This window comes from Callorhinchus milii, unplaced genomic scaffold (assembly GCF_018977255.1).
Source record: "Callorhinchus milii isolate IMCB2004 unplaced genomic scaffold, IMCB_Cmil_1.0 Scaffold3, whole genome shotgun sequence".
Lineage (NCBI taxonomy): Eukaryota > Metazoa > Chordata > Chondrichthyes > Chimaeriformes > Callorhinchidae > Callorhinchus > Callorhinchus milii.
Window position 1 is genome coordinate 10,806,802 of NW_024704744.1, and position 144,179 is coordinate 10,950,980.

General features: G+C 41.4%; 1 protein-coding gene and 1 non-coding gene across 2 annotated transcripts; both read right to left on the reverse strand.

Annotated features, from left to right (window-relative positions):
• Positions 1-14,201: 14,201 nt before the first annotated feature.
• Positions 14,202-96,555, reverse strand: dlgap2a (discs, large (Drosophila) homolog-associated protein 2a). Its single transcript, XM_007894018.2, is given in 10 exon segments — positions 14,202-14,420; positions 21,929-22,081; positions 23,638-23,729; positions 25,389-25,804; positions 27,731-27,822; positions 30,365-30,717; positions 57,167-57,386; positions 63,830-63,974; positions 69,503-69,726; positions 95,536-96,555. Coding segments are annotated over 10 exon segments (2,919 nt in total). The 5' UTR covers positions 96,541-96,555.
• trnaa-ugc lies at positions 60,452-60,518 on the reverse strand. Its single transcript has one exon. It is a non-coding gene; the product is annotated as a tRNA-Ala (tRNA).
• Positions 96,556-144,179: the final 47,624 nt, after the last annotated feature.

The window sequence follows — 144,179 nt, forward strand, 5'->3', positions numbered from 1 at the left end:
TCAGGACAAGGCAAAATCGCTTATTATGCTCTACATTATCTAGTCTCTTTAGAAACTTTAATCCTCCCTTAATCATATCGCCCCTCAATCTCCTTTTCTCTCGTGTCAACATGTCCAGTTTACCTAATCGCTCCTCCTAGTGAATTCCCTCCATCCATACTGAATCATTTAGGTTGCTGCAATATCCTTTTTGTATTGAGGTCACCAGAACGGCACACAATATTCCAAGTGCAGTCGAATCAATGATTTATAAAGTGGCAGGATTACCCCACTCAACAAAACACAAAATACTGCAGAACCAAAAACAGAGAGAGCTGGGAAAACTCAGCAGGTCAGGCAGCATCTATGGAGAAAGGAAAGTGAATCAACGTTTCGGGTCCACAAACCTTCGTCAGAACTGGGGCACATTGGGAGGGAGAGGTTTTTAAGGACACGTTGAGAGGGAGGCAGGACAAGGAAGACAAAGAAGACAAAAAAGAGAATGTTAGTTGATCGGTTAAAGAGGTGAAAGTGACATAAAACAAAAGGGGGGGGTTGGTTGAAACAAAACTATTTTGTGCGCTATTAATATCTCTTCTCCCCAGTTTTGTTTCAATCCACCCCCCCCCTTTTGTTTTACAATGCACCATCTGGCTTGCCTTACTCACTACCACCAAGCTCTGTTGCGAAAGCTTACATGTAGGTTCTTTTCATTTTCAGCCTCTCTGGAAAATATTGCGCGACAAAGAAGAGAAGTTGAGGGAAATTGCAAAATGTTGATCCAAATTGCAAAAGAGAGGGCATAACCATAATCAGTTTTTGAAGTGGCAAAAGTATATTGAGCCATTTGAGGAACATTATTAATAATTTGATACTTCCCATCATAACAATCCATGAAGGAAAGTAGCATTTCAAGAAAAGGGGTTTTCTCTGGCATCCGGATCTCATGATCTGAATAAGGATCGCCGATATTCAAGATCAATAATGGAGAATGGTAATCATTATTCTGGGCATCAGCTGGGTGTTAACTGTTATTAAATTCATCCTGCTGCCATGAAATATGTTTGGGGAATTTTAGGATACAGTCCTGAGCAACTAAAACCTCCGATCCGAGAATAATATCCTTGGTCGAATTGAGAGGACTTCAAACTGTGCCTGAAATGACAGGGTATCTATCCTGACAGTCAGATGAACTGTCCCTAACAGGGTATATAGTGTTGATAGCAAGTGAGTGGGTCAATCTTATATTTATTTTACATAAATTCCTTGAAGTTTAACTATTTATAATTTAAGATTTTGCACACTGAGATAATCAAGCTTACGGAAACAGTTGCTCCTTCAATAGCCAGATTTATTAAAGAAACCTTTTTGTATCACAATTGCATGATGTAAAGGTAAAATGACCAATCTGCAAAACAGTTTGCTCTTACTAATTTTCCCTTTAGAGGTTGTTTCAACTTTCCACTAAGTTGGGACCCAACACTTGTACAATATATTTCTTTGATCTTGACCATGAATTCCTTCTCCCATAGCTTTTGGGCCACTTGGCTGCAAACCTGGTCGTGTCTCCACACACAGATTGTGTGGACTCGGAAGCATGATTGGGGAGATGTGAGCTAGGAGCAACGCATTGGATCGGTTTCTATCCGACCCTGCACTCTGTGGCTTATAGTGGCGAGCAGGTTACCTCTAACCAGTGCACAGTCAATATTATGATCACTTGGTCAGGGCTCCTGAGCCTCCAAATACCCAGTTTTGGTACTCAGAGACAAGGATATTATAGCAAAGCCCATTCCTGTCAATCAACCTTTTGTGCAACTGTCAGGCCCAGTTCGTGCACAATGAAAGGTCTCGCCTGTGAAACTCTGAGTGCCTGATCCCTCCAGGAGACACTCACGGAAGGGGTCTTTGTCGCGCATATTATTGGGGAAATAGTTTGGATAAGCTTAATGAGGCTTTGAATTATAAGGACAGAAATGGAGGTTCTAAGGGAAGGGAATCCTAGTCCCCCAACCTGAGGAGCAGCATGGCGTAGCATGTGGATATGAGGACGACTTCAGGATCGTCATTCAGTCCAATTTTTCATTATTAGGCCAGCTGGGTTAGGATGTTCCGGGTCAACTGTTCTTCCCGGTCACTCAGCAAAGATTCACAATATTTGATCCTGGAACTGTTGTTGTTGCGATGTCACAAACGTATGAGCAGTTGCTCCATTTTCGCCAGCTTTTTTTTGGTTACGTACGAGTCACAGAACGAAAGGACAAAAGTTGCAAGTCCGCAGCCAAAGGCCCACTTCTGACGCCATATGTAGGAGGGCGGGGGACACGCCCAGAAAATAAACTTGCACCAATAGTTTTTAAAACACAAAAAAAACTGGTTTTATTTTGATAAAGAAGCCATTGCTTTGGACAGCTGTCTTCTAGAGAGCTCTCCCTCGAGCAACCATATGTTGGCGGTCACTCATTAACTGTTGTTGGTGTCCAATTAGCAATTAGGACTGGACCGTCACTGGGCCCTGACTGGAGTCCAGCCCTTGTTAACTACATTGATTCAGACACCTTTTTAAAACAAGTAAAAATCAACCTGCTCCTTTACACATAAGTGGAGCCTATATCCATAGAAAGCAGGGACAGTGTTTATCCCCGTCACAGTTCAATATCTATTGGTGGGGGATTGGTAATTTAGCATGTGAGATGATAATGCAACACGTCACCAATGGTCACCAATTTTTCCTCCATGTTAATGGTCAGTTCACTCCGGAAGTGTAAGCATTTTAGCCACTTGGGGGCACTGCTGTATGTAAAGGCAAAACCTCAAATGAGCCAGATGTCATAATCTTGCATTAGATACAATTCCTTTGCGAAACCTGAGCCACTAAAGGAATAGTGCTTATTCCAAATGTTTCTTTTCTTTCTTTGAGACAATTGTAAATTCCCTCTGCATTTTGTGATCTAGAGCAGTCTTTAAACAGGAGGAAATCGCTTGTGTACATTTAAATGGTCACCTTCATAACAAACACAGAGAGAGTTGCTCTTGTTAAAAAGAGCGCCCATCATAGGTAGTCAGACAGTAAAATCCAACATTCCGCACTTACTTGGCTGTGTCTCTTCATCAGATCAGCCACAATGTAGGAAAGGGAGTAGGCCATTCAGCCCCTCAAGCCTGTTCTTGCCATTCTATCAGATCATGGCTGATCTGTACCTCAAGTCCAAATATAAATTCAAATGTACATGTATCTAAATTATCACGTTACCCATTACTCTTAATACCTTGACCCAACAAATATCTATCTATCTCCGTCTTGCAAATGCGATTGGATCCAGCATCCACAGTCTTTTGGGGGAGAGAGTTACAGATTTCTACTACCCTTTGGGTGAAAAACTGCCTCCTAATTTCACTCGTAAATGACCTAGCTCTAATTTTAAGATTATGCCTCTTGTTCTGGATTCCCCCACCAGAGGAAATAGTTTCTCTGTACCTATCCTATCAAATCCCTTTATTATTTTAAAAAAACGCTATTGGATCACCCTTCAATGTTTTAGACTCAAGGGAATAGAGACCAAGACTTTGCAAACTGTCCTCATAATTTAACCCTTTTAGCCCTGGTATCATTCTGGTGAATCTGTGTTGCACCCCCTCCAGAGACAAAATATATTTCCTGAGGTGCGGTGCCCAAAACTGAATGCAGTACTCCAGATGGGGTCTGACCAAGGCTCTATATAGTTAAAGCATCATTTCTTCTCCTTTATATTCCAGCTCCCTTTAGATAATGGCCAACATCCCATTTGCCTTTTTGATAACTGTTTGTACCTGTGAGCTCGTTTTTAGTGAATTGTGTATGTGGACACCCAAATCTCTTTGCTCTCCCACAGTTCTTAATTTCTCACCATTCAGAAAATATTCTGTTTTGCTATGTTTGAATCCATAGTGGATGGCCTCACACTTCACATTGAATTCCATCTGCCACAGTTTTCCATGATTTGACATTGCATCTTATCATGTTGTCAAGACGTCTCAAAGTGCTTCACATAATATACTGTAAAGTGCATTGACTGTATATTCCGTGGGCAAAGCGCGGCAGCCAATTGCACACAGCAGTGTCTAACAAACAATCATGGATTGATTGACCAATTTGTCTCGTTTTTTGAGGGATTATTACCTCTGGAAATGCGATCCGCCAATCGACTAACAACTGGGCTCCTACTTACTGGTAAGTAAACAGAGGGGTGCGGAGTAACCGCTACTCAACTATGGGAGATAGGGTGGGGAAAGGCAGCGGAGGCGTGAAGGTAAGGCGGGGATTTTAACAGCAGAGGAAGAGGCTACTTTTACTGTCATCTGAAAATTTGGATATAAAACTTAGGCACCTCACAAGATTACATACGAACATAAGAATTAGGAGCAGGAGTAGGCCTTTCGGCCCCTCGAGCCTGCCCTGCCATTCGATAAGATCATGGCTGATCTTCAGACCTAACTCTAATTACCTGCCCTATCCCCATATCCCCTAATCCCTCTGTTTTTTAAAAATCTATCAGTCTCAGCCTTGAAGATGTTCAAGGACTGAGCATCTACAGCCTTCTGGGGTAGTGAATTCCATAAATTCACTGCCCTCTGAGTGAAGAAATGTTTCCTCAACTCTGTTCTAAAAGGCTGACCCTTAATTTTAAGACTGTGACCTCTGGTTATAGATTCTCCTACCAGGGGAAACAGACCCTCAGTGTCTACTTTATCAGCCCTTTAAGAATCTTATATGTTTCAATAAGATCTCCCCTAATTCTTCTGTACTCCAGAGAATATAGCCCTAGTTTATTCAGCCTTTCCTCATAGGTCAGGCCTCGCATCCTAGGAACTAACCTAGTGAATCTACGCTGCACCCCCTCTAGGGCAAGTATGTCCTTTTTTAAATAAGGAGACCAAAACTGCACACAATACTCTAGGTGCGGTCTCACCAAGGCCCTATACAGTTGCAGCAAGACTTCCCTACTCTTGTATTCTAAACCTTTTGCAATGAAAGCTAACATGCCGTTCGCCTTCTCAGTTGCTTGCTGCACCTGCAAACTAACTTTTTGAGACTGGTGTACAAGGACACCCAAATCCCTCTGCACACTAACTATCTAATCTCTCCCCTTCTAGAAAATAATCTGTTTTCTATTTTTTCTACCTAGGTGAATAACTTCACACTTCCCCACATTAAATTCCATCTGCCACCTACTCATCCACTCCCCGAGCCTATCTATATCCCGTTGCAATCTTTTTGCATCATCTTCAGAGCTTACTCTCCCACCTAGTTTAGTATCATTCGCGAATTTAGATACGTTACATTCAATGTCCTCACCTTCAAAGCCCTCCATGGCCTTGCTCCTCCCTATCCTGTAGCTCAGTGGTTGGAGTACTCGCCTCACTCGCCTAACCCTAACCCTAATTGGGTTCAATTCTCGATAGGACAAAATGTTGGCCAAGTTTCCATATCCACACGCCTCTGCTTACCTAACAGTAAGTAGGAACTCAATTGTTAGTCGATTGGCGGATCGCTTTTTCGGGGGTAATAATTCCTTCGAAATAAATAAAAATAATTTGGTCATTCAATCCATGACTGTTTGTGGGACACTGCTGTTGCAATTGGCTGCCTTTTCTGATTCATAATAACAACAACAACAACTTGGATCTATATAGCGCCCTCCACCCCGGACGGCGTCTCAGAGCGCTTCACAGTAACGGATCCCAGGGCCGAGCCAAGGGGAGGGGGAGGAAGGTGACCAAAGGTGCGATCGAAAAGAAAGGTCTTCAGCCGAGACCTGAAAATAGGAAAAGAGGGGACGAGGCAAAGGTTGTGAGGAAGGGCGTTCCAGAGCCTCAGGGCATAGTGGCTACTATGATTCCATAGTATCCCTTAGCTTGATGTTATCAGCAATTTTAGTCTTAAAATTTTAGTCAATTTTAATCTGAGTCTGTGAAATTAAAGTCAATTACATTTACAGAAGGGGTTTGAAGAAAGACCCTGAGGTACTCCACTTAATATTTCCAGCTGTTTTGACCGAGTTCCCCAAATATCTACCTTCTGTTTCATTCACTTTAACCAGTTGCTAATTTACATTTGTGCCTTTCGACCAAAACATACAGTCAATTCACTTGACACTATCTTCTGTAAAGCGCTTTGAGACATCTCGAAGACGTGATAAGGCGCTTTATCAAATGCAAGGATTATTATTATTATTTCTGTGACCTCTTAACCCCCTACCAACCTGTCCGCTCCCTCCACTCAGCGGGCTCCAGCTTACTTCATATCCCTGCCTTGCCCGCCCCCAACATGGGTGGGCAGGCCTTCAACCTCTCTGCCCCCACCCTCTGGAAGTCCATCCCACAATCCCACCACCTGTCCCCTCCCTTGCTTCCTTCAAGACCCGTCTCAAGACCCTCTTCTTCAACCGTGCCTTCAGCCACCCTTCTACGCCTACCCACCTTACCCTCCACCCCTCCTGATCCCAACCATCAGCTTGGTTGCAGATCCCTGACTGTCCAGCGCCTTGTGACGTCCTCCTCACTTGAAAGGCGGTATACAAATGTAATTTGTTGTTGTGAGAATGCAAGTTGTATCTCCATATAAGGAGTGAACTTTTGGATTCCTCTACTAATGTTCATTCCTGAATGTATTTAATTTAAATAAATTAAAAATTCAGCATTTCAGTCTGGCTTTCTGCTAAACCACTTTGATGAACACTGCCAATATCAATCACTGAAGCATTAATTTCTCCCTCTGGCTAGATCATAGCATGCAAAGCTCATTAACAACATAAAAGGATGAATTAACAATAGGAACATGTTGAAGGATCACTGCAAATTTTACTCCAATATAAAGCATTTTTAGCAAGTTGCTCCCTATATATAGAATGAACGATATATACAACTGATAATTGTTGGCAGCATAAAACGTTTACAGTACTTATAAATACTTTAATGCTGTGGTTTAGTGAATTATTGCTTGGTAGATTAGTATACTGTTGTATTATTGTGTATTTTGCCTGTAATGGAAAATATTGAACATTTGTAGTATTATATCTTTAAGTGAAATTGTGTTAATGATTGTAACTTTTGTAACCTTGTTGGGAATGAATAGTGTCTGCCTTATCTAATGTCTTTGATCTGCCTGATACTTGTAAATGGATTGTATTGATAATGTTGTGACATTTTCCTTTCCTTACTTGGTTACTACAGGCATGGAGTCCTGTTGCTCAGTGGTTAGAGCACTCGCTTTGCAAGCGAGAGACCTGAGTTCAATTCCAGGCAGAGGGCGAAACCTTGGGCAAGTTTCCTTACTCCACACAGAGCCTAATAATAATCCCTCCAAAACCAAAAAGAATAATAAATTGGTCATTTTCAATCTACGACTGTTTGTGGGACATTGCTGTGCGCAATTGGCTGCCGCGTTCGCCCACAAATATACAGTCGATTCACTTTGCGGTATATTCTGTGAAGCGCTTTGGGACGTCCTCCCGACGTGAAAGGCGCTGTATCAAATGCAAGGATTATTATTATTATTATTATTAAAGACAAAGAGAAAGCTTTCAGCTACTACACCCCGAAACTCTGGAGCATTCTTCCCTTAACCCTCTGTCTTGCCTCTGCCTTCCCCATCTTCAGGTCACCCCTGAAGCTCTTCCTCTTTGGCAGTGCCTACGGTCACCTCTCCCTCCCCTGGCTCAGCATCATACTCCACCACTGTTAAACACTCTAGAACGCTACCCTGCATGAGGGGGCTATATAAATGCAAGTTGTTGTTGTAGAAGAAACTCCTGTAACTATTAATTCTCTTCTGTGGATTGTAACTTTCTATATCATGCTCATTGCTATATAAAGCTTTCTAAAATGGAGCATCCTGTCTCTGTGTGCTTGATTATCTTGGTGTCTGAATATTTCAAATATAGTGATGATTTAAGTCAACATATATCGCCTGTGACTGTAACTGTGATTCGGGGGGGGGGGTGGCGGTGTGTGATGGGGAGGAGAGGAAATCACTGAAGTCAAACTTGGTTCAATAGCACCCTTCACTCAGGGTATCATCTCGGAGCCCTTAACAGTGGCGAAGTTGAAGCGAAGTCGTGGGAGGTTCAACAGAATCCCGGTTGGGAGGACGTCTGAAGTGCTTCACATGATATGCCTACCATCCTGTCCGCTCCCTCCATTCATTGGGCTCCAGCCTGCTCCATGTCTCCCGCCCGACCTACCCTACCATTGGTGGCCGGGCTTTCAGCCTCTCTGACCCACACTCTGGAACTCCATCTCACTGTCCCTTCGCCTCGCTTCCTCCCTTGCCTCCTCCCAGGCCAATCTCAAGACCCTTCTCTTCGACCGTGCCTTTGGTCTCCCTCCCACCTCTCTGCCTTCCCTCACCCCTACACCACCCTCCCTCATGCTTGGGCCCCGATACCTGACCGTTCAGCGCTTTGGGACGTCCTCCCGACGTGAAAGGTGCTCTATATATGTAATTTTGTTGTTGTTGTAAAATACAGTGACTGTGTATTTTGTAAAGAAACGTGGTAGCCAATTCATGCACTGGAATGCTTCACAAAGAGCCATGAAGTGAACAACCAATTTAATTGAAGGATTATTGGCCAGGATACCAGGAGAAACTCTTTTCTCTTTTCAAGTCATGCCATGGGATTTTTAACATCCACCTGGACAGGCAGACTGGTCCTCACTTGAATGTCTCATCCAAAGGACAGCACCTCCAACAGTGCAGTGCTCCCCCTGCATTGCATTGGAGAGTCAGCCTAGAATATAGCCTAGAATGGCTCGCACCCACAACCTGACTATGAGGTGGGAGTGATACCAACGGTGGGTCACTCTGCCCCCACTGCCACTCTGTCCCCACGCTCAGGAACTCCATCCCGCAGTCCCTCCGCATCGCCCACTCCCTTGCCACCTTCAAGACCCATCTCAAGACCCTCCTCTTCGACCGTGCTTTTGATCACCCTGCTTCCCCCTCCTACTCTCCCCAATCCCAACCCCAGCTCGGGTCCGAAACACTGACTGTCTAGCACCTTGGGACGTCCTCCCGACGTGAAAGGCGCTTTACAAATGTAATTTTGTTGTTGTTGAGTCAGGCTAACACCTTGGATTTCAGTGGGTCCTGTGTGTCGACTCAAAAAGATAAATGGATGAATTAAATGCCTTTTTTTTTAAGAAAGATAACAAATGAGAGTAGTTGCCTTCTCTGGGGCCTGACATCAACAACTCCCAAGAGCGTTACAGTAATTTCCATAATAATAATAGTGAATAATGCTTTTTGTAGGTAATCAGACGCAAACTGAGGTGAATGTTTTGGCTGAGGCACCAAAGGAGAAAAAAATTCTCTTTTCAAAGAGTCATAAGATTGTCACATATTCCTGGTCAATGATGTTTGAACCAGAGGATCAATTGTTCCTCTGCTCATGATCTGATGGAAAGGAAAATCACAATAATTTGTGTTTTGGGTGTTTTTTTTCCCTTCCCCTCTGGCTTTCTCTGAAACCACTTTGATCAGCGAAGTCAATATGAATCACTGAACCGCTTGTTTTTCCTTCTGGCTGGATCGCAGCAGCAAACCTCATTAACAAAATGAAAGGCTTGTGCATATGTATGAATATATATTTAAATACAACCATTAAACACAAAGAAACCTCCAGTAGCAATGTATAAAATGTGTCTTGCTGGCTGAATGTGTGCACGCTTCATTAAAAAGTACCCCCTCCATCCCACCATCAGTTGTTTAGCCTTCGGTCAGTATTTCTACCACACAGGAACAGGTATCGGCCATTCAGCCCCTCGAGCTTGTTTCACCATTCATTTTACAAAAGAGACTTGACTTAACTTGGTCGTACTTTCATTTGAATGGTATTTCAATTATTACCAAAGTGGTCGATCGTCAATAATGCGCTTCAATGTTGCATCAGAGTGAATATCAAGCAATGTGAAAATTCCAGATTTGTAAAAAAAAATCTAACAATAATGAACACACATAGCAATCATTTTGAAACAACTCATAAGTTTATCAAACATTCAGCTCTGATTTCACTGGAAGGAAATATTATGCCACGACTGGACATTTAAACTGTGTTTTTCTCTTTTTTTTAAAGTTTCCTTTACAGAGTAAGTAATGTCTCGAGATATCGTTTCTTCCATAAATGAGAAATAAACATACATAAAGGAGGGCAGTGATCCTTCTGTACAATCAGAAGCATATTCAGTCCACTTCAGGGTTCAGTTCTGTCACTGGCCAACAGGCTACTCAGTGGACAAAAACATCAGTCGTTCCCCCACCCCTCCCTCCCCTTTCCCCCCCTCCCCATCCAAAAAAAGTTTTTAATCAAAGTAGTATTTACAACTGATGATAGGCGTCAGTAATGCACAACGTGTGTGAAAGAGGCATCTCTCTCCAAAGAGAGAGTAATGGAACAACATACTAAAAGCACATCTCATGATCGTCTGCTAGAAAATGAGAGTGTTTTGTCATGAACTGAAGAATAGTGCAAATCAAATGAGGCCAAACATTTTCACGCACCCCCCGCCCCCCCCCCACTCCCCAAAACAAATAAAAATAAATCCAAACTGAATTACTAACCAACTGGTAAGGAAGGCATTAGCAAGTACCAAGAAATCACTTTCAGCAACAGAATAGCTTACTGTACATTCAATATTAATACCTAGATCTCGCATGCTAATAATTAGTGCTTATCAAAAGAAACATGAAAGGCAAAAAAGAGAATTGTGTGTTAAAGTTACGGCTTTTTTTCTTTAAGAGCTGTTCTATGCAAAGAAATTACATTTGGCACTCCACTCTGCTTTTTCACTGATGCGATCCTTTGTTATAATTTGCAGTATTTTCAACTAAATTGTGTGTGTGCCAGGATACATAGGAAATCTCTATTCCTTAGCTTCCTTGTGAGACAATGCAGGCCTACCATTTTGGCACAATTTGCACATTTACGGGGAGATATGTGTCCTTTCTGTTAGACATAACTGAAAACTGATATTTGCTCATCTGAGAGACGTGGTTTATTAGTTAGAAACTCCACCTTCCCCCCCACTCCCGACCCCAAAGAAAACACGTTTATCAGTCAATATTGTGTCCTGTTGATAAGCCCGTTTGGTTTAAATGATGGCATGGGTTGTCCATTAAATGGGAGCAAAGCTGCTGTATTAAATGCACAGTTAAAGCTTTGTAGTATCTAACATGGACTAGTTTGTATTACTTTACTGCTGTCAAATATGAACCTTGTCTGTAATGAAAAGTGTAGATGTATAAAAGAGCATTGCTATGTATTTTACCTAAGAGAGCACTGTAATCTTACTTTTTAAAAAATGCCTTTTGTTCACTTGACCTGATATCTTTACCACCGATGATACATATGGTATATTGCACTTAGACATGTAGGAATTCACCCACAATTTTGTTTCTTAAAATCAACAGGAACAAAGCCAATACTTTTATGCAGGATTCTATATGGATTAATATTTACGGGTGTTCATAATAAAAGCATCAAGGCTACTATCAAGATAGTTTTGTAAATTGATATGTTTTGCTCTATATTTTATCTATTGACTAAATCAGTTTGTACAAAAAGTCAAAATCCTTGAAGATGAATGCTTTAATCGGCGTGTGTGAAATTTATTTCTTAATATGTACTGAATAGCAGAAAGAACACAGTGACATCTGTTTGGAAAAGTCAGTAATAAATCAGTAATTGCTGATGAATCTCGTTTATAATTATAGAATGATGTCTGCATGTTGTGTAAGGAAGCAGGGATAATGAGAGTTCAGCACTAACCAGCTGAAAACTAGTTTAGTGCACTTTCAACAATAACATACAGGCAAGCCAAATAATATGCCCAAAAGCAGGCCAGCTCCCACCATCCCACTCTTGTGGATACATCAAAAATAACCTCTAGGTTTTCTTTAGAAAAAAATACTGCTTTAACTTTTTTTAAAGTCTTAACGAACCTAGTGAGAGAGAACAGTTCTGGATATTAGCTTTAGAGAACAATGAGTATATATATATTTTTTTAAACATTTCTCAGACTACCTCTTTATATATTTTTGACTATCTCTTTATATAGTTTAACTAAAATAAATTAAATTTCACATTGTAAAGCTCTCATCATAATCCAAGGCCTTATTTATGATAAATAACGTATCCTAGGTTAACGTATCTCTTTGTTTTTTGCAAATTTTAGGGGCTGTACATTCATCCGCGTTTGTTTCCAAATTTAGTTTAAGGCTGTTTGGTACAATAATGAATCAAACATGAGGTGGGAGTGTGTTTTGTGGTTTTGTGGGCTTTTCTACTGTAGAGGGTGCTATTTTTCTGAGTTGCATTTTGAAAAGGGTTTTTTTGTTTTGAACTACGAGTTCAATGCTTCCACAAACATCACTGAATTAACGGTCTTTCTTTTCTTTTCACAATAACCAAGGAATTATTATTATTATTATTATTTTTCGAGAAGAATGAAAGCAAAAATACCTTGAGGTTAAAACAACCCCTGCACATGGTCATCGAAATGTCAGTGAACTGAAATCTTAGCAATCACATTCAAGCATCCTCTCTGCTGGTTGCATTATTGTGATGGACACTTTCCAAGAACAGGTAGACTGACCACACACAAAAGTTTTAAAGGCTACCCTCGCGTAAATAAATAAACCAACAAATAAAATAAACAAACCAATAAAAACAGAATTACCGTAGCATGTATAATTTATAAATGTTTGTAGCTAGCATAATCCATTACATTTTTCCCTTAAGTGAAGAAAATGAAAACAGCATGCCAGTTCAAAAGATTAACGCTAGTCACTGCATATATATATATATTTATATAGATATATATTAAAAGTTTTTTTTTTTAAAAAGCATAATAAATTCGAAATGAAGGGAATATTTGAAGTGGTTACTACCAGAAGGTTATTTCTGAATTTCCTTGTGTTGAAATATCTAACTACCAAGAATCTGGCTATTGTAAGGCAAGCATTCACGGGGAAGTCACATTCCATCTCTCCTTCAGGTCTCCTTCATTGGCGTTGGCACGATTTGAAATTGCACATTTTTAAGTGAGGCTGGTCACTATTGCACGTTTTTTCCATCACTTGGAAAGGTGAGCACTTTTGTTTTCTCTCCCTTGACTCAAACAGTACATATCGATTTGCTGCGAGATTCCTTTCAAGGCTCTTCCAACTAACTCCTGACTAAAGAAGGTAGAGAGAAGAAAATTATTTGTACCCATTGCAATTTTTTTTCTCTCTCTTTCAAGCCTTCCGTCGATTTGGCAAATACTTTGGAAACTGAAGGGCATCAGGGCCGGGTCATACCAGCGTGAAACTGGAAGTTATTTGTGTTCCAATAAGTTCGTAGATCACAAAACGTAAAAGTCATTTGAGCGAGAGAGAGAGGGAGTTATTAAGCCATGTCACCCACACCTCCACCAAACTGTTCTGGACCTCTGTCCCTGAAAGCATCTGAGTGGAAAACAGCTCAGCTAGTCACTTTAGCCCAGCTTCTATTTTCTTGCTTCCCTACTAGGAGTTGGGTGTCGGTGGTTCACTTCATGGGGTTTACTTTAAAAAAAAATGAGAAATGGTGTTGGCACATAATTCATTCGTCCTGGATTTTAATATTGTCTTCAAACCACAACACTGTCCTGTTCTGTGTGGTCCTCTCTCTCTGCTAGACTCTGATGAGCCTGGATTTTTCTCTCTCTCTCTCTCTCTCTCTCTCTCCTCAGAGCTGTCTGTCAAACTCACCGGGCAAGTGAGCAACTGATAGAAAACAGCACAGTTGAATTAGCTTTGAAAAATTGTGAGCTTCCTTCTCTGGAGGTCTTGCGCTCCTTAATAGGCTCCTGTGCGCTTAATGAATCAGTGGAATATTCAGCATACCTGCTTCATCACAGTCGCTGGGTTAAGACTGATGCCTCTTAACAGAGAAATGGTAATTCCTGCAACGAGCTCCAAAAACTCAGAGAATCAGAATCATTCCACTGGGGTAATGGCACAATGAACACAACAGCAAGAGCGAACACAGCGGAGGCTGAGACAAGAATTACCATGGAAACACCCACCCCCCCCCTCCCACCCACCCACACCCTCCCATCACTAATTCCACCAGGCTTCATGGTGTGAAATGTACATGACAAATATTAAGAGCCAATGGTAAAACAGAAAGAAAGAGAGATTTTGCTGGCGACTTTTTCTGTCTTTAAAGCCTGGTCTGTGCCTCTGGGATGTAAATCTCGATGCTGTCTGCGCGCTCCGTGGCCGAGTTTTGCCGGAAGGAGGCCGCTCGCTTGGCAGCCATCAGCCGCTTTCGGGCCTCCTGCCGCTGCCTGTCAGGAAGCTCCAGAGACTTCTCCCGCATGATAGGGATTTTCCCTTTGGGTGGCTTCTTTGGTACTGGAGGTGGAACCTTCTTTTCCTCCTAAGTAAACACGAAATAATTACATTAATACTGACTAGACAGAACTAAAATAACAGCCTTTTTTTTAATCAATCAGTGCATCAGTTCCAACTAACACTTTTCAGACAAGGAACCATTGTTTCTTGATATTGTCACCAAAAGAGTTATGGTGGGAACATAGGAACAGGAGTAGGCCATTCAGCCCCTCGAGCCTGCTCTGCCATTCTATAAGGTCATGACTGATCTCTGTGGTCCCAAGGCATCTATATTAGTAACAGCCAAGGAGAGGGTTGGGAGTTGGGAGGGGGTGGTTCTGTGAAGCACTGCCTTTCGAACGGATTATAACCTGAACCTTAACCTCAGGTTTCAGGTGCAAATGTAGGGCTGCCAATGAACAGATTCACCTGATGTCAGGAGCCTTTGCCATTTGTATATAAGATTTAATGATGGTTAGAACTGAGCACAATAGATCGGAGATCTGAAATTCTACCCAGTCTTAGTCTGCAAAAACATGTTGTCCTAATTTAAGATGGTGTAGAATTGTGTCGGGGGATGGGTGGGAGGGATAGTCAGCCAGGGTTCACTATCTAGTGACAAACACTTCCTCTCTTCTGTTTTTTCCCACACGTCCCGCTTGAATATTGAGTGTTGGAGCACATTAGTTGAAAATAGGCTTTGGATTGATTCCAATCCCCTAATGGTTGATCTGGAGCTTGCTGGTATTCCCTGTCTAGCTGCTCCCGTGAAGAACAGTGACTTGGTCAAGCTCAATAAAGGACTGACTGGTACCTATGGAATCAACCTATAAGAACATAAGAATTTGTTCGGGGAAAGAAGACCACAGTCCATCTAGTTCGCCCTCCAGCATCCTGGCAGTCGCTTGACATGTCGTGTCCCAAACTATACATTGTATGCAGGGATATTATTTTCCAGCTGAAATCTATCTAATTTGTTCTTGAAACAAATGACATTTTCTACTTCCACTGTCTCCCTAGGGAGCATGTTCCATAAGTTTACTACTCTCTCACTGAAGTAGGCGGGAGGGGGAAGAGAAAGAGTTGGAATGAGGGTAAAACTGGTTGAATTTTTTTGTCCAAATATTAGGAATGGGTGGTGGTGGGGGGGTGGGGGTGAAGAAAGGGACTTGGTATACAATGCTTAGCACTGATGCATGAACAAATAATGCAGGGAAAATGTGTCCTTAATAGTTGATACAAGTCCCCGTCCCCATTGCTCTCTCGCTGTGTCTCTTCCCACCCCATTCTCTCCTCCCTATTATTCAGGAGAATAGTTTCACCTAGCGGCTAAGGAAGATTCTATATCGGTGCTTTCTTTTAATTTAGCGAACATTTTCTTTACGTGTGGATCACGAGTCATACTTCTCTACCTCCCCCANCCCCCCACCATTATTATTATCACTATTATTACTTCCATCCCAGACTCTATGCATTTAGCACTGGTTTAAGCCCTGATCTGTGTGGTTCGGTGAACATAACTTATTAGGTTTACCAGGAATGTTCAGTTGATGGCTATAATATAGGCTTATTCCAAGAAATATGTCGAGCTGTAAAGGTTTAATAATTTGAACTGTCACAAGAAAGCAGTGAAATCCAGAATTACAATCCTCAAAACTACCACCTGCCATGATACGTTGTAACATTTGGTATGTCAGTGATTTTTACACTTGAATTTGTACATTTTGGATATGTACGCAGTAAAAATCAATTTAAAATGATCTAAGAGTGTCTAAAGTACCCTTAGCGAGACAGCAAATTTATATTGCAACTAAAATAAGAATATTATGTAAAAGGGCCTCATATTGTACATTATTGGTCTGTAGCAGAGAGGTATGTGCGGGTGCAATGGTAATCTTTCAGTCGAATTTCAACAGCTTGAGGCAGGTGATAACAGCACATCTGTCTGCATCTGCACTCAAAGCTGCTTGTGTGAGTGGAACCCGGCCTATTTAACATCTATCAGTATTCACAAAGATTAAAATGCAGTGGCACGCATGCATTTACAAAAGAAAAAATAATATATGTTCAAGGTGGTCAGAGGGAGCACTGAACTTCCAACCCATAGGGTCACAAGTTTGAATCCCAGCCTTGAAGCGACATTCAAACTCACTCACCCATAATGAGAGATTTTGCCCAGCTCTCTGCCAGGCCGCTACGTGGAGCAGCGAAGCACTCCATCTTGGGGGAGGGGCTGAGGAAAAACTGTCGGGACCCGTCCCGTCATGAAGAACTGCACCTCCAGTCGGCCATTCGCAGAGCAGCGCTGATGGTGGCCATGGAGACGTTGATGGCCCCCACTGTCCAACCCGTCCTGGCTAAAGGAAGCAGTGTAGTATTGGGACAGCAGCAGTTAGTGATTATAAAGGGGACAACATTCATTCAACAGGTACAATTCTCTAGACTTGAAATTCAATAGCTTGACACAGTGACACATTGACACAGTTGACACTGAACAGCTCTATCCATTTACACAAAACATCCAGGATGAGATGTTAACTTGACGGGCCTTCTCTTTGGTGATGTTAAAACTGAGAGCTGAAAAAAATATTTGTCCAAAAGATAATTTGGAAAAAAACAGACTTGGTTGTTTTGGGGACAAATCGGCTGCTGTGTTGGCCTAAAAATACAATCACTACACTTCACAATAAAATCCTGGGAAGCTCTTTGAGACATCTCGATGATGTGGTCAAATGCAAGCCTGATATGTATGATTTACACTCATTAGAAACTCCCAGTGTGCAAGATGTCATATAATTGTTTTTTATGGGGGAGGGATGTTGGAATTTAATAAGCAAACACCGCCCCACCCCCCACCCCAATGTACCACCATTCCTTGCATCTCCCCACGGTATCTGAAAATTCAACGTTTAGATATTTTCAAAGTTAAATGCAGCCAAGCAGGCTCTGGTGAAAGCCCTTACTGCGAGTGAGCTTCTCTAGATGTGCAGAGTGGTATCACCCATATCATCTCCTTCAGCTTGTCAGCAGCTATGAGCTATCCAGAGGCCACTCGAGCCTGGCCAGAGAGGGTTTAACAGCTGCAATGCACCAGGGCCAGCAACGTGTGTGGCTGAAAGAAAAGTCTGGCAGAAATTGTGATCTGACTCCACATGTACAGCCTCATGGAATTGTAGCTGACAGGATGGGAACTTCATCCTTAAGACTGACTGGCCCAACCTATGTTTACCAGATAAGCATTCCATCAATAGCTCTGGGACAAAACCTTGTGTGAGGGGCGCTGTATAAATGCAAGTTGTTGTTGTCATTACTGAAAGGAATGCTGGACTTAAAATTGTCATGTAACCCAAGGTATTCTGAAAGGAGATATCCACCGATATAGAGACGTGTGAACAGACAGTTTGTGGAATCTATCGCCTGTATGTTTTCTTTCACCCACACAGACCCACATCTTCAAAATGCCACAGATGTGGGAAACAAATGGCTAAAGGCTGCAACAACTGGCAAGTTCTGAATGGCTGCACAGTTCTTGGCTTCATGTCGTGCATCACAGAACTGGGAGAGCAATGGTCAATTCCACAATAGTAGCAGATTGTGAAATCTAACAGCAATTATATGTGTGCGTGTGTATGAGAGTCAGCGATGGAGAGGAACCCTGTGAAAAGCACAGATATTGCAAAGAAGGGGAAACAGAAGAGAGGATTGAAAGAGGAGTGCAGACACAGAAAATAATTCAGGGTGGGGGGGGAATGCAAACAAAGAAACCAGGAACAGAAAAAACGGAGGGTATGACTGACAAAGGAACAATAAACCATACATGTTAACACTGTCTGCAGTGGTTTTAGAAGGCAGCAACACATTGACAGCTGCAGATCACAAGAGAGGTGCAGTTAGAGAAGGCCCTTTGGCCAATTTGATCTCCTTCTTACAAAATAGCAATCTTAACTCCTTCATGTATGCCACATCAAACAGCTTGTTAAATATCCTGGCTGCTTCTAACCTTTCTGGTAACCCATCATAGCTGTTAGTTACTCTTTGTGTAAAGAAAGATTTTCTGATGTCTGCCGTCCTGAAGTTGCTCTCACAACTCTGGCATATCTGAAAGCATTGTTTCTGGGTTTACTTTCAATTTTTTGGTTTTGGCAATTTGCGCAATGCTGCAGTGATCAACTTCCAGAGAGCAGTTTCTGTAAGTTAGAATCATTGAATTATATAGCGCAGAAGGAGGCCATTTGGCCCATCGTGCCCGTGCCAGCTCTTTGAAAGAGCTGCCCAAATTAATCCCACTTTCCTGTGCTCTCCCCATAGCCTTTAAAATGTGTCCTCCCCAAATATCTATCCACTTCTCTCTTGAAGGTTGTTATCAAACTGTTTCCTCCACCCTTTCAGGCAATGCATTCCAGATCCGACCAACTCAATGTGTGAAAGCAATTCTCATCATCTCCCCTCTGGTTCTTTTGACAACTATCTTAAATCATTGTCCTCTGGTTACCAACCCACCCACCAGTGGAAAGAGTTTCTCCCTGTTCACTTTTTCAAATCCCCTCATAATTTTGAACACTTTATAAATCTCCCCTTAACCTTCTCCACTCCAAGGAGAATAGTCCTAGGTTGACGATAATTTTAATGGGATTGCCAAGAAATAATGCAAAATTAAAACTGTGTACATACCTTTTATAAGATCCCATGAGACAGTTCTTTTGAAGGCTGAATTGTCTGAGCTGGTCTATTTGTTCCTCACTCACCATTGCTCCAACATTGAGAATCAACCTTACTCTTCTCCATTATCTCTAGAACCTACAAAGCTCCTTTCTCACAATGATTAGCACTATATTTGGTGCTTCCTGACTGAACACTGTACAGAGTGAGCATGATTTGGATTTCATCTCAACTAATTTGGGATTGTAATCCAACATCCTGTTTGTTTTGCTTATTGTTGCCTCACACTGCATTGACACTGTGAGCAAATGAGTCAACTACCACCACTGGACCTCTTTCAACTTTCTCCTTGGCAAGTTCTATCTGATTTATGTAGAACATCTGCCTATTATGTTCACTTCGTATTATTGCCTTGCATTTATCTGCCTTGAACTTTTGCCAGTTCAAGTCTTGCAAATTCACAGCCACTTTTGTCTGTGAATTCAAGTCAATTACATTTACAGAAGGGGTTTGAGCAAGGAACCCTGAGATACTCCACTCAATATTTCCAGTTGTTTTGACTGAGTTCCCCAAATGTCTACCTTCTACTTCCTTCCCTTTAACCAGTTGCTAATTCATATTCATGCCTTTCGCCCACAAAATACACAATCAATTCACTTTGTAGTATATTCTGTGAAGCGCTTTGAGATGTCTCGAAGAATTGATTATGCGCTATATCAAATGAAGGATTATTATTATTATTACTTACCCTTTACATCCATTGGCATCAGTTTGTAAAGGATTCCCTCATGCGACACTTTGTCTAAAGCCTTTTGGAATTCTAAGGACCTACAACAATAGTTTGTGGTGGAAAATTCTGAATTTGTGTAGAGAATTTTTTTCTAACTTCCCCCTTAATTTTTTAGATGATTATCTTAACATTTTGTGCTCGTGGTTTAACATCATCAACAACTTGCATTCATATAGCACCCTTCACATGGGTGTCTTGGCACGTTTAATAATAGCGGAGCTTGATGCCGAGCTGGGGAGAAAGGGGAGGTGACCTTAGACGTGGTTAAAGAGGAAGGTCTTCAGGTACCATTTAAAGATGGGCAAGGAAGGGATAAAGTGGAGGGACTGAGGCAGGAAGTTCCAGAGGTCCAGAGCATAGTGTTGGAAACTGCAGCCACTAATGGTAGAGCGAGAGATGTGCAGAAGTCTGGAGATGGCTGAGCAAAGGGGCTGGATAGTGGAGTGGTCATAAAGACAGGGAGGTGCTAGGACATGAAGTAATTTGTAGGTGAGTGTGAAAACCTTGAAATCAATCCTTTCTGCCACAGGGAGCCAGTGGAGCCTGGCAAGGACTGGGATGATAGGGGTGTGGAGTTTGGATATCAGGATTTATTTTATGGATTGTGCAGGGAAAATCTGATATCTGCTTGTTACAGAAATATGCTAGTGTTCCAACACCACCCTGTGTGAAGGGTGCTACATAAATCAAGTTGTTTTTGGTTGCTGCTTTCTTTGTTGTACAAAGTTATAATCTTGGAACAAATATGCCTGGGGAACATCATTTATCAAACTGAAAACCATTTCAATGTTATGTTTTGTTGGTGTATTCAGGCACTTGTATAGAAGAGAATGTAATTTGTAGAGAGAAGTTTGATTACAATGAAAAAATACAATTACTTCTATCTCTCAGTTCACACTCATTCACTCGTTGCTTTATAGGAACATAGGGACAGGAAGAGATCATTCAGCCCATTGAGCTGAATGACCTCTTCCACCACTTTGCAAGATCATGGCGACCTAATTCCACTTCTCCTCTCTCTCTCCATATCCCTTGATACCCATGTCTATCAAATATTTATCTATTTGCCTTTTAAATTTTTCAGTTGACTCTGCCTCCACTGTCCTCTCATAGAATCATAGAATCATAGAGTTGTACAGCACAAAAAGAGGCCAATCGGCCCATCGAGTCTGTGCCGGCTCTTTGAATAGAACAATTAATGTCAATCCCACTCCCAGCCCTTTCCCCATAACCCTGCAAACCCGTGCTCCTCAAATACCCATCCACCGCGTTTTTAAAAGTAGTTATCGAATCGGCCTCAACCACCCTTTCAGGCAATGCGTTCCAGATTCGAAAAACTCGCTGCGTGAAAAAATGTCTTCTCACCTCCCCTCTGCTTCTTTTAGATACTATTTTGAATCTGTGACCTCGAGTCACCGACACACCCACCAGTGGAAACAGTTTTTCCCTTTCTAACCTATCAAATCCCCTCATGATTTTGAACATCTCTATTAGGTCTCCTCGTAACCTTCTCAGCTCCAATGAGAATAATCCCGGCCTCTCCAGCCTTTCCTCATAATCAAGGTCACTCATTCCTGGTACCATCCTCGTAAATCTCCTCTGCACCCTTTCCAATGCCTTAACATCCTTCCTATAGTGTGGTGCCGAGAACTGGGCGCAGTATTCTAACTGAGGCCTAACCAGTGTTTTATATAGGTTAATCATAACCTCCTGACTCTTGTACTCTATGCCCCTATTTATAAAGCCAAGAATCCCATTTGCCCTTTTTCCAGCCTTATCTACCTGTCCTGCCACCTTCAAGGATTCATTCACCTGCACCCCCAGGTCTCTCCCTAGGTCTCTCTCTGGGGGAGTGAATTTCACACTCCCACCAACATCTGCTTCCCCCCCCCACCTTATTTCACTTCTAAAAGGTTTAGCCCCCAGTTTAAGACTATGGCCTCTTTTTGCAACACTTACTGTGTTGGCCTGAATCCTGAAACATATTTTAGTAAGAATACTGCACCTCAAATGTGACCTACTCCAATGTCGCTTGGTATTTCTGCAAAAAGTGACCATGGACTTATTTTGGCTACATTTTAGCTCATGAAGTGATGGGACTTTACCTGCTTTTCAAGCGGATCAATAGGTTTCCAGTCATTTGCCTTCAGCTGGTGCAGCTCGTCAAACTTCATGCTGACGTCCTCGATGGAAAGTTGAAGGAGATCCCAAAAGCCTGCTAGGTCCTGGGAGGTTGGCCTTGGCATCGCACTGGGATCCTACCAACGTACCAAAGCATCTCATTTAACGGTTCACAGCAGAAACATTTCCATGTCAATCTCTCAAATTGCTAAATAACCTTTCTTACGATAGGTAATTATTTAAGAGGATGAACTCTTTGTACCATTGCAAATGCGAATGGTATGTCCAATTCCACAAATCACATGTACATGAACAGTGATATTTGGTACAAGAGAATTGAGCCTTTGGACCCTGGAAAGATGTTCAGTGTTTGATCATTTGTAAAACTCAGCCTTTGTTCACTGTTATGTTACCCCTCCCGTTGCATATTTGCTTAGATGGTCTTTTTATCTATGACATTTCAAGAATTTTTTGACTGAAATATTGAATGATTGGCATTCATACACTGCAGAACTGAAGCAAAATGCCATCACTTTGATCTTCCTCTTGCTAACGTATGCAGACAGCACAGTCCATATGTATGTCACAAGGGATACTGTTAATGAGATGGAACTACACTATAGGAAAATAATGGTGAACGTTTTGTTGTTGTGTTATAATTTCAAAGAATTTTTATGATACGAGCCGCAGATAATTGGCCCTCTGTGTCACACACACAAACCTTTGCTGGGTGGTTAAAAATGAAACAGAACTCCCATTGACTTCACAGTGGTGCAATGCGGGGAAAATTTGACCGTAGGAATTTCCCAAAATATAAACTTCATCATTTCTTAAATACATAGGACAAGATCCTTCTGGCATTTGACTGCAACATCCCCAATCATTGCAGTTTACAGTATCTCCTGTGAAGACCTATAAGACATCCTCCCAATGTGAAAGGCGCTGTATCAAATGTAAGCATATTTTCTATAAAGAATGGGGGACGTGAAGGAAATATGATGTGATGGTTATCATTGGGATAGAGAATCACATCAACCAAAAATCTGTTCAAGAGATATTGACTGCCATGAAGAACACCATCAATAATGAAAGATAGTGGTGGCTGAAAACTTCTCCTTTAACCTTTGTGCCAAAGTTAGTATGAGGAGAGAGAGAGTTTGTCCCCTTGGCAGTCTATATAGCCAGGCAGTCTAAATATTGACTGTTTGTGACCAGAGAATTATTGCAGCATAAGTCCCTTAAGTTATTTGTTGGAAAATAATTGGATTTTTTTTATTGCATTTTTGAACTGCGTATTTAATAAGCAGCTGCTGTGTAATGTTTAGTTCTGCTGTGTAATTGCTATCACCTAAAGGGAAAGTGAAATCACAAGAAACTCAAAGACGAAAGAAATTCTTCCAGAATACTATTAACTGTATGATCCTTTATCCATTATGATCCATTTCAGACATTTCTTAAATAACTGTCCTGACCTCAACCATCCTTCCTGGTAACCCAGTTGTTAACTACCCTCTGTGTAATACACAGAAACACACTGAACCGCCTTTCCACCAAAGTGCAGACCAGACTCATGGTAAAGTGAGATAGAAGTGATACTAAAAAACAGTTTCAGGCACACCAGTTCACTTACAAAACCCACAATGGTCCAGAGAAATGCAAGCGCCATAGCTAAAGGAAACAAGAAGGCACCTACCAGATTCTGTTGACAGAGCCAGTAAAACTGTTGGAATTTCTGGGACATGAGAAGCTGGGCACTTCCAACAGCGCTCCGAATTTTCCCTAAAGCTAAGTGGGAATGAAAAGCAATTTGTCACTTCACTGAAATGTTTTTACTGTTCAGGTAAACATTTTTTTAGGCAAGGTGAGATGGTGATCAGAGGGACTTCACCACTGCATCATCATAAAACTCCTTTTTATCTGGTTATCTAGTTCCCTTTTCAAAAATAATCAACTTAATTCCATGGTTTTCTTCAAAAATTGATGTATGTAGATTGATGATCTGATCACGCAATATATTAAACTTACCTCTATGACCACACTTGTAGTGATCTTCCCCTCCTCCACACCTACCCACTCAGCTCCCACCCTCCAGCTTTAAGACGTCCTCCCGATGTGAAAGGTGCTATATAAATGGATATTGTATTGTACATTGACCAAAGCAATAATATAACAACAACTTGCATTTATATAGTACCTCTCAGGCAGAATCGTGTCTCAGAGCGCTTAATATTAATACCCGTACAATATAAAATACAATTTACATTTATATTGAAAATGAGTGATAAATGTTTGATTTGGTTTCCCATTGTAGATATTCCACTCCAGATTGCTGCTGGTTCATCACAAGGAGCAAAATGTACCCAGATGTAACAATTACACACCCCATAATTTCAATCTTTCATCCTGGGGATCTAACTGGCAAATATATCAATGTAAAGAAATGGTTTTAAACGTTTGTTGGTTCATTGAACTTAACAACATGTATCTGTGTTGCAGCCCTGTTAAAACAAAGACTTTTTTTCTGAACAGCTGCACTTTATCCCCGATGAGCTGTTGAACAAAATTCTTACCCTTTTATGGATGATTATTATTCGGTTCACGGCTAAATCAAAGCCCTGACAAAGTCGAAGGGCAACAATTTAGCAGTGGCTGTGATGGGTGAATTACTACAATAACAATTAAAATTCTGCTCTCAATTTTTTTGTGCATAATTTCACATGTCAAGCAAATAGCAGGGAAAAGGTAGGGGGGTTTTATGGAAAGAGGCTACAAGTGTATATGCATGTACTGCGACGGCCATTAATTCCTTTCCACTGCAGCAGCTCTTTCTAAAGAATTCTGCCAGCAATATGTCTTTTACAGCTGGATGGATTTTGTAATTACACAGTGATCAGATTATATTAGCCATGAAAGCCATGTGGAACATGGAGGCGAAACTCTTTTGCATTTGTTTTAAAAAATCCGTTATTCTCATGCTTATTTTGGGTGAATTTGTGTGTTTGCCTACTTCGCTCATCAACTGAGTCAGGAAGGTTGTCGGTGCAAGCCCCATGTCGGGACTTGGAACCTATTGGTCTATGCTAACACTCCAGTACAGTGCGAATTGTGCTGCATTGTTGGAGATGCCATCCTTTGGATGAGATGTTATAACAGTCTTCCTGTGTAGATGAGTATCAAAGATCCAACGGTACTATTCAAAAAGAGTAGGGAGTTTCTCCTGGTGCCCTGCCCAACAATCCCCATAAAGTTAAGTTGGTCACTCACTCCACGGATGTTTGTAAGACATTCTTGTGCGCAAATTGGCTGTTGCGTTTGCACACAAAATGCACACAGTCACACCACTTTACAGCATGTCGTGTGAAGTGTGTTGAGACATCTTGATGACACAATAAGAGCCTACATCAAATGCACGGATTATCATTGTTAAAATCTTGGCGCTCTTACTTTCTTCAGACAGATCGTTCTCCTCCGCTTCCCTCTCCATCTGCTTGCACCATCCTTCCATCCTCTTTGTCTCCGCGTGCAGCAGCTTCATGAACCACTGCCCGTCCCTTCGACAGGGAGACATATGTCCCGCTTCCACAGGCTGATGGGTCGATTCTAACCACGGATCAGGGGGTGGTAGGTTAGATGTGTCGATGGGTGTTCTATAGTCCTCTCTGTAGCTCAGCAAACCCTGTGTGCGCACAGTTCGAAGTGCAGTGTATTGGGTAGGGGTGCTGGGCTCAGAATGCCGCTGGAATGAGTTACCAAACTGAAGACCCTTGTCCTCGGTGGCCACAGGACTGGGGAAACCTTCCAGTTCAAGGTCAGCCTGAACACTCGCTGTCACGCTGTTCGAACGTTTAAATCGCCCTCGCCTGGAAACAGAAAGAACTGATAAAGCTACGAGATAAATGGGCAGAGGAAATGAACTTTCTTCTGTGAGGTCCTGAGAGAGAGTTTCAGTCGATGCGCTTTTCATTCTGAAAATCCTGCTTTCAGCTGCTTTCCTAACCTTGCTAATGACCAGGTTGGTGTTTTGCACCTAGTTTCGAACACAAAATATGCGGTCAATTTTCTTTATTTTGAATTCTGTGAAGCACTTTGAGGCATCTCAACGATGTGATGAGGCGCTATATCAAATATAAGTATTACTATTATTAATAAAAGCAAAATGAGGTTAGAATTCTCCAGTTGATTCACGTGGAGTCCTGTAGCTCAGTGGTTAGAGCACTTGCTTTGCAAGCAAGAGACCTGAGTTCAATTCCAGTCAGGGAGAAACCTTGGGCAAGTTTCCTTACTCCACACACCTAATAATAATCCCTCCAAAATCAAAAGCAATAATAAAAAAAATTGGTCATTTTCAATCCACGACTGTTTGTGGGACATTGCTGTGCACAATTGGCTGCCGCGTTCGCCCACAAATATACAGTCAATTCACTTTACAGTGTGTTCTGTGAAGTGCTTTGGGACGTCCTCCCGACGTGAAAAGTGCTATATCAAATGCAAGGATTATTATTATTATTATGGTTATTGTTAAAGCTTCTCTTGAAGCCTGCACCAGCAAATGGAGTACAACATTATACAATCCTTTGAATGAAACTGTGTCCTTTACGTCCTTGCTTTTCTTTAATCTTATCTTAAAAGCCCATCTTCAGATACGCATATGTATGTAATATATACAGACACACACACACTTGGGTTTTGTGAAAGATTAAAAATGCTGCAGTTTGAAAGCTGAAAGCCGTAGATTCAAAGGGTTGGGTTTAGTAGTTTTGAATGCCTCCAGACCTCTGGGTTTCCTGCTTTTATATTATTTCCTATACAATGAGTAAAGGGATGGATTCGCTCTCCATTTTTTTAAATCGAGAGACAATTGCTTTGATGTTATCAGTTGAAACTGTTCCATTGTTCAAGGAAATGATAAGCTGTGTGATTTAAAGGTTAGGTTTCCACCCATCCTTTCCTGGTTTTATTCCATTCCACAGAATGTTAACTGTGGCTTTGAATGTTATCTGAGCAGAAGTTTGTATTCCTCAACAACGCAGTCAGATCCTCAAATGATACCGCTTAGTATTTTCGTGTTTAGATTCCTTTTTTATATTAAAGAATTTAACAAGTATTAAACAAACAAAAGGGAAACTTTTTTAAAGTAATATTTGACTATTCATAATGACCCTTAAATCCCCCAGATAAAATTGGTCATTTTGTGACTGGGAAATTGGTTGCTGAATTCACTTACAAAATACAGTTACTCCACTTCACACTAATCCTGTAAAGTGCTTTGAAACATCCTCCTGATGTGAAAGATGCTGTATTTGCAAACGCAAAAGGTTATTATTTTTTATTTCTGCCTTTATGCTTGGAGTCCTTGTTTTACTTTTTATTCAAAAATGCAAGAAATTTTTTTTGAAAATGTGCAAAGGGAAATATTACAAATTAAGAGTTGGCGACCCTATAATTTCTATTTTCTTCCAGCACGCTTTATCTAAGCAATGGCTCAGAGGACCCACAGCACTTGCTTTGACTATCAGCTTGTATAATTGAGTTTGGCACACAGGCATAAACGAGTCCAAGTAGAAGTACTGACTGTAACGTTCTTAATTCCAAATCCGTGTGTGATTGCCATGGGCTTGTTAGAACTGCAATGAAGTGTGAGTGGGAATTAACTGGCTCTCATTTGCCTTTCCTTTTCCAAATCTAAACAGCTGGTAGTGTTGCCAGATGTTTGCTCTGCCGTTTGTTTAACTGAGGCCTGTTTGTTTGTTTGTTCTGTGAGGGCATTCATTTCTCGCTTGAATTACCGTTTCTCATCTTCGACCTGAACTCCAACTGAGTGATACTCCCGGAGGCCTTTGCTGTCTGTATCTGAGTCTGTTGTCTCCACGGCATCCACCTGATCACAAATGCACACACACACACACACATAGTCAGTCAGAAAATATTTACCGAGCAGCCTTTATACATACATAACATTGGGTTTTATTGCACTACTTCAATTGTTGTCATTGGTCGATTGCTTTCCGCGGGGGGGGCGGGCGTAATAAGATAAATAAAATAATAAAAATAATTTGGCAACTCAATTCACGCCTGTTTGTGGGACACAGCTATGCGCAATTAGCTGCCACATTTCACCTGCAAAATACACAGTCAATTTGCCATATATTCTGTGAAGCACTTTGAGGCCTCTCAATGATATCAAATGCAAGTATTATTATCGTAACTTGGATATCAGATTTTCTCACTTCAATATCACACCGTCACCATCTGTCATGTGCTGTGGTGTCACATCACACCCTGTTACCATTCCAGAGTCTATCTAGGGGAGGTGGATTTCCGAGCATGATGTGCACAGGATGCTAATCCCTGTACCAACCAGTCATGGGGGAATTGTGCCTGGAACTGACTTGGTAGGATGTTTTCACAACATTCATTTTTTTTCATTAAAAGGTTGAGTTGCTGGCAAATCAACCAGAAAAATAAAGAAAATATGGCATGTTTTTCAGCATTTTAGAATCCATAAATCATTTACTTATACCTGTCATAATGTCAACTGGGAGAACTAATTTCAATTAATTTGAGGCAACTATCATAGACAGCGTACAGCTCAGAAACTGGCTATTCGACCCATCAAATCTGCCCTGATGTTTCTCTCCGCATTAGACTATGTAATCCTGCTCTCCTGCTTGCTTGCTACAATATTCCTCATCTTCAAGAATTTAATAGTAGTAATTCTTACATTTGGTATGGCGCCTTTCACTTCAAGAGGACGTCCCAAAGCGCTTTATACTATAAAATGCAGTGACTTTACGTGAATGCATGCGGCAGCCAATTTGTGCAAGGCAAAGTCCCACAAATGGCCACAAAGTGAATGACCAATATTATTTGGGGGATTGTTGACCAGGACACCGGGAGAGATTCCCTTCTCTAAAATCTATCCAATTCCTTTTCAAGGCAGTTTTATAGATTCTGTCTCAACTTGGTTTGCGGATGAGAATTCCACAACCTCGCCATCCTCTGCCTTAAAAGATTTTTTCCCCCCAAACCTTCCCTTGAATTATTTTTGGGATCATCTTAAATTTGTGCCCTCTAGTTATTGATTTGCTGATCGGTGGAAATAATCTATCGCTGTTTCTTCTGTCTGTAAACCTTCATAATCTTCAAATTCTCAATTAGGTCACTCTTAAATCTTCGCAGCTCTCGTGAGACCAGTGTTAACTTAATTCTCTTCTCTCAAGCCCTTTTTTTTGATATTGTCCTAGTAAAACTATACAGGCATCCTTTCTGTTGCTTTTATATTCTTCCTGTAAAGGGGTGCCCAAAACTGTAGACAAAACTCTACCCAATTTGCTTAACCCAGTTTGTTACCATGCTTTGCTTTTGCACTTTGTGCTTCTGGATATAAGGTCTGTCTTTTTCTTGGACTGTTTCTGAATAAACGGCTAGATCAAGGGGATGGGGAAATGGGAAGGGAAGCTGGTTTATAATAAACTTTTAGACGTGTCAAATGCGTGCTTCAGAGAATGGAATCTCCCAGTGGCCTCGTGAAGAGGATTGCTCAGCTAACGTTTCACACTTCTACAGTGTTTGCTACTTTACAGGCTGCTCTTTCAAATAGCTTTAAAGTTCTTAAATGATGAAAGTGAAGGTGCCTTCCATGTTTTATTTATCGCTGATGTGTCTGTGTCTGTGTATATATATATAGATTTTTAAAAAATGTTCTTTTGTTTTCCTTCTAACCAAGAGATTGGTTCCTCATCTGTAGATTAGACTTCTCTCCTGTACCTATTTGTACTGGATCCCAGAATCGCACATCCCCTCTCTCCACACCTTTAATGCTCATTTTAAGATCCATCTTACCAACTGCGCTTTCGGTCACTCCCTACTCTCCTAAGCTGTGCCCACCTATAGCTTGGGCTCCCAGTCATTTTGGTGAAACACTTTGAGATGCCCTACTGACTTGAAAGGCTCAATCTAAATATTGGTTGTTGGCATTTATTTTCACTCCCTGCAGCCCGGAGACATTAGGCCATTTGCAACACCCTAAGTTGCTGTCCTGTCCGAGCCAGCCTGAGGTCTGGTCTAGAATGGTTTCATGTTATATCAGGTGCTGCCTCTACTCACTAAGCTTTCTAGAGGTGTGAAAAGGTTTAATATTTAGAGAACTCAAATTACAATTAATTACATATCTGAATTTCAAAATTCACTGATTAAATTTTAGATTCTAGGTACTGATTGAGTGATTCTACTGTAAGACTTTCTTTTACTCCAGCAAATACATTTTTATTTAATGTAGTGCCATTTACCACAAAATTTTGTGAGCCATATTACACCATAGCACCGCTGAATGACAGCTAAGCCGTGTGACTCATTCAGTGCTATTTACAGTAGCTGTACATGCAGTTAGTCACAGACGGGAGATGTTAATGACGGGTTACCTGGATCCCTATGGAGGATCGTCGCTTCTTCAGATACTGCTCTGCCTTCGTGACATCGAGGGCTAAGATGCCCTTGTCTCTGGTCAGCACCATGCTGTTTTTGCTCTCGCTGGCAGCGTGGTGCTGTGCAGCTGCTGACTCCAATGCGATATTCACTGCCTTGGTGCTATCCAGGCTGTCCGTGGAGTTGTAAATAATTCTGCCTTCTTGTGGCCAGGGGGAGCGCGACCGGCCCTCGTGATATGCATCCTGAGTGGATTCCGTGCTGCTCTGGGCTGTCACTGAAATCACTGGCTTGGAGGTGGTGCGTGGGGGGACAGGAGGTGGGGTCTTCTTATAATTAGTGCAAGTTGCTGCAAGAGAGAAGGAGGAGGAAGAGAGCGAGGCTGTGAAGTTTGCCACACTACTACAACAACAATAAATTACATTTGTATTGCGGCTTTCACGCCAGGAGGTCGTCCCAAAGCGAGATCTTCACCAAACTCAGTGAAGAGAGTGAGGTTATTATCCAGGTCAGCAAACGCCACCCAGTCATGACCGACAAGCTAATGTTAAAATTAATTCATGTTAAAATGTTAGGATTGTGTGAATTTTGGAAAAGGCTTACATTCTTGCCTCAGTTTGGAAACTGCAAGAATTAAAGATAAATTGGCTTCCAAATCACAAGTAAGATTTCTTTTCATTAAGATTTTTTGATCTTAAATTTTAAGTTTTACTAAAAGCAATAATGATCCTTACAATTGGTATTGTGCCTTTCATCTGGAAAGCCATCTCAAAGTAGAGTGCAGTGACTGTATATTCTGTATGCAAACGTGGCAGTCAATTTGCGCATAACAATGGCTCACAATCAGCCATGAAATGTGTGACCGATATTGTGTCTGGGAGATTGTTGGCCAGGACACCAGAAGAAACTCTCTTCTCCCTTTGAATTGTGCCACAGCTTCTTTAACGTTCACCAGAACAGGCAGGCAAATCTTTGGGTTTACTCTTCATCTGAAAGACGGCATCTCCGACAATGCAATGTTAGCACTGCATTCGAGTGTTTGCGAGACTGTAGGGTCAAAGTCCCAAGGCTGGGCTTGAGAAACATTAAAGATCCTATGGCATGATTCGAAAGAGAAGGGAGTTTCTTCTGGTGCTCTGGCCAACAATCCTCCAGGTACAAAATTGATCAAACTGGCTGTTTGTGATACATTCCTGTGAGGCAAATTGACTGCCAACAAATATTATTAATATTATTATTAACAAATACTCAGTCACTACGCTTAGCAAAGAACATTCTGAAGCACGTTGAGTGATAAGGCACTATATCAAATGCAAAGATTATTTTTGTTATAGATCGTTTTAAATAATTTTCCATAATAAAAGAATAAATAAAATCCATCCTGTGGAACAATAACAATGGCACTTTGGACTAATTGATAGGAAGAACACAAGCTTTTAATTATCCTGAAAACCAGAACCAAATTGATTTATCATCCCGTTATCACAGTCATGATAACCTCGCAGCTGCCATAGCAGCCAGGACCCATCGAGTGTTTTGGAATTAGTCTGGCAGTTTCCGCTTAAATAAATGTATTTCTCACAATTACACAACACAATCATTTTGACCTGAGTTTCACACCAGCAAACCAGTATGTTACTGACTTCCAATTTTTTTTAAAAAACGTTAACATTATGATCCCATATGTGCTTGGTTGTGATTTTTGCGGAGTAAAAAAATCAATAAAGTGGAGCATCCAGGTACTTATGCAACTAAAGTTGTGCAAGTTTCCTTACTCCACACGCCTCTGTTTACCTAGCAGTAAGTAGGAGCCCAGTTGTTAGTCGATTGACAGATTGCTTTTCCAGGGTTAATAATTCCTTCAAAAAAAAATTAATAAATTGGTCACTTCAATCCTCGAGTGTTTGTGGAACACTGCTGTGCGCAATTGGCTGCCGTGTTTCGCCCACAAAATATACAATCAATTCACTGTACAGCATATTCTGAGCAGCACTTTGAGGCGTCTCGAAGACGTGATAAGACGCTATATCAAATGCAAGGATTATTATATAATTATTAATATAACGCAAAGTGCGATTGTAACACAGTGCTCTATTACACCACCTTTGGGAGAACTCACTTACATAACAACCTTCACATCAGCTAAATGTCTCAAAGTATTTCACAGATATGGTAGCAAATGCCAAACAGAGAAAATTAAATATGTTAATAATCATCCCTATATTTAATGTAGTGCCTTATAACGTGGTTGAGGCTTCTCAGAGTACTTCACAGAATATACTGTAAAGTGAATTAATTGTATATTTTGTGGGCAAACACGACAGCAATTGCACACAGCAATGTCGCACAAACAATCATGGATCGAATGGCCAAATTATTACTTTTTTTAAGAGTTTTTATTTCCGGAAAGCAATTCGCCAATTGACTAACAACCTAGTTCCTTCTTACTGCTAGGTAAATAGAGACATGTGGAGAAAGCAAACTTGTCTAAGGCTTTGCCCTGCTCCGGAATTGAACCCGGATTCTCTTGTTTGCGAGGCGAGTGCTTCAACCAATAATCTACAGGAATCCATTTTGACCAAAAGCACGGTCAAAGATGTATTTTTAAGAGGGTGTTGAATGCAAAACGAGAGACAGGCACATATGGGAAACAGTTCTAGAGGGCAGTGGCACAATGGTTGAAGGCTCGATCACCAGTGGTTAAAGGGAGTGTAGAGTTCACTTACTACAAATTGGATGAGCCGGAGAATAAGGGTGGAAGAGACTGCATAGTGTATGTGGAATAATAAAATGATTTAAAGGACATGGCAAGAATCCTATTCAAACCACTGCATTTCCAGGAGCCAAGAGAGTATTAGTCCATCTTCAAGATGACTGAATAGTAAAAATCATGTTACAGAGAATATCTCTTACATGGCTTATCTATTTGTCAGGGAAATGTAAATAATGGGTTGTATAAATTGCTAACCGAGTATAAATAGCTTACAGTGAATATAAATGTCAGGGAAAACGTAAGTAAAAGGTGACTTAGTGCAGAGGCTAAAAAAAAAGCCTTGATGATGAATCTTTTCAAGACTATTTGCCCAACTTTAATAACATTCTGCCATTTCGAACATAATTGAGTTTTTAAAGCTCATAAAGTGCTTGAAGCTAAAGAACAAAAGAGCTAAGTCATCTGCACATCTGTATTTAGAAACAACTTACTGCAATGTACTTATTGCCAACTGCTTTGAAATTCATGAAGTCTTGTGTTGAAAAGCTCTGAGCATTTCATGGGCAAACAAATTGATGTGGGTTAAGAGTTAATCTCTGATGTGTTTAACTTTAATCCTTGTTCACCTATTAATAAATATTGCAATTTTAAAATGTAAAGGGGAATATTAATTATAGTTTTAAAATTGCATCTGTGCACTTGTAAACAGGGACACATCTTGTAGCATATCCCAAATGGAGAAGAACAGGGGCTGCCCATATCAGTGATTTTGCTACCAGTAGTATTCTGCTACCAGAATAGAATAACCTCTAAAGTGATCTCAAGAGAGATAGGCCCCAGGGAGGATGAACTTCATGTGCACAGTAAGGCTCCCACTGTTTTCAGCTGCACTGAAGTACTGCCACCAAACGTCTCCAATGACTGAACTGCTCAGCTGAAACACAAACTTATTTCCAAAGAACAATAACAAAATCAAACTGCAATAAGCAAAGCTGAAGAAACATACTCCACAAGATTGATGAAACTACTCGAGTTCCAGGAATATAAAGTGATGCAGAGCTTTAAAGCCTCTGAGTGTATTGCTGAGGGGTTCTGGTGTGTTTGGTCTTGACCTCTTGCAACCTACCATCACTAAAGCTCAAAGTCCAATTCAGTGACTTTTGTCTCCATGTATTTTACTCTGTGAGCCTCACCTCCTTGGAAAAATAGGCTGACAGCAGCACACAGCATTGTCTCACAAACGGCCATAAAGTGAATGACCAATTTTGGTCAGTACCCTGGGAGAAACTTGCATTTTGTTTTTGATAGTGCCATGGTTTCTTCAACATCTATCTGAACAGGGAGATGGGGTCTCTGAGGTCGGATTCAGTGTGACTCCAATACATCATGGATCCGACAAGAAGCTCAACTGTAACCTGGTACTCTTCCAGTGCATTAGAACCATTCTCCACATTCACATTCACTTTGTGGCTTCTTCAGTGAAAAATGAATGAGAACAAGTTTGTTCACTTTTAGCTGTTTACGGGAGGGGGAATGTTAAACAAGTTGAGACAAATAATATAATAATCTTTATAATAATCCTTACACTTGGTAAAGCGTCTTTCACATCTGGAGGACATCTCAAAGCGCTTCACAGGGTTTACTGTAAAGTACAGTAATTGTGCAATTTGTTGGCCAAATAGGAGTCGTGTGTTATAAACCACCATGTTGATTGACTCTGGACTGTATCATAACTAAAACACCGCTCTGTCTCATTCATATGCTTCCCTTTTCTTATCCTTTGCCACTTGTAACAGGCCGATTTGTGTTCCCTCCGTCTTGCCCCCTCCTTCCCCTCATTTAGATTACGACTAAAGAGCTTCCTCTTCGACCTCGCTAAGAATCACCTCCTCCCTCCCCCGACTCGACGTCAGGCTCCCGCCAATGATATTAAAGACATGGAAGTCCTGTAGCTCAGTGGTTAGAGCATTCGCTTTGCAAGCGAGAGACCTGAGTTCAATTCCTGGCAGGGCGAAACCTTGGGCAAGTTTCCTTACTCCACACGCCTAACAATAATCCCTCCGAAACAAAAAACAACAATAAATTGGTCATTTTCAATCTACGACTGTTTGTGGGACACTGCTGTGCGCAATTGGTTGCCACGTTCGCCCACAAATATACAGTCAATTCACTTTATAGTGTGTTCTGTGAAGCGCTTTGGGACGTCCCCCTGACGTGAAAAGCGCTATATCAAATGCAAGGATTATTATTATTATAATTTGATAGCCCATCTATCTACCACTTTTGTTATCTCTTTGGCCTTTGCCAAATCCAACCGTGTATCCCTTAGTAATTTTCCACGCCTCCTGTCATTTCTATTTCCCAGGATGATCTTGTCTCTTCCTATTCTATCACATATCAATCCATATTCACACTTCCTGCTCAACTATCAACATCTGCAGGTCCTGCTCGAATGATTCTTGAGTTAGCTGTCTCTGTCTCACAGATCGGAATTGTTTCCACTATTACATTCTTCCTCCCTATGCAATGATCCTCGAAGCGTTGCATATTGCTTTCCAGTCTCTCCCTCTGCGGGTAAGGGCTGTGTCGTAAAAGTTGACTGCTTCGGCACTCGCAGTACTCAGCAATGTCAAACAATGAATCTGTCCAGATTATCAAACAGTCCAGCTGCAATGGTATATATTTCAAATACTCTCTTAACCTTGCCTCGTACACATCCTGTTATACTCAAATTGTCCATCTGTGTGTTATCTAACATGTGCCAATCCCAGTCACGTAACCCTCTGTAACTTGCTTTGCCCTTTCTGTGAGCATGACAGTGGGTGACTCTGCCTTCTCCTCCTTTTTCTAGTCATTTTCTTGTGAATTTTCTTTGTCCTTCTGGCTGCTTTTAATGTTTCAGACACCACATTAAGTATAACGAAGAGTCAGACTACTGTAGTGTATGTGTNAAAAAAGATATCTTAATTGTGACTCCACACTAATAATCCTTGCATTTGTTATTGTGCCTTATCATGTCGGAAAGACGTCTCAAAGTGCTTCACAGGATTTTTTGTGAAGTGAAGTGACTGTGTATTTATAGGTGAAACCCATAACCAATACTGCTCAGTGCTGTCTCATTCCTATTTACTTAAGCTCCTCTTGGAGGATCACTCTCCCCCTTTTCTTCTAGTATTGGATCCTGATAGTTTGAATTCCATTCACTTCTTCTATTTGTCCAGTAGGGAGATCAGTGTTCCAGATGCTGCAAAACGTAGCATCTTACAACATGTTCCAATGCTCTGTGAACCACCCTGGTAGTTGCAATAGGGCAGTAAGGTCTAACTTGTTCTTTGATCAATTGCCTCCTTTCTTGGGATGATCCTGTAGGAGCTGATTTTGATGCTTCTCACCCAAAAGCCAAAGCCCTAACGGGTAGAGTAGCTTTACCTGAATAAGCAGCGAGAAAACTTTGCCAGGTAAAACTCTCAATTTCAAGCTTTCAAGCAAAATAAATTCCTCCCTCTCCCTCTCCACTGCCCTGGAGTCATCTGAACTCCTAACCTCTGGCCCTCCCTGACCAACCTCCCCTCTTCACTTTATTTTCTCCACAACTCCCTCTCCTCCATTCTGGACTCCCTTGCCCCCCTCACCTCCCAAACTGCCTCATACTCCCGCAAATCCCCCTGGTACACCAGCCATCTCCATTCCCTCAAGGCACAAGTGCGAGCTGCCGAACACGTCTGGACCAAATCCAAACTAACGGTCCATCGGCAGATCTGGATTTACCACACCAAGATCTACCGCTGCGCTCTTTCCTCCGCCAAATCCTCCTTCTACTCCAAGGTTATCTTGGAGGTAAAGGACAACCCCGGCTTCTCTCTTCCACCACAAACCGTCTCCTCTGTCTATCTTGCCGTGCCTCACCCATCCTCTCCTCAAACTCCAACTGTGTGGAGCTGCTGGATTTCCTCGAAACCAAAATCGAAGGGATACGTTCAGCCACCTCTGCCACAGCCACCCCCACATCTCCTCTCCCTCATGACCCACCCATCCCCCCTATACTGCTTCGACCCTATCTCTCCCTCCTCCCTCTCCGCGATTGTTCGCAAACTCAAACCCACCACCTGCTCCTCGATCCCATCCCCACCTCTCTCCTCATCTCCCAGCTCTACCTTCTGGCCCCTCTCCTGTCTGATGTCATCACCCTCTCCTTGTCAACCAGCTCTGTTCCAACCCCTCTAAAAACAGCTGTCATCACCCCCATCCTGAAAAAACATTCCCTGGACCCATTCCTTCTCTCCAGCTACTGTCCCATCTCTAACCTCCCATTCTTCTCCAAGGTCCTGGAACGAATCATCGCGTCCCAGCTCCGCTCCTTTCTTTCTTGACGTTCCCTCTTTGAACCCCTCCAATCCGGTTTCTGCGCTGCCCACAGCACAGAAACAGCCCTGGTCAAAGTCACTAATAACATTCTGAACATCTGTGATCAGGACTCCCTCTGCCTCCTTGTCCTCCTCGACCTCTCTGCCACCTTCGACACTGTCGACCACTCCATCCTCATACACCACCTCTCCTCTTCACTTAATCTTCGTGGACCTGCCCTTGCCTGGTTCAATTCCTATCTCTCTCACCGTCTCCACTTTGTTGCCTCTAAAGGTTTCTCATCCAGTCCCCGCACTGTCACATCTGGCATCCCCCAGGGCTCTGTCATTGGCCCCTTCCTCTTTAATATCTACATGTTCCCCCTTGGTGACATCATCCACAGACATGGGGTCAACTTCCATATGTATGCGGATGACACCCAACTCTATCTTTCTGCCTCCAACCCTCAACTCCGACTGCCTGTCGGACATCAAGTCTTGGATGAGGGCAAACTTCCTACAGTTGAATGTGAACAAGACTGAGGCCCTCCTGATTGGCTCACGCCAGCGCCTCAGCACCTCAGACTCTGGCAGCATCAACCTCCATGGTTGCACACTTCAACTCACCAAGCCAGTCAGGAACCTCGGTGTCTTGTTCGACCCTCAACTGTCTTTTCTTCCCCACATCCAAGCCATGACCCGCTCTGCCTTCCCTCACCTCTGTAACATTGCCCGACTTCGCCACTACCTCACCCCTCAGACCACTGAAACTCTTGTTCATGCCTTCATCACCTCCAGGCTCGACTGTGCAAATGCCCTACTTGTCGGCCTTCCCAACTCCTCCCTCCACGGCTGCAGATAATCCAAAACTCTGCAGCCCGTGTCCTCTCCCACACCAAACTTTGTGACCCCCATCTCCCCCATTCTCGCCCAACTCCATTGGTTCCCTATTCTTCAGAAGATCCAGTTCAAAATCCTGGTCCTCACCTACAAAGCCCTCACTGGTCTCGCCCCACCCTATCTCTGTGACCTCCTAACCCCCTACCAACCCAACCGTTCCCTCCGCTCAGCCGGCTCCGGCCTGCTCCACGTCCCCCGCCCCACCATTGGCAGGAGAGCCTTCAGCCACTTTACCCCCAACCTCTGGAACTCCATCCCCCAATCACTCCGCCTTGCCCCCTCCTTAGCCTCCTTCAAGTCCTGCCTCAAAACCCTCCTCTTGGATCATGCCATTGGTCACCCCTCTTCCCCTCCCCTTCCTTCCCCCACCCCCCCACCCGACCCCAGCTCGGGTCTGAAATGCTGTAAACTGTCCAGCGCCTTGGGATGTCCTCCCAATGTGAAAGGCGTCATACAAATGTAATCTTGTTGTTGTTGTTGTTGTTGTTGTTGTATGTGGTGTTAGCTGGTTAGACGCCAGAAGTACCCGACGCATACTCTGGAGTCCCCAAGCCTTGGCTCTTGCCAACCCGAGCCTAATGCTTTCTGGAATTAGGTAATTAGAGTGTGCATTCCATTCCAACAATCTATCTCTAGGATCTCCATGTGTAGGTGGGATACAAGGAATTCTCAGGTTGGTTTGGATATTCTTAAGCAATAATGACGGGGTTCCGCATGTGTCAGATACCACTCCAAAATTGGATCATAACGTACCTTTAGCCAGCAAACATTGCCATTTGAGCTCTTATCAATTCCATTACCTTTGAACTTGTTACTTGTAAGAAGACAGGGGAGAAGATTCACCCATATAAATGAGTGGAACAGCCATTTAGCTTTCTCCAAGCTCTGAACTCTCAGCCTGGCTTGAGCTTGGTAACTTGCTGTAAAGGAATTCTATGTCCTGGTGGTACTAGGTGCATCATAATTTAGGCTAACTCTAAGACCAGTAAGGATACCTTAGCTGCTCCATTCATATTGCACGATTTAGTATTTGTATGTGTTTATCATTAGCTTCTATAGCTTCCTCCATCTACCCGACCTCCCTCTAAAACTTTCCGAACCCGTACGCAACCTAGGCGTCAGGTTCGACCTCCAATTATCCTTCCTCCCCCACATCTGGTCCCTCACCAGCACCACTTTCTTCCACCTCTGACGCATCGCCCGTCTCAGCCAATACCTCTCCCCAAAAGCCGCTGAAACTCTGGTCCATGCCTTTGCACCTCCCGGCTGGACTACTCTAACGCCCTCCTCGCCGGCCTCCAATCCACTACCATCCATAAAATCCAATTCATTCAGAACTCTGCCGTCCGCATTCTCACCCGTACAAAACTCCACTCCCCGATCACCCCAGTCCTTGCCAGACTGCACTGGCTCCCTATCCCAGAGAGGATCGATTTCAAGATCCTCACCCTCGTATTCAAGTCCCTGCACTCCTCTGCACCCCCCTACCTCTCTGACCTCTTTTCTCCTCAGCACAGTACCCGTTGCCTTTGTTCCTCCTTCTGGCCTCCTCCTTGTCCCCCGAATCCTCCGCTCCACCCTCGGCGGTCATGCCTTCAGCCACTATGCCCCGAGGCTCTGGAACTGCCTTCCTCACTCCCTTCGTCTCGCTCCCTCCCTTCCCATTTTCAGGTCTCTTCTTTTCGAGCGCGCCTTTGGTACTTTACCACCCCTCCCCCTGACTCGGTCCCGGGATCCATTACTGTAAAGCGCTCTGAGATGCCGTCCGGGGTGGAGGGCGCAATATAAATCCAAGTTGTTGTTGTTGTTGCAGCAGTACATTAAAATGAATTTTACTATTCATTATTTCACAGGGGCTGGATGAAATGCAAAATCAAAATGTTTATTATGACTGCAGCTTATATAAATTATCATTAAAACCTTATTTTAATTCATGATGTGATTTGTAACCATCACACTAACCACCATTTTAAAATTGTTTTGGGGAATAAAAGCTATAAATAAGAGGAAAACAAATAAATTCACTTTAAGTTCATGCTGGCAAGTTGTAAATCAACATGATTTATTTACTAACGATAGCTGTTATCAAATTTATATCTATTAGGTTTTTCTCTTCATACTTTCCACGCACTAAAACAATTGGTCTTCCTTAGTTGTTAGAATTATTAAACACCATGAGATCTTGCCAACATCTTGGTTTAGTTATTAAGGTGTAAAAAGAGGTGTTTGTATGTTAAACCAAGGTCTTGTCTGCCTGCTCAGGTGAATGTTAAAGATCTTATGGCACTATCTGGGAAAAGAAGGGAATTTCTCCTGGTGTCTTGACTAACAATCTGCCAGATAAAATTAGTCATTCACTTCATGGCTGTTTGTTGGGCATTGCGTTGCACAATTCTCTGCCGCATTCTCCTACACCTACAGTCAAGCGCTTTGAGATGTCTTGACGACATGATAAGACAGTACATCAAATGCAAGGATTATTATATAATAACTCTACTTTTTATCCCTTCATCTCTCTTGTTGATTTGTTTGCTGTGTTATCTGATGCACATTTATCACGAACATACAAGCAGTATTGTTTTTTTTTATCTCAATATAACCCTCGGCTCCCAACTCCTAATGCAGCAAAATGCAGCTTATGAATGGCATTTTTCCTTCAGATTTCAGCCGCTGCTGACAATTGCCAGCAGCAACTCAAACCACATGTCTGGCAAACAAACATCAGCTTCACCTGAGCACCCACTACTGCAGGAGGTGAGGTGTGGAGCAGCATACCAAGGAATACCAAGACACAACAGTGTGCAAAATGGGACCTCAGGAGTGTGCGAAGAAATCAGGCAGAACATTTCTACACAAAAGTTAATAGACTTGCGTTAGCAGGGAAGCGAGTAAATGGGAATGGGCTAAGGAGACAAATGGATGTGCTTCTGGAGAGAGATTGAAATAAGAGTTATGGGAAATGAGACGGATTTGAGAAATGAAAGGGACAGTTTTCATCATTTTCTCTTGTTCCCTAAAGTTATTTTTATTTCTTAGCGCAGAATAAACTGCAGAGGCTGCCGTGTTTGCCACCAAATGCACAGTAACTACACTCGAAAGCAATTGCCTGTGAAGTGTTTTGAAATGTTTGGATGTTAAGTCAATTGCAAGGATTCTTTATCATTGCTCTTTGGGGCTTAGCTTCCAACAACAACAACAATTTGCGTTTATATAGTGGCCGTCTTGTTGGGTAGACTCCTGGAGAGCTTGACAGTGAGCCAGGGGGAGAAGGAGGGTGGAGGTGACCGTAAGCACGATCAAAATGGGAAGGTCTTTAGGCAGGACTTGAAGGTGGGGAGGGAGGGGGCAAGGTGGAGGGATTGAGGGAAAGAGTTTCAGAGTTTCGGGGCGTAGTGACTGAAGGCACGGCCACTGATGGTGGAGCAGAGGGGATAAGGGACAAACACGAGGCCGGAGCCAGCCAAGCAGAGGCATCAGGTGGTGGAGTGGGATGTGGGTAAACAAGTCAGATAGATAGGGATGGGCGAGGGCGTGAAGGAATTTGAAAATGAGTGAGAGGATCTTGAAATCGGTCCGTTCGGTAATTGGGAGTCAATGGAGCCTAGCCAGGACTGGGTGATGGAGCTATGTGAAGCGCCTTGAGACATCCTCCTGACGTGCTGGGCACTATATAAATGTAAACCGTTGTTTGTTACCAAGCGTTTCACTGCAAACATTTCAAACTTGCCATCTGCATGGGCAGCAGCATGATGCATAGCACTGGGATTGTTCTCGAGCAAGTGCACTGAACTCATGACAAAACCAGAGTGACGAACAAGATATTAGCTCCCCAGCTGCTGTTGCAAGAGATTAATCTCATCGTTTGGGACTTTTCATGGTTTCTCCAGTGAGATTCTTCACTATCCACTATTTTTTTTTGCCTTGTAATGTGGCCTTGGTGATACAAATCAATTAAGCGAAGTATTTTACCCAAATTAACAGCCAGAGAGTTTGTGTTTGTGAACAGGAGCTACAAACTGCTACAAATTCATCATATAACGGTGACAATGCTGCTCTGCTGTTGAATTGTTTTAATGTTATCTTCGAACGAGAAGGAAAAGCACAAAAATGTGGCTTGTGAAGGTTGCACAAAATTTGGATTCCAAAGGTAACACACGGCAGTTGACGTAAATTGTTCAAAGGATGGATGAATCAGCGAGAGTTGATTTAGGATTTACTAAATGTTCGAATCGCAGGACATGAATTTGATCGTTTAAATTACAACCCAGCTATAAAAAGGGATATTGCAGCTGTAAGTTAATGCAACATTGCAGTATTATTTTTAGAGCATTAAATAATGCACAGGTCCTAAAACTGTGAGATAGAAAATACCTTTATTGCAAGAGTGGAAGGCAGGAGATCCTTTGTACTGATACGATGATCAACAACGAGATGTGTTTATATAGTACCTTTCACACAGTGGTGGGTCTGGATGCCAGTAAAGGATCAGGGGAATGAGTGGTGACCGTAGACGCGATTGAAGAATTGGGTTTTGGATTGGTTTTAAAGATAGATAAAGAGGGATTGAGTTTCAGAGATTAGGGGCACAGTGGCTGAAGGCATGGCCACCGATGGTGGCATGGAGGGGTCAGGGACAATTACAATATTGTGAAGCAGTGAATTTCTTGAGCTAATATGGTTAACGTTACAATAGTGAGAGGCAGCTGAGTGGGGAGTGGTCAGGCTCAGTTGTGACACCCTCTACAGTGGAGTGACCTATGCCGACATTCACTGCTAAGGCTCACACATGAACATTGGCCACTAGAGTTGGATGTGGGAGAGCATTCCAGCACGAGGAGGTCAGGGCAGGTACAGAGAGGCGATTGCCAGTGTGCAGAAAATCAGAGAAAAAAAACTGCGACACACTAATTATTTTATAGAAAAATGTTTCTACATAATAACATTAATAATCCTTGCAATTGATATAGAGCCTTGTCACGTCGTTGAGACGTCTCAAAGCGCTTCACAGAATTTATCGTAAAGTGAATTTAGTGTATATTTTGTGGACAAAATGCGGCAGCCAATTGAGCACAGCAGTGTCCCACAAACAGTCGTGGATTGAAGCATGTAACCCTGACTGGAATTTCAGACCACAGCGCACCACTCTGCGGAAAGGCACTTAAGAGACAGGTACTGCACCAACCTATTAAAGCATATTAGATAAACATGTTGCAGGTATTTATATAGAAACTTGCTGATCTGTTGGAGGACTTTTGTGACCTTCCGAATGTTTCCAAAGTAATACACAGAATTAACACTGGAACAGGCCATTGGGTCATTGTTTATACTCAACATGAGCCTCTGCCCTCACTAATTCCCTTCTCCCTCAATTATGAAAGTTTCCTCCTAAATATGTTGCTACTGTCTGCTTCAACCACAGCTTCCGCCACTGAGCTCCACATTCGCAGCACCCTCTGAATAAAGAAGCTCCTCCTAAACTCCTTTTCCAGATCTGCCGGATCTGGCTATCTAACCTTTACACCCCTTTCAGCAACAAGTGGAAACAGACGATGAATGTCCATCTTATTAAATCCTTTCATAATTTTAACAGCTGAATTGGGTCCCCACTAATCGTTTCATCTCCAGAGAAAATCATTCTATTTTGTTCAATCTTTCTTGATAACTGTATACACTCATCCCTGATGTCCTCCTAGTAAATGTTTGCTGTACTCTCTCAAATGTTACAATTTCCTTCTGTAACATGCTGACCAGAACTGTACACGGTATTCCAGATGTGGTCTTGCACATTTATAAAAAGGTCACCGTGAGAGACAGACAAGAAAGTAGTTGAAAGAAAACCCAATGTTTATTTACACACTCCTCGCAGATAAGAGGATAGCAAAAATAAATTGATGCCAGACTTTTAAACCGACTCCTTGAGGTTGAGCTGGATTTGGCCAGAGAGAGGAGCGTGTTCTCTCTCCAGTAATCTCCTGAGGGGATGGCAGCCTTATATGGCCAGGCTTAGCTGCTCACCCAATTAGCCCGTAACACAACGAGTTGCAAATCAACTATACCAAGGTTTCTGTAAACTTTGAATTATTGATGCTTCTTAACAAACCATGCCTGGACAGATCTGACGAGTGCCCCTAGGGACACTGAAAGATATGCTCGCCCTGTCACAGTCTCTTATCTCTAGTATTCCATTGATTTCTTTGTCGATAGCTCTCTAAGTCTCTCAAAAGTTGCTGACTCAATCTGCCACCACCTCCTTCCTGGGCAATTCATTCCAGTGATTTCACCACATCTCTGCATAAAGCAGCATGATTTAAATGGGTGCAATGTAAAATAGGATACAATAAGGATGGTGGTTGGGAGGTTTTCAAGGCAAGAATACTGATGTAACAATTGGATACTCAGCTGCCAATTAATAATAATAATGCTTGCATTTGTAATAGCACCTTATCAAGTCTTTGAGACATCGCAAAGCATTTCACAAGAGTATAGTGTAAAGTGAATTGGCTGGATATTTTGTGGGTGAAACACAGCAGACAACTGCACACAGCAATGTTCCACAAACAGTCGAGATTGAGTGACCAAATGTGTTAATTTTTTTTAAAGGGATTATGATCCCTGGAATTAAGTTATTAATGTGAAAGCTGTAGAATAAAGGCCTAATACAGGAAACTGACTGCGTTTCAGCTGCACTTTCTGGGTAACATTTCAGTGGCTGCTGTGTTGGCAGTAACTCGAGGTATGTCCTTACACAAGGTCAGTCTGAGGGAAGGGCTCAGTGACCTCGGGATGGAGTGCAGTCATCTATATAAAAGTAGGTTTTCTCTGAGCTTTTGAACTCCGTTCTATCTGACAGTTTGTACTTCACACTTCATTCCTTTTGTGAAAATCAGCAAAAATAAATCCTGCAGAGATTCATCTTGGAGTTTTGAAAGCAGCGGATCTACAAAAATGCCACAGTCTTGGTTTAAAGAATTCACCGGCGTAAATCGATTAGCAACATGAAAATGTGCAGGACTAGAGAAAAATGCACAAAACCCAAAGTAATCAAAAAGACCCCTACACAGTAGGGTATTTCTTATGCCCCTCACCATGTAATTTTCTGATGATCTGCCCTCAGCACCTCTCATGGCATTCTATTGCACATATTCAGTAAACTGCTTGTTGACCTACAAAATATACAGTCACTGCACTTCACAGTGAATCCTATGAATTGCTTTCCGACGTCCTGCTGATGTGATAGGCTCTATGTCAGATGCCACATTCGCCTACAAATATACATCCACTTCACCGTAAATCCTGTGAAGCACTTTGGGATATCCTCCGGAGGTTATTATTGTTATTATTATAAGATCTCTAATCAACCTTTTGTCCAGTGTGAACATTCCCAACTTCTCCAGCCTCTACTCGGACCTCAGTTGCCTAAATTTAGTCATCAAGTTAATTGCCCTTCATTTGCCCTCTCTAATCTGCCAGATTTATACTCCAGGTAGAATCTCAGTGCTCCAGGGAAGTTGACAATCACTTCCTTTGACTTGTGCTCTATCCATTTAGGTACATCCCCACAATCACATCTATTCCTGTTCACACTGTCTGACAGAACAGCATTTGTGGGCTTTAATGTAGTACCTCTCAGCCTCACTGTAGATTCCAGCACACCATCAGCAGCAATTGTTTTAATATTGCTGATGTGTTTTTTTCTGCAAGAGAACAAGGAAGGGTCTGTGCTAAGCAAAGGCACTGTCCAATATATAGCAAGGACTTAAGCAGAAATTTGCTGTTCAGTTTCTAAACCAAGGTTCACTGGATTAAGTTCATCACAGACAGAAACACTACAGTTTCACTCCCAGTGGACACACTTAGTCTAAAAACAAAGAGCTTCTGCTTCCTAATAATTGGGTAAACTGGGGATTTGGTATATTCAGTATATGGATATTGGTTCTGCCCCGCTTAATGCGGGGGTGGTTGACTTGAGCCGGTGGAAATTCAGCCTAAACCAGGATTTTCTGCTCCTAAAACAATTTTTTGTCTGGTGGAAAAGAAGTGTAAAGATTATCAACACCAGGCTATTAATTAGTGACAGAGGGCAGTGTTACACACAGTCACAGTTAAAATCACATTCTGTTCCTGCTCACTAATTTGTGACTGTAGATCCTTTGATTCTTGCATTTGCTCTCGGTAGTCTGTGAGACATTGTTTATCAGAAAGAGAAGTAGGATGAAAATAGTGGACCTAAGGCAAGTATGGCTGCTGTCTTTCTCCTCTCAAAAGGCCACTATGTCAAATACAAGTATTATTAATCTTACCATAATCTCTACCTAAAAATTTTGGTCTCTTTTGGAGGAGAGGTGAGGAGGGGAAAACATGCCTTTAAACTTCTAGGCTTTACCCGTGCATAACAACTGAACGCTCCTCTAAACGCCAATACCAAATTAGATTCAGATTTCTTTCGAGTTAAGATGGTTGGGTTCAAAGGCTGACATTAGGACTTTGAACTCGTCGTCTAAATTGACGTTCCAATGCAGTTTGTGGAGGAGGGCAGCGTTGTTGGAGATATTAAGCTCAGGTCCTTTTTGCCTGCTCAGGAAGACATTAAAGATCTTACAGCAGTATTCAAAAAGTGAAGGGAGTTTCTCCCGATGTCCTAGCAACATTCGCCCCAGATAAAATTGGTTATTCACTGTAACTGTGGGATGTTGCTGCGTGTAAATTGGCTGCCGAGTTTGCCCACAAAATACAGTCTCTACATTCTGATGATTGTTAAGGCCCTATATCAAATATATATTGTTAATCTTGCCGTGAGCTCCACCTAAAATACTCAAGTCTCTTCTGGAGGAAGGGTGAGGAGGGGAGAAGCATCCAATTAAACTTCTCTGCAGATAACGCTCTTTTAAATTTCTCAAAGATCCTCAGGAGTCATCAAGCAAACCTCTAGAATATTAATTCAACCTGAACCACACTTGCATTTCTAACCAGCTGCATCCACTTGCGACTCACAGTCCACACCAGGACGTGAGTTTCAAATGAGTCAAAATAATTAATTGAAATGGGACCATAATGATTCAATTCCAAAAAACAGAGAAAAAAGCGTCCCGTTTGAGTTCACATAGAGTAATGGGGGATGGGAGGGGTGGGGAAAGGAGAGGGGAAGAGCAACACATTCTTATCTGCAATCTCCATCCAACATTGTGTACAATTCTCTTCTTGAGGGTCAGTAAATTGACTGACCTGCAATAGATTAACCATTTATAAGACTGTACTGCTAACTAAGGTCCTTAAATTTACTGAGTAGAGAATAATGTGTACTCTCTGCCAAGGTCGGTAAATTTACTGACAGGTTGAGAATAAAGCTCAGTGAGTAGACAGACGTTTGCTTTTCGCTCTTCTGTTACTCTAGCACAGTCATATACAAGTGAGGGCACCTTCACAGGGACAGAATCCTAAATCAACTGAAACTGCCAATCTATTTGCAAGAGGTAATCGCTTTTTCTTATGAATCAATATGTCCACTAAAGAGTTACCCAAGGGGAAAAGCCCATTATCCAGCTTGACAGAGATAAAGCTCATGGTGTGCCAGAGTAATTGGAAGGGGCCAGCAATTAAACGTGAAGTGCTGCAGTGTTTGTGCTTATTGTATGCAGAGGAGGCAGAGCAAGACATATTGCCACTGCAGAGGAACTAATGCTATTCATCTCGTGTAGGTCAGTCAGTGCAAGTGAACAGCTTATCATAAAGTACATTATGCAGAAGTAGCTGAGCGACTGTAATGAATCTTTGTTATAATTATACTTACTCAGATTCTGAAAGAACAATTTATTGGATAAGGTAATTTGAATGGATCACATTTCAACGCAGGGGACACTAAAGTAGCTCATGGGTATGCCTTATGCAAATACCTGTGCTTCACTGTTTCTTAAAATGAATGTTAATAAAGATCACTAAACATGTTTTAGCTGATATATTATTCACTGATATAAATGTGGATGCGATGGATGGATTGTTATTTAAATATTTATTCATTCCTCAGTGTTCCTCAGCTACACTGAGTCCTGTAGCTCAGTGGTTAGAGCACTTGCTTTGCAAGCGAGAGACCTGAGTTCAATTCCAGGCAGAGGGCGAAACCTTGAGCAAGTTTCCTTACTCCACACGCCTAATAATAATCCCTCCAAAACCAAAAACATTAATAAATTGGTCATTTTCAATCTACGACTGTTTGTGGGACATTGCTGTGCGCAATTGGCTGCCGCGTTCGCCCACAAATATACAGTCAATTCACTTTACAGTGTTCTGTGAAGCGCTTTGGGACGTCCTCCGACGTGAAAAACGCTAAATCAAATGCAAGGATTATTATTATTATTATTATTGATTCTGAAGAGCACGTACAAAAGCTTAGAATCTAGGTGGGGGAAAATCTGTCATATAATTGTTGGCTGATATAAAGCAATTAGCCAGAAACCCTACTTTATATAACATGTTTTTTGACATTAAAATATTAACCACTATGGAATAATTGTCTGCAATGTGATGTGTCCGTGTATTGGAAACTGTTCTAACCCACTGTCGACTTAGGAACCCTTCATTTTTTTCAGCCATCACCTGCTCTCATCCACTCTCTTCCTTGAATTAACCTTTTTCCGTTTGTCTGCCCTGTGTTAGCAGTAAACTCACTGCCTGTTCCCTCTCGACCTGTGAAATGCCTTGATTCTCCAGTTGAAAACAACAATGGCGGCCACTTGTGGCTTCAGTAACAATAGCAACACTTAAAAATATTCGGACAAGCTTTGATTCCAACTGTTGGTGCCTATGTCGGGGCAAGCGGGGAGAGGGGAGAAAGGATTGGTTCACACCTGATAATCCTTGCATTTGATATAACGCCTTATCACGTCTTCAAGACATCTCAAAGCGCATCACAGAATATATTGTAAAGTGTAGAGTGTATATTTTGTGGGCGAAACGTGGCAGCCAATTGCTCACAGCAGTGCCCCACAAACAGCCGCGGATTGAGTGACCATTTTATTATTTATTTTTGAATCGACTAACAACTGGGTTCCTACTTACTGCTCGGTAAACAGAGGGGTGTGGAGTGAGGAAACCTGCCTAGGTTTCATCCTGCCTGGGAATGAAACCGAGTCCTCTTGCTTGCGAAGGGAGCCCGCTAACCACTACGCTACAGGACTCCTCATCATCATAGGTAGAAGTAATGCTGCGTTCAGCAGCTTTTACACTCCATTGCGTGGCAGCTTTCTCCTCGTAGCCTTTGACTCCGCTGTGCTAACTGAAAGCTTTCAGTGGGAAGTCAATCCACTTTGCAGTCTTCTGGTGGTGCTATGCTGCCATCCCTTCAGTCACTGCCTGTGTTGCAGTGGCAGTGCCTGAGGTTAAGCATTGCATCCAATTTATCACCATTCTGCTTCTCTTGCTTGCTTTATTTGCTGTTTAAGAATCTGAGCTGTATTGCACTACATCCCAGCTTAATGTAAGTAGCCTGATCAGGTGAGATGAGTTTAAAATTAAGTTTGTCTGGATCAGATATAAATGAAAAAACAAATAAAGGGAGACTTTTGAAACAAGAAATTGATTAAATAGAGTATTACTATTTTTCAAACTATGAAAGGTGTTATAAATGTTCACCAAATCCACAGAAATAAGATGGAAAGGGAAATTGTTTTTTTTCGTGTTCTTTAGAAACATTGACTCAGTCGGGGAATAATGTGTTCATGATGTTTTTCTTCAGGCTCTGAAATATTATATTCTATATAATGATGATGATCATAGCTTTTGATACAGAACCTATAAGATCCCAAAGCGCCTCACAAATTTTCTGCCAGGTGTTGCAGGCTAGCACAGAGCAATGTCCTTCAAACAGTCATGAGGTGTTTGTCCAATTTTATCTGGGCAATTACTGGCCAGGGCTTTGCTGCTTCAGGTATTTTTCCTCTGTTTACCTAGCAGTAAGTAGAAACCGGGTTGTTAGACGATTGGCGGATTACTTTCCGGGGGCTAATATTCCCTTCAGAAAATAATGATAATTTGGTCACTCAATCCACGACTGTTTGTGGGACACTGAACAGGCAGTAGATAACTTAGTTTAATGTCTCATCCAAAGGACGACAGTTCTGATAATAAAGTGCTCCCTCCAGCACTGCTCTGGAGTATCTGCCAAGACTGTGAACTCAAAGTTCTGAATGTGGTCCTTGAACTAAACAACAACAACTTGCATTTATGTAGCGACCTTTATGCTGGACGGTGTCTCGGAGTGCTTAAACTCACAGCTTTCTGACCCGAATTGGGGACTTCTATCAGTAGAAATACAAAGAAAAATACAAAATTTAAAAAAGAACATACAATATTTTCCTAATGAAATTCCGTCTGCTGTTTTTGCTGGCTACTGGTTACGTGACTCTGTCTCCAGCCTTGCGGGAATTTCTTCCACTATGTGGTGCCTTGGTGAAGGGAGCTTGTTAATCTCACTTACCGGGCAGTCAGAGGGCCCCTCACAAACCAGCGTGTAATTCGCTTTCTGCTTGCTGGAAGATATTCACCTCTCCTGGAATATTTGAGTGCTACTGAACCAGTGCAATAATAGTGTAAACTGACATTATCTCTCCTAACATTTGGCTCCCAGAATTTTTTTTTGATCAGCCAGGTGTCTGACACATCCGGAAACCCATCATTGTATGCAAAGCAAGCTGAGAATTCCATGCATCCCACCTAAACGTGGAAACATTGGAATGGAATGAGCACTCTCTCCCTGGATGGATGCATCCTGCTTACCTAATTATGGAGAGTATTAGGTGCATGCGGGCAAGAGCCAAGTCTTGGGGACCTAAGAGTGTGTGTTGGGGTACTGCTGACACCATTATTGTTGTTTATTTATATTGACCCTGTGGCAGATCTATTTCCCCAGTTATCTCTAGCATACGATGTAAATTGTGCCCTTTGGTTGCTCTTCTGATTTTTCCTTCCCACTAATGCTCCAGCCTGGCTGGTGGACCAGCACACAGTCACGTTACTGACACCCAGGCACACAGTTCGTATCACGATTTGACAAAGACTGAGACAGAGCGAGAGAGAAAGAGTAAAAGAGAACAATTTACCAATATGCTGAGGAGTGTTAGGACGTGTTGTCATTCCCCACGCACCGAGTTCACGGTTTCTTGACGAGACATGTTGCATTCCGTAGAGAGGGGAAGCTGAAAGAAAGCAGAGGTGCGGAAACACGTTTCAAAAACAGAGAGACTTAAACGAGACCAAGCAGGAAAGTAATTCAGAATTAAAGCAATATGGGTGTTTGATTTACAATACAGTATTTGCAAAAGGGTTTGTGGACTAGTGAGTGTAAATCCGTCAGGGTAGGGTAAATGCACTCAATTATCCTTCTGCTGTCTCACACTGCAGGTCGCCAAAACCCTCATACACGCATTCGTATCATTGAGGTTTAACTATACAAACTATGGCCTCTCCAACTTCTCCCTCCATAGGCTACAGATCATCCAGATCATCCAGAATTTGGCAGCCCATGCCCATGCCCCACCAGGCTCCGGGAATCTATCAACCCCATCCTCATCCAACTCCACTGGCTTCCCATCACTCAAGATCCTGGTCCTCACCTTCAAAGCCCTCCATGGTCTTGCTCCTCCCTACATCAGCGACCTCTTAACTCCCTACCATCCTGCTCGCTCACTCCGCTCAGCGGGCTCCGGCCTGCTTCACGTCCCCTGCCTCGCCCGCCCCACCATTGGCTGGTGGACATTCTGCCACTCTGACACCACCCACTGGAACTCCATCCCGCAGTCCCTCAGCATTGCCCCCTTCCTCCCTTCCTTCAAGGCCTATCTTAAGACCTTCCTCTTCGACCGCACTTTCAATCACCCTGCTTCCCCCCTTGCCCTCCACCCTCCCCAATCATGACCCCCAGCTCAGGTCCGAAACACTGACTGTCCAGCGCCTTGGGATGTCCTCCCAACGTGAAAGGTGTTATACAAATTTAAAGTTATATTTTTGAGTATTGAATGATGGTCGTACAGATATACACAAAGTAGTGAACAAACAAACAAACACATAAATAAAGCTTGAATTTGATCTAGAGCCTCGTCACGTCGTTCAGACATCTCAAAGCGCATCACAGAATATATTGTAAAGTGGACTGACTGTGTATTTTATGAGTGAAGTGTGGTAGCCAATTGCACACAGCAGTGTCCCCCAGACAGTTGTGGATTGAGTGACCACATTTTTTTGAGGGATTGTTGCCCCCGGAAAGCGAACATGTTTATCATATTATTTATCCCCGGATAGAGAATAATGAAGCAACATCGTTTGTCTGTACATAACGATTTGCCCACAAATATATGGTCAATTCACTTTACAGCATATTTTGTGAAGCTATATCAATACAAGGATTATTATTATTATTATTATTATTATTATTATTATTATTATTATTATTATTATCTTCCTTTTAATAACTTAGAATGAAATCCCATTTTCATCTTTCCTGAACTTTTTTTTTGCTTGGGGCTTTGTGCAGGAAGATGAGAATTATACAAAACCCAGCAGCTGTGATTACTTTGAGGAGTGCTTCAAAATTAAATAATTTATGCGGTATAATACAGCTTCAAAGACAAACCTTTCAACGCGGTGCAGAGAATCCATGACCATTACGGACTGTGTTAAATATTAATTAGAATAACAATCAGGAATGTTTTGAATGTTCCCACTTGGATTTTTATAACATTTAAACATGATCAAGTGATTTGTAATAAAATGCAGCATTTAGTTCCACGGCCTTGATTTTTGCATTAATTTTAATTATGGGTAATTATACTCTGGTAAACTGCTCAACTGTGTTCATCTAGTTAGAAAACTCTTCCACTTCAACATCAGCTGATTTGAAAAGTGTTTACACAAGGCTGGATATTGTAACTGGCTCCTGAGATAACTTAATGTAAACCAATGCAGAACACTTAACATTTTAGAATCAGGATATGGACTTTCAAAAGGCATTTGACAAAGTGCCTCATGAAAGACTTGTAAGAAAGATAGAAGCCCATGGTATAAAAGGGACAGTGGCAGTAGGATCCAGAACTGGCTGGGAGACAGAAAGCAGAGAGTTGTGGTGAACGGCTGCTTTTCTGACAGGAGGGAAGTGTACAGTGGCGTCCCCCAGGGATCGGTATTAGGACCACTGCTCTTCTTAATATACATAAGTGATCTGGACTTGGGTATAGCAAGTACCATTTCCAAGTTTGCGGACGACACAAAGTTAGATAGGGTGGTAAACAGTGAGAAGGATAGGAGCCAACTGCAGGAAGACATAGACAGAATGGTAAAATGGGCAGAGACATGGCAGATGAATTTCAATGTGGAGAAATGCGAGGTAATGCATTTTGGTAGAAAGAATGAGGGGAGGCAACATAGGCTGGTAATACAATCTTAAGGGGGGTGAAAGAACAGAGTGACTTGGAGGTTCAGGTAAATGAATCCTTGGAGGTAGCAGGACAGGTTGATAAGGCTGTAAAAGGGGCATATGGGATACTAGGCTTTATAAATAGGGGTATAGAGTACAAGAGTCAGGAGGTTATGATTAACCTATATAAAACACTGGTTAGGCCTCAGTTAGAATACTGCGCCCAGTTCTGGGCACCACACTCTAGGAAGGATGTTAAGGCATTGGAAAGGGTACAGAGGAGATTTACGAGGATGGTGCCAGGAATGAGGGACCTTGATTATGAGGAAAGGCTGGAGAGGCCGGGATTATTCTCACTGGAGCAAAGAAGGTTACGAGGAGACCTAATAGAGGTCTTCAAAATCATGAGGGGATTTGATAGGTTAGAAAGGGAAAAACTGTTTCCACTGGTGGGTGTGTCGGTGACTCAAGGTCACAGATTCAAAATAGTATCTAAAAGAAGCAGAGGGGAGGTGAGAAGAATTTTTTTTAAGCAGCGAGTTTTTCGAATCTGGAACGCATTGCCTGAAAGGGTGGTTGAGGCTGATTCGATAACTACTTTTAAAATGCGGTGGACAGGTATTTGAGGAGCACGGGTTTGCAGGGTTATGGGAAAAGGGCTGGGAGTGGGATTGACATTAATTGCTCTATTCAAAGAGTCGGCACAAACTTGATGGGCCGAATGGCCTCTTTTTGTGCTGTACAATTCTATGATTCTATGAAAAGGATTTATCCGACACATTTAGAAATTGAATGGTTAAACTTTCCACCAAGTAATGTTTAATTAATCTTATTGTGGATATCCCTCCATTTGTTACCTATATTTTGTCCTATGTCACAAGTTATCAACCATTTATTTCTATTGCCCTGAGCTTGCAATAATTTCTGTTACATTAACATTATTCTGTTTGTTTTCTCGCATTCAAATACACAGTCACTAAACTTCACAGTAAATCCCGTGAAGCGCCTTGAGGTGTTTCAATGACGTGATTAGAAACTGTATCAAATGTAAGGATTATTATTTTGTGGTCATAGGCCAACAGCTCAAGTGAAATGTCAGGGCTTTTAGTAATGTCCAGCAGCTATAATGAATAATCAAATGCTGGTGCAGAAACAGGCTATTTCACCCACCACGACTGAACTGGTAATTTTCTCCATATGAGCCCTTCACACTAATCATATTCTCCTGTTTGCTTCTCATAACCTTCAATATTTGTTTTCAGATATCTATTTACTTCCATTTTAAGATAATTTAAAGATTCTATAGTGCACCAAAGTGGGCTGGAATTTTGTCTTGCCCTTAACTCCTTGCAGGATAGACACTAACCTTCACTGAGCACACATGGAGGGCGGGGTAGAGGAAGAGAGAGATGCAATGTTGAAACAGAATTTGCAAGCATTCAAAGATGTGAATTATGTTAATGGTTGGAAGGAATTCATGGAAATGAATGTAACCTGCTAACTGGGCAAAAATTCGAGATACCCATAACCATAACAGTGAGTACAATGTTGAGGCAAAGATTGCTTTGTACTACAAAATTGACTGATTTTCTGCCTCAGGCTCTTGTGGCCTGAAAGCATTTTTAAGNAAAAAAATCACTTTTTATAATATTTATCATATATAGTACTTATATAGTACTTGATAGTACTTGTGGAGTCCTGTAGCTCAGTGGTTAGAGCACTCGCTTTGCAAGCGAGAGACCTGAGTTCAATTCCAGGCAGGGCGAAACCTTGGGCAAGTTTCCTTACTCCACACGCCTAATAATAATCCCTCCAAAAACCAAAACCAATAATTAAATCGGTCATTTTCAATCTACGACTGTTTGTGGGACATTGCTGTGCGCAATTGGCTGCCGCGTTCGCCCACAAATATACAGTCAATTCACTTTACAGTGTGTTCTGTGAAGCGCTTTGGGATGTCCTCCCGACGTGAAAAGCGCTATATCAAATGCAAGGATTATTATTATTATTATTATTGTTCTGGAGGCGAGATGTGTCAGATTCACAATGTTAAAATGATCCTGTCTGAATATTGCAGTCCGGAGGTATAAAATAGGTTAATGGATTTCAGTCATGGTTGAATATTCAGCCAATCTTTTAGCTTCTTGAGTAAAACCTCTCTTCCCCCGAAACCTGACTGATATTCTTTCATTTCTATCCTGCTTCATCGTGACATTGTGAGGGATGAGTCAACTAACACCGCTAAATCTGTTACAGCTTCCTTCTCCCTTGGCAGGTTCTATCCCATCCATGGAGTACATGTGTTTCCTATTCTTAGTTCCAATATGTAGTATTTTGCATTTATCTGTATTAAAGTTCATCTGCCAGTGAAGAGCCTAAGCACACACCTGATCATACTCTCCTTTCTAGATCTTTTGCTGCCTCCTCTGATTCCCCGCGCTCCCCCCCAACTTGGTGATACCTGCCAATGTTATTACCTTACACTTGGTATACTAATCCAGGACAATTTCCCTGAAACATAACTGTGATATTCTCGCAAATTATATATTGCTACAAAATTTCAACCTGTTGCTGTAATGTTCTTTTTCAGATCATTAAAACTGAGGAGTCAGACACGTTCGATGTACAGACATGAAATTGTATTGGATGATCAGTCAGAAAACTGATGAGGCAGCCCAGTGTGAAATAAAGGCAAGTTGCCAGCTTTCAGAAACAAGTGTGCTGTAAATAAAAAAAAACACAGTATTCCTAATAATAAACCAACTCTGCAAACACAGTTAAATATTGATTTGACCATTTTGTCGCATACACTGTGTTCTTCTTAACCATTACATGTTTTTTCCATTGTGCTTTATAACTTGCATTTCAATCATTATATTTTATCGCCAAAATCTGCTAGTTATTTGATGAATGCATTCTTAAAATAAAATAGAGGGGGAAAATGCACGTGATATCGCATAGATCAGAACCAATGTCAATAATTAGCACTGGTCAGGGTAAGAAGGGGAAGAGAATCTGTAACAGTGCAGTGTCTGAGGACAGTGGTATAAAGTAGTCTGCTAACAGTGCAGTGATTCAATGTACTGAGTCTGAAAGGTGTTGTAAGGCAGAGACTGTAGTATAATGCAAAGAGATTAACGTAGCAATGGTTACAGTATAGAGAATTCACGGTGCAGTGGTACAATGTGGTGTAATATTGGAGTATTACAATGGAGTTTTCAAGTTAAGTCATTGACATGTAAGGTGTTGCTGACCAACTCCAAAACTTCTACAAAAAAATGCTGGTAGGGATGAGGGGATAGGATCCGGAGTATTTAAAAACAGCTTTGTTGGAGTTTTAAGATTTAATGATTATAAGACACAAAATATTTGTAACTAGTCCCTCCCCCAAATTAGATTAACTAAACAAATGCATTTAGTTTCATTCAAAGCAAATGGTTACCTGTGGTGGAGCGGACTGTGGAGGCCAAAGCCGTGGACGACATTGAAGGTATGCAGTCATCGTCCTGTGAATAGCCGGCTTGAATAGCGCGTAGATAACTGTGACTCCGTGTCCGGAAACAGCCGGGAAGATCCAAGGCGTCTACTGCTTGAGATTCAATCTCACCAAAGACGGACTCACACACCGACTCGAACTGACCGTTCACCTCCGCTTCACTCACCTGGGGAAACAAAGCCGGAATAAAACACAGCCCTCTCTTAATCTCTTCCTCGTTTTGAGTTGGAAGGATGCAGAAGTTGATATGTCAAAAAGAGAAGGGAGTTTCTCCTGGTCTCCTGGCCAACAATCCTCCAGTTAAATTGGTCATTAACCTCCTGGCTGTTTGTGGGACATTGCTATGCTCAAATTGGCTGCTGTGTTTGCCTACAAATACATAGTCACTACACTTTACAGTAAATATTGTGAAGCTCTTTAAGACATCAAGGCATTTCAAGATGTGATAAGGTGCTATATCTATATACAGTCAATTCACTTTCTGTGATGCGCTTTGAGACTTCTTGAAGACGTGATAAGGCGCTATATCAAATGCAAGGATTATTATTATTATGTTATTACTGACAATAGCATCTGTATTTTTACTTATGTGAATATCTTAGTTCAAATTAAAATGTGCTCAATATTAAAATCATAAATTAAATGCTATTTTTATGGTCTGGAGAACACAATTGATATCACTTTTGAGATCTCAACCAATTAGTGTTCCAAACTGTTAATCAGAGTAACCCAGGTTTTGTCGTCGGACACAATTCTGATTTTAAGTCACTTATTCCCCAGAAATGAATGCTATCAGTGAGTTTAAGGTAGCATAGTAACAATGTGCACTGATAGCGAATTAACTGTTAGCTTGACTAAATTGGTAGCATGCCTGCTTCTGAGTCAGAAAGTTGTGGGTTCAAGCTCCACATCAGGACTTTGAGCTCCTAGTCAAAATCCCATGGCCAAAGCGAAGAGTTTCTCCTGGTGTCCTGGCCAACAATCCTCCAAATCAAATTGGTCATTAACTACTTAGCTGTTAGTGGGATATTGCTGTGTGCAATTTGGCTACCGTATTCATCTATAAATACACAGTCAGGACACCTTAGAGTAAATCCTATAAGGGGGCTTGAAATGCCTTGATGATGTGATATTATTTTTATAGTCTAGGCTTGCAATGCTAGTGCATTGCTAGAGATGTGCTGTATTTTTGGAGGTGCCATTATTCGAATGAGACATTAAACTGAGGCCCCTCTACCTGTTCAGGTGGATTTTAAAGATCCCATAGCACTACTAAAAAAGAGAAGGGAGTTTCTCCCAGTGTCCTGGTCAACAATCTCCCTGGTAAAATTGGTCATTCACTTCATGGCTGATTGTGGAAAATTTGTGGAAGCATCACATTCACCTAAAAAATAATCATTGAATCTTATAAAGCTTTTCAATGGCATTATATTAGATTATATCAAACCCTAGGATGATTATTATAACTGGGACCGCACTGTTTGGAAGAATGGAATTATGAATTTGAATAAATATACATTGGAACTCAGGGAGAGATTCCTGCCAAGGAAATATCGTTACCCAGAAGGCTGTACAGACAGAATTAATTGGAAGCACTTGCAATAGAGAGAGAGATACTTGGGATGTAAAGATATTAAGGATTATGGAGACAAGGCGGGAAGATGGCATTAAAAGACGACAAAGAATGTATACCACATAACCGGGCCACTTAGTCGAACCAGTCCATGCCGGTGTTTATACCCCACATGAGTCTCCATCCTTTCCTTATTCACTCCCATACCCTTCTATTCCTCTTTCCTACACGTGAAGGTCTAGCTTCCTCTGTACTATCTAATTCAACAACCGCTTCAGGCAAGGAGTTCCACAAGCTCACAACCCTCTGTGTGAACAGTTCCTCCTAAATTCTCTTTTAGATCCCCTGAAAGGGACCTGACTTTGTATTCAATTGCTTAGATCAAAGTGATGTATTGTCCTTACACAGTCATACACAGTCAACAAGATCTGCCATGATTCACTAAAGTGGCTCAACTGTGCCTCTTTTTGATCTGAAACTCTGGTTGGCATTATGTGTAGGTTTTTACGTGTAGGTGATTTGTAATGGGGAGAAATACCAATAGTGACTGACTTGTTTCCATGTTTATAAATGTCCAACCAATTCCAGCTGATAGATAAATCTTGCTGGCTACTATGGCTGTCTGGACAGAAATATTTCCTTGTTAATTCTCTTTACAGCTGCAGTCAAAGCCTTCAGCAGCAGACCTTTAGAAGTAACAAGATTTTAAGTTTCCACCCCACCCCCTCCTGTAAGTGGACATACTGATAATGTTGAGAGAATACGTCCAAACCTTGGGTTATTTGAGCAAATGTAATTTGGTAACATGGAGCCAAAGATATTAAGTTTGAGGTTGGACACTCATTTATTTCAATGTCACACTGATGTTTTGAAGGTTTCTGAGCTAGTGGAAGGAAAAGTGATTGAGCATCTTGAGATTGCCTCAGATCAGACCTAAATTCAATGGAAAGTGATGTGCAATCATGCCTAACTGTACGGTGTTATATTCATCATTGTGCTTTCACAGAATTGAGTCAAACCTTATTAATAGAAACACATGATGATAGATTACATTGCAATGGAGATTTAATCTGAACAAGTTTGAAGTTGCTCTGTTGAATGTATGGGAACCTATTTTATGTTGAGCGATAGGTTTCTTTTAGTTGAATTTGGCGAAATCATCTGAGCTAGTGGAAGGATACTTCTTTTATAAGAAGTATTTTTTATTCTTCACAAACTCAAATTCCCTTCATAATTCCTAAAGATTTATCCTTTAAAGTGCTAGTTACAGTTTTGTTTATGTTGATTGTGTATAGTAAGGACCACAGTAAGAACAATTCTTCAATTAAGTTTCTTCACTTGGTTTGATATACAGAGTGACCAAAAAGTCGTGATAACTACCCCATTATCCAAAAAAATCATTCTTGTAAGACATAATAATAATAATAATAATAATCCTTGTATTTGAAATAGCGCGTTTCACATCTTCTAGCCGTCTCAAAGCGCTTCACAGAATATACTGTAAAGTGAACTGACTGTATATTTGTGGGCGAAATGCGGCAGCCAATTATGCGCAGCAGTGTCCCACAAACAGTCTGGATTGAAGTGACCAATTTATTATTTTTTTTTCTTGAGGGATTATTATTAGGTGTGTGGAGTAAGGAAACTTGCCCAAGGTTTTGTTCTGCTGGGAATCGAACCCAGGTCTCTCGCTTGCAAGGCGAGTGCTCTAACCACTGAGCTACAGTACTCCACGTTAGACACATTAGACACTGTACTGGTATCGCCCTGTATATACTAATATATATATCTATATTACTTGGTTTGATATATATTCTAAGCACCTGAACACAACAAAACCAGAGCCCTTTAGCATCACCTTTGTCTCAAAACACAACTCTCCTTCTATCTTACCATTTCAAGATATGTATGTAGTTGCTATAACACTTACAGGAAAAAATCAGTGGCTCTGACAACACTGATTCCTGAAATGCTGACTCATTCTCCAATCAGTGTGACTGGATTTTGAGACGGAAAGGAGCCTAAATCCTCTTTGACATACTAGCGCTTCACAAAATTCCTTTAATGTATTTAAGGGCAAATACAGAAGCCATTTTGCACACAGCAAGGTCCCACAAAGAGAATAACCAATTTATCTGGAGAATTGTTAGTCAGGACCCCGGGAGAAACTTCCTTCTCTTTTAAAATAATAGTAATAATAATCCTTGCATTTGATATAGCGCCTTATCGCATCTTCGAGACATCTCAAAGCACTTCATAGAATATACTGTAAAGTGAATTGTAAAATAGTGTCATAGGAATTTTAATGACCACATGAATAGGCAAATGAGACTGTGGTTTGTCACTTATGAATAACAGCACCTTTGTCAACACTGTGCTCTCAGTCTTGAGTATGAGTTAAAGTTGCCAACACAGTGCTTGAACCTAAAATCTTCTGACCCAGCCGAAGATTGCAACCAACTGTGTCAAAATGACACCTAAACTGGCTCTTCAGGCTTCACTGATGAAAGCTTTCCCTTGCAGGAATCATGGAGGGACAAATACTAGAAAGCTTCCCCTATACGCTTCACCAAAAGACTGGAAGGTTGCCCATAGCTCATATTCCAAGCTGTCCAGAATTCACTGAGATCATTTCTCACGTGTATAAGTATTCTGTTTGCTGTTAAGTGTAGCAACTTTTATATATGGTGCAATGGGGCAGTCTCATTATAAATGCACATTGTCAAAATCACTACACATAGTGAAAAGTGAAATATAACCCTCCAGGTATATTGCATTGGGTGAAGGCTTTCCTTCGGAGTCCTGTAGCTCAGTGGTTAGAGCACTCGCTTTGCAAGCGAGAACCTGAGTTCAATTCCAGGCAGAGGGCGAAACCTTGGGCAAGTTTCCTTACTCCACACGCCTAATAATAATCCCTCCAAAAAACAAAAACAATAATTAAATTGGTCATTTTCAATCTACGACTGTTTGTGGGACATTGCTGTGCGCAATTGGCTGCCGCGTTCGCCCACAAATATACAGTCAACTCACTTTACAGTATATTCTGTGAAGCGCTTTGGGACGTCCTCCCGACGTGAAAAGCGCTATATCAAATGCAAGGATTATTATTATTATTATTATTATATTTGACAAACTTCCTTAATGATTGTTCCCAGATACATGCTCAATACGCCTAACTGTACACTCTGCTGTTATTTTATTCTGGTTGTGAGGGAGATAATTAAGGCAGGGTTCCTTTGCTGATCACCATATAGCAACAACAATAACAAAATTACATTTGTAAACCGCCTTTCACGTCAGGAGGACATCCCAACGTCTACTAAGGTGCATATATATGCTTGAATAATAATAATCCTTATTTATGGTATAGAGCATTCTTCTCGCAAGCGAGAGGACCCAGGTTTGAATATCAGGCAGAGCAAAACCTTAGGCAAGTTTCCTTACTCCACACACCTCTGTTTACCTAGAAAATAGAAACTAAGTTGTTAGTCATTTGGCAGATTGCTTTCTGGGGGTAAAAATTCCTTCAAAAAAGAATAACACTCAATCCACGACTGTCTGTGGGACACTGCTGTGCGTTATTGGCTGACGCGTTTCGCCCACAAAATACAGTTAATCCACTTTGCGAAGCACTTTGAGACATGACAAGGTGCTATATTTAAAATCAAGCTGAGCTTTTTGGCCCAGTTCAATTAAACCATTTGAGAATTTGCTTTGATCCGTGCTCAACCCAAAAGGTGAGCGAAGTGTTGAGGGTTAATGCAGCAGTGTAACATTTGCAATGTGCTAAGTGCATGACTTTGCACGAATGAAATCAAAGTGGATTTATTTATTTTAATTTGAAATGATAATTCTTTTTCATCTTGCTGCACAGCAGATTTCTAATGCATAAAAGTACTTATCACAATCACCAAGGCTTTTTCATCCACACACTTCATTTTCTCCTCCGCTTAACTCTGGTTAAATTAATAAGAAGTAACAAAGGTCTCTAATCTATACTAATAAAACGACAATGTCTCTGTGCATCAGCCAAGATTTCAATAACCGATTGACGTAGAGACATGATTTGTACCTCGTCGGAAAGGTCTTGCATCTAGGAGTGTCATGGGCATGTTTGTTTTCAGGGATCTCCTAACATTGATGAGTTATTAACTAAACAAGCTCATTACATCTGTATGGAAGTTGTGCGTTTTGCTCTGCAGTTACACCTGGTGTCCGCGCTGACTCACAGTGGTGCTGTGGCATCGTGTGTCAGAGCACGTACACAGGCAGCATGCACTTAGATGAAGCCAAGCGATGGGAACAAGATGGCGCTGGTGAGGTGGAAGTTGCCTGGAGCGGTGTTGCCATTCGGCTGCTTTCCTTGCTGACCCTGGGCGGTCCCGGCTGGGTGGCGCCATGTTGGAGTTGGTCCAGTGGCGGATGATGGCTGATGGTTGGCTTGGTAAGGCTGCGGGGTTTTCGAGTTCCTCCTTGCCCCAGCCTAGCAGCGAATAGCCGGGGAGTGTGAAGCCTGGGGCTTGAATTGGGGCTTCATCTGGGGCTGGGGTTTAGTCCCTCCCACTCTCCCTTCCCTTATGTATATAATTTCATATAATAATCATCTATCTGTACTAATAAAGACAAAATGTCTGTCTGTGTGTCAATCTACATTCCATATTGGATTCTTTGGTTGCAAGCAAAGTTGCAACGGGTACAGCTAGTGATATAATATAATGTTAATAATAATCCTTGCATTTGATATAGAGCCTTATCACATTGCTGAGACATCTCAAAGTGTTTCATAGAATATATTGTAAAAGGAATTGACTTTGTATTTTGATCCGCCAATCGACTGCCAACCGGGTTCCTACTTATTACAAGGTAAACATAGGTGTGTGGAGTAAGGTTTTGCCCTGTTAAGGAATCGAACCCAGGTCCTCTCGCTTACGAGGCGAGTGCACTAACCACTATGGTATACGACTCCATGCGACTCTAATGATGACTCACGTTGAGGTGCTGAGAATCCTAAGAGGTTTTTAAGGCTTGAATCTCACCTGACTGACACAGCTAGCCTGGCTAAAGGTGCTCACAGCTCGCATGTAGCTTTGATTCCTGGAGCGGAACTTGGGGGAGTTGTAGTTGGCCGCGGGATCTAGGCTGTGGTTGGTGACTTCGGTTGCAGGTTGTAGGTAGCTCTGGCTGCACGTGAAAAAAAACGTAGAGCACAAAATAAGAATTTAAATCAATATTCCCAGTCATTACACCTGCAAACACTGGAACTAGAACAACAGCAACTTACATTTTTATAGCGCCTTTCACGATGGGAGGACGTAGCAAAGCATTGGACAGTCAAGCATGTGCACCTGAGCTAAGGGTTGGGAGCAGGAGAGGTGGAGGGCAGGGAGGGTGGGAAGCTAGGAGGATGACTGAAGGCATGGATAAAGAAACTATAACAGGAGTTTCAACACTCGGCAATAGAAACTGTAACGTCATTCACTGCAACTGCCAATGCACATGTCAAAGTGGGAAGTAGACAAAGAGGACTTGCTAGAACATCTTTCCTTTTGTAGTTTGATTTAGTTTGAACATAACACAGCAATCTTTGTGTAATTATTAGAAGACAGACTAGTGAGATGTAATTTGTGGGATTTCATATCAGAATTCCACATATGAATTTTGTAGGAATTCGAATTCTACTCTGGGATTAGATCATGTAGGAGCAGAGATGTCAAGGGTTAGCGCAATGTATTTCTGGTTACCAGAGACATTTCATTTACACAACTTTTGAGGCCTCATGAGGGAATCCAGTTACAAAACACCACAAATTAGATCCAGTGTGAATTAATCCACATTTCTGCTTCTCAATGACTGCATTGATTACTTTACGTTAGCCTTGTGGTTACTTTTACCACCCTTAGGTTTTTAGCAATATGTGGACATCTACATTAACTGTGAAATAATCTTGTCAGTCCAATAAAGATAGGCATCTTAAGTTCTCTGCAATGCTTTAATATTTATCAATATCATTTTATTCTATCTCTCTGTCACAAATGAGTTTCGGGCACCATTGAGGCTATTTTCTTCTATTTAAATTTACACTGGGAGATCTGAGACACTTTTGCCCCATGTAAGGTAATCTCTTCTCCAGCCATCTGCTAAAACAGTATACATCTTTGGGTCCTTTTCCAAAGAAAACATGACTCCAGCCCTGACCAGCAGAAGAAACTGCTGTACCCTTTGAAGAATATTTTTTCCAGTTTTTATGGTATTAATGGTCCTCACCAGTAAATCCTTTCACGATAGAGCACCTCACTTTATCTGTGATCTTCTCCAATCCCATTCACTGTTTGGTTAACATGGGTTTGCAACCCATTGCCAAACCTTTTCCCTGCCACCTTCGATGCTCAAGCTTTCAGATACTGCAGCCCTAAATCTCTGGAACTCACTCCCATTATCCCACTGTCTGTGGAGTCCTGTAGCTCAGTGTTTAGAGCACTCGCTTTCCAAGCGAGAGGCCTGAGTTCAATTCCAGGCAGGGCGAAACCTTGGGCAAGTTTCCTTACTCCACACGCCTAATAATAATCCCTCCAAAACCCAAAACAATAAATAAATTGGTCATTTTCAATCTACGACTGTTTGTGGGACATTGCTGTGCGCAATTGGCTGCCACGTTCGCCCACAAATATAGTCAATTCACTTTACAGTGTGTTCTGTGAAGCACTTTGGGATGTCCTCCCGACGTGAAAAGCGCTATATCAAATGCAAGGATTATTATTATTATTATTATCGCCTACTAAGCCAGAGATTGAGGGATTAAACCCTAAAGATGGAGGGAAGGAGGGAGTTTAAAACCTACCTGTTTGACCACCCTAATGGTCTTCTGCATTACTTGGCTCGGCGTCCAAGTCTGTCTTTGTAAAGCCTTCTAAGATGCTATACTATGTGAAGGACACCTCCCCAATGCTTGACCAGGATCTAGATTTAATCTAGTTATGTATCACCTCAGAGCGTCCAGAATTTGACAAATTCTTCAGTACAGTCTTGACTTTGAAGCTGTTTTTCTTAATAAGTTTCTTTTCAGATCTGCAGAAAAACGGCTTCAAAGTTAAGACTGAATTCAACAATGTACCAGTTTTGAATGGTCTGAAAATGCTAAGAAAATCAAGTAAATGTAGACCCGGGTGGAATTTCTCCCCAGGCGAAGGTGCTTTCCTCCCCTTGTTATTTTCAAAAAGAAATGTTGATCGATTATTAAAGGTCTTCAATGAAAAACTGTTTGACTTTTGTTGAAAAAAGATCCATCTTGCAGCGTGACACCCAAATGATGGTTTAATATGGATTTTGTGAATCATTCTGCTGCAGTTTATGTAAAACCAACAAAAGAAGGGTTTATTTTATGAAGATAAAACGTCTTTCATGTTCAGATGACACAGTCAGGTTGGTGGAATGAAAAACAGTTCTGAAAGTGCAGCATGAGTCATTAATCAGTCAGAACACAAGGGGTGAAAGGTCCTGCACTCTTGTCTTATTGTGCTGCTTTCCTTCAGTAACATGCATTCAAAACTTGCCAGGGATGTCAAACTATGAATTAGAGTGGGACGAAGATAATTACATTATAATTGTGGGCTTAAACTGTGTCAGTCAACATTGGGTGCTTTCTGGTTAGTTTGCTGATGTCTTTCCGTGTGTTTTGTGGATTTAATTTTGATTAACGTTGCAATGTATTTTATAACTTTTTTTTACTTAGATTTACATAAATTGTACAGGAAGGAAACAGGCCATTCAATCCAATTAGTCTGTGTCGGTGCTTAAACTCCACCTACTCCTTTCTCCCCTCCCATACCCTTCTATTCCCCGCATGTGAAAGTCTAACTTGAATGCATCTATAAGATTTGTTTCAACCACCACTTCAGGCAGCGAATTCCACATTCTCATTATCCTCTGTGTGAAGCAGTTCCTCCTAAATTCTCTTTAGGATCCCCTAGTCGCTAACTTATCCTACCAAACTGTCGCTCCCTCCACTCTGAGGGCGCTGACTTGTTTAACGTCCTCTGCCCTACCAGCTTTCACACTCTGGAGCTCCATCCTAGAATCCCTTTGACTTGCCGCTTCTCTTTCCTTCTCCAAGGCCTGCCTCAAGACCTTCCTCTTTGACTGCTCTTTCAGTTATCTTTTCCCTTCTCAACCCAGCATGGGTGTAAACCTTAGACTCTTCAGCACCCTGGGATATCCCCCGGATGTAAAAGGCAATATGTAAATGTAAATTTGCATTTTATACATGTGTCCGCTGGTTACCGACTCCCCAACAAGTGAGATCAGCCTATTTATGCTAACCTTATCAAACCCTTTTATAATTTTAAATGCCTCTTTTAGGTCTCCTTGTAAATGTCTCTTGTAGTGTAAAAAAGAGGCTAACCCATCCAGTAACCTGCCAGCCCTGGTATCATTCTTGTAAAAGAGAATAGTAGTACTCTACGGAATTAGGTAAGCAGCATGTGTCTCTCCAGGGAGAGAGTGCACATTCCATTCTAATGAATATCTCGGGTATCGGTGGGATACATGGAATTCTCAGTTTGGTTTGGATGCTCTTAATGCTGATGGGTTTCTACATGTCAGGCACCAACTGACCCAAAAAACTGCACTGTGTGATGATGAAAGCCTCTCCCTTGGCAGTGGGTGAACTTTCTGGATTACGAGTTTGCCTACTTTGGGGTTCCACCAGCTGCCATGGTGAGTCAATGCTGCATTTCAAATGAATGATATTTATTTGATGTCTTTGCTTGCCTGAAGCACCCTTAGAGTCATCATCACAACCATCTTTCATGTAAAAAGTGACTTGCAATTGAAGCTGAATAGGAACTTACAAGACACTAACTTACAACTCCTTTCCTTATCTAAGGAACACTGTGAGCATTATCAGTAGGTGGCACCCCTCTCTAGGTAAGTAGCTTGTTCCTCTCAGGGTCATGTGGTGGCCTTGAGGAGCCAGTAACTTTATTTGATAAATTTTAGGACCTACATTGGTCTCTAGCCTCTGTATTTTGATTGATATTGATTTCCTAGGGTTTATAACTTGTGACAGAATGCTTTGCTCTTGATTATAAAAAATAACATTTCAGGGTCATAGTGAGTGCATTTTTTTTTGCGCGTGATGGAGGATTCCACTTTACATCCATCCTCTGAGTAAAGACGTTTTTCCCAACCTCCCGTTTACAAGGAGATACTTTTACTGATGGCTGCTAATCAGCCCTGTCCTGTCATTCTCTAGTTGTTAGTGGTTTTAAGATCAGGTTTCATTACTGCCTGTACTTATTAGTCTTCTATTTGTTCCGTAAACCATCATTAAAACAAATGCTCTTTCCTCCAAGCTAATTATGTCATTTCAAGCCTGCTGAAGTATTAAGTAAAAACAACGTAAGGAATTCTATCACTGCCTTTTTTTCCAAAAAGTGCAATCTCGCTGCCTTGAGACATTAGTGTGATGATGGCACAATGCCAATCTTCATCCTGCGAATTTGAGAGACAAATGATAGCACAGTTCAGAACTGGTACTTAATACACTGAAACCCCAACTGATGGGAGGGAAGATCCTGTCCAATGAGCTGGAATATCAGGTAAATGTAATGACAATGCTGGTACAGGCATTTACCGGCATTCTTCAGCGTTGGCTTTTCTCAGTGCCAATAAATGCTGGTGAGTGTAGGTACTGTCATTGTAATTGTTTGAATCCCACAAGCAGAAGGCAGCAAATAAGGTATCTTCTGTTCACAGGATTCAAATTGAGTCAAAGTCAATATCGCAAGCCACTGAAGGCCAGTAAGAATAGTGAGGTGGGGGCCGAGTGAGGTCAGCGGGAGTATACACGCACACTGGCCCATGGAAATTTTATTTAAAAATGTCCTATTCAGATCCAGTCTGGCTAGGTATGAATTCCAGATACCAGGGTATCTGGTAAGCCAGAGGTTTGCTGTAATAACAAGAATAATAGAATCCTACAGCCCATTGTGCCTGTTTGAGCTCTTTGAAACAGCTATCCAGTTAGTCTCACTGCTCTTTCCTCATAGCCTTGCAATTTTTTTTCTTTTCAAGTATCTATTCAATTCCATTTTGAAAGTTATTATTGAATCTGCTTCCACCACTCTTTCAGCAGCGCATTCCATTCTGGAAAACACTGGGGCCCAGTTTGTGGTATATGTTGTGTTATTTGTTTTATTTCAGTAACCAATTTTGCTTCTGATACACATTGTGATAGTTTGGTCATTGAATATAGCTGTCAAATACGCACACCTCACCAGACCACACACTGTACAACACCTCAGACATCCTGAGTATCTAAAATGCCATCAACCTCGGAGTTCTGTCAGGAGTCCCTCGTTGTTACTCAGAGTTTCTATTTGTGAATCTGTTCATGAAAGGTACATCTTAGCCCCTTCTCATCATCTTGTACCATGGCTCAGGTCCTATGCACTCTGCAGCATGCACCTCAATATAAGACTTGCAACGCAGTCACTCATTGGGAACATTACCATTCATGACAATACTCCAGGATTTCTAGGCAGTAACATGGTTCAGATGATATATATGTTGCTGTTTACTTTGGATATTAAAGTAGTGTAAATTACAATCATTTGAGTTCTTCCCCAAGTCCGCCCCCCCACCACACACCCCCACCCCCAAACCCCCACCCTCCCACCTTCAGTGTGCTCCTCACTGGAGGAAAGACTGACACTTGATGTTCTTACTTTTGTTGATCAATTGCTCTCTGACCAGCAGCTTTCATTAGAGTTTCATGGAGAGTCGCTGCCTTTGGTGAACCTTTAGGGCTCGTGTCAGACTCTCCGCTTTCTTCATCTCCCATGGCTTTAATGTAGCTGCCACTCCTCATCCTCCGGCAAGGAATCTCCTCATCTTTGCCTCCCAGTGGATATCCTGCCCATTCATCCTGGGGCACCTGAAACATACAATATAAGAAAATAGCAATATTGGTTAATCATTGTGCCTTCACTGTGCAAAAGGCATTACACTTTGCAGCATATCCTGTGAAGGAAGCTCTTTGAGATGTGAAAGGTACAATATCAAATGTAAGAATTGTTATCATTTACTGAGATTAAGAATAAGCCAATGCTATTGACTGAGGTTCTACACTGTTGGTCCAGAATAGAAGCCAATCCGAACTGTTATCATCACACTTTCCCAAAAGTGCGCTGCAGTAAACAAGATGTGGTTGCCTTTTGGAATGCAAAATTTGCACTGTTAAAGTTAAGATTCTCCCACCGCAGCTTGATACATCAGGGAGTAATATGCAAGTTGGGTTAATCGCCCATGGACAAATCATGTTCACAAACATACAGGTTCCTTTAATTGTGCCTTGAACCACCAATAATGTGACCAGTGAATCTGTGTTCCTATTTATTGGTAATTATATAATTAAAGGCACCTCCATATGTTTCAAAATTATTTGCTCACAGGATATTTAGCCCACAAGTTATTAGTCCAAGTTCCATTCTAGACCCCAATGTGGTCAATATGCCAGAGGACAGTACATAAGAATATAACAACATAAGCAATACTAGACAAAAAAACAAAGTCCGTCTAGTTCGCCTTCCACCTTCCTGGCGGTCACATGCATATATCTCCTGAACTACTTATGTACTATATCCCATAATGTTATTTTCTAAAAGAAAACTATCTTATCTGTGTTTGAAAGAATCAACACTTCCTGCTTCCACCATCTCCCTAGGGAGCCTGTTCCACGGGTTTTCTACTTGCTCACTGAAACAGTGTTTCGTAGATTTGTCCTGAATTTACCCCCTTCAATCAAGGGGCCGTGTTGTCTTATTTTACTATTCTGAGCAAATTGAAACAGTCTGTCATGATCTATATTGTCTTGTCCCTTTAGAATATTAAAGACAGCAACCATGTCGCCTCTCAATCTTCTCTTTTCCAGTGTGAACATGCACAATTTACAGTATTGGTAAGATTGAAAAAGCACACACAGCCCTAAAAGGGTTAATCTTTTGCAAAATATGATTTTGAACATGCCTCTTCCTAAAGATGCACGGTGCCCAAAAATGTTCCCGTTATCCAATTTCGGCAAAATGCGGGCACATGTTTGGGATAATAATTCTTGCAATTGATATAGCACCTTGTGACGTCTTCGAGACGTCTCAAAGTGCTTCACAAAATATATTGTAAAGCGAATTGACTGTACCTTTTGTGTGCGTGGATCAAGTGACCAATTTATTATTATTTTTTAAAATGATGCTTTCGAGGGATGGAATTGGATAGGTGTGCGCAAACCAATCGTTTCGTATGCTGCTACTGAAATTCCAACATTAAAATAGATGGTGTAAAAAAAGTGTTAGTTTACTAAAGACTGACAAGGAGGAATTAATGTAAAATTGCGCAGCTGAAAAGTGAATATTTAACCACCGGGTGATACTTGGAGCCTACCTGACTTAATGAAGCAGCACCACAAGATTGATGGAGTGAACAGTTAACGGGAGAATAACACCCACAGCAAGCCTGCGGTGGCCTTTGCGAACTTTTGAAAATTGGAAAACGTTTGTTTAATTTGTGCATGCTTACGCAGGGCTAATACAGCTTGCACTCGAACGACGCCTTTCATGCAGGAAAAACATCTCAAAGTGCTTTACAGATAACAGAGAGTACTGAGCAGGTAAAAGAGAGATTTAAGAATTCAATCAAACTAGACACCACCTGCTCCCTAAGGTTCAGTGCTACACTGACTGGTCCTTTCATAGAATCATTAAAGAGCTCAGGATTTTCGTCCTTATAATATTTTGGACGTGTTCGGTAGGGTAAAGAACATCAAAACTATATTTGATGCAATTTCAAATGCAAACGTAAAAGAAAACTGAGGCACGTAAACTGCCTCTTCAGATGAGCATTGAAGATTTCCCCTAGCACTATTTGAAGAGAGTGTGGGCGAGATGGAGGAATAGAGAGGTTCTAATGGTTCATTTTTTTCGAGAAAGTAGCATCTGAAAGCTCGGCCACCGATGGGGCTGTGGATGAAATGCTAAACAAGATTGGAGATTATTTTTAATATTATTGCAGCTGATAGAGTGGTGTGCTTTCCGCGTCATACTGATGAACTTGAAAACCCCCACTCTTCTTTGTGTTAAACTTAAAATGCAGCTCTTATTAAATTCAAATCTGATTCTTACCCTAATGGTACTAGCGTAAGAGCAAAAAATATATATAACTTGTTGCCATAGCAATAAAATCACTTTTGGATGGTGTTAGCATCACCAGCTCTGAGGAGCATTTGCATCCACTAGTAATTAGTACCTGAGGGCTGTAATTGCAGGGCCTTGGGAACAGAAATCATGGGAGCACCATGATGCCAATCAGAAGTTTTAGCAATGATGTTTTCGAAGCTCTGACCCTTCTCTTGTAGAGGAATCCGTGATGTTTCTTTTAATTGATCAGTGCACTTGTGTGGAGCCCGTGTGTTCAAGTGCTCCGGGACGCTACCCTTCGTGAAGGGCGCCATAATAAATGCAAATTGTTGTTGTTGTTGTCCTGTATTGTATTCGTAAGAGCACTCGCCATGTAAACGAGAGGACCTGGGTTTGATTCACAGGATGGGCGAAACGTTAGGCAAGCTTCTTTATTCCACACTTCTCTGCTATTGCCCATTGCTCCCCCTGTTCTGTGATGCACTACTAGTTGTTGCAGCCTTTAGCCTTTTGTTTCCCACATTTGTGGCGTTTTGAAGATGTGGGTCTGTGTGTGTAAAAAAAAACATACAGGCGATAGATTCCACAAACTGTCTGTTCACACGTCTCTATATCGGTGGATATCTCCTTTCAGAATACCTTGGGTTACATGACAATTCTAAGTCCAGCATTCCTTTCAGTAATGACAACAACAATTTGCATTTATACAGCGCCCCTCACACAAGGTTTTGTCCCAGAGCTACTGATGGAATGCTTATCTGGTAAACATAGGTCAGTCTTAAGGATGAAGTTCCCATCCTGTCAGCTACAATTCCATGAGGCTGTACATGTGGAGTCAGATCACAATTTCTGCCAGTCTTTTCTTTGAGCCACACACGTTGCTGGCCCTGGTGCATTGCAGCTGTTAAACCCTCTCTGGCCAGGCTCGAGTGGCCTCTGGATAGCTCATAGCTGCCGACAAGCTGAAGGAGGTTATCTGGAGTGGAGTCCTGTAGCTGAATAGTTAGAGCACTAGCCTCGCAAGTGAGAGACCTGGGTTCAATTCCCAATAATCATACCTTGGGCAAGTTTCCTTACTCCACAGGCCTGATAATAATCCCTCAAGAAAAAAAACAAACAATAATAATTTGGTCACTCAATCCACGACTGGATGTGGGACACTGCTGTGTCCCAACACAATTGGCAGCTGCGATTCGCCCACAAAAATACAGTCAATTCACTGTACAGTTTATTATGTGAAGCATCTAGAAGACGTGAAAAGCACTATATCAAATGCAAGGATTATTATTATTTATTATTATCTGCCGACACCACTCTGCATATCAAGAGAAGCTCACTCGCAATAAGGGCTCAAACATGGGCCTGCCTGACTGCATTTAACTGAAAATATCTAAACGTTGAATTTTCAGATACTGTCGGGAAATACAAGGAATGCAAGTACACCTTTTTTTAAACAACTTTCATTTGTATATCGTCCTTCCCACAGGCTAGCATCCCGGAGCGCATGACAGTGGTGGAGTCTGACCCCGAGCCAGAGGTAGAGGGAGGTGTGAGGTGACCGTAAGTATGATCAAAAAGGAAGATCTTTAGGCAGGATTTGAAATTGGTGAGGGAGGGAGGGGGCATCTCGATGACCAAGTCACTCGAGATGTCTCAAAGAGCTGCCCAGGATTTTATTGTGAAGTGTAGTGACTGTATTTTTAGGCCAATACAGCAGCTGATTTGTGCAGCAATGTCCCCAAAACAACCAAGTCTATTTTTTCCAAATTAACTTTTGGGCAAATATTTTTTTCAGTTCTCAGTTTTAACATCACCAAAGAGAAAGCCCGTCAAGTTAGCATCTCATCCTGGATGTTTTGCATAAATGGACAGAGCTTTTCAGTGTCAACGGTGTCAATGTGTCACTGTGTCAAGCTATTGAATTTCAAATCCAGAGAATTGTACCTGTTGAATGAATGTTGTCCCCTTTATAATCACTAACTGCTGCTGTCCCAATACTACACTGCTTCCTTCAGCCAGGACGGGTTGAGCAAAATCTCTCATTATGGGTGAGTGAGTTTGAATGTCGCTTCAAGGCTGGGATTCAAACTTGTGACCCTATGGGTTGGAAGTTCAGTGCTCCCTCTGACCACCTTGAACATATATTATTTTTTCCTTTGTAAATGCATGCATGCCACTGCATTTTAATCTTTGTGACTACTGATAGATGTTAAATAAGCCGGGTTTCACTCACACAAGCAGCTTTGAGTGCAGATGCAGACAAATGTGCTGTTATCACCTGTCTCAAGCTGTTGAAATTCGACTGAAAGATTACCATTGCATGGGTGAGAGTTTCGGCAGCCTGTGGGGTGAGGCAGGCAGTGGCAGAGTCTGGCAATATTGCGTAGGTGGTGGTAGTCAGTGCCGGTCATGGTGCGGATGTGGTGGAGAAAGGACAGTTCAGGGTCAAACAAGATACCCAGGTTCCTGTCTGGCTTAGTGAGGTTGAGTGTGCAGCTGTGGAGGCTGATGCTGCCAGTGCCTGAGGTGTGGAGGTGCTGGCGCGAGCCAATCAGGAGGGCCTCCGTCTTGCTGACGTTGAGTTGGAGAAAGTTAGCCCTCATCTAGGACTTGATGTCGGACAGGGGGGGATTCACTTTGATCCGCTATTAAGAACAGGTGTTACCTGCATTCTCTGTTCACGCACCAGTGATAATCATCATATATCAAGTCACTTTCTATCCCACGTCAGGACGCCAGTAGTCCTGGAGTTCAGGGTGGAAGCAGAGAAGTAGAGTTGGGTGTCATCCGCATACATGTGGAAATTTACCCCATGTCTGCGGATTATGTCACCAAGGGGGAGCTTGTAGAGGGTGAAGAGGAGGGGACTGAGGACAGAGCCCTGAGGGACACCGCACGAGACAGTGCGGGGGCTGGAGGAGAACCACACAGATTAGGGTTTATACCTATTCTAAATGCATAGAATCTGGGATGGAAGTAATAATAGTAATAATAACAATAGAGGGGTGGGCGAGGTAGAGAGGTATGACTTGTGATCCACACCGTAAGAAAATGCTCTCTAAAATAAAAAAAAGCAGCAATATTGAACCTTCCGGAGCCTCTAATTGAATCTATTCTCCTGACTGTAGGGGGGATGGAGTGGGAAAAGAGAGAGACAGACAGAGAGGGGATTCACTTTGATCCGCTATTAAGGACAGATGTTACCTGCATTCTCTGTTCATGCACTAGTGATAATCATCATATATCAAGTCACTTTCTATCCCACGCCTTCCACCCCACCCTATTCCTGATATTAGGACAAAAAAAATTCAAACAGTTTTCCTTCTTTCCAACTCTCTACTCCGGCCCCCACCACCATCACTTCCAATTAATTAAATGAAGTTTTCCACCCTCATCAGATACCACTTGCTCATTCTCCGCTCCTCTCTATCAGAATGAGGTTGATTCCGCAGGTACCAGTCGCCCTTCATTAACCTCAGCCAAGTGACTGTTCCTCACTGGCGCATCTAGATAAGGAACATCAGCAAGCTCCAGGGAACCATTAGGGAATGGGAGTCAACCCCAAGCCTGCACTCAACATTCAAGCAAGCTACGTGGGAAAAAACAGAAGAGAGGGAGTGTATGTCACTGGATAGTGAACCCTGACTGACTATTTCCTTTAACTGAACCCAAGGCTCAAAGTTACACACGGTCATAGTCTGCAAAAGTCTGAAACATTTAACACGGCAGAGAATTGTGGAATCTTCAATATCGCAGCCAATATTTTAAAAAATTAACAACTGGAAAAAGAGAATGCAAAATAAGACAAAATTTAAGATTCTTCCCCTCCCCCACCAATACCCTCCCGCACCCCCCGGACACAATTCTATGCCAACTGCTGTGCGCAATTGGCTGCTGCGTTTCGCCCACAAAATTTACAGTGAATTCACTTCACAGTATATTCTGTAATGTGCTTTGAGATGTCTCGAAGACGTGATAAGGCGCTGCATCAAATGTGAGGATTATTATTATTATTAAAGACAATCGTATTTAAGTTATTGGAGTCGGATCACTGGGTCCAAAGCAAAACTGATATTGGTCTTCAACCGCAGCAAGTGTCTGTTTGAAGGTCGACGCCATGCAGTCACTGCTACATCAATCAATGTCCCTGTTGGACTTTTTCATTCATAGCGGAATCAAACCTAGGTGTTCAGCATGTCAGTCTTGCTCAGTTGTAAGACTCTCACCTTTGAGACACAAGGTTGTAAGTTCAAAGCCCACATCGGGACTTTGAGCTTCTGGTCTGCGTAGCACAAGGGAAGTGCTGCACTGTTGGAAGTGCTATCCCTTGGATATAAGGTTAAACCAAAGTTCCAACGCCTGCCGTTCAGGTGATGTTGAAGATGTAATGGCATGATTTGAAAAGCAATCTTGGCCAAACATCCCCTAAATAAAACAGATGATTCACTTCATTGTTATGTGCAACTTGGCTGCCATGTTGGCCTACAAAATACCAGTCACTACACTTTGCAATATATTCTGTGAAGCGCTTTCAGACATCTCAAAGACATGTTAAGGCGCGATATCAAATGCAATTATTATTGTTATTATTATATACAGTCACTACACTTTACAATAAATCCTATGAAGGACTTTGAGACGTCTTGACGATGTGATAAGAATGCAAGAATTATTATGATTACATGTTATCTATTGTTATTTTATTACCAGAAATAAAAGGAATCGTGTTCAGAAGATTGACTTCAGTGATACACATGTTAAATTTTACAGCTCATCTTTCCAGAATAGTACTTAAAATAGCAATGGCTCAAAAGCATTATATGCCTAACTCCTATGCAATAATGATACTGCCTAATGGGCATTGTGTATTAGGTCTGGGCAATTTTCAAGCTGTCCGTACAATGAATTTGTGGATAAATATTTTTCTGCCCCATTCAGTACATTTTGTGAATCTGCTCCTACGTCCTTTATAAATAAATGTAACACAAGTTTCATTTGATTTTCTACTGTAAAGTTATGTCATTTATAATTTTATATTTAGGTACAATTAATTATAAGTATACTGGAGGGGGGGAGCATATGTGATACATTTATCAAAGAGGCTAGATTCAGAATAACTCTCAGCTCACGACATGCAGCAAAATATTCTCCTAAACAACAACAACAAATTACACTTGTATTGTGCCCTTCATGTTGGAAAGACGGCACAGAGGGCTGGACAATCATGGGTTTTGGACTCAAGCTGGGGGTTGGGGTTGGTAATAATAATTCTTGTATGTGATATAGCACCTCAACCATCACTGAAACATCTCAAAGCCCTTCACAGGATTTACCGTGAAATGTATTGACTGTGTATTTTGTAGGCGAACAGGATATCCAATTTAGACACTGGAATGTCCCACAAACAGCCATGAAGTGAATGACCACACTTTTTCTTTCTGGGTGATTGTTGACTAGGACACTGTGAGAAACCCTTCTTAAAGTTCCGACTTAAAATCTATCTCTTCGAAAGTGCCCATAGTCACCTTGCCCTCCCCCTCTCTGCATTGCTTGGGTCAGACACCGTCTTTGTAAAGTGCTCTGAGACAATATGCTAAGTGAAGGTCACTATATAAATACAACTTGTTGTTGTAATCACTTGTACTAAACATATTTCTGAAGGTTGCCTTTGCTTGATTTATGGGTTATACACCGGCGTGTTAATAATTCTGTAGGCAATTCATGAATTTCAAATTCCAACATATGTTAATCAAATTGTTTTTCATAAATATTGATCATTGAAATTGATTTATTACTCCCTTTGTGCAACGTTGAATTTTCATGAATAAATTAAACCTTTTAGACCTTTTGCTCATTCACTTCATGCCTGTTTGTGGGACATTGTTGTGCGCAGGTTTTCTGCCACGTTCACCAGCAAAATACAGAGTAACTACACTTCACAGCAAAATCATGTGACGCACTATGAGCCACCCTCCTGATGTGAAAAATGCAATATCTAAGGTTTCTTATAACCTTGCTTTTTCATGTTAAGTGACTGAAGCACAGTCCATACACTATACTGCACAGTGAGTGATTTGTTCCTGTAATATTAATGGAGCTTAGAAGCCTTTCTACATTTATTTTAAATGCTGACATGTCTGGGTTCCTCAGAGAATACAACTAGAGGAAGCAGTTGACTGATGTGCTACTGTTTAGTCGTTCTTTCATTTTTCTGTATGATGGGCCGAGAGCTCAGTTCGGTAAATGCATCTCGAACTGTAGTAATGAGCTGAATGGACCAGGAAGATCCCACTTTGATTTATTTTGGCCTTGCCTTCGAACACCCTCAAATCCTTCCTACATTCTTCCCTGCTTGGTTCAGAGTCTTTGTGAAGCATTTTGTTTGAATAAAACAAAATACACAGTCTTTTGGGATATCCTGTGAAGTGCTTTGAGACGTCTCGACAACATGATACGGTAATAATAATTATGATTCTTGCATTTGATATAGTGTCTTATGATGTCTTTGAGACGTCTCAAAGCGCTTCACAGAATATACTCTAAAGAGAATTGACTGTATGTTTTGTACTACATCAAATGAAAGTATTTTTATTATTATCTTCTGTGAAAAGAAGACATTATATAAGAGAATATTGTCCTCACGGAGTTCACAAATTTAGAAGCTTTCATGGAAATTCAATGCTTATTCCCATAAAAAAATGAAAATAATTTGGTCACTCAATCCACGACTGTTTATGGAACACTGCTGTGTGCAATTGGCTGCCACGTTTCTCCCATAAAATATAGTCAAATCACTATAAGTATATTCAGTGAAGCGCTTTGAAACATCTCAAAGACATGATCAGGCCCTATATCAAATGCAAGGATCATTATTATTTTATATATAATCTGTATTATAATGTGATGAATAGACGAAAACAAATATACAGCCTGCAATATTGACTTGTTAAAAAGAAGGTTAAGGTTGAGGAGACACAGTCATAAATGGCTAAGTAAAACTATTCTAAGCAATAACCTTGTGAGTAGCAATATGAAGCTACAATTTAATATAACACCAGTTTATCATGAACTGTCAATATTCATATTCAGATGCAGATGCAAAGCTCTTTTCATGCCTGTTGTACATTTATTTCTGTGATTGTGACATTTTCCGCATGTCTTTGGGCCTTTATTTGTGAAAATTCGATGGTTAATTTGCTGGATACCCTCCTGCCCCAAATGACTAAAATGATACAATAACAGGAAGAAAACATGAGGATCCCTTGTTAGTGAGAACATCAATTTTTCAACCACTGTTGGGCTTCAATCATTACAGCTTTGGAGAGTTCGTTGTGCCTCTATGAGTTCACTTCTATGAGGTTGAAGAGTCCTAGTTTATTTATTCATATTCTAATGGCTCATATCCGAGGGGTAAAAATAGATGCCGATTCTAAACTATTTAAAATCTTTATGTTTTCAATTAATTGTTTTCTATTTTTCTCTCCACTTGCACACGTCACTGCTCCTGCTCTGACCTCCTCATGCTGGAGAAGGGTTACAGGGGACCTGGTTGTCTCCCAGTGCCCAGTCCAAGCAATCATCGTGCATGTGTGAGTGTTGGCAGCCACTCAATGACACCCAAACCCACCCCTCTCCTTACCTGGCTGCCAGAAACATGCACTGCCTGTAGAGGGTGCTACAGTAATAATAATAATCCTGGCATTTGATATAGCGCCTTATCACTGGCATCGAGACTTCTCAAAGCACTTCACGGAATATACTGTAAAGTGTAGTGACTCTGTATTTTGAGAGCGAAACTCAGAAGACAATTGTGCACAGCAGTGTTCCACAAACAGTTGTCGATTGAGTCACCATATCATTATTATTAATTTTGGAGGGTTTATTACCCATGGAAAGTGATTTGCCAGTCGACTAATAACCGGATTCCCACTTACTGCAAGGTAAACCGAGGCGTGTGGAGTAAGGAAACTTGCTTAAGGTTTCGCTCTGCTATTGAGGGCTCAGGAGCAGGAACCCTGCCTGGTTTTCCCTTCTGTAACCCTGCGAAGGCTGGGAGCCAATTTATCCTTTCCCCAGCTCCGGCTGTGATTAATCTTTAAAATAATTGAAAAACTATTCAAACTGAGAAACATAAGGATGAGTAAAATTAAATATATGAACAAAAATTCTTTAGTGAATAAATGAGAACAACATTATAATTTAACCTCCATTTGTATTCGAGTGCCTGCCATGCTGGGAGAACGAGAGAGCATTACAAAAATACGGCACAAGTGATTGTGCTACAGCCGTGAACAAATACCTCCACAGAATATAAAATATACGTAATTTATTCTTGGTTCCCTTTCTTCAGATTTTTTCACAAAAAAATTCACAGTTTGTATCTTCCATAATGGACAGTAACCACAGCAACTGTAGCCATGGAGCTGGTGTGCGAAGTTCCACATTATGTAACAGCTAACTAGGAATGTTTATACATTGCGGTAACATAAGAGAATGGAGGATTATACAGCGAGTTAGCTGTCAAGTTGAGAGTATAACTGAAAAAAATACAATATGTTTTGGATGTGCGATAGTGTGCATGGCAAACGGATAATTATCTGTGAAGTTTCATAATAGGATTCTTTCTCCCCACCCCTCACTCATTCTAATAACTGGAAGTTATTATTGTTATGCATGTCGACAGGAATTTTAAGGGAGTCCATTTTTCGCACAGCAATGTCCCGCAAACAGCCATGAAATGAGTGATCAATTACCTTCGGAGGATTGCTGGCTAGGACACTGGGAGAATCTCCCTTCTCTTTTCAAATAGTGTCATGGGATCTTTAATGTTCACTTGAACAGGCAGACGGGAACCTCGGTGAATGTCACACCTGAAGGACAGCACCTCTAACAATGATTGCATAATATTCAACAGAGAAATAGTCACAGCACAGAATGAGGTGTTACGGTCCATCTGTCGGGCACTCTCACATCTGAGTTAGAAGATTGTAGGTTCAAGCCCCACGTTAGTATTTGGAACTCACAGACTGGGCTGACATAACATAGTTATCCAACTAACTATGACACAGATGGCAATGCAAAGTCCTGTACACTGAGTCAACACAGGGTGGGTTGTGTGGGCTGTGCAGCATGTAAAAGGAAATGGCTTTTTCGAGTTAACCGTGGCTGGCAAAAAAATTATTTTGTTCACCCACCCCGAATAAAACCGTTTAGTTTATCTGAGTATTCTGTTTACTCACTGGTATCATTGATAGTTCAGTGATGTGAGTAATTGTCTGGAAAACAGCAATGAGTGGAAACTAAACTTCTGGGAATACAGCAGTGCCTCTCCATGCACATGTGAGATATAAATAATTAAGCATTTGCCTCATTTTACCGCAGATTCCATTCAGCTTCACCACTGCTGTATCAGCAGCTTTTTCACGAGATGCGTGGCTTTTATTATTCCACAATTTCAAGCTTTCTTTCATGGTAGCCTGGCTCAGTTGGTAGTATTCTCGAGTCAAAAAGTTGTCAGCTCAAGCCCCATGTTGGGAAATGGAACTCATGTCGCCCAATTTTACACTTCACTGCAGTGTGTGTGTGTGTGTGGGGTTGGGGGGGGGGGGGGGGGAGGCTGCATTTTTGTAGTTGCAGATGAGACATTAAAGATCCCATGGCGCTATTTGAAAAGAGAAGGGAGTTTCTCCCTGCGTCATAGCCAACAATCCCCAAAATAAAATAGGTAATTTACTTCATGGCTATTGTGGAACATTGCTGTGCGCAAACTGACTGCTAGTGTGTGTGCGGAGTAAGGAAACTTGAACTAAGGTTTCGCCCTTAATAATATAATAAAGATATAGTGCCTTAATAATAATTATTATTATAATAATGCATGCATTTGATATAGCATCTTATCATGTTGTTGAGACATCTCAAAGTGCTTCACAAAATATATCCTAAAGTGGATTGACTGTGTATTTTGTGGTACACGGCAGCGAATTGCACACAGCAGTGTCTCACAAACAGTTGTGGATTGAGTAACCAAATTTTATTTTGGATGCCTTATCACGTCATCCAAGTTTCAAAAGGATTTGCTGTAAACTGTAGTTACATGTTTATTCCTAGGCAAATGTAGCAGCCAATTTCCACCCCACATACTCGCAAAGAGAAAGGAGTCTCACCCAGTTTCCTGGCAACAATCCCCCAGATAATATTGGTCATTTCACTGGTCAATATTGGTTACTTCATGCCTGTTTGTGGGACGTTGCTGTCTGAAATTGATTGTCATGAATGCCTACAAATACTCAGTCACTTCACTCCACTGTAAAATTCTGTGAAGGGCATTGAGACATCTCAACGATGTGATAAAGCTCTCTATCAAATGCAAGGATTAGGATTATTATAAAAAGCAAAGTACTTATTCAGCATCTCCAACAGTTCCTCATTCTCTATTACAAGATTGCCCTCTTCGGCTTCCCCCTCCCCCGCCCCACCCTGCTGACTATTTTTTCCCTTTTTATGTGCTTTTGAAAGCCTTATTATTATGCTCAGTTGACTCACAGTCTTATCATATTTTCTCTTCGCCATTACTAAACTCTCTATACTAGATTTCATTCTAAGCTTTTTACAATTTCTTAGAGTTTCAATGAGTATTATTATATTCATCGTTTGCTACTTTTATAAACCTCAATTTTGCTTTGATATTGCTATTTAAGCACAGTCCACTATTGGCCCATTTATTCCAAGTTGGAATATACTTAACCTGCACTTTATCCATTTCCTATTTAAATATTTCCCATTTGCTGGTCTGCCGTTTTATCTGCCAGTTTCTCTAACCAATTTTTATGAGCTTGGTCTCATCCCAATAAAATGAGCTTTCTCTCAGAAAAAAAATCTTTATCCTTGACTCCACTTCCTGCTTATCCATGCCACTGAGAAGCTAATTAGATTATGATCACTATTTCCCAAATGTGGTTTGCTATTAATCAATCTTCTGAAGCACTTGCCATATGTCTTGCATTTAATATGGTGTTTGCAAACATATGCTTTAAATATTAATGCTGTAACTAATTTAACTACAGCACTCTTCACAACTGCTATCACGAGCATGCCCAGTCCAGTGTTTCTCCTGCCAGAAAGGAAGATGATTCACTTCCAGCAAAATACAAACACACAACTGCAACAAAAACAACTAGAAATTTGTATAGCGCCTTTCACGTCAGGAGAACTTCCCAAGGTTTATCTAGCAGTAAATAAGAACACGGTTGCTAGTCAATTGCGACCGCTTTCTGGAGGTAATCCCACAAAAAAAATTGGGTTACTCAATCCACGACTGTTTGTGGGACACTGCTGTGCACAATTGGAGGATGCGTTTCGCCCACAAAATACACAGACAATCCACTTTACAATTCTGTGAAGCACTTTGAGATGTCTCAACGACATGATAAGGCACTATATCAAATGCAATGATTATTATTTTTTTTATTATTAAATGCATAATAATGCATTTAATAATAATAATATTATTATTAATATTATTAATATTAGACCTAGAATGCCCCAATGAAGTGCTGGAGCATGCTGCATTGACCGAGTTGCTGTGCTTTGAAAGAGGTGTTTAACACTGCTATGCACAATTGGCTGCCGTGTTTCGCCCACAAAACACACAGTCACTACACTTTACAGTGTACTCTGTTCAGCGCTTTGAGACGTCTCGAAGACATGATAATGCAATATATCAAATGCAAGGATCATTATATTATATCAAATGTAATGATTTTTAAAAACATATTAAAAAAACATGAAAAATTTGAATGTGACAAAGTAGAAAAGTTACTTGATTTAGAATACAAACCAAAATAGTGAAGGAGGGCAGGGAGAAGGTGCACTACTCACAATCTTTCAAAAATCTTTGGAAATTATAATTGTGCTAAAGAATTGCCATGTGGCAAATGCTAGTCACACCCCCCCACGCCCCACACATTTTATTTTAAAAAGGGGGAAAATGCCAGAACATTATAAATCAATTCGTCTTGGCTCAATTGTGGGTAAACCTTTGGAGACCATACAACAACAACAACAAGATTCCATTTATAAAGCGCCTTTCACGTCAGGAGGACGTCCCAAGGCGCTGCCATAATCAATGAACTTGAGCAAGGATTGATTGGGAGACTGAGCATGACTTTTTCAGGGCAGGTTATGCTTCACTTAAATTAATTGAATTTTGCTGAGGAACTCCCACTGTGTATAGATAAGGGAATGCAGTTGATGTATATATTTATTTTCAGAAGGCACGTGTTGAGATATCCCTATAAAGCAGATTGAGAAAATGCCGGCATGCATATATTAAAGGCAAATTGGGTCATGTGGAGAGGGTTTCCTTAAAGTACAAGTACAAAGCAGGGATAAACGGATGTTTCTCAGACTGGCTGGGTGTATTTAAGAGAGTACCCCACGGTAAGAGTTAAATATAAAATGGATAGGGTACAACTTAGATTTTTTAGTCAGCTAGGTGTATGACATGGTGTATCCCATCACCGTGCTTAAGAGTATCCAAACCAGATGGCACATATGGAAATCTCAGTTTGGTTTTGATACTCATGGTGATGGGTGTCTGCATGTGTCAGACACACAGCTGACCAACAACAAAACAAACACAGTTCATATATGCATGCCACCAACACACGAGGAGTGCATTTCAATGACAAGTAACTTTATTAGACTATACCTGGAATATTGTGCACTATGAGGAAAATAGCAATCAGGAGGAGAAATTGGACAGGTTAGGATTTTTTCCATTTGAGCAGAGAGGCTGAAGGGGCGATATGATAGAAGTGTTTGAGACAATGAATGGGTTTGAGAGGATAAATGGTGAGGAACTATTTCTGCTGAGTGCTGTTGCAGCAGACTTGATTAGAGCTTTTAGAAGAGAATTAGGTAAACACATGCTGAGAAGGATATTTAAAGGTCCAGGGAATTGGGAATATGATAGATGGCATCAATGGAGGAGCAAGCACAAACACAAATACGATGAGTCAAATGATCCTTTGAGTGAAGTAGATTTCTATGTTCTATTGATTTGTGCTGGGACCTCTGTTGTTTTCTATCTGTTTCAATGATTTGAAAATGGTTACAAGGAGTTTAAATTGTTTGCTAATGATACTAATATAGTAGGTATGGCAAACTGTGAGGAATAAAGCAGGATGATTTCCCTGCCAATCAGAATTTGGCAGGTGGCAGTTGCAATTTAATGCTGTGAAATGTAAGTACAGTTTTCTGAGATAAAATAACAGTGAAAGGAAATAAATAGTAAATGATGTTGAGGAATAGAAAGATCTTAGGATGCAGATACATAGCAGATTTTTAAAGGTGGAAGTACAGGTAAAATAGGCAAATAGAATTTTAGTTTTTTGGAGTTTTACATATGGGGAAATTTAATACAGAATTCAAAAAGCAATGTTACATGTCTACAATTCATAGGCGAAGCCACTATTGAAGTACTGTGTACTTAATAATAATAATAACCATTGCATTTGCCTTATAACATCATTGAGATATCTCAAAGTGCTTCACAGAATATATTGTAAAGTGAATTGACTGTATATTTTGTGGGTGAAACACAGCAGCCAATTGGGCACAGCAGTGTCCCACAAACAGTCAAGGATTGAGTGACCAATTTATTATTATTTTAAATGTATTTTTGAGGGAATTATTACCCCCGGAAAGAACATAAGACCATAAGACATAGGAGCAGGAGTAGGCCATTCAGCCCCTTGAGCCTGCCCCACCATTTAATAAGATCATGGCTGATCTTCTAACCTAATTCCATTTACCCGCACTATCCCCATATCCCTTAATCCCTTTAGTTTTTAAAAATCTATCAATCTCAGTCTTGAATATGTTCAAGGACTGAGCATCCACAGACTTCTGGGATAAAGAATTCCATAAATTCACTACCCTCTGAGTGAAGAAATATTTTCTCAACTCAGTTCTAAAAGGCTGACCTTTAATCCTGAAACTATGACCCCTAGTTTTAGATTCTCCAACCAGGGGAAACAGTCTCACAATACGACAAGACCCGTAAGACCTGTCAAGACCCGTAAGAATCGTATAGGTTTCTATAAGATCACCTCTAATTCTTCTATATTTTAGAAAATATAGGCCTAGTCTACTCAACCTCTCCTCGTAAGTCAACCCCCTCATCCCAGGAACTAACCTAGTGAACCTACGTTGAACCCCCTCTAAAGCGACTATGTCCTTTCTTTGGTAAGGAGACCAAAACTGCACACAATATTCTAGATGCGGTCTTGGCAGAAAGCGATCTGCCAATCAACTAACATACAGTCGATTATTGCCCCCGGGTAATAATTTACGGGGGTAATAATGCTAGGTAAACAGAGGAAACCGCCTAGGCTTTCCACACACAGGAATCAAACCTGGGTCCTCTCTTTTGCGAGGCGAGTGCTCCCTATTTTTCTGGTCAGCATAAAATGGGAAAGGATATCAGAGCAATTGAAAAGCTACTATCTAAGATTCTAAGTTATAATAATAATCCTTGTATTTGATATGGCACCTTTCATGTCAAGAGGATGATCATGTCAAAGTGGAGTCCTGTAGCTCAGTAGTTAGAGCACTCACCTTGCAAGCAAGAGACCTGGGTTGGATTCCCGCAGAGTGAAATGTTGGGCAAATTTCCTTACTCCACACGCCTCTGTTTACCTAGCAGTAAGTAGGAATGCGGTTGTTAGTCGTTTGGCGGATCGCTTTTCCGGGGGTAATAATTCCTTAAAAAAATAATAAATCGGTCACTTCAATTTACTGCTGTTTATGGGACACTGCTGTGTGCAATTGGCTTTCACTTCACAGAATATACTTTAAAGTGAATTGACTGTATATTTTGTGGGCGAAACGCGGCAGCCAATTGCGCACAGCAGTGTCCCATTAAACAGTCATGGATGAGTGACCAGATTATTATTGTTTTTTTTGAGGGATTATTATCAAGCGTGTGGAGTAACGAAACTTGCCCAACGTTTCACCCTGCCAGGAATCAAACCCAGGGCTCTCGCTTGCAAGGCGAGTGCTCTAACCACTGAGCCGCAGGACTCCACTTCGTATACTCTAAATTTGACAAGTGTAATGCCAGATTGAGGGATTATAGCCATAAAAAAATATCAACTGCTGGTACTGTTTTCTGAAACAGAGGCAATGTAATAGAAGTTATCAAAATTCCAAACATGTTGAGAGTCGGTTGGCAAAATGGGATGTTTGGGGACATAAGGTGAGTATTGTCACTGGGAGATTTTAGGGGAAGTTTTATCCCCAAGTTGAGGTTGAAATTATAATTATACATTTAAAAATATAAGGATAACAAGAAAACAATATAATAAGAGTATGAGAATGGAGCAGTGAATTGAGATAAGAGTTGTAACTGAGTGGCTTAGTGGTTAGAGGATTTGAGTTTGATTCCTGGCAGGGCGAAACTTTGTGTAAACTTCCCTACTCCACACACCTCTGTTCACCTAGCAGTAAGTAGGAATCCAGTTGTTTAGTCGATTGATGGATCGCTTTTCTGGGGGTAATAATCCCTTCCAAAAAGTAAATAAATAAATAATAATAAGTTGGTCGTTCAATCCACAACTGTTCGTGGGCCACTGCTGTGTGCAATTGACTGCCGCATTTCACCCACAAAGTATACAATCAATTCACTTTACAGTATATTCGTTGAAGCGCTTTGAGACATCTTGAAGAGGTGATAAGATGCTATAGCAAATGCAAGTATTATTATTATTAACTCCAATTCAGTTGCTAGAATCAGCATGGGGTTGTTTGGTTCAGTGAAGGTAGTTCCTTCTTTGCTCTGATGTCTTATAGTGAAAATATGACATTTCATAACAAAATTCTACAACAGATTTATTTATTCTCAACTGATATATCAGGTTCAGAGAAATTATGTTTCCAGCCATCATTATAATGGTTCAGTCCAAAGGATTCTCATCTCTTTCTCATCGGGTATCCATCCAGCAACATGAAGTCGCTTTGAGACATCCTCCCGATGTGACAGGCACTATATAAATATGTATTGTATTGTATCTCTAGTACTGCCCCAGATTACAGAGATTGGAGTTTGAGTGCAGAGACCAGTAGAACGTCAGCTAAACTCAATCAGGAAGTACAATTCAAATGCTGGAGGCAGCATCTGAACAACAACTGTGCTCATGAAATGACAACCAAAGTGTTTTGAACTCGAGTGTGGGATCAAACCATTGAACCATAGATGGAGGAGGGGAGGGTGAGGAAGTATTGTTGAGTTCCAGAGCCAGTCTCCAGGAATAGATGGAAAATGTGATGTTTCATAACAGATTTGATGTGTTAATTATGATATTTTTCGCTCCAGTGATTTCTTTTCACACTTGACTGGTGATTCACAGCGGAAAGGTGTGCTCCATTGCTCATTGATGTGTGAGGCTCTTCCCTCTGAGCACGGCTAGAACTGGAGCTTCAAAGAATCCACGGTCTCTAGGGACAACGTGTTTCAGAGAAGCAATGGCTCACGTGTCATCCTACATTGTATTTTAATTCTATCATTCATGTGCAATTCCCACAAAAACTAAACAGACCTTTCTGTTTTTATTGACTACAATCCTGGAAGTCAAAGCCCCAATGGGCATGGATATTCCTAGCTGGACAAGCAGTGGAAAGCTTTCCAGATTGAGACCTCTCAATCACAGGTTATGTGGTTTCAGCTGGTTAGACTCCAGCAATACTCCAACGCACACTCTGGGGTCCCTAAGCCTTGGCTCTCACCAACCTGCACCTAATATTCTCCGGAATTAGGTAAGAATACTTTTAAGAGAAGCAGATGGGTATTTGGGAAGGTCAGGATTGCAGGGCTATGGAGAGAAAGCGAGCCAGTTGGATTGAGTTGGATTGCTCTTTTAGTAGCCAGCGCAGATGAGATGGGCCGAATAGCCTCTTTCTGTGCTGTATGATTTTATGATTCTATGAATAGCGCATCCTTCCAGGGAAAGAGTACGCATTCCATTACAGTTACAGGGAACTTCTGCACATGTCAGTGACATACATATGTGGAACTCTCAGTCTAGTTTGGAGAGTCTTAATAAATAATAATAATCCTTGAATTTGATATAACGCCTTATCACCATGTCATTATTATATATAATAATTATTATGTATAAGGCGCTCTATCAAATGCAAGGATTATTATTATCACATTTTTGAGATGTTTCAAAGTGCTTCACAAAATATACTGTTTATTTTGTGGGGAAAATGTCTTGAACATGATAATGGTTTCACGGATATGTCGGACATCTGGCCGACCAACAAAAATGTTAAAACCTAGCTTTGCTGGGTCATTCAGTTTAAAGTGATATGTTAATTATTATTTTGTAAGTTCATGAGCAAAGGATAGTGGCTCTCCTACAAACTGAGAAGAATTAAGTGCAGACAGGTACATAGGCTTGGCAGTCAATGATCTTCTGATATTCATATTATTAAAACAAATTTGCATTAAGTCTGATTCAATTAATCTATAATATCACAACAACAGCTTGCATTTATCTGGCTCTTCATGCAGGGTTGTGTCTCAGAGCACTTAACCATGGCAGAACTTAATGCTGAGTCAGGAAGAGAGGGGAGGTGACCATAGGCATGATCAAAGTGAAATGTCTTCAGGGAGGGGGACAGGCCGAGGGATTAAGGCAGAGAGTTCCAGAGACTCAGGGGGTAGTGGCTGAACTACAGCTATGATACAGAAGCAGAGGCTGAACCACAGGTATGACAAATATCTCCAGTTATTTTTTGTTTAATGCTGTGGTGTGGCAGCAGGGATTTCAGTGTGAATGTTTCAGGTACTTAGCAGCAGCTCATAAAAATTCTCAAGAAGCCAAGGGAGTCAGTGAAACAAGCAGCACCTCACAACATAGAAGTGAACTCAGAGCAGGTTCACTTGTCTGTCTTACGAATGAGTGCCAAAAGCGGGGGCGCTAATAACAAAGGGAGAATATTGGTTTAAAATTGGATGTAAAAAAAGATTTTCTGCATGTTAGAGGTTGGACGTAGATTCTCAGCTTTAAATAATGTTAGAAGATAATAAAAACACATTAGTGAAGCATACAACAACAACATTAACAACACAATTACATTTGTAAAGCACCTTTCACGTAAGTAGGACGTCCCAAGGCGCTGAGACAATACAATATTGAATATTCTAGTTAAAATAATACTTTTCATTGAATAATCTGATTTTCTCTAATAGGAATTCTCAGTCTGCAAAATAATGTTTAATCCAGAGAGCTGTGAGAGAGAGAAGTTTATACATTTGTACAAATCTTGGTCATAATTGACCAAATAGGCATGCTGGTAGGACTATTGAATACCTCTGTTTTGTTGGAACAAATTGTGCACAGGTTTACTGCTTGTTATCTGAAAACTGCTTCAGTGATTATTGAACTTCATTGAATTACAGTGGTATCTGTGTTTGTGTTCTCTTCTGTTGGAAAGAAGACATCTATGCTTCTGGTTAACAGCCAACTTGTTAACTAGACTGTAACCCACAATGAAAACAGTACAGCTCTCCTACAGTGGTTTTATTATTGCAAAAAATCTCAACATGCTGAATTTGACAGACAATTTTTGCACAACAGTGTCCCACAAACAGCCATGAGGTTAATGGCCAGAACTTTTGCTACAGTTTTATTTTCACTTGGCTTAGTATATGCCCTTTCCCCAATTTACCTGCATTAAAATTATCGGTCTTGGATCTCTTTAACCAATGTCACAGCTGAATCTTGGAACTTTCAAACACCTGACCTTCTTGTACCATCTTAAGACTTAAGATCAATGGGAAGATATCTGCAGCATTTCATAATGCTTTCGAAGTGATGTCAGTCAAAATGTCTTACGCATCAAATCCATGTGATATCACATCAAATACAGCCCGGCTTTTCTTTTACAACATTTTCACCTGTGAGTCAGAAGATTGTGGATTCAAGCCCCAAATTGGGACTTTGAGCTAATTGCTGAGGCTGACACTCTATTGCAGTACTGGGTTGTTGCCAGAGGTGCCATTAACCTGCAGGTTTCAGGATTCTCAATGGGAATGTAGATATGAGGGTTGAACGCTAGAGATGATCTGAATCAATCCAATGAGATTGACTAAATAGCAGTTTAGCTTGTCAATTGCTGAGCCCCAAGCAGGTAATTTAATAAATAATTAATAAATAGTCTTACAGTAAGACAACTGAAGGGAATAAATACTTCTAAATAATTTGTTGACCGATTAAATTAATAACTAATTGATTTGCTTTGCTGAAGACTTGATTCATGGCCTGAAGGGAATAATTAATTGGTCAAACTGCACTTTTGCTCATGGACTAAATAAATAAATTGATTCCTTTGAAATCAATGAATCGCTACTGGAATGAAATAAATCAACGGGATCGGGATTAATTTGATGAAACTCTGTAAATAAATGATTTTCTTGGTGCAGACTAAGTGATTACTTCATTACACATTAGATAGTTGATCTGAACAATCACTGACTGAAGGGTACAGTTCATATTTACTCTATCCTCTAGGTATTTTCCAGCTTCTTTGCTCATTGTAGTGTCAAACTCCCTCATTGCTATCGCATCCCATATCACAGCCTAACTCCACCAGCCTTTTACATTTTACCAGCACCCTTGGCAATACATTTATGCCATAGAATTCCCTCAATATATTCAGCAGGATCTCAGATCATCCATTCTAGACTTTGAGTCATAGGGGATCACAAGAGAGCTTTGGAAATAAAGAAGGTCCTTTTTGTCAATTTAATCTCATCCTTCCAGAATATCCAGCCAAACATTCTGCCATTACAGGCATCAAGCTGTTTCTTAAATGAGTTCTAGTGTCTTAGTTTCAATAACCCTTCCTGGTAAGCTGTGACAGTTATTGATTATCCACTGTATAAAGAAATACTTCCTGGTCTTTGACCTCAAATTGCTCAAATCCCTATTGTGAGATAGGAATTATTTTACAGTCGTCTAAACCGAATTCCCATCATAAAACATTGATAGATCAGTATGTATTTGACCTTGGTGGATTAGAAGTTCCACCTGTGTTTACAAATTTTTAATGACCAACTAATGACTATCCTCCTTGTGGGAGGTAAGCAGGGACTCCTTGAAGCTAAACTGGCTCCAAGGTGACATGTTTGGCAATGGAATGTCAGAATCAAGCCAACCCTCTGGCCTTCTCGGTAGACCAGTTCCTGAGCCAGACGAGTTCTCCAGGGCACTGCTGATGACAGCACAGACAGCCTGACTCATCAGCAGGACATAGAAGGGCATACTGGTCATTTGGGGCATGGATTCTTCCCACTCAGCTTTTGCTAATCTTGCAAACCAAAACTTAGGCGGGTGATCCCAGCTTGACACCCAGTAGGAAAACTTGCCAGACAGTGTTTTCAATGGCAAGCTATGTAGTTTTAATTTGTTAGACTCTAGCAGTTACCCCAACACATTGGGGTCGTTAAGTCTTACACAATCCAGAATTAGGCAAACAGGATGCATTCTTCCAGGGAGAGAGTGCACATTCTTTTCCAAAAAATATTTCAGGAATTTCCATAGTGGGATGCATGAGTTCCATTTGGTCTGGATATTCTTAAGCATGGTGATGGATTCCCGCATGTGTCAGACACTCGGCTGACCCCCCAAAATTATTCTGTTCTCTTTGCATTTCAGAATTTGGTAAATTCATAAATACAACCTTAATTTTAAAAACATTATTCTGTAAATTATTTTGCAAACTGCACCAAATCAATTTGAAAGTCAAGACTGAGTTCAAGAAATTACCAGTGTCTGGACATTCCGAAATGCTAAAAAAAAGTAAATTTAGACACAGGTAAAATCTTAACCCTAATTGTTCCAATTTGGGGAGAGATGACAGCAGTGGCTGGGGAGGAAGCTTGATTTAGAGATGGGACTTCAATTTCCTATTAGGGTTTCAATGGTGTAAATGTAGTATTGGATGATCTTTGTCTACATGTCTCCTTGTAACCTTCACTCTGATCCTGTACCAGATATTAATCCCCTTCTTGTTTGAGAGAGTTAATCAATGTAGCATTAATTGCCTTCATTGATAGTCAATTCCTTCTGGTCTCACTTGAAGCTTGTTAATTTGTTTTTTATCTTCTCTAATTCTACAGTTTAAATTAAATAATATGATTATATTTACATTTATTTCTGCCCCTCTTTAGTGCCTCATTCTTGAGTGAAAACCAGATCAATCCTATCAGTCTATTTACAACTTCATTGCCCTCAATATTAGAGTCACTTGTCTTGCCCGGTACCCTTTTGAGTCGAAGACTACAATTGTACATTGCGAGGTCAAACTCATAGTCTGTATGATAATCATCACATTGAATTGGTCGGAGACAAACACCAACTCCCATTTTATCCCCCCACCCCACCATTATGCTCTCCATAGTGATGAAGCCAGGCCATCAAGATTTGACTTGGTGTCTGGATTCAGCTGGCAGGTAGCAGGCATCATTTTTTTTCATTTATAAAAAAAAACATGATCCAGTAGAAGAAATCTGGTGACATAGCAAAAAACACCAGTCATAATCTGGTGGAATGGCAGATTAGGCTTGAGGGCTTGAATGGCCTACTCCTGTTCCTATCTTCCTAATCCAGTGTTCACTGACTTGACCTCATTAACTACACCATTTAGAATGGATGGGGAGTAGGGATGGGAGTTTTGGGGAGTGGGAAAGGGATGAGGGCGGTGGGGTGGGGTAGTGGTGGTGGGGGAATGAAAAGGATGGGATGAGGAAGAGTTTGGGGAAAGCAGGGGTTTAGGGAGAGGAAGTGGGAAGGAACATGGCGGTGTTGAGGAGGGGATTGGATGGGGTTAGAGGTTAAAGAGGGGGAGAGGATGGGGTTAGAGGTTAAGGAGGGGGGAGGGGATGGGGATGGCGGTTGTGGATGGGGACCGGTGGGGCCATTCATTGTAACAAATGTCACACAGACTGCATATTACAGAACAAAATTCAAAATATGGCCAGGCTAGTGAAATGCAGTTACAGAGTGAAAACAGTTTTGCTTCAGTTTATAATCAAATGCCTTTGAGATGCATGTCAGTACTTTTATAATTGTCTCTGAGCCAAGGGCAGCTCAAAGGGACACAACACAAATCAAAGTGATGAATCTGCTGACGTTTCAAATGGCTTGGTTCACTGCTGTTTGTGAGCGTGGGGTGAAATTAGATGCATTTCATAACTTATTGGATAGTCATTACATCAAGCATCTTATGAAGTTGCTCTAATTTTACTGCAAAATTGCAACACAGTCCCTTTGGTGCTGACTGATCCAATCTAATGATCTACGGCCAGATCTGGCTGGACTGTGTCAAAACTTACCGCTCCACCCTTGTCTCAGATAAATTGTGCTTCTACTCCAAGATCAACCTGGAGGCCAAGGACAGCCCCAGACTTCTCTTCTCCACCACAAACCAGGCTCCTTTGTCCACCTTCCCATGCCTCGCCAATCCTCTCCTCCAACTCCAAATGTGAGGAGATGATGGACTTACTTGAGTCCAAAATTGAGGGATTTGGTTCTGCTACCCCTGTCCTTTCTACTGCCACATCCTTCCCACCTTCCTCACCCCTCCGGCTCCCACTCATCCTTCCCTCCACACTTTATACCCTGTCTCCCCCTTTTCTCTCACCTCCATCATTTCCTAAATGAAGCCCATCACGTGCTCCATTGATCCTACCCCTAACCCTTTGCTTTACCTCCCAACTCCTCCTCTTTGCCCCCCTATTAACAGATATCATTAACCTCTCTGTCTACTGGCACCGTTCCCACCCCCTTAAAAACAGCTGTATTACCCCACCCTCAAAAAACTTTCCCTTGACACATCTCTCTTCTCAAACTATTGTTCCATCATCAACCTTTCTTTTCTTTCCAATTTCCTGGAATGAGTTGTTGCTTCCCTTGTAAATCTTTATATCAAATGGAAAGAAGATTTCTATTATTATGAAGTAGGATGTGGCTTTTTCCCTCTCAGTCTACATGTCTCCCTAGAAACTCCACCTACGAGTTAGAAACCTATAACACTGGGTGTCTGGTGAAATACTGAATTGATGCCGCAATTATTAATTTCTTGGCTTTTTCATATTGTTTGGGTCAGCATGCCTGACACATGTGGAAACCTATTGCCATGCTTAAAGAGTTATCCAAACCAGACTGAGAGTTCCACAAATGCAAGTGACCTACACATGGAAATTCCTGTGTTTGGAATGGAATGCATATTCTCTCCCTGGAGTGACACATCCTGGAGAGTGTTAGGCACAGATAGGCAAAAGCCAAGGCTTTGGGGACACTAGACATTGAGGTACCTCTTGAGTTTAACCAGCTAAAACCATAGCTTGCTGTTGCAAGGCTGTCTGTGCAGCTAGGACCACATCTATCTGTTAAACGACTATCCGTGAAATTAACAGCATGAAGAAAATTATCACAGCACCACACCTTCTCTCTTTCAGTGTGGTCACAATTGAAAGTATCACTAACCTGGAGGTAATGGCACGGCCGTAGGGAAGGTTTTATTTCCTGATGAACCAGAGGTTTATCCAGATTAAGTGATGACTTGCGGTAGGCTTCCTTGGCTTGGCTCACGGTCAGGGTGGACCAGGAGCTTCTTTTCATGAACTTCCCATCGGGTGTCATGGGTAGCCCTTCACAAGCAGAGCATTTGATGTCGTTGTTGCTTTTCGACGTCTTCAAGGTGAGTTCACCGAAGGCTCCCTGAACACCTTCCGGATAATACTGAGAGATATGATCAATGTGGTGCCGGCTCATCGCACTGGGAGTGCGGTAAGTGCTGTCACTGTCCAGGTTATCATCCGAGCTCCACCAGCCGGTTGCCCCAGGCTTGTGCTTGGGTTCCGGCTTGCGCTCTTTGCTCTTGCTCCTCTTGCTGTGTTTCGGGTGATGGCTGTGGTGATGGTCGTCCGAATGCCGGCCGTCGCCTTTGGTGCCATTCACGTTGCCTTTGGAGGCGCCTTCCAGGGAGTGTGACTTGGTGAAGAGCTTCTGCACGGAGTGTACCAGGTGCCGTATCCTGCCGGGGCTCTCGCTCCGCTGCTCGGCGGTGGTGGACGTCCGTTGGTACTGCAGCGTGTGGAAGCCGTCGCGGTGGAGAGGCAGCTGCTTCTCAAACTGGTCCAGCAGGTTGGCCGGGATGCGGTTGATCTTGCTGCCCGTGTGCGTGACGCTGGCACAGTCGTCCCTGGAGTCGTAATGTGAAGTGTAGTGCATCCGGGGGAAGGTGCTGCTAGACATGTGCTCACCTAGCATCGTGGGCATCATCATGCACTCAGAATGTATGGAACTCCTGGGCGAACAGCGGTGATGGTCCATTTGGCAGCTGTCGGTGGGGCTGAGCAAGTATGACTGCCTAGAATCCAGCCCATGGTGCATATGGTCATGGGAATGCTCACAGTCCTCAGTCACCAAACCACAAGTGTGTCCTGAGCTCAGCTGAGGCTGGGTGCGGCTGCCAGTTAATCCCTTCATGGTCCTGGATGAAGGAGAATATATGTCCTCATTGAAGTGCTGTGAAGGTGACCATGAGAACGGCTGGTCTGTCAACAAAAGACAACAGAAGCAAGTTAATCCGAACATCAGTAAAGAATCTGACAGTCTTGCTATTTTGTTAAACACCAGCGAATGCAAAATAAATCAATGCAACCTTTATAAAGCCATCGATTTTGCGTCCCAAGTTACTCTAATAAAACTTAATACCGGCTGGATTCATGATATTATTTTGGTTGCCCATCGTTTTGTTGAAACTGGGGAAATTAGTTCACATCTGTTTCCATCAAAATACCAGGCACAGGCCTGAAAGGGATATTCTTTGATTAAATATCACAGTCCTGTGAATGCCAAATGACAAATACCAATATACTCATCATTTGTAGCATGAAAAATTTAAAACTGATTTTTCATTAGGTTGTAATAATACGAAAGAAAGAGACCGTGTTTTAATTCACCCGGCCCTTCAATTTAAATTATTTTCTAGTTTTCATTTTTGTGTGGAATTATAGGACGAGTAAAACATTCTAACACTAGAATAATATTCTTTTGTCAACCAATATTTTTTAAAAAAATGCTTGCAATATAGTTATAAGGTTATAACTAGGAATGTGAGGGGGAAAGATTGTACTCTTGTGCAAGGATATAGATCAGCCTGGTTCGGTGGGTAACACTTTCTCCTCTGAGTCAGAAGGTTATGGTATCATGCTCTATGTTGAGACTTTGTCAGTTTAGGCTGACACTTTAATGCAACAACAATAATTTGCATTTATATAGCATCCTTCACGTAGGATAACATCTCGGAGTGCTTTACTAGGATGAGTTGTAGGTTGAGCAAGAGAGAGAGGAGAGGGGAGGGAGGAATGGGCAGGTGGTTGTATGCACATTCAAAGACAGGATTTGCCAGGGTACTTCATGATTTTCAGGAACTATAAGGAAATACAGGAACTTGTGCATGTTCTGCTGATGGATGAGAATGTTCTTTGTCCCTCGTCCTTTGTTATTCATTCATGTAACATTAGATATTGATACACATTACACAATGTTAACGTTTGCCTTCAAAACACACAATTATTACATTTTACAATAAATCCTGTGAAGTTGTTTGAGACATCCTGTGACGTGACAGTTGCTATACGAAATGTAAGGATTATTTTTGATCCAACCTGCCTTCTGCACCCTCCCCCCACTCGACCATTCCAACTCCATCAAAATCTTATATTTTTGTTTTCCACAAAAAATCTAAAATGGAAAATCTACCACTGGGCTATTCAGTGACAACAGATTAGTGTATTGTCCCTGCTCCTCTGGGGGTTTGGGGTGGAATCAGATTAAATCAGACACATGCAAGTCTCCCTTTCTTGGTAGCTATTTTTGGGGGGTCAGCCAGGTGACTGACACATCTGGAAACCCATCATCATGCTTAAGAGAATCCAAATCAAACTGAGATTTCCACGCATCCCACCTACACATGGAAATTCCAGAGATAGATTGTCGGAATGGAATACGCACTCTCTCCCTGGAGAGACACATCCCGTTTACCTAATTCCAGAAAGTATTAGGCGCAATTTGGCAACAGCCAAGTCTTGGGGACCCCAGAGTGTGCGTTGGGGTCCTGCTGGAGTCTAACAAGCTAAAACCGAACAGCTTGCCATTGATAAGATGGTCTGGCAACCTTTCCCCCTGCTTGTCCAGCTAGGAAGCTTTATTTGCAGATGACCTAATGTGATCTGCAAAGAAAGCATCAGCTTTACATAATCACTGATCACTAGGCTGACAATCCAATATAATGCTGGGGGGACTGTTGCATTATTGGAGATATCGTCCTTCAGATGATACATTAAACTGAGGTTAAGGTGGACCCTAAAGGTTGCATGGCACTACTCAAAAAGAGCAGGGAGTTTCTCTTGGTGTCCTGGGCAACAATCCCCCAAATAAAATTGGTCATTCATATCATGGCTGTTTTTGGGATACCACTGTGTTGATTACATTTGTATAGCGCCTTTCACGTCGGGAGGACGTTCCAAGGTGCTGGGCAGTCAGGGATTCAGTACAGTACAGATATCCTGATGTGAAGGGTGCTAGGTCAAATGCAAGAATTATTATTGTTATAATCAGAATTTATAGCGGGTCAGGACAATAATTATGAACAAGTAAATATATTGCAGATATTGGTACGGAACACAACACAACACAAGCAGCTGCTCTGTAATAAAAGTGGCTCTTCAGTTTTCTGCGTTGACAATCAGAAGCTCATGTCAGCCCAACACTGCACTCTCTGGTTAATTACCATTTCATTGTGGCCAGGTCATCTTTTCATACCAACCGTGATTGATTCCAGTATTAAGTGGTATGGAGAAAGAGCTGGGAAATGGGATTAAAAATAGAAAGAGCTGCCACCATCTAACAAAGAAAGGATCAGTGAGCTGAATGGCCCCTTGTCTATGTCCTGCCACGCTGTACTCGATGGATCTAATCATCTTCACAGTGTGATCCAGGGTTTAGTCTTCATTTCCACTTAACACTTTCTTGTTAACATTGTGCCCCCTAAAGTCCGAATGCTGCATTGATATTCTGCTGCTGATGGATGGCTGCCTCCAATGGGAGTTGTCGCCATGTCTTGAGGTGGGATTTCATCCCATTCAGAAGGCTTCGATACAAGGGACAGCAAGATAAACAGATTCACACCCTTCACCCCCACCCGCTCCCATTGTTTCTGACTATGGGAGGCTGAGCTTGGAGCTATCTCCACAGTACAGCATGTGACATCAGCACCGCTAATCACTATACGATACAACATGATTATATAAACATAAATCTAATATTATTAAAATAAATATTACACTTTGAGACACCCTCCTCATTGGGAGGGCATCTCAAAGCACTTTATACTGCTGATTTGGTACCAAACCAGGGGTGGGGAGCTGAAGAAAGTGGGTGGGGGGGAAAGATGACTAAAAGCATGGTCAAAGAGGTACATCTTGAGGTGGGCTTTGGAAGTGGGGAGGAAGTGAGCGAGCCAAAGGGATTCCTGAATGGAGTTCCAGAAAACGGAGACGGAATGGCTGAAAGCCCGTCCATCGATGGTGGGGTGGAGAGGGTAAGGACTTACTCTGAGATCAGGGAAAGTGCATGATTCTTAAGTTGCAACTTGGTTGCAAAAGCAAATATACAAAATCCAAGTACCAAGCACTTCAGAATCATTTCTGTTTGACTATAAAATGGTCTTAAATATGCTGTAACACAGAACAAAGCATAACGATAATAATAATCCTTGCATTTGATATAGCACCTTATCATGTCATTGAGACATCTCCAAGTGCAGCACAGAATATATTGTAAAGTGTACTGACTGTATATTTTAGATAAAAGTATAAAAGTATATTTTAGACAGATAAAAGCAATCATTCACTTTATGGCTGCTTGTGGAACATTGCTGTGTGCAAATTGGCTGCTGCGTTTTGTTACAAAATACAGGCACTATACTATACTCTCCTTGTCGGCCTCCCCAACTCTTCCCTCCACAAGCTGCAGATTATCCAGAACTCTGCAGATTGTGTCCTCTCCCACACCAGGCTCCGTGACCCCATCACCCCCACCCTCGCCCGGCTCCACTGGCTCCCCATCCCCCAGAGGACAGAATTCAAAATTCTCATCCTCACTTTCAAGACCCTCCACGGCCTTGCCACCTCCAACCTCTCTGACCTGCTGACCTCCTGTCAACCTGTCCGCTCCCTCCACTCAGCAGGCTCCAGGTCTCCCGCCCGACCCACCCTACCTTCGGCGGCCGGGCTTTCAGCCTCTCTGTCCCCACTCTTTGGAACTCCATCCCACAATCCCTTTGCTTTGCTCCCTCCCTTGCCTCCTTCAAGGCATGACTCAAGACCCTCCTTTTTGACCGTGCCTTCAGCCGCCCTCCCACCATCTCTACCCTCCCTCATCCCAACCCTGTCTCCCCCACCCACACTCGGGACCTGATCCCTGACTGTTCAGGACCTTGGGACGTCCTCCCAACATGAAAAGCGCTTTACAAATGTAATTTTGTTGTTATTGTTGTACACAGTAAATCCTGTGAGATGCTTTAAGAGCTCCCCCCAACGAGAAATGTGCTATATGAACTACAAGGATTATTATTTTTATGATTTGTACAGCGGGAAACTGTGAAATGTAATTATGTTGCTTGCACTTGTCATGATTATGATGCGGTGCTATTCTGTGACACTTTTCCAAAACAGCAATTATAAACTTTCAAAGTTTTTTTTTGGAGCATTCTTCATTAATACCATCTAATAAGTCTGGTATCCTTCAACACATTGAATATCAGGCAGCAAACTATAAAATGTATAATGGAGGTTAAAATGCTGTAATTATCACAATATGGGACTTCACAACACTTTTTAATTTCCCACTGTGCTGATTCCAGCATTGGGAGCTGGTCTGAGCAATCCCAGTCTAATTTAACCTTTATGGAAAGCCATGGGGTAATGGCAAAGGACCTATCCAGGAGGCACCTTTGGCTGCAATCAATCTTCAGGTTGAAACCAATATCCAAATGGAGTTCCAGATGGGAAGCCTGAGACATTTTGGGCACTTCAGGGTTCTCTATGTACAGATCCTTTTGTAAGTGGTGTGGACTAGACCCCACCAATGCCCAATACAATCTCCCTGTCATTACCCAGAGATTATTTCTGTATAAACCGGCAGCAATGATATTAGAATGCTCCATTGGAAATGTCAAAAAGAGAAAGGAGTTTCTCCCGGTCTCCTGGCCAACAATTTCCTAAATAAAAATTGGTCATTCGCTTATGGCTGTTTGTGGGACATTGTTGTTTGCAAATTGTCTGTTGTGTTGGCCTACAAAATACATAGTTACCACATATTATAGTATATCCTGTGAAGTGCTTTGTGACATTCTCCTAGTCCTGCAAAATATTATTCCTATTATAGATTATATACTGTCAAACCATCAACCATCAGCTCAACTATCCTAATGAAACATAATGATCATTTTTTATAAAATAAAGCAGAAAAGTATCCTTATTTTGCCCAACTCTAAACTAAGTTTCAATCAAGTAACACATTGATTGAATAGTATCTGACAATTTATACATAAGGCAATTGAGGCTATCCAATTAATTTTATGAAATTGTATGAAATTGTACATTTTGACTTTGTGATACTGTGGAAAATGAGCTAAAAATGGAAATAATTTTCTTGCTCTCCATTATCTGGAATTAATGTACTTGAAACATAAAGAGCACCTCATACTGTGTTGTGTGCTAACTGTGTGGTAAATTAGTTCAATGTATTGCAACACAGAATGCAATATTAATGTAGCCAAATCATGGGATGTTGGTTAAGAAATTATAGTGAAATATTGCAAAATAATCATGTCNAAAAAAATGTTTCTCCTCAAATTTCCTCTTCCACTTTCCTTCTCACCACTTTTGTCCTGGAAGGGTGAAGTCTTGCTTGCCTGTGGAACAGTTCTAAGTACCTTGCCAAAATGTTCTGGTAATGTGATGGGGATGAAGAGCTTCTCTCTCTCTTCCCCCATTCCCACATGCACTGTGAAATCCACAAGTTGGAACTCTATTTTAATGCTGAAAATTGGGATTTCAAAGGCATTGATAAGCAAACAGACTAAATTAAGTGAAATTTACTTTACTCCTGCAGAGAAAATGTATCTCTAAGGTGATAGCTTTGAGAGGTCCACACAAAGAAGTTACTATGCCCCTAATCTCTGGAACTCCCTCCGTCTACACCTTTTGTTCCTGCTCTATCTGTCTTCAAGTCCTGTCTTAAAATCTACCTCTTCAATCACACCTGTGTTCACCTGCCCCTCTCCCCATTCTCCTGCTTGGCATCCGATCCTGTCAATGTAAAGTGCTCAAAGACATGAAGACTTGCCGTATAACTGCAAATTGTCATTGTTATTGATTACAGCTTGGCTTAAATTATGGAATGTGTCCCTTGTGTTAATTCATCCAAGAAAGGAAATCTGAAAGAATGCAAACTTTACCCCAATATAAAATAATTTTCAAAAGCATTGCTTTGCTCCAAACTCCACATTTGAAAGCAGTTTGAGAGCTCTGTGGTGCATTACGTAATCTTCTCATTACTTCAATTAGAACACGACAACGTAAAGACAGACAATCTGTTCCCACGCCAGGATGCCTGCTCAATGTTAAGCACTTCAGATTGAATCTCTCCCACTTCAACCTCCACAGAAATAGGAAAGCAAGTCTCTAATCTCTAATATATGTATATGGATCAAAAGTATGGAACAGTATGTTTCGCGGCTCTGCCAGATCTCAAGTGATGTTTATAAAAATAATGTACACTATAATTTAGTGCATAAAATGCACCAATGCATAATTTAAAATGCATTAGTGCATTTTATGGTAAATCTCCAACTAGGTGTCTTCTACCCATAACAGATTTTGTTCACAGGGTTGAGGACTTGCCTCCATTTCCAAATGTCATTGGAGAATCAGACAAGGTGGGCAACCATTGACCATGCTTTTGATTATTGATTATTACGGACCTGCTTGGGTTACCCAGGCATATTTTCTTTAATCCAAATTACAGAGAAATCCATGTCAAGACTTTCAACTCACATTCTAGATTGACAGACACTCCAATGCATTGCTGGGAGAACACTGCATTGTTGGATGTGCTGTACTTTAGATGAGATGTTATACAAAGATCCCATCTGCTCATTCAGGTGTATGTTAAAGATTCCATGGCACTATTTGGTCATGGCATTTTGTTGGACATTCCCAAATGGAAATTAGCTGTCATGTTTACCTATGAAATACACAGTCACTACATTTTACAGTAAATCCTGTGAAGTGCTTTGAGACATCCTCCTAACATGAAGGATGCTATATCAAACGCAAGAATTATTCATTGTCATTCTACCTTTGGTGGCTAGGTAATACAAATGTAGAAAAAGTGGGAGGAAAACTGTATCTATTTTAGTCATAAATGTGATTAAATTCATTCAAAGAATGCTTCTTTATTTGGAGTATGATAAATGTTTGGAATAATCTACCAAGCGAGGCAAAACACTTTAGGTAATTCACAATACAATTAGATTCTATGATGAGAGAGTTAATCTACTGGAATGATGAGCTTCAGTGAGTTAAAGTGCCTTTTCTTATCCTTGGGTTAGTTTACGTTCTTAATTAAATTACTAAACTTTGATTACAATTTGCTATTCTAATGTTTCCTCTCTTCCTCTCCTGGCAGCCCGACTTAAACTAGAATACAATTCGACAGGCACTTGCTACCTTTGGAATCTCCCCCAACTTGACATGTCTGATCCTAGACGGCTCTGTCCATCGCATCTGAAACCTGGAAAATCCACCCTATTTTAGCCATTTTGTCTTAAAATGTAAGATCCTAAAATTTAAGAATTGTATAGAATTTTGGATAATTCTTGGGAAATTCAGCACCTAGGGAAATCCTCCCGACGCTATACAAATACAATTTTGTATTGTATTTTGTATAATTCTTCAATTAGTTTTAATTTTGATGCTGGTTCTTTTCCACCAACAACAATGTGTATTTATATAGTACCCTTCATATAGGGTAGTGTCTCGGAAAACTTCCAACTTGAGATTAAACATTTTCCACATTTCCGTGCTGTCTTAAGTATCAAGACAAGGTGGTCTGGCAGGCTAAGGCTAAGGGTGCATGACATCCACAAAAGCACACATTTCAGCAAAGAACACAAAATAGTGATCAGCAGCAGGAACTTTGGCTAATATTTGTCTCCTTCCTCACCTAAGAAGTACAGATGTCAATTGCAGCACACCTCGGCTGAGATCAACCAACTCACCACCAATCAAGATAGGATCTGTGACAAAGTACAGCCTTCTAATGCTACAGAAATCACTAGGATTCTGTTCAGCAATGTCCCTGGTGATTTTGCAGCAAACAGCAAAATATTGAAATTCCCAGTGGAATTCAATATCAATTTTTTGCCTGGAGAAAAAGCATGATGTTGCATGGTGCATTCAATCGTTGTGTCACTCATTTAGAGATGAATACAACCCAGAAAACGATACAATATACAATTTATGTTTTGTGCTATAACAGTCACAGTGGATCTACACCTGAGGGGAGGAAATGTTAAGAGAAGCTTTGCAAGTTAAAGATATTTTATGCTGAATATAAATAGTACTGAGTCTTGCACATCAACTGAGATATTGACCTCAAACTTGCTTCTTCTGGTTTCCAAAATAAGCAATTCCATTAGAAACCATTGCATATTAAACTCCAATACTGACAACTGTTCTTATGATCTTATGTGTTGTATTAATATCACATGTTAAATTCTTAGATTAATTGTCATATAGATACATACTGGAGCCTAACATGGCCACTGGTATCTATAATTACACAAGCCAAACGAGTATGTGAACACCTATGTGTTAAGGAGCTCCTGGAAGGACACAAAGAAACCCTTGTGTGCTTGTGCAACAAATTTCTGAATATAGAAAGACGCTGCTTAATCTAAAGCAATAAATTGAGCTCCTAACCCCAATCATGTCACTGAGGAAAGGCTGTGGCAGCTAATTACTTCCCGATGGGGAAGAAAAGAAGTACTTGGAGGGCAGTTATGTCTGTGTTTTTATTATTGAGAATCTAGATGAAGGGCAAGGACTCATGGTATAGGAGAAGACCACCAAACTAGAGTTGTAGATAAAGCAAGATGAGCCAAGAGTACTTAAGTTCTATTGATGTCTTAATACTTTTTCTTTCTGTATTTCACACACATGGAATGGAATTGGATGAAATGTTGATCTTTAAGACACAATGCCCTATTTAAGTTTCCTGTGCTGTAATCTGATGTGTATTAAAGATCTATCGACCTCCGTGAACTGTACATACTTTATTTCAAAGTGTTGTGTACAGTTCAGACCCACTGTTGGGGGCATCGAAAGTGTTGGTAACTTGGCGAGGTTAGAAACAGCATAAAGGAGCTATAGCCGGAGAGCATGACTTCTGACATTAACACTGCGTGTCCACATTCAGCTTCAGCGCTGGTTACTGGGTGGCATTGATCACTCTGTGCTCCAGCCTTGGGTAGTTCCTCCTGCTTGGTGGGAGCGAGGTGATGTGATCTTGTTTAACTTCCTAACTATCCTATTAGAGGGCTCCTGGTATGCTAGATGTTGATCGGCTGCTTCCCACTTGCTGGATGATTCTGGGGAAACTTTATGCCTCCCCCAGAGTATCTCAGTGCAACTCAGTGCAATTGGGTGGCGGAGGTTCAAAATCTATCCTTTGAACTATCCCTTTAAATAGGATTTCAAGGAAAAAATAGTTCCGGCTTTTAGCTCTCTCCATGTCTATCTCCCCATGTGAATGTGAAAGATACTTTTTAATGGGAGATCTACAACCACAACAACTTGCATTTATATAGCGCCCTACATGCGGTAGTGTCCCAGACCTAATATCACTGTTACAAATTACACAGCACAGATTAAACATACAATAAACAGGGAACAAGTGGTGTCAGGGAGTTGTTGTGCNAAAAAACAGCGTCAAGCAACAGGAGCTGATCAAGTGCTCAAAGTTACCTCTTCAATGCAGCGCCAATGAAACCATCCATGGAGAAGCAGTGTGGAAATGGGACAAAAATATCTGCCTTGATTTAATAAAACGGTGGAGCATGCTCAACGGTCTGAATGGCCTCCTCCTTTTCCTATGTTTCTAAAGTTATGCTCTCTCCTTTATCTATTGACAAGTTGATATGTCTCACAGATCCTTTTAATATTGCAGCACCAAACCTTTAATATGTCAAATTCAATTATAAAAGAGTTAGATGCTTATTGGATATGAGCTAGAATATAAATTAAAAGCAACATCTAAACTCTGGATTGTCATTATTTTTACAAAGGAAGTACTTCCCTATAAATAATGTACCAAAATGATGAATGATTTAGATTAGATTTTCTTTTAATTTTAAAGGCATACTGTTTCATATGAAAGTGATCTAAAACCTGTATTGTGAATAACCGAGCCAGTCATGAATCAGACTTCTCATTATATCATGCAGTTTGGAGAAGAAAATGGTAGTGGAAAAATAAGTGCAATTCATTCAAAGAGAAGACAAATTTGTTACATCGACTGAACAAAGCAGAATAGCAATTAGACCATATCAACAAAACCCTTACACGTAGAGAGAGGTGAACGGCCATTTCACTGTCCTCTGAGAACTAGAAATAAATCCAAGTAAAATTGAAAGGATGGTGATCCTAAAATAAATCTATCAATATTTGGAACGTAATCTTGAAATTAAAGATTAAAAGATGGTTAAAAGGGGTACAGTGGGACACTACGTTTTGAGACATCTCAACCATGTGAGAAGCTGCTATATAAGTGCAAGGATTATTATTATGATTATTATCAAAGTGTATCCAGAAAACATTTATATTTATATTTCTTTGCACAATGGGCTGTGAGAATGTGGAATACCCTGCTCCGGAGGTTGATAGATATAGAATCAGCTAAGGTGTTTATTAGGGAGAATGATAGATATTTGGGAGAAAAAAGATAAAGAACTGCCATTACTTAATTAAAAAAACGAACTAGGTCTTGATGGGCTGAATGGCTCATCCTAGTACAGTTTTTTGGTGAAATAATCAAGATAGCATATAATATAGATAGGTGTAGTATATGGATTTTTGGAATGCTGTTGATAAGGTGCTGAATAAGAGGCTTGTATGGCATTGATATAAGACAGCATTGAAAAACTGGTTAAAGGATAGGAGACAGTATGTGAGAGTACAGGGTTGTTATTTGGAATGAAGAGATGTAAATAGTGGTGGCTCCATAGGTCTGTGATAAGACCAGTTATCAATGATCAATGTATTAATGATATGGATTCTGCTACAAGCTTAGGGAGAGTGGCTGACAGTCAAGAAAACCGTAAACAAGTTTAGGAGGACACAGACTTGTAGATCGGAGTCCTGTAACTCAGTGGTTAGAGCACTCGTTTTGCAAGCGAGAGACCTGAGTTCAATTCCAGGCAGGGCGAAACCTTGGGCAAGTTTCCTTACTCCACACGCCTAATAATAATCCCTCCAAAACCAAAAACAATAATAAATTGGTCATTTTCAATCCACGACTGTTTGTGGGACATTGCTGTGCGCAATTGGCTGCCGCGTTCGCCCACAAATATACAGTCAATTCACTTTACAGTATATTCTGTGAAGCGCTTTGGGACGTCCTCCGACGTGAAAAGCGCTATATCAAATGCAAGGATTATTATTATTGGGTAGAGTGATGGCAAATGAAATCTAAGGTAGAAAAGTATGAGGTTATACATTTTAAGATGAAGAATAAGGAGAGTGGAAGTACATAATAATAATAATAATGCTTACATTTGGTATTGCATCTTTCACATCAGTGAAATTTAGCATATATGCTAAAAGTTAGTATTTAAAAAAGGAATAAGAGCAGAGAGGTCCAAGGAAAAATATACATAAATCTTTAAAGGCTGTGAAAGGACATTGATGCTCTACTGGGAGCACTGGTCAAAGCAACATCCATATTACCTAATAGAAGGAAATTGCCTAAATGTCTAAAAAGGAATAATTTGCAGGGGTATGGGGAAAAGATTGGTAAATGGAACTGAATATATTCTTTCAGAAGCCAAATGTCCTTCTTCTGTACTACAAAGTAATATGCTTCTACGATATAATCCCCATACTCAAGCGACTCGAATAAGATGACTGAAAGTTTCATATATCTATGATTAACATATGTCTGGTATAGAACCCAAACTCAGCCCTGTTACCTAAGGAAAACTTTAATCAGGGTAGAGGCTGGCAAGAGCCAAGGTTTGGGGACCCCTTGTGTGTGCATTTGGGGTATTGATGAAGCCCTCTTATGATTTTATACCAAGATAAAATACAGAAAGCTTTACTAGGTGCTCTTACCAAAGAGTTCTAAAAGAGCAACGTTCACATTTATTAGCACTGACATTTCTTACCGTTATGAATTCAGAAAGTAATCAAATATTAATGCTTAAAGTTGGACTTTTGCGAAATAATGTGCATATAAAGTAGCATATTTCTGAAAGGTTTAAAGCAGGGAGATGGAACCAGGCAAAAGTGGTAGAGTGTAGTGCTATAGAATGGTCTGTGATGGAGTATGATTTATAAGCCAAATGGGCTTCTCCTGTTCCTAAATTCCTATGTTCATTGCTTTATTTTTTGTACCAATCCTAAAGTAGAATCCTGATGAACACATTCATAAAATCACAAAATTAGTTGGGATGAAGAAAGCCCTTAAGGCAATCTGATCTCATCCTTGCAGAGTAACCATCCAACCATCCTCTGATCACAACATTAACTATCTTTTAAAGGCCTAGTGTCCTGGCCTCAACCACCCTTCCCTGTAACCTGTTCCTACAGTTAATTTCCCTCTGAATAAAGGAAAACTTCCCAGTGCCTGTTCTGATATTGACCCTTGCAACTCCAAACCGAGATCCTTTTGTTCTACTGTCTTGGTACATCTGGTTAGCAAAATCTATTTGCATATATATAATCCTTGGATCAGGACTTCTACATGGTTGAGATCATTTTGAACACTTTAACCTTGGATTAGGTATGAGTTTAGTATGCAGGTTCAATGCTATTCAAATCAGTTTTAAAAGGAGCTTTGTTTGTGGCCAGAGGGAAGGCGACCAGAATCTCATTAACGATTACAAGATTCAAGAGAATCATTCAACATTGGATTAATTTTTAAAGCAGGTTTGATGATCACAGAGCTGTTGAGAAGTATCTGTATTCTTAGCTGTGATGTGCTAATATAAACATAGACTGGAGGGGACTAAACGTTACACTATAATTACAATAACTGAATTTTAATACAGTGGGTGAAAGCAATCCATCTCACCAGCTAGAATTTGCTGCTGGCATTAAAAGGAAAACTGAGTAAATTAGCTACTAGTGGTCCATCCTGAATGCTAGCTGGGTTGTGGAATGCTTTGCAGGGAGAAGGTAATTCTGTGGGTGAGTCTGTCAGACTAGTATGTTGTCCCAAAGTCCCATTGTAGGGACACAACCTTCAACTCACAACCTTCTGACTCGTAACCAGTGCGAAAGTGAGACCAGAGAAGTCAAAATAATAATTAATAATTAATTAGAAATTACTCCATATTCAAATCCCAAGTGAATGTCATTTTGTTAGTTAAAATCATTTCCAAAGCCATTAATCTCTTGGTATATCTTTTGGAATTTGGTGACCCTGACCATATGTGCACTTGTACAATCTCTAATATAAACATAAAGCAAGAGTGAGACTTTTTCTTTTGTCAGCTGGGAGTCTGACAAATGCAGAAAACCATCACCGTGCTTAAGAGTACCAAAACCAGACTGAGAGTTTTACATATGTGTGCCACATACACATGGAAACTGCCCTTGTTTCTGGAATGGAATGCAAACTCTTTTCCTGGAGGTTCACACCCTGATTACGTAATTCCAGAAGTCTGGGCTGTCATCATCAGTGCCCTCCAGACCTGCCTACCTCAGGAATCAAAGCACTGCAGTCTGGAGGGTACTGATGATGACAGCCCAGACTTCTGGAATTAGGTAATTGGGGTGCGACCCTCGAGGAAAAGAGTGTGCAAAGGATTGCACACCTATCCGAAGGATTGATTTAATTCTGGCATTCCTTTGCCAAGTATGTCATCTTGGAGCCAGTTGAGCTCCAATGAGATGAAGCTTACCCTCCCTCCTTCCTCCTCACAAAATACTCATTTGCTGCTCCCTACCTCTTCACTACTAAAACTTTACCAACATGCCCTCTCCCTCTACCTGTCGGGCACTGGCTTGCTTCATGTTCCCTGTCCTACCTGCTCCACCATTGGAGGTCGGGCCTTCAGTCTTTCTGCTCTGACCCTCTGGAACTCCATCTCCTTCCACCTCATCCCCTCCCTTGCCTCTTTCAAGGCCCGTCTCAAGACCTTCCTCTTTGACCGCACTTTCAGTCAACTTCACCCCTTCACCCGCTTTCCTCTCCTTTTGACTCGAGCGCCCAGCTCAGGTGCAAACCCTTCACTGTCCAGTGTCTTGGGACATCCTCCCAACATTAAAGGCATCTTATAAATGTAATTTGTTGTTGTTGACATCGAGCATCCTCCTGCTCTCACTTGGTGGATGGCAGGTACCAGGAACTTCCTGGGAGCTTCCTGGTGTGCAGACCTGCTCAGTGTGAAATGTGTGAGAGCATTGGTGGTTACGAGCAAGAGGGTGATTAACTCATGCCACCACTATAAAGAATCATTTGCTGACTCAGACTAAGTTTAGAACTGTGGGAAAAAATGCAAGCGAAACAAAAATCATTGGGAGCTGTAGTTACCCCTTAAAACATTCATGTATTTGAATGGAACAAGAATCATGAAAATGGATAGTCATTAATGAGAATTAATTCAATTTCAATTAATCAGAGAGCAAAACCCCAAGGTTAGACCATAAATTTCCCAGCACTGATTTAAATGCAGAAAAGCAACATGTAATCGTTTAGAAGTTAGGGTTTACATCAGCTTCAGAAAAATTCTTTCAAATCATTTCCATCAATCCAGACGCTTTAACAGTACAGTAATAATCTGAGTAAAATAAAATAATGCTGTAGCTTTAAAACAAAAAAAAGTGTCTCTGATGCTAATCCACACTGAGTTTTTTTAAAAGAAAACTTTAAAATACTGAAAACAGTATTATGTGCTTTGACATCTGTGATATGACAATGTACCTACAATGCTTTTATTATCTGGCACCACTAAATGATCATAGACACTTCATTCTCACGCTAAAGGCTGAAAGGGCTGTTGCTAATGAAGTTCATTTTAACTTCTTTCCAGGAGATTGAATTCTTGGCTTTTGAAGTTATTCCCAAAAGGATCTCCCTAAACAATAGAAAGCGTGACAGCTGAGAGATGGTGAAGAATAAATTGTGATATTAAGGGTAGAGGGTCACCTTGCTCTGACTACTTGACGTATCTAAGCTGTTGATGTAGCCCAGTCAACCAGGCTACACATTGAAAGAGCCATCACAGCACACACAAGAACATTCAAAACCTAACAGACTTGGGCTGCTTGTCTTGTTTGAAATGACCCATGCCTACCTAATGAAGAGCTCAAAATTGTGGTATGTAATAATATCACTGGCGATAATTATCACATCAACCAAAATTACAGTCAATTGAGACTGCAGCTTGTGTCTTCTTCCACACCAAACTCCATGAACCTATCACCCCACCCTCACCTGGCTCCACTGGCTCCCCATCCCCCAGAGGATAGAGTTCAAAATCCTCGTCCTTGCTTTCAAAGCCCTCCACAGCCTTGCTCCTCCCTACCTCTGTGACCTGCTAACTTCATACCATCCTGTCTGCTTCCACTGCTCAATGGACTCTGGCCTGTTCCACATCCCCCACGATGTCTGCCTCCACCATTGGTGGATGGGCCTTCAGTTTTTCTGGCCCACCCTTTGGAACTTGGTCTTGCTCCCTTGGCTGTGCCTTCGGTCACCCTTTAATCCTAATTTCCCCTGCCTTCCATCTCTCTTGAACAAACTCAGACAATAAGGGAGAAGATGCAGCAATGATCATGATTGAGACTCTAGCCTGACTGCCCTGACCTCCCAGATGGAAGTGACATGTGTTGGCCAGTGATCCCTGACAAGTAGAAGGTAGTGTTGAGAGTAACAAGCAATAACAACAACTTGCAGTCATTTTGACAATATGATGAAATGTAACATCAAATGCTTATGGATTATTATTTTTAGTGTCTTTCAAGGATAATAATAATCCTTACATTTGCACCTCATCATGTCATTCAGGTGTCTCAAAGAATTTTATAGGATACACTGCAAAGTGTTTTGACTGTGTATTTTGTGGGAGAAACGTGGGATAATATCTTGTTGCCCTTTAGAGACAGTATGGATGCATGAGCAAAATGGGAATGGGGGGAATATGAGGATGCTAACCATAAACACTTTCAAGACCAAAAGCAAATCATTGATTTAAATAGACGGTGAGAGCACAATGTGAAGGGATTTTGAGAATGAGCGGGGACGTAAATAATCCTTGTATTTAATATAGAACCTTTCAGGTCAAGAGAGTTTCTCAAAGGATTTACTGTTAAGCGTGTTTTATAGACAAATCCAGCAGCCAATTTGTGTACAGCAATGTCCCAGAAGCAGTCATGAAGTGAAAGATTACATTTTATTTGGGGGATTGTTGGCCAGGACCCCGGGAGAAACTCCCTTCTGTTTTCAAATAGTGCAATGGGAATTCCCTCCCCCCCACTTTAGGCAGATGGTTTAACATCTCATCTGAAAGATGACATATCAACAATGCAACACCCCCCAGTACTACAATGGAGTGTCAGCCTAGATTATGAGTTCAAAGCCCCAATGTTGGGTTTGACCCCAGATCCTTCTGACTCAAAGGTGAGAGTGCTACCACCGAGCCAAGCCCAAACATATAGTGGCAAAGTGGCTGAAAGATCAGCCATTAATAGTGGGAAGGAGGGACACAGAGCAGCTCCAAGTTGGAGGAACGGATGGTATGAATGGGAGAATGGAGTTGGAAGAGATTGCAGAGTGCAAGGGCAAGGAAAGATTTGAAGCAAACAGAATATTAAAAAAAATCATAACCAGTGAAAAGGAACCAATTCTAAGGTTCATTGATTAATACAAAAAGCAACGGAATTGATACAAAAAGCCAACAACCTATATATATATATTATATAATAATAATTCTTGCATTTGATATAGCGCCTTATTACGTCGTTGAGACGTCTCAAAGTGCTTCATAGAAAATATTGTAAAGTGAATTGACTGTATATTTTGTGGGCGAAACACAGCAGCCAATTGCGCACAGCTGTGTCCCACAAACAGTTGTCAATTGAATGACCAATTTTTTTCTTTTTGGAGGGATTATTATCCCCAGTTGTGACAATCGACTAACAACTGGGTTCCTACTTACTGCTAGGTAAACAGAAGCTTGTTGACTAAGGAAACTTTCCTAAGGTTTCGCCTCGCCCAGGAATCAAAACAGATCCTCTCGATTGTGAGGCGAGCACTCCAACATCTGTGCTACAGGGCTCGTAGTGCCCTTCACGCAGAAAAGTGTCTTGAAGTGCTGCACGTTAACATAACATAACATAACATAACATAACATAACATAACATAACATAACATAACATAACATAACATAACATAACATGTCGGAGCAGGAGTAGGCCACTCGGCCCTTCGAGCCTGCCCCATCATTCAATCATGGCTGATCTTCTAATCTAACTCCAGCTAATAACCTAACCCTGCCTTATCCCCATATCCCTTAATCCCTTTTACAATAAGAAATCTATCAGTCTTAGTCTTGAATATGTTCAAGGACTGAGCGTCAACAGCCCTTTTGGGTAGTGAGTTCCATACAATCACCACCCTTTGAGTGAAAAAGTTCTTCCTCAACTCAGCGCACAAGGGCTGGCCTCTGATGTTAAGGTTGTGACCCCTGGTTTTAGTTTCTCCAACCAGGGGAAACAATCTCCCACTATCTACTCTATCATGCCCTTTGATGATCTTATAGGTTTCTATAAGATTCCCTCTAATTCTTCTATATTCTAGAGAATCCTAACGTTGTTAGGATTTTACGTGTGCGCCAAGCCTGCTTGAATATTCAGTGTGTATAGTATTCACTCTTGATTAACTGTCATCTAAGCTTCACTCTAGGGATGCGCTGTAGTCACAGGAGATGTTTTCAAATACTTTTGTGTGAAGGTCAAAACCTGATTATGACTGAAAAGGCAGCTGTTAAAACTAATTAGACTGAAATAAGATAATTCTAACAAATTACACGCAGAGATCAATTTTTATGATAATTCATCTGCATGGATCACATCCTTGAAGGTTAGAACCAATCACATTCCTGTTTACACTCGTAGAGTCCGAGGTGAAAGGGGTTGCATTGACTGATACCCTCGAGGTGTGAAATGTCTGCATTGTGTGAGATACTCGCAAAGAGCCGAGGGTAATTATCCCTTCAAAAAATAATATTAATGTGATCACTCAATCCACGACTGTTTGTGGGACACTGATGTGCGTAATTGGCTGCTGCGCTTCCCCCACAAGATATACAGTGAATTCACCTTACGGTATATTCTGTGAAGTGCTTTGAGACGTCTCAAAAACGTGATAAGGAGCTATATCAAATGCAAGGATTATTATTGTTATTAAAGGGATGTGTGTCTGAGTTGTGGCAGGAAGATTGTGGCAATGGTCTGACACATTTCATAATGAGCTATGTTTCCCATCAGGAACCTCACAGGGAGTTCCTGGTACCTACCATCCACCTAGTGAGACCTCAAACCTGTCCTTGTCGGATGTCAAGCCCCATCCCCCAGAGGGGAGGGGGAAGGAATATGTAAGCAAGGTCTCCTTGGAGCTGAACTGGCTCCAAGGAGACTTGCTTGGCGACAAAATGTCTGAGTTGACCCAACCCTCTGTGGAAGTCTCAGTAGTCCAGTTCTTGAGCCAGGCGGGTCTGCAGTACTCCATGGCACTGCTGATATCAGCAAAGCCAGCTGGCTCAATAGCAGCACTTGGACGGTCAGACCAAATGACAGCTTCTCCTCCAGTCATGGGGCCAAAGACTCTTCCATTCAGCTCTTGTTAACCTTGCAAATCAAAACCCTAATGGTGATCCTAGCTGGACAAGCAGCGTAAAAGCTGAACAGACACATTTTTGGGTGGGATATGCTTTCAATGACAAGCTATGCAGTTTCAGCTGATTAGACGCCAGCAGTACCCCACACATCCTAAGCCTTGACTGTTTCCAACCTGTGCCTAGTACTCTCCAGAATTATGTAAGCAGGGTGCATCCTTCCAGGGAGTGAGTGCCCATTCCATTCCAATAAATATCTCTGGAATTTCCATGTGTAGGTGGATTGCGTGGAATTCTCAGTTTGGTTTGGATACAATTAAGCATGGTGATGGGTTTCCATTTATGTTCGACACCTGGCTGACCAAAAAAAGAGTGTAAAGTGCAGAGTCTAAAGTGTAAAGTGATTGCACTGAGTGACATACCGATGTGATGTGCATTTTCTCGCTGCTTCTTTGGCACTTTACAAGGATAACAGGCGTATTAGCACATTCAGACTGGATCATCAGGTGTTTTATAATACTGTGGAGGAGAAGCTGTCATTTTTGTGACAGCTCAGTCCAATGCATGTCTGACTAGCTAGTTTTTATGAGACACTCTTTTTATGGTCCTACTCACTCAGTGACTATGAAAAACTTCCGATACCAAAGGGAGTGATTATGCGAGATGTGTAAAGCATTTGTAACTGTATGAATATTTGCGAATTATGTAAACCTTGTGCAATTCTGTCATCCTTTACACCAGCTGTTAGTTATATACCAAGGGCACCTGTAATTCCCTCTGGACAAATCCATTTGCACACAGTTTACACAACTTGCATAATAGACTGCAATTTCTCGCTGCTTCTTTGGCACTGACGGTGATCTGTTTGATGTCTCTAATTACAGCAGTTTATCTCTTTGTTTTGGTGGGTGAGAAATATTTTTTCCTTATCTAGCCTGTCAACTCCCCTCAATATTTGTGATCAGAAGGCACACACTTCTTTCCTATAGTCATGATTTATTTTTATCTGTTTGAAATGACTGCCAATTTTTTAATCACACTCATTATTGGTATTCCTCACACATATCAGTGAAGAACACAGGGGTGAATAAATGTGATGTGCTGTGATAATTATCACAGATGAGTTTTATCGCATTCCCGAAAATACTGCTCCTTCCTGTTGATTTCTCAGACAATGCCTGTGCACGAGTGAATCCTGCACCCACACCGCACCCTGATTTGTCACAATGATTAATCCTGAAGCCATTACGGTGATTGAACTTGCCATCCTGAACATTTTAATACGGAATTCCAGCTTAACTGACAGTGCGTCAGTCAGAAGGGTGTGGCTTCAAGATCGACTTTGGGACATGGAACTCATATAGTCTAATCCGACAATCCAATGCAGCGCTGGGGATGTGCTGCCTTGTTGGAGCTGTCATCCTTTGGATCAGACATTAAAAAAAGGTGTCTCGTCTGCCTTTTCAGGTGGTTGTTAAATATTCCATGGCACTATTTGAAAAGAGAAGGGATCTTCCCCCAGTGTCCTAGCCAACAATCCCCCAAATAAAATTTGTCATTAACTTCATGTTTGTTTGTGGGACAATGCTGTGAGCAAAATTCGCTGCCACGTGTGCCAACAAAAACACACGATCACTCCACTTTGCAGTATATATCCTGTAAAGCGCTTAGGGACAGCCTCCCGACATGAAATACACTATATCAAATGTAAGGATTATTATTATGATTATAAATCCATTTTTGAAAAAAATAACATGCTTCAAAAGGCTCCAGGCAAAAGCAATTGACGCCACAGCAATTTACTCCATCAAAAAACAGACCGATCAATTTCTGGTAAGCATTGAAGGTTATGAAGATAAGTATAGACTCAGATGATCAAATGCTCCATTCAATGCAATGGTTCCTGAGCTGTCACCGCCAAGAAAATGCCACCTGCAGAAAGCAAGCAGCCAGGCTTTAAGAGAGGAGCTGTGAAGATGGACAGATGTTCTAGAGTTTCTACTGATTTACTTTGGGGAATTAGGAATACATTATACAGTTTATCCCTGGAGGTTTAAATGGAGTCCAGATAGATTCTTATTCGTGGAAGAAAAGGCTTGATTATGTGTAAATGTTTTTTACGCATTCTATTCTTTTCTGTGTTCTTGTTCTTAACCTTGATTTTCCTTCTATTTTGTAGTATTTTTCACGCTCACCCCCCTCCATCTTCTTTCCTCTTCTTTCTGCCTCCTCCCCTCCTCCCTCCCTACTTTCACAGCCCCATGTAAGATTTACCTTTTTTACTACGCATTCAGTCACTCCCACCCCAGCACTCGCCCCCTTTCCCCCTGCCACCCCCCCCGACTTGGCTGCCCTGAAGGCCATGTCAAAGCACTTTGAGAAGTCCTCCCAATGTGAATGTTTAGTTTGCATCTTCATCTCTCTTCAGAATCTTTCTCAACAAATTGTCCTTTTCAATATTCCTCCTAATGCAGCCTAGTAGTTCATCCATTCATGCAACGTGAATCTCTGCTTTGTTGTTTATCTTATGCTAATCCTAATATTGTACTTCTCGTATAGATGTAGGATGTAGCAAAGGTCACTTTTTTAGCAATCCATGTAAGATAGACCCTTTTATTGTATGGTGGATGATGTGCTACAGTTGAAAATCCTCTTTCATAGGACTTAAAGAGTTAAAAATTGTATAGAAAGTAATGCAAAACAAATTTATTTAAAAGACTGAAGGAATATGACTTAGGGATGTTTCAACTTAAACTGTGTGATAATTACCCCAGCGACACTCGAATATGCAGATGAATTAAAAACAGATCCTTTGATAGAGTGATGTCGAAATAAAATGTCTTATTTTTAATTTCATTCATCTTAGTACACACGCAAAATGACAAACTCACATATAACAAAGATTAGGAGAAATTAAAGGCTCTTGAAAAGCTCAACACTTGATAGACACTCAATACACTGGAGAAGACGACATACCAACGGCTACAAATTACGTGTCCCTTGTACTCTTGGCAACGTGATTTTTGAAGACAATAAACAAGGTAATCATTATAAAGACAATAAAATGAGCATCATATTTTTTAAAACTGTTCCAACATAATGATATTGTCAAAGATGCAGCAATATAAAGCCTGTCGTTTTAGATAGTTTGGTCATAGCTAGCAGCAGATTAAGTGAATCTAAGATAACTTTGCAAACCCTTGACTGTCCAGCGCCTTGGGATGTCCTCTCATTGTGAAAGGCACTATACAAATGTAATTTGTTGCGGTTCTTTGTAAATCAGGCTGTTACTAAATAACAAAACAGACTTTTAAAAATAAATTCTTCTAAGTTATTTTTATAATTAAGCTTTGCCTGTGCAGATGTTTAGTTTTGGATTCGCAAAGTCAAGCATGTGGTTTTCAGCCTTTGACTATGAGGAGGTATCAACTGAGAAAGTCCAGTTTGAATTAGAAATTGGCACCATATAGGTGAACGTTAAAGACAATGTATGGTTTGAAGTTGAGTCAATGATCTCAGGATTATCTCAGGTTCATTCTTTGCTCTGTGTTGAGTTAGCTGATCTCAGTTACGTGGAAAGTGGATATCAACACCCCTGAGCTACAGAAGAGGTACAGGGTTTCCACTATTGATGATGCTCCAGTAGCATGTCCCTCTCTCTCCCTCCCCCCCATTTCCCAACCCATGTCCCTGCTTCTAGAGATTGTGAGCATGTGTTGTAGTCAAATAATAATCCTTATACTTGATATAGCACCTTATAATGCCTTTGAGACGTCTCAAAGCGCTTCACAGAATATGCTGTAAAATGAATTGACTGTATATTTTGTGGGTGAAACGCGGCAGCCAATTGCACACATCAGTGTCCCACAAACAGTCGCAGATTGAATGACCAAATTTTTTTTTAAGGAATTATTACCCCTGGAAAAGCAGTCCACCAATCGACTAACAACTGGGTTCCTACTTACTGCCAGGTAAACATAGACGTGTGAAGTAAGGAAACTTGCCCAACGTTACGCCCTGTCTGGGAATCAAACCCAGGTCCTCTCGCTTGCGAGGCGAATGCTCTAACCACTGAGCTGCAGGACTCCAAATGAGAATAGGATTGGGTTTATTTGTGATGTTTTAATCTGTTGCATAGCCATCCACAACTTAATGAAACCTTTTTATGCTGATTGTTAAAAATCTTTTCACTATATTTCACAGCAAAAATATTGTTGTTTTTCATTGATCAGCATAAGGTCCTACTTTGTGCAATGGGGATAGCAGTTGAATGAAGAAGAACCAGAGGGTGACTGTGAATTTATATTGCAGGATGACTGCATTCTTCAGGAAAAGAGAAAATACAGGATCTAGTATTGCTGAATTAAACTGAATTTAAGGAGTTACATTTTTGCGTGTGAATGTTGGGTAAGTGAAGGTGAGGGATATCTGCTATGAGGACTGTAACATTCTCCAACTTGTTCCATTCTGTTGGCCTAAAAATACAGTCGTTACACTTTACAATATATCTTGTGAATCATTTTGAGAATCCTCCTGACATCAAATGTAAAGATTATTGTTTTTCCATTGTGTTTTTCCAGTTAAGTTATAGCATCGGAGTTTCGCTGTTGTGACTTGGGAGATTCCTTAAAGTGGCTTAAGGCTAATCAGAGCAAGGAATATCCTAATGAGTCCATTGTCCAGGTCTTCGTGGTATCTTGTTCCAGGCCATTAATTACCATCTGGTTACAGAAGTACTTGATGGTTTCTATCTGGAATTGCTCTTTGTAACTGTCTTGGTGCATCTGAATGTATTGCTCTGGGTTTCCTTTCTTAATCCCTTGTATGTTTAGTCCAACAAAAAAATTACATTTAGACCTGAACTTGTGGAAAAGCCACCTGCCTGATTTTAATAATGGGGTTGGGAAATAGACGATGTTCTGTGAGCTCTTTGTCACTTGCTCTCCAAATAGCAATAAAGGAAGCTACATGTTGTGTACGGGAAAAAGACTCAAAGGTTTTTGAGGCTTAAGGGTAGAAATATCAATTGGCTTTATTGGATTCTCTTAGCATTTCAGAGGGTCCAGAAATTGGCAAGCAAATTGTTGAATTCAGTTTCAAAACTGTGAAACCATTCTTTTCTGTACTTCCAAAAAGAAACTTACATTTAAAAATGTGCTTTGAAATAAACCGGTATTTAAGTATTTGCCAAATTCTGCATGCTCTGAAATTTTAAGTCAATAGAGTAAATCTACACTTACTACCACCCACCCACTCCCCCGCCCCAATTGGTGGCCAGGAGTGAGATCTTAGTATTCAACTTGAAATATATTCAGTTTGCATAAATCTCTAATTTCTGGAGGATGTTTACTCTTTCGATGGATGTGTTTGAGAGTCTCAAATTGTTCAGTTGGATTCTATAAATGGCAAAGCTTGATTAGGGGGACTTGAATCCAAATGAGTGTAAGCTTTGCTTCTATATTTGACAATTTATATCACTGGAGACACTGTTCTTGAAGCTTTGAGGAAGACCTGGCAGAGGTCCAGAGGATTTGAATGCATTTACAAATAAGGAATGGCAATCGCCCACAAACAGCCATGGAGTGAGTGATCAATTTTACTGGGCGATTGTTGGCCAGGACAACTGGAGAAATTTCCTTTTCTTTTCGAATAGGGCAATGGGATCTTTAACCTCCATCTGAACAGGCAGACGGGACCTCCAACTGATTTCGAATGTCAGCCTAGACTGTGAGTTTAATGTCTCTACTTGAGGCTTGAAGCTTCTCACTCAGAGGCAAGATCGTGTACTATCAACTGAGCCGGGTTAACAAATGGCTCAAAAAGCCAGATGTCACCTTTATTACCACAAAGGGGGGCGGGGGGATGTTTATGGAGTAACCATGATTTCAATTAAATACATAGATGACCATAATGCGATCAAGTAATCCACATGTGGTACAATGAACAAGGTAATGACAGGTTTTAAATGTCTGAAAGACATGCGATGCATGAACAAATTTTAGATGTCCTCCTGGAGGGAAAGACGCTATACAAATTTAATTTGTTGTTGATGTTGTACAGCGATTGACCATACTCACACTGTACACTGTGCTTTTAAATCTAGCTATTAAAAAATAGTTGCTGGAAGAGCGTGATGGTGCACAAATCTGCACTTCATTTGTGATCCCCATTTTTCAAAGCTGCATTTCTTTGGCTTGCAAATCTGCAGATAGCAGAACCTTGCTCACCTCAAAAGTTTAATAAGAAGCCCAGGTTGGAATTTGGGATGGAATATTTCTTACTGGACTTCGCATAAGAATTCTGGTTCCCTGTACGCTCAGAGCCAATATAGAACCAAGAAAATACTGTTCCGCCATTTCAGATCAAAGCTTAACGTCCATCATAACTTGGCTGAAGACTGAAACTCATAATTATGTAGAACAGAAGAATATATAGTGTGCAGGGGCCAAAGCCTGAGGTGCTCAGGCCACTAATAATTCCGTTACATCATTTCAAATCATGCCTCCCAAAAGTGTGCCTCTGCTGTTTAAATTCTGTAGCAAGCATAGCATTGATGCTTCTTCCATACATTGTAATCTATATTTGTCTATAATGCTCAAATAAAATTGGTGATTCATTTAATGGCTGTTTGTGGGACATTGCTGTGGTGCAAATTGGTTGCCATAATCGTCCACAAAGTGCAGTCGCTAGACTTCTGGGGATATCCTGTAAAGCAGTTTCGAAGTGAAAAGTACTATATCAAATGTAAGGATTATTAAGGATTATTATTCTTGCAAATGGTATCAAATTCAAAATATCTCGACTTCGCTCAAGAAGTAATAAGTAAGATGGCAAAGAAAATTCCTCTACTAATTGGAATTGGTCACAGCAACCCATTGTATTTTACTAATTTTTTTCGATGTCTGGCCTCTGACTGAAAGAGGTGTTAAAAGAGTTATCAGATGTGGCCGACACATTGGTTATGGAAACTGGAAGAATTGATTAGCTCTTTGTAAGCTAATGATATATTGCTAGTTGAATGTATTCAAGTTTCACAATAAATCTGGTCTCAACTATTACAGTAAACAACAACAACAACAAAATTACATTTGTATAGTGCTTTTCACATCGGGAAGACGTCCTAAATAAACCTCACATAAGTCGTATCAGTTGGGACCATACATTTAATATGAATTATGCAAAGTTTGAGTTCAGTCAAACTTGCAGAGACTATAAACTCTTAATCGGGACTTGGGCAGATGTACAACTTAGATGATTTTAAACAGATCAGACGTATTGTGAGTTTTATTGTACTGCAAAATGTTGCTGTAACATAAACAAAGTGTCTCTATTCTCTATCTCTTCAAGCCTTTAAATAAACTATTGCATTGTTTTATTCAATAAATACTTGCTAAATGTCTCAGGCAATTCTAACCAACACTTTCCACTATCAATCGGTGACAGAAGAATCCACTTACTTAGAAAAGGGGAGCTTTGTTGAAGAAAATTGTAAAAATAAAGTTTCTTTGCTAGTCCCAATCATATATAGTTTCTTCAACAACAACAACAACAACAAGATTCCATTTATAAAGCGCCTTTCACGTCAGGAGGACGTCCCAAGGCGCTGCACAGTTGGGTCATGACCCGAGCAGGGGGGAAATGGTCAGGGTGAGGGGAGGGAAGGGAGGGAGCGAGGAGGGGGGAAATGGTCAGGGTGAGGGGAGGGAAGGGAGGGAGCGAGGAGGGGGTAGAGAGTCGAGAGGGGAGCTGAAGGCACGGTCAAAGAGAAAGGTTTTGAGACCGGCCTTGAAGGAGGAAAGGGAGGAAGCAAGGCGAAGGCACTGGGGGATGGAGTTCCAGAGCCTCGGGGCTGAGAGGCTGAAGGCCCGACCACCGATGGTAGGGCGGTTGGGGCGGGGGACGTGGAGCAGACCGGAGCCAGAGGAACGGAGGGTACGGGCAGGTAGGTAGGGGGATAGTAGGTTGGAGAGGTAGGAGGGAGCAAGGCCGTGAATGGCCTTGTAGGTGAGGATGAGGATCTTGAAATCAATCCTCTGGGGGATGGGGAGCCAGTGGAGGCGAGCGAGGGTGGGAGTGATGTGGTCCCAAAGCCCTTGGACTGAATCCGATTTAAAGTGTTTGGTGGAAATCCTCTGCAAGTGGGATTCATTTGAAGTGAAGCTCTGGGTGTCACAATGTGTGAGAATACTGTTGCAATGCTCGATAATTTTATAAATTGACAGCCTGCAATGCTTGTTCCAGTCCTCGGAAGACATATTCTGAGCGGAGAAATGCCTGGAACATCTGCTGTCAGCCAGTGAGTGTTCTGTTCCCATGGCATCTCTTCCTTATGCTCTGGGCAGATTTATATAGAAAATGCAACAATTCTATTGGGAGACACTTATTTCTGTGTTGAAAGTGCCTTTACTCAACTCCCCGCTGAATGGCAGAACTGCTCAGTTAACATCTCACATACTCGAGAGTGTGAGCAAATGTGCAAGAAGTGCTTTCAAAATGGAGGTGAACACCTCTGAATGTCACCTCCTCCTCTTCACTAAAGATTAAGGTAACTATGGTCAAATAAAGTTAAAGGGACAAGTGAAGGTCTCAACTGTGAGATAGATTGCAAAGAGAGCCCCAAACCTTCTGAAGTGACCAAGTTATGAGCACCATATTTCTGTGAGAAGATCTGTCCATTATGTTCTTTTTCAAGGATTCCACAAATACTTATCTGTCTATTGAACTCCAATGAACATTACCAAAGCTCCTGAACAAAAGACTCCAGGTGAGGCATAAAATTCTACGTAGTCTTAGCCTGTAAATCTAATTCCAGTTAAAATTTAAGATTGTGCAGAGTTATGGGCAGGAACTCTCAGTCTGACCCAGTTGGTAATGCTCTCACCGAAGAGATACCTGTATCTTGGTCTCTATCACAGCATCGCTGCATTTAACCCGCCTCCCCGCAGATTGTAAAGCAAGCCCAGCTTCCAAATCAAGATTGAATTGAAGAAGCCTTCAGGTTTGATTGCAGTTGGATGCTCCACTGCATTTGTAAGAAATGTTAAACCATATTTGTCTCCCTATCCTTTGGATGAATATTTTAAAAACTCATTGCAGTCCACAAAAAGATAAGGGAGTTTCTCCCAGTGCCCTAGCCAACAATCCTCCAGGTAAAGCTATTCACCTCGTGGAGGTTTGTGGGATCTTGCTGGGGGCTAAACGGTTGCTGCATTCATCTACAAAAACAGTCACTAGACTTGTAATAACGACCTTGCATTTGATATAGCGTCTTAACATGTCATCGAGAGATCTCAAAGTGCTTCAACAATAACAACAACTTGCATTTATACAGTGCCCTTCATGTGGGTAACGTCTTGGAGCACTTCACAGACTATACTGTAAACTGGTCTAATGGTGTGTATTCTGTGGGCAAAATGCAGCAGCCAATTTGCACAGCAATATCCCACAAACAGTCATGGAGTGAGTGACCAATTTTAATCAGGGAATTGTTGGCCAGGACACATAGTCTAAGATTACACTCCATTGCAGTCCTGGGAGGTGCTGTTCTTCAGATTAAATGTTAAACTGAAGCCCCATCTGCCTGTTCAGGTGGATGTTACAGACCTCATGGCACTATTTTAAAAAAAAGGGAGTTTCTTCCGGTTTCCTGGCCAACAAATCCCCAAATAAAAATTGATCGTTCACTTAATGGCTGTTTGTGGAATATTGCTGTGTGAAATTGGCTGCCTTCGCAGTATAAAAATAGGTGTGAAACGCTTTGGGACATCCTTCCGAAATGAAAAAAAGCTGTACTAAATGCTAGGATGTTTGTTATTTAAGATTGAAAATGAAGATCCACTGATAGTTCAAGTCCACTGTACTATTATTGCCCTGTGTCAATCTTGCAGACACTCCCGATTTGCACAGTCACAAATAAAGTCACTTGTTCTTTGAACATGAAGTGAAAGTGAGGAAACAAAATCTATTCCCTGAAATAGTGGGTAATCAGCAGATCTGTGTATTGCTTAAATGTTTTCTTTTATTCATTACAATGTGTATGTGTGTGGATTTAAATGTCTCTGATGGCTGCAATAAACATCAACGAGATGCACTCTATCTCTTACAATCACCCCCATCTGTCAATGGGTTACAGTGTAGTATTTGACATGCATCTTTGAAGCCAACAAGCACTGTGAGTTCTAATATACGATTATATTGGACAACTTCCTGGCATTTTTTTGGCCATGTATATCTGACACTTGTTATTGACATCTTAACATCTGTCCTGCAAATTGGCACAGCATGTATCAATGCCAGTCAGTCAAAGAGCTCCAGGAGAGGAATGATGGCCATCCATCAGGACTGTTATTTTCCACGATTTCCCCAAGCCTGCAGCTGAATAATGCTGTCAAATGCTGAGTCAATAACACTCAAGCTGCAATGAGCTCGGCCAAGACACAAGCACGGCTACAGGGAGGTTTAGGGGTATAAACAGCCTGAACCTTATTTGTGTATTAGCCTGTTTAAAACCTGAAAGCTGCGTTGATGCCAAGAACAGAGCAGCAATGGAAATGGAGCGGGAGTAAGGAAAGACAGCCAGATGCCAGAATGACACAAAGTTGTCCAGCTGTCGACATGGACCGCTCGCTAACTAAATAAGGTAAACAGCTTCTCTGAAATAGCTGCATGTTGAATTAATGAGAAAAGACAGCACAGTGTTACAGACAGGTATCTGACGTGTAATTAGTGCCAATGGAAGCCAAGATAATTATAATAGATTAAGATCCATATCACACGTAAATAACAGGTGTAGTTTATTCCAACCCTGAGAGCAAACCCAGACATACGATTTGCACGGTAGAAATTTATTCCCAAATCAATTTAACAAGAATAACAATTGTCTGAATTGTTTTTGCCAAAACTATAGGGTCTAATATACGGACGTTGCTTTAATCAGGAATCCAAAGTGAGGACTCACTCTAGTGACCAGAAGCATGTCATGCCACTCCATGGTGTATGCCCACAAGATACACAGTCACTCCACTTTACAGTATGAAATGTGGTGCGCTTTGAGACATCCACCCAACGTGGAAGGCACTGTACCAAGTAGAAGAATTATTATTATTGATATTCTGCTCCCAAAGTAGATTACATGTTTGTCAGCCTGATGTGCCGATTGCTCAGTAAGTAATTCCATTGGAATTTGCTGCCTATGTCCTGATTATTCCGTATTTTGCTGCAGAGTTTTCATGTCTAATGGCAGATCAAGTCATTTCCCAAACTCTAGACTCCTTTTCTGAGGAAATAGTCATCGTATTTCCTGCTATTTCTGAGGGAAAGGTCACCGTATTTGGATAAACACTTCTTAGTATTGTGGCGAGGATTTAGAATGTATGCTCCAAATTATGTTTTCTGTATGTACATGTACGACTAAATACATCTTTGTGGCTCAACAACAAAAAGTTCTCCAACACCATAACAATGGTCGTGAGGATGCATGTATTTACTGTAGATAATGCTCTAACTGGTCACTTCACAGGGCACTGGAAGTTCACCCATATTCTAATGGAAAGCGAAAGACTGGGGACTCTGGGTGTCTAACACATGTGCAAACCATCACCTGCTTAAAAGTATCCAAGCCAGACAGTCTTCCACATATGTATTGCCACCAACACATGGAAATCCCTGTGTCTGGAATAGAATACGCACTCTCCCTGGAGGGATGCACTCAGCCTACCTAATTCTGCAAAATAATAGGCCCATTGAAATGTGGATGCAATGAAGCATTGCAATGCCGATTAGTGGAATACCAGTTTAACTCTGACTGTTCTTTGTTGAGTTAAGCTGCTATCCCATGATCTGGCAGTCTAACTAGATAAATATACCTTAAAACAATGATTCTCAAACAAATTTTTCAGCGGCCTCAAGGTATGGCCACCAACACTAGTTCGTTTTTCCTAAAAGTACTTAGTTAATCGTATAATGATAAAAAAAATCCTTACATTTGTTATAGTGCCTCATCACATCATTGAGATATCTCAAAGTGCTTCACAGAATATATTGTAAAGTGGTTTGACTATGTATTTTTTGAGCAAATCGCAGCAGCCAATTGTGCACAGCAGTGTCCCACTAACAGTCGTAGATTGAGTGACCACATTTTTTAAAGGAACTGTTAACCCTGGAAAAGCAATCCTCCAATCGACTAACAAACGGTTTCTACTTACTCCTTAAAAAAATAATAACAATAATAATTTGGTCACTCGATCCCTGACTGTTTGCAGAACACTGCTGTGCGCAATTAATTGGCTGCCATGTTTCTCCCACAAAATATACTGTCAATTCACTTTACAGTATATTTTGTGAAGTGCTTTGAGATGTCTCAATGACTTGATAAGGCGCTATATGAAATGCAAGGATATTATTATTAAAATGCAGTGGGAGCAATTGGATTTGATGCAATAATTATAACTTCCGGTTTGCTTATAACGAATTGCGAGATTCATTGCCAGAGAACCATGAATGCCAAATGAGCAAAGTTTCTCACCAAGGTTCTGCTCATTGGCTTTTTATCAGACTTTGGTGCCTTGCGATTTGCACATACACCAGCCTTCAATTTCACAAGCTGATATTCACAAATCTTAACTCGCAAATAACCCAACAAATCCGCAAATATCACATTTTAGGCAGCCCTCAGGGGAAATTATAGCAGTTTTTTTTCCCGTGGTTTTATTATCACTGAAGAGAGATTAGAAAATGTATGAGAAATCATCTTTATCCTACTGTGATCCTACCTACCTCAGTGGGGTGGTCTAGACAAAACAATTCCCTTGTGTTCCAGTCTTTCTGCACTAAATTAGAATTACTCAGTGAACAGTGCTCAGAAATGAATGACGCACTGTGACCTCGCTCTATTTCCTGGTGCTGGAAATCCGCTGTGCATTCTCTTACGAGGAGCATAAAATGCAATCAGATTGTTGATGCAGAAGCTCCCCAGTTAGATGTATGTAGAAGAAAAACAAATAAGCATGCGAGGGTTTGGGGCTGGTGCAATGCATTCAAAAAGGCCTGTGGCTCCAATGATGATGAAGATTCATGACAAGGTCAAATAGTCATTAATACAATACACGATACAATACAAATTTACATTTATATGGTGCCTTTTACATCAGGAAGTGTTTGACAGTCCTGGTTTGTAGCAAAGATGGGGCCGAGTAATTGGGGAAGCAAGGTGGGGGTGGTGAGAGGTAAACATGGCCGAATATGTGGTCGAAGAAGAAGGTCTTGAGGCAAACCTTAATAATAATAATATTAATAATACTTGCATTTAATTTAGCACCCGATCACATCATTGACATGTCTCAAAGCGCTTCACAGAATATACTGTAAAGTGAATTGACTGTATATTTTGGGGACAAAACATGGCAGCCAATTGCGCACAGCAGTGTCCCACAGACATAGACGTGGATTGAGTGACCCAATTATTTGTAGTTTTTGAAGGAGGTGAGGGAAGGAGCGAGCTAAAGAGATCCAGGATGGGGTTCCAGAGGGTGGGAGCAGATACGCTGAAAGCCTGACCGCCGGGCTTTCAACTCACTGAATTTTGGCTCATGGGAAAATCTAAAATCATAGAATGTTAATCATTTTGGTCCTAAGGTGTTTTTCCCCAATGAGCCATCTAATCTAATTGCGCTGTCTTGCTAGCCCCATATTACATTTAATATTTCTGTTTTTCAAGGATTTTACTCCCTTTGAAAACAATTTATGAACTTTGCTTGAACAATGGTTAGTGGCGGAATATTCCTCATTACAGGAACCTCGGAATTGCTAGAGAAAAAAGGCCAAGGTTCTTCTAGTCTACTTTCTACCATCCTGCTACAACAGCAACAAGAACAACTTGCCCTTCACTTAATCGCATGGTACAATAATGGAGATAGTGCGGGCAGTCCAACCGTCCTCTATGTAAAGAATTTAAATGTGTGCCCTCATGCACAGGCCAGTGCTGTTATCTATGGCCTTACCATAACCCTTCATACTTTCAATAATAGTAATAATAAGTCTTGTATCCTGATATCCTTGCATCAAGCGCTACCAGGACACTACCCCACGTGAAGGCTCCTATATAAAGGCAAGTTGTTGTTGTTGTGGATATAGCACCTATAACATTGAACATTTTTCAAAGCGCTTCACAGGGTTTCCATAAATTGTAGTCACTGCGCAATTGTTTGCGAACATCACAGCCAGTTTGTTGACATTCGACGTCCCACAAACAGCCATATATTAGAGTGGACAATCGATTTTATTCATAGATAAATAGAAAGTGCAGCTCAGAAACAGGCCATTCGGCCCATCCAATTTGGTTGGTGTTCATATTCTACACGAGTGTCTACCCTAGATCCCATCTCTAGTCCCATTTCCTGACTTTTTACCCATATCCTTCAACTTTATTCTCTCTTAACCACGTGTACAGTCTTTTTTTTGATCTGTACACGGTTGCCACCCCAACAACTAACTGCGGCAGAGAATTCCACACTCCTGCCACTGGCTGTGTAAAATGTGATTTATCTCCGCTCTGGACCTCCTAGTTCTGGTTCTGAAACCATGCCCTCAAATTCTAGACCCACTGACTACAGGAAATTATCTTTCCCTGTGCATCCTATCTAAGCCTCCCATCATCGTATATACCTCTCTCGTATCCTCTCTCCACCTTCTGAGCTCCAAAGAAAAAAAGTTTGTAAAAGCCATTACCTATAACTCCATTTCCTTATTCCAGGTAACATGCTGGTGAATCTTTGCTGTACAGCGCCCAGAGCCTTACAATCTTAACAATAATGATCCTGGGAGAAACTCTCTTCTCTTTACGAATGCAGTAAACCATAATTGTAATAAATAATAATGCAACAACAACAAGATTCCATTTATAGAGCGCCTTTCACGTCGGGAGGACGTCCCAAGGTGCTGGACAGTTGGGTCAGGACCCGAGCAGGGGGGAAATGGTCAGGGTGAGGGAAGGGAAGGGAGGGAGCGAGGAGGGGGGAAATGGTCAGTGTGAGGGGAGGGAAGGGAGGGAGCGAGGAGGGGGTTGAGAGGGGAGCTGAAGGCACGGTCAAAGAGAAAGGTCTTGAGACCGGCCTTGAAGGAGGAAAGGGAGGAAGCGGCGAAGGCACTGGAGGATAGAGTTCCAGAGCCTAGGGGCTGAGAGGCTGAAGGCCCGGCCACCGATGGTAGGGCGGTTGGGGCGGGGGATGTGGAGCATACTGGAGCCAGAGGAACGGAGGGTACGGGCAGGTAGGTAGGGGGATAGTAGATCGGAGAGGTAGGAGGGAGTGAATGGCCTTGTAGGTGAGGATGAGGATCTTGAATTCGATCCTCTGGGGGATGGGGAGCCAGTGGAGGCGAGCGAGGGTGGGAGTGATGTGGTCCCGAAGCCTGGTGCGGGACAGTACACAAGCTGCAGAGTTCTGAATGACCTGCAGCTTGTGGAGGGAGGTGCCGGGAAGGCCGGCGAGGAGAGAGTTCCCATAGTCCAGCCTTGAGGTGATGAAGGTGTGGACCAGAGTTTCAGGGGCGTGAGGGGTGAGGTAGTGCCACAGTCTGGCGATGTTTCGGAGATGATGGAGTGCAGCCTTGGATGCTGATGCTGTCCGCGCCTGAGGTGCGGAGGCGCTGACGTGAGCCAATCAGGAGGGCCTCAGTTTTGCGCACGTTGAGCTGAAGAAAGTTGTCTCTCGTCCAGGACTCGATGTCGGACAGGCAGCTGTCAGGACATCGGTGGTCGTGGAGTTGAGGGTAGAGGAGGAAAGGTAGAGTTGGGTGTCATCCGCATACATGTGGAAGTTAACCCCATGTCTGCGGATGATGTCACCACAGGGGGAGCATATAGAGGGTGAAGAGGAGGGGACCGAGGACAGAGCCCTGAGGGACACCGCACGAGACAGTGCGGGGGCTGGAGGAAAAGCCGTTTGCAGAGACAAAATGAAGATGGTGGGAGAGGTACGACCTAAACCACTCAAGGACAGGGCCTTGAAGGTTGACATGGGAGGACAAGCGGTGGAGGAGGATAGCGTGGTCGACCGTATCAAATGCTGCTGATAGGTCGAGGAGGACGAGGAGGCAGAGGGAGCCCTGGTCGCAGATGGTCAAGATGTCATTGGTGACCTTGACCAGGGCGGCTTCTGTGCTATGAGTAGCACGGAAACCCAACTGAAGGGGTTCGAATAATGAATGGGTGGAGAGGAAAGAGCGCAGCTGGGAGGCGACAACTCTTTCAAGGATCTTGGATAGGAAGGGGAGGTTGGACTTGGGCCGGTAGCTTGATAGCTGCGACGCATAAAGGGAGGGTTTTTTCAAAGTGGGAGTGATGATGGCAGTTTTTAGGAGAAAGGGAACAGAGCCAGAGGAGAGGGACAGGTTGATGATGTCTGTGAGAAGTGGGGTAAGGAGGTGGAGCTGAGAGATAAGGAGTGGAGTGGGGATGGGGACAAGGGAGCAGGTGGTGGGTTTCAGGGATAGGATGAGTTTGGTGACAGAGAGTGGGGAAACGGCTACGAAGGTGTGTAGAGGAGGATGGGTAGGAGTCGGAGTGTGGGAGGGAGGGGGTGGGGGTTGGGTGGAAGTTGGAGGGGGAGTGACCGCGGAGCGGATTCCCTTGATTTTGGATTTGGAGGAGATGACCTGCGCGGGGTGGCGGGGGGGACAGAGGAGTCGGGATGTGGTAGAAAACAGAAGTCTGGAGTTGTTCTTTGCCGCCAGGATTATCCTGGAGTAGAAGGACGACTTGGCCGAGGCTAGAGTGGAGCGATAGATTTTGAGGAGGTCCAGCCAGATTTGTCGGTGGACCGTTAGGCCAGATTTGAGGCAGTTGCGTTCAGCGGCCCACACCTGGCTCTTCAGTGAGCGGAGGTGGGTGGTGAACCAGAGGGAGGAGCGAGAGTAGGAGACAGTACGGGAGGTGATGGGGGCAAGAGTGTCGAGTGTGGAGGAGAGGCTGTTGTGGAGGAGGGTGAGAGGAGAAGAGGGGTCAGTGAGAGTTGAAGGCCAGAGGGAGAAGAGTTCAGAGGACTCCAAGGCAGCGGTTAGGGATTGTGGGGGTAACTTCTTCCAGGGGCGGTAGAAGATGGTAGTGGGTCTGGTGGAGGTGGGGAGGGGGTGGAGGTGGTGAAGGAGATGAAGTAATAATAAGTAATAATAAGTAAGTCGTATCAGTTGGGACCATACATTATATATGACTTATGCAATGTATGATTTATCTTAAATTTGTATGGAATATAAACTCTTAAGCGGGACTTGGTCATATGTATGCCTTAGGCGATTACATGATTTATACAGATCAGATTTATGCACGTTTTACTGTAGTGCATAGATTTTTTAATGTCCGCTTGAACACGCAGATGGGACCTCAGTTTAATGTCTCATCCAAAGGATGGTACCTCTGTCAATGCAGCACACTCTCAACGCTGCATTGGAATCTTAGCCTTGATGACCTCTATCAAGTCACCCCTTAACCTTCTCAGCATCAGTGAAAAAAGGTCTAATCTCAAATCTCTTTTCCAAAATAATAGCAACCTATTATGGTCACTGCAGAAGAGTGACTGTTAATCACCTTTAATTGCAATGACAGATCTCCCTCAATAATAATAATAATAATAATCCTTGCATTTGATATCGTGCCTCATCATGTTGTTGAGACGTCTCAAAGCGCTTCACAGAATATACTGTAAAGTGAATTGACTGTGTATTTGTGGGTGAAACGCGGCAACCAATTACATACAGCAGTGTCCCACAAACAGTTGTGGATTGAAGTGGCCAATTTATTATTGTTTTTTTTCTTGAGGGATTATATTCAGGCATGTGGAGTAAGGAAACTTGCCCAAGGTTTCACCATGCTGGGAATCAAACCCAGGTCTCTCGCTTGTGAGGCAAGTGCTCTAACCACTGAGCTACAGGACTCCAATGGATCTGATGAACAGGAGCTAATGAGTTGGACATGGTGGTGGAGAACATGGAAAATGCCATATTTGGTTGTATCAGAGTAAAGAATTTTTTGCTTAACCATAAACCAATTAAGCTCAGAATCGAAACTCCTTAAGGAGAACAGGGTAAGACACTGGAGGAGAAAACCTTAACATAACTTTCATTAAAAGAAACATTCAAGCATAGAATATTTTGCTGAATCAGAGTTATGATAATGTAGAATGGAACAAACTGCCAACAAAGCCTTACAGGCAGAATTGATTGGGATGATTACAAAGGAGATAAATAGACACCACTACTTGGGAAGTAAAGGTAGATAGGAGAAAAAAATCCTTGTATTTGATATAGCACCTTTCACAGCAGAAGGACATCATAAAACACTTCACAGGATTTACTGTAAAGTGTAGTGACTGTGTATTGTGTAGGCAAACGGAACAGTCAATCTGTGCACAATGAACAGCAATATCCCCCAAAGAACCATGACACAAGTGAAAAAGTGGAAATGGGATAAAAGATCTTTGGGATCCATCAAGCTGGTGCAACAGGGTCAAAAGGTTGAATGACTACCTCCTATGACTATATTCCTATGAGTGCAGTAATTCTCTCCTCTTGCACAGAACTCAGCAAGCCTTCAGGAAATCTGCTGGAATGTATCTCCTTACAGTCCGTGCACTTGTTTCTCGTCACGGAGAAGAGACAGTAACATTCTCTGAAGTCTGAGCATGTCAGGATGATACAGAATTAAGATATATGCAAAAACATGGATATTTATGTCTAACCTGAACCCTGAAATGACTCAGGGTCTTGGCTTCCAGACCATTATCTTAAAATTTAAATTGTCAAAATTTCGAAGGGTCTTAAATCCAGTCTTGATTTAGAAGTCGGTTTTGCTTAATTCTTAAAAAAACTGGAAAAAAAGGCTTCCAAAATGAGACTGAATTATTACAATACAACATTATACTTGTATAGTGCTTTTCACGTTGGGACAACTTTCGAAGGTGCTGGGACATTAATTCACATCAATAATAATCCTTTTATTTGATATGACGCCTTTCAAGTTGGGAGGAAATTTCAAAGTGCTACACAGGATTTATTGTAAACTGTAGTGACTGTATTTTGTAGGCAAATACGGCAGCCTATTTGCAGAATTGAAATACGCATAATTCTGTACAATCTGACATTTTAAGACAGTGATCCAAAGGCAAAGAGCGTGAGAAATTACAGACCTCTTCATTAGGCAGTGACTGACTGTCTCATCCACTTCCTGCTGTGCAGTACGAGAGAAAGAGTCAAGATTATTGAAAAGCAACTCCAATGGAGAAATACTGCTGAATGTAGCGAGTGGGAATAAAGTTAAAGGTGAATTCTCAGTGTAGAAAAGGTTAGTCTATTGATTGCAACAGTTAAAGGCCACAAGAGTCCAGCAGGCATACTCTCTGTTTGCACCTGTGTGCACCAGTTAAAACCTAGCATAGGATCAATGGAAGCATTCAGATGGTTATAGCGGCTGTAATTCTGGGCCTTAAGAAAGAAAATCTATTGCATTGTCCAAAAGATTTAACCCTCTCACAGTGCACTATCCTGATTACAAGGGTAAAATCAGGATGCCACTGTCCAGTTTAGAATGACTGAGATGTTTATATTAATAATAATTTGATATAGCGCCTCTCATGTCAGGAGGACATTTCAAACTGTTTCAGAGGATATACTGTAAAATGTAGTGACAGTGTATTTTAATAATAAAATTGGTCATTTTCAATCTACGACTGTTTGTGGGACATTGCTGTGCGCAATTGGCTGCCGCGTTCGCCCACAAATATACAGTCAATTCACTTTACAGTGTGTTCTGTGAAGCACTTTGGGACGTCCTCCCGACGTGAAAAGCACTATATCAAATGCAAGGATTATTATTATTATTATTATTATTTTGTCGGCGAACTTGACAGACAATTTACACATAGTAATGTCCCACAAACAGTCATGAAGTGAATAACCAATTTTATTTGGGGGATTGTTGGCTAGGACACTGGGTGCAGCTCTCTTTTCTTAACAAATAGTGCCAGGGGAACTTTAACATCTCCCGGAACAGGCAGATGGGACTTCATTTTCGTATCTAATTTGAAGGCTGAGGCAAAGCAGTGCTTCCCCAGCATTGCAGTTGAGTCTCAGTCTAGACTGTGAGCTCAGTCTCGACATGGAGAATCAATATTATCAATGCTTTGTGAATGCAGGTTGCACATAATAATAATAATAATCTTTGCATTTTATATAGCGCTTTTCATGTCGGGAGGACGTCCCAAAGCGCTTCACAGAACACACTGTAAAGTGAATTGACTGTATATTTGTGGGCGAACGCGGCAGCGAATTGCGCACAGCAATGTCCCACAAACAGTCGTAGATTGAAAATGACCAATTTATTATTGTTTTTGGTTTTGGAGGGATTATTATTAGGTGTGTGGAGTAAGGAAACTTGCCCAAGGTTTCGCCCTGCCTGGAATTGAACTCAGGTCTCTCACTTGCAAAGCGAGTGCTCTAACTACTGAGCTACAGGACTCCACATTTCAGAATCCAAGTATTGGTCAAAAAACAAAACTGACACAATCTGCTATCTAATGAATTTTGGCTGAAACCTAGCTACTGAATCGGTTAAATATGTGTATTTACAGAGTAGCGTCCCTACTTTACTGCTTCTAAGCTATTGATTATTATGTTGCATTCCTCAGGGAAAATGCCCAGGTACAACCAGATGTAAGATTGCAGTGAGAATTAGCAGCTCCTACAAGATCAGAACCCTTCAGTAATAGATTAATTCCTTCAATTTTTGTTGGTTATGAATAAACCAATAGTGGTTCTCAGTGTTATCATAACCAATAAATTGTGGGTTTGCTTTCTTCTTTACATCATTCAGCTTCCTTTATGTATGAAGCAACACAGCGAGGGAATGCAAGCACTTATTCCGAATGCCTGCCTTTACAAGTTGTTCAGTGCACGTGTCTTGCAAGAAATATCACTGTCCTGCTGTGTACTATAAGGGATAATAACTACTGGGAACAGTGGAGAAAGTGGAATAGAAGAGGCAGAATACAGTTTCATAAATGTGCCAGAAATGAGGGAAACAAATGTTGCCCTGCTATAGCTGGAGAACTTCCTTTAGTATTTTGCTGAAGTGGGGCCCCTTTTTTAATGAACAATAATCTCCTGTGCTCTTACCTTTTTAATCTCCTTGTGTCTCCTTTCTTACCCGATGACTAACGTGCTTCTACGCATTATTTTTTGCCTCCCTACAGTCAACACATGAATCGGTTACATTATCTGTCCTAGTGACAGGCGACAATTCCCTGCCTCTGCCTTAGTTCTGTCTATCCTCTTCCCCTATAATACAGTTCAGACTCCCAATCAGATGGATGAAGTGCTTTGAGATGACTTCCTGATGTGAAAGGCGCGATATAAACATAATTGTAAATTCTAATTGCAACAGGTCAGACAGCAGTGTTTGGAGTGCAGTAAAGGAATACGCACTGAATTTGCTTTGTAATATGACGTTGTATTGAATTGGAAGGTGGAAAATGCAGGGCCAAAAGTGAGGAATTGCTACAAATCAGTTCACAGCCCCGATCACATTGTTGGAACCAAAGGCTTGATCCAAAAAATTCTTCAGATTTTTAGTTATGGCCATTGTCTTATAATTTAAGATTGCTGGAATTTTGGAAATTTTTAAAATATGAAAACCTGTTTGCTGTTCTTTTCAAGAATGCACTGAAGAAATTTCCAAAATTTGCGCAATCTTGCATTTTAAGACAATAGCACCTTTCAGTGCGTCAGCCTGGCGCAGTTGGTAGCTTTCTCACTCTGAGTCAGAAGATTGTGGGTTCAATACCCACATCAGGGCTTTGAACTCATATAGTCTAAGTTGTCACTCAAATGAATTGTTGGAGGTGCTGTCCTTTGGATAAGAAGTAAAACCGAGGCACCATCTGCCTGTTCAGGTGGATGGTAAATATCCCATGGCATTATTCAAAAGGAGAAAGGAGTTTCGCCTGGTGTCCTGGCTATAATGTGTATTTGTAGGCAAATGCAGCAAACCATTTCGCACAACAATGTTCTACAAACAGCCAAGAAGTGAATGAGCAATTTTATTGAGAGCAAGAAGTATAAATCAGCTTCCTGTTCTATATTGATCGATTTTTGGCACCAATGTATTCCTTCCAGTGGTATAACCCAGGCATGACTACACACCAGTAATCATTTCATCCTAAACAAGCATGTTCTCGATAATGCATCGTATTTTATTATAAAAAAGGTTTATCACCTAGCAGGATTCTAATAAGGACAAATGGTAGCACTTCTGTGAACGTTGCAGTCATTATATACACCTTCCAAACTTTCAAATCCCTTCCCCTGCTTCTTTTGCTAGTGAAACATTTCTAGGCTCTGATTATGACATGAACTCAACTCAGGCAAGTTGCTGATAATAAAAGACTTTATTTTTGTCTGCTTCTTTTTCCTGCTTTTCAAAAGAATTATAAAGAGCATTGCTACAATTGCTGTGCTCCAGCCATGGAATCTAGCTACTATTAACATCTTGAAATAGATGTTCTATGAAATAGATGCTGTGAGCAATAGATACTTACAGTTGCTGAACACAGTGTATTGTACCATCCTGCAGTCTGATGCAGAGCAATGATGCTGCTTTCAAATATGCATCAAGGAGGGCAACACCCTGTACATATCAAACTCGCCTACAGTCACCTCCTCCTCTTCCCTTCCTCAATGTCCAACTCTGTCACTGTGCAGCACTGAGATGCTATCCTGCATGAAGGGTGCTATATAAATACAAGTCGTTGTTATTATTCCATTCAGAATGGCACAAAAAGATGGCTCTGGCACTGTAAGTCTCTGTGGAGTACATTGTACAGAAAAAACAAGCTGCTTTAATGCTAAGTAATAATAATACTAATAATAATCCTTGCATTTGATGTAGCACTTTATCACATCGTTGAGACATCTCAAAGTGCTTCACAGAGTATGCCGTAAAGAGAATTGGCTGTATATTTTGTGGGCAAAATGCGGCAGCCAATTACGCACAGCAGTGTCCCACAAACAGTTGTGGATTGAGTGACCACATTAAAAAACATTTTTTTAAGAGATTATTACAACAGAAAACAATCCTCCAATCGTCTAACAACTGGGTTCCTAATTACGGCTAGGTAAACAGAGGCGTGCGGAGTAAGGAAACTTGCTTAAGGTTTCGCCCAGCCCGGGAATCGAATCTGGGTCCTCTCGTTTGTGAGGCGAATGCAAATAAATGCATCATGTTGTTACTCCATTCACACAAACGGATGGCTCTGGTAATGTAGACATGGCCTATCCTCTGTTGAGTACATTGTACAGAAACAACAAGCTGCTCCACTGCTCAGTAGTTTAATATGTCCAACCTTTCATTACTCGGGTGCTTAGCCCTACATTGGAGCCAATTCTAGCCATGGCGCCATTGCCATTTGGTGGACGGAGAACGGGGAGCAATCTGTGACCCACAGCAGTAAAACTTTTAATGATCCTGTGTATTGTTCATCAGTCGATGGCTGTTTGTGGGAACATTACTATGTGCAAATTGGCTGCGTGCTTGCCTGCAAAATACACACTCATTCCAATTTACAATGTTTCCTGTGTGAAGTGCTTGCAGGCAGCTTCCTGACCTGAAAGGTGCTGTATCAAATACACAGATTGTTATTGTGGTAGTCACGCAACTAAAACCAGTTAAGCTTATTGATGAAAGGATATTTTATTCAACCTCATGCTTTGTGTGTTATTCTCACGGGTTTCATCGGGGCAAAATTTGACAGACTCTAATCCCGGTTACTGATAGTGTCCTTCCATGATTTGTTTTTGTGGACAGTTGGATATCTGACAAATGCAGAAACCCATCACCACGGTTGTTTTTCTGACTGGAGGGAGGTGTGCAGTGGTATCCCCAGGGGTCAGTATTGGGAGGATTGCTGTTTTTGATCAATATAAATGACCTGGACTTAGGTATAGAAAGTACAATTTTCAAGTTTGCAGATGATACTAAGCTAGGAGAACAGTGAGGAGGATAGCAGCAGACTGCAAATGGACATAAACAGACTGGTAAAATGGGCAGACAAGTGGCAGATGAAGTTTAATGTGGAGAAATGCGAAGTGATGTATTTTGGGAGGAAGAATGAGGAGAGGCAATATAAGCCGATGGTACCATCTTAAAAGTGGTGAAGGAGAGACCTGGAGGTTCATATAAGTAAATCTTTGAAGGTGGCAGGATAGGCAGAAAAAGCTGTTACAAAAGTATACAGGATACCAGGCTTTATAAATAGGAGCATAGAATACAAAAGTCAGGAAATTTATGATGAACCTTTATAAAACACTGGTTAGACCACAACTAAAGTTCTGTGTTCAGTTCTGGGCACCACCTTTAGGAAGGATGTCAAGGCATTGGAGAAGATGCAAAAGAGATTTACCAGGATGGCACCAGGAATGAGGGACTTCAGTTATCAGGAGAGGCTAGAGAAGCTAGGATTATTCTCCTTGGAGCAGAGAAGGTTAATAGAAATTTTCAAAATTATGAGGAGATTTAATAGGGTGAACAAGGAGAAACTATTTCTCCTGGGTCGGTAACCAGACGACACCAATTTAAAATGGTTGCTAAGAGAAACAGAGGGGAGGTTAGGAAAAATGTTTTCATACAGCGAGTTGTTCGGATCTGGAATCCATTGCCTGAAATGATGGTGGAAGCTGATTCGATAACAACTTTTAAGATAGAAGTAGGTAACTATTTGGGGAGGACAAGATGGCAGGGCTATGGGGAGAGCGCGGAAGAGTGGGATTGATTTGGATAGCTCTTTTCACAGAGCCAACACAGACACAATGGACCAAATGGCCTCCTTCTGTACTGAATAATTCTATGGTTCTATGCTTCTGAGTATCCTAACCAGATTGAGTGTCGTATATATATAATACAGCAATACAAATTTACATTTATATAGTGCCTTTCACATTGGTAGGATGTCTCCAAGTGCTTCACAGTACTGATTGGGCATATGTATGCTACCATCACCTGTGTTGGAATGGAGTGTGAACTCTCTCTCTCTAAGGGACACATCCTGCTTATATAATTATGAAGGATATTAAGTGGACATTTGGCAGGAGTCAAGGCTTGGGGACCTTAGAGTATGTTGGGACACTGCTAGAGTCTAGCTAACTAAAATCACATAGCTTGCCATTGAAAGCACTGTCTGGAAGGTTTCCTGCTGCTTGTCCAGTTAGGACCAGCTTTGGCTGTTAGGGCTTGCTGGGTTAACAAGAGCTGGAAAGGAGGAAGGAAATAATCCCTGCCCCTCAAAGTCTTGCCTTGCAGATGAGCCAAGCTGGCTGGGTTGTCATCCTTGGAGCCAATTCAGCTTGCCTTGCCTACTGTCAAGGAAGGTAATAGGAAAGGGAGATGCATTTGAAGGATCGGGACCTCTTGCTGTTAATTAGGAATTCCACAATTGCATCTTACTGATGTTATCTCTCCACTTGTCTTTCTAGGTTCTTGTACAAAGCATCAGTCACATGGTTGAGGATGGGCAGCCCACACAGACCTTTGTCTGATGTTAAAGTTAAAGGTCAGCACAAGCAAGCTCATTCCGATTACTGTGTCCTTCACAGCCAGGGGGAGAACTGGGCTGATTCTTCGTAAAATGCTGCAAAATGCACTGTGTGATGTGATATCTATGACCGGTAATAATTCTTCCATTGGGCAGCCCCGGTGGATTAGCTCAAATTAGAGCTGCAGCTTACAGACCAGCTGCTTTCTGATTTGAATCCTGGTCCGTGCTTAGTTTGCTGTTCTCAGCCAAGGCTGAATTGGGAAACTAAATTGGTTCTGGCCTTCCCAGGTTTAGGGAGGACAAAACCAGCCAGGCTTCCTGTTCCTGGTCCCTCTACAACATCCTCTATGGTTGTGAGTGTGTATGGCAGTGGGAAGGGGGAAAAGTCAAACTTGGCTCAACAATCAAGTGACACTTGTGGCAAGGGTCACACATTAACAATGGTCATACGGGACAGAGTACCAGAGAGCAATCAACTTCCACTGAAACACATCCCGTGAAACCTTGGGCAAGTTTCCTTACTCCACATGCCTGATAATAATCCCTCAAGAAAAAAATAATAAATTGGTCACTTCAATTCATGACTGTTTGTGGGCACTGCTGTGTGCAATTGGCTGTTGCATTACGCCCACAAAATATGCAGTCAATTCACTTTACAGTCTATTCTGTGAAGCTTTTTTTTCAGACGTATAGAAGACGTGAAAAGCTCTATATCAAATGCAGGGATTATTATTATTATTATTATTATTATTATTATTCCACCAAGAGGAGACCAGACCAGGAACAAGAGAGGCAGATGCCAGTGGAGAGAAAGCAGGAACCTGATTGTCAGTCACTTCAATCCACTACTGTGTGTGGGACACTGCTGTGCACAATTGGCTGCTGCATTTCGCTCACAAAACATACAATCAGTTCACTTTACAGTATATTCTGTGAAGCGCTTTGAGACGTCTCGAAGAAATAATAAGGCGCTATATCAAATGCAAGGATTGTTATTATTATGATTCGTTATCAACTGGTGAGATGCCAATTTTTTAATGGCACCTCATATTTTTTATCCTAATAATTTCCTCTCCTACAGTGATCCCCGTGTGATGGCCAATATATCAGCTTGGTGTATCCATACAACTATTAAGTCTGCCTTAAAAACATCTATTGAAAATTCTAACTTGATCCTTTGGGGATGGCAACAGGTTTACTTTAACCACACTGCAGACAATGCCGGAAACCATTGTCAATGTTCTCAACAAGAAAACACTCTTCATGTCAATGTGGGAGGAGGTAGGGTGCAGGGAATTGGGCCATGTATAACAGTGGGAGTTAGTGAAGTGGTATCTATCCAACTCTGTCCTCCATTCAACTCAAGAGAGAGCTTTGTTCAAAGACTTTCACTGATCCAGTTAACAGCCCTTTGGTGTTCTTTGTCTCAGTTAATAAATTTAATTATCTCTCTGTTCAGCTCTACGACACAGGATTTTATGACACACAAGTAAGGCCTCATGAATGATTATAATTTTCTTTAGCTGTTTGTTTTTATAATAATAATAGTCTTTACATTTGCTGTTGTACCTTTCATGTTAAGAGATCCCATAGCACCAAGAAAGGACATCTCTCCTGGTGTCCTGGCTAACAGTCCCCCAGATAAAATTCATCATTAACTTCTTGGTTGTTTCTGGGATATTGCTGTGCACAAATTGACTGATGTGATTGCCTGCCAAACCGGTCACTGAACTTGAAAGTAAATCTTGTGAAGCACTTTGAGCTATTCTCCCGACGTAAAAGGCGTTACAGCAAATGTAAGCATTCTTACAATACAATGCAACAGTTTACATTTATATAATGCCTTTAATGTTGGCAGAATGTCCCAAAGTGCTTGACAGTCCTGGCTTGTGAGTGCCAAATGAACAAAGTTTCTCACCAGGGTTCTGCTCACTGGCCGTTTATCACACTTTGGTGCCTTGGAATATGCGATACACCAGCCTTAGATTTCACAATGTGATATTCCCAAATCTTAACTCGCAAATCACCCAACAAACCTGGTGAAGCACTTTGAGCTGTCCTCCTGACATAAAAGAGGTTTTATTGAATGTAAAGTTTATGGTTATTATTATTATTATATAAGCAGCTGCCTATGGCCAAAACTTTGTGTCCAGGTAACGCCTTTATTATGGTTCTAAAAAATGACTGTGAGATGAATTGCAGTTCAGCGTATCACTCCACCCCCTGGAATGGAAGGAAATGGTCTTGCGCTGCTAATTCATAAACTGTCATAAACTCAATCTGAGTTAAACTAATATTCTGTGAAACGTCACTGGACTACGGTAAATGAGTGGTAACAAAAACGGTGGTGCCGAAATCTACTTTGAGCCCAAAAATTGCGCCAAAGTTTCGGTTCTAGGAGGTGGGTGAGGGGTGGTGGAGGAAACCACAGGCACACCCTGTGCCAAATCTTCAAAAACAAATGGTAATATGGTGTCTTTTGTAAAGCAAGGAGGCTCACAATTTCAGTTACACTGCACCTATCATGTTAAACTACTGCGTGAAGTCGAGCACAGCAGCAATTACACTGTCAGTTGCATGTCACTCAAACAGCATGGAGTACAGTGAATGGACACATACTCACATGCTCACTGATCTGTTAACACAGTATCCTTATTGCTTAAAAGGCTGTCCCTATATATCATGACTCCCCCCCCCACCTAGTTATGTGCTGCTTTAGATTACAGAAATGACAACAACAACCTGCATTTCCTGCATTGTGGAGTCCTGTAGCTCAGTGGTTAGAGCACTCGCTTTGCAAGCGAAAGACCTGAGTTCAATTCCAGGCAGAGGGTGAAACCTTGGGCAAATTTCCTTACTCCACACGCCTAATAATAATCCCCCCGAAACCAAAAACAATAATAAATTGGTCATTTTCAATCTACGACTGTTTGTGGGACATTGCTGTGCGCAATTGGCTGCCGCGTTCGCCCACAAATATACAGTCAATTCACTTTACAGTGTGTTCTGTGAAGCGCTTTGGGACGTCCTCCCGACGTGAAAAGCGCTATATCAAATGCAAGGATTATTATTATTTCCTTAACACCCTTCACACGAGATAGCGTCTCGGAATCCTTATTACAGCAAAGCAGGTCATTCAAGCATACAAAATGATGGCAGCTCCTCCACCTGGAACTCACTCAAATGGCTAATTCCCTGCACTTTCCCTGGACCCATTTTCTATTCTTCTTCAAAGTTTCAACCAATTTTCCTTCTAAGTGTTGTTACAATCTTGCCCTCAAAAAGCCACTTGTGACAAAGCATTTCATGTTCTAAAAATATCTACACAAATGTGCTTGTTCTGACATCCCCAGTAAGCCTTCCAG